Raw genomic sequence first — 139,957 nt, forward strand, 5'->3', positions numbered from 1 at the left:
ATCCACCCAGTAAACCCCCGCGAGGGCATCCCTGTGCGGGTCACCTGGGAGAGTCCCTGGCCATCCCCTGCGTCCCTTGAGCCCCGCCTCCCCGTCTGTTGGTCTTTGCCCGCCCTGAGCCCTGTGCTCAAAAGCTGGGTTTCTCTGCGTCTGAATCCCTGTGGTCCCCGCGTGTCTGGCAAAGACAAGGCATTGAGATGTGTCTGCCAAACGAGGCGACAGAGGCTGTGGCACCTCTTCTCCCGGCTCCCACTGGGCCTCCTGCAGGAGAAGGTTGTCTGGCCCCCTCACAGGGGGCCAGGGAGACTCCAGCGAAGGCCTGGGCCCGCCAAGGTGAGTCTGAGCCGGCTGCTGCCTCAGCTCATCCCCAGCCCATCCTTCCGGGACGCTCGGGGTGGGGGAGACTCAGAGGGAGCCCGGGCCTCCAGGGGCGGCTGCAGGGTGCATGAGGACAAGCCACAGGCCCCGAGGGAGGGGTGCTCCCTGGGGGGCAGGCCTATCCAAGGTGCTTATCTTCCCACTTGCCCATAAACAGATATTATAATAATAAAACCTTGGGCATGCGTGGCCTTGCAGTTTTTTAAGGTATTGCCCCACACCCGGGCCCCACTTGATCTTGGCAACACCACAAGCTTGGCCGGAAGGTATCATTATTCCCATTTTATAGAAGGGGAAACTGAGGCTCTCAAAGGCAGTGTCCTGAGTCACAGGATCGGAGACTGACATTCTGAGCCCAAGCCCCAGCACCCCCTTTCCCCCTGCGTGGGTCTCTTTGCACGTCCGAAGGGCGCTGTGGGCGTCACCCTGCAGTGGGCCGGCCTGGGAGCTTCCTAAATCCTGCCACCATTTCTAGGAACCTGGGCTCCTGGGAGAGGGTGCCCTGTGGCACTCCTTCTGGTTCTCCAGAGGATTCGGAGGTGGAAGTGTGGGGCGGGGGCTGGGCGGGGGTGCGGAGGAGTCGGGGAGGCCCGGCCCCCAGGGCCCTGCGCTGCTGCCCCGGCCCGCGGCCCCCAGCCCTGCGCCTCCGAGCGCACCCTGGAGGCGTCCTGTTTCAGGGAGAGCCAAGCGCCGGCACGTTAGCAGAGGATGTTTTCCTGCCCAGTGGACAAAACAGTTCTGGTGCTTTCAGGAGGGGACTGAACACTGTGTCCACTTGGGCGGCATTCAGAGTTCCTGGACGGGTACAAGTGTGCTTTCACATGCAACAAGGCTAATTACACAGGCGCCCCGCCCGCCCCACCCCGCGTCCCCGCCCCTTTTCCCTGGTCACCCACTCGCTCCAGAGCAAACATCTGAGAAGCCATTCCAAGTGGCCTCAGGAAGTGAACACTTGAGTCATATGGCTCTTGTCACAGGCCTCCTCAGTGGGGGGAGGGGCTGAGACACACCCCCAACCCCAAGTCCTAGGAACCCCAAGAGCCTCACACTGGGGACATCTCTGGCCTGACACGATGGCCTCCATCCAAAGATTAGACCTACTGGTGCCTCCCTGGAAATTCCCTGGTTCACTGGGATTTCCAGAGGTTTGGAAAACTTCCAGAACCCACTGGAAGGACTGGCCTCAGCCCTAGTCCCCCGTGGCCTTCCAGGCTCTGTTTAAAGAGGCTGGCATGAGGGGGCCAAAGCAAAAGAAGTGGGTGGGACCACCTCCCGGCAGACAGCGCTTGCAAGTAGGGCCTGCTCCCACAGGTGCCTCTTTGCAAAGCTGCCCGTGGGTTCTCAGGGGCTGTTTCAGACCCTGCCTATCGCAGAAGGTCCAGCAGTCAGATCATTCCGCGGACTCGGGGTGCCTGGAAGACACCCTGAAGTCAGGGCCAGGCTGCCTCCCCAGGAAGGTGAGAGGCTTTGGCAGCTGGGCTCCCGCCCTTGGCTCTGCTCGGGCAGCGCGGGCTTGGGCAGTGGGGGAGGGAGCCGCAAGGTCACTGCGCGAAGGCCCGTGGGCCAGTGCCAGGGCCCTGAACCCGCTGGGGCCGAACTCCGGCGGGAGGCAGGCTGCTCAGCAGTAAGCAAGTTGTAAAAACCCAACTCAGACACAACATCTGGCAGCTGCTTCAAATACTTCTCTGTCTGAAGTTGGAGTTGCTCGCGGCCCTCCAGTAAATCAAACCGTGTGCAGAGAGGAGCCCTGGGCCGGCCCGAGGCACCCCGCTTGGCCGGGCCCCAGCCGCGCCTCCAGTCTCTCTTGCTCTTTAAATAGCCTGGGGTTCACATTCCATTTCCTTGTACGATCAATTCCGAGTGGGCCGGCTGGGGCGGCTGCCGGGGTGCGGGCTGCCTCCCTCCATCCCAAAGGAAGATGGGGGGAGAGGGGTACTGAGGCTCCGCGGGGAACTGGGCACGCGGGACCTCATGTTTCTGATGACTCCTGAGCAATGCCCACATCTTCTCAGTCACTGTAGCTGGTCAGAGGGACACCCAGAGAGGGAGAGGCCGCGTTCTCTTTCCACTCACAAGTGTTATGTTCGCTCCGCGCCCTCGCCGGACACTGACCTTGTGGATTCCACACACGGCCAGGGTGCCCACCCTGGAGAGGAAGGTCCATCATCGATCTGCTCTCGTGGGCCTGGCCGTCAGAGGCTGGGGCGGGAGGAAGACGGTCACGATGATGGGAAGACTGGCCTTTTCGGCAGCACCCCCGACAGCCTGGCACCGGGCTGTTGCATAAATACTCTCGGTCATCCCATGGTGGGGGCTGTTTGGCTCTTGGTGCTGAAGCCCCGGAACCCGTGAATGTGCCATCATTTGGAAGAGGGTATTAGCCGATGCCACTGAGTTAAGGATCTCGAGACGACTTCATCCTGGATAATCCAGGTGGGCCCTAATCCAGTGACAATGGTCCTTCTAAGACAGACAGGGAGACACAGAGGCGAGAAGGCCATGTGGCAGAGGTCGGAGCAGTGCCACCAGAAGCTGGAAGGGGCAGGAAGGACTCTGCCTCAGGGCCTCCCGAGGGAGCACGGCCCTGTCCACACCTTGCGTTTGCACTTCTGGCCTCCAGAGCTGTGAGAATGTGAATATGCGCCGCGTTAAGCCACCCAGCGCGTGGTGATTGATTGCAGCAGCCACAGGAAACTAACGCAATGTGGAAAGCAGGGGTCGGGGAGACTAGGCAAGGCCACACGGCGCTCCAGTTTCCACGCACAGGGTGGTGGGGCCGTGAGCAGGGCTGGGCACGAAGCCCAGGCCCTTCTCCCCACCACGCAGCCCCCACGCGGGGACCAGCTAGAAGGTGAAGTTCTTTGCTTTTTGGCGGAAGTTCATCCCACCTGTGGTCATCGGCAACCCTGCCGGCAGCTGTGCTTAACAAAGATCACTGGGAAGGGCCTTCACAAACGTGCTTCGGTTGAGAAATCTTTCAAAAGGTGCCGCCCAAGGGTGCAGGTGGAAGGCAGAATGGGACATCTGTGAGGAGACAGGGGAGGCGCGGTCCTGCGTGGGTGCTGAGCAGCTTCTGAGTGGACGGCCCTGCTGGATGGTGCCTGGGCAGTGGCGCTGAGGCCTGCACGGTGTCTCCGAGCTCCTGGGTCTGCTTTGCAGGACTCATTTCCCTAGGGAAACCGAGGGCCACGGGAAGAGCCCAAGGTGGAGGTTTTCCTACTTCCTCTCCAGCATCCCCCCTTAAATTCACTGTATTCGTTCCTCGGACAAGCCCTTGGGTGCCTGGGAAGACGCAGGGGGCGCAGGCCCGGCGCCCGGCTCTCCAGGCTGCGCACGAGCTCTGACACCCGGTGCGGACAGAGCTAATGTCCACACCGGGGGACTCCGAACTTCTCTTGGCCACAGCCCCCTGCAGGCCTCTGAAGGGAATGGGGGCCTGCAGGTGGTCTGTGTGGGTCCAACTCTGCATGTAATTCCGGGGCCCCGGGTCCCCCCGGGGCCAAGTGTCAGAATCAGCTACAGGCATTTCACCATGCCGATTCCCGGGCCCCACCCCCGCGTCCAAGCTCCTGCGATTCGGCCCGCCCCCGCCCCCCACCCCGGGTCTCCTGGTGATCCAGATGCAGCAAGTGCTTGTGAAGTTCAAGTTAAGGTCCCAGCCTAGGTCCTGGTATTCACGTGCTTCTCTAAGACACCTTTGTAGGGGAGGCTGTAAGGTCCCCTCTCAGAAGAGCTAGGGGATGGACAAATGAGGCCTCTGCTTTACCTGCCTATGAAGCAGACCAGGAAGAGGGTACAGCTGGGCCAGGGGGGTGGGGGCGACGACGGCCCCGGGGCAAGGTCAGTGCACCTTCCCTTTAGCCGGCTGCCCTTAGTCTGGGCTTTTCCACCGGGAACACTCCCTCTGCCCAGGAAAGTCGTTATCAGACAGACGGGCAGCGGTAGCCGCTGCTTCTCCAGCCTGGGAAGAAAGGTTCAGAGAAGTGCTCGCTAGCTCTCTTAAAAAACAAAACAAAACAAAACAAGAAAAGGAAAGAAAGAAAGGAAAAATAGAAGAAAAGCAAAAAGCAGAGTGCTGCTGAGGACACAGGGGTCCGAAGCTGGAGCAGGATTTTGCTGAGAACACCGGGAGGACAGGAGGACAGCCACCAGCGCCGCCCGCCAGCAGCTGGGCCCCGAGAAGCCCCGGGAGAGCCGTGAGTGGCTTCCTCTGGGCTCGCTGGGCCAGGACATCATTTGTTGATTCTAGAGCCCAGTCCCTAGCTCATGATTTCCTCCCCGGTTGCCATGGCCCCGTACAGAAAACACAGCAAACGCCTGGCCCCGGGCAGCTCATTTATTTCAAATATTCCTTGCAGCTGGACTCCAACCATGCTTGGGTGTCTGGACTGGAGCATGAACTAATTGCTCTGTCTTCGGCCCTCTCCCCAGCTCCCCCGGCATACTTTATGGTTCAGTAAAGTCCACATTCCTCATCTCACCGAGGAGGAGCGGGAGGAAGGGCGGGAGGGAAGCCGTGTGCAGGAGATGGACGGCGGGGGGAGGAGGGCGGGCTCTTCCCATCTACGGCCAAGCCTGAGAGGCTGCGCTACCTGCTCGAAGGCAGGGCATTAATTGCATCCACATGGGCCAGTCTGCAAGATGGTTTTATGAAGACCGCTCCCTTCAACAAGAAACCCTGCTCCCCCAGAAGTCTCCAGGCTGCACAAAGGCCCTCATTTTCCCTGTGCTTCCTACAGCCTCCCCGCCCCCACTGCCTGACCCCCGCTCCTCCCCCGGCGGCCCCCTTCAAAGCCAGCCGGAGTTCCAACTACAACCCAGACATGAACTCCAGAACTCCAATCTAAAAATAATTTCAGACCACCCTTTTCCTCCGAGCGTGTCTGGGGAAGGCATCTGGGGGTCTCTTTCCCAATACCCACCTTGATCTTTGGAGACGGTACCCAGGAAGAAAGAACATGTATCAGGAAGTTGGTTTAGGACTGTTGGGTCCGTTCTCACAGGCCGATTCCCGCCTAGGAACGGCCATTTTCCAGGACAAAGAGCAAGCAGCGCACGAGGTTTTAAAGCATTTGTTTGCACACTTGCGGGCATGCCCAGCCGGTTCTAAAACCTCACTTTAGCCTTGCTACCCTCCCAGGAGAGGGGCCCACGCTGACAGCCATTCACGGAGGTCCGTCCGAGATCAAACAGCTAGTGAGGGTCAGAGCCAGCACTTGAACCCAGGTCTGACTCAGGAGGCCGTGGGCTTGTCGCCAGGCCAACCCACCAACACACTGAAGGAATTTCCCTTTGCCCAGCAACTTTTCGAGAGAAAGAGCTGATGCAGTCCCAGTGGCCTTCAGGCTGTCTTAGGCAAGGCCACTCGAGGAGCTTGAGAAAACAGCAAATTCCTGGGCCTGGCCCCAGGAACGTTGATTCAGTCTGTCCGACGCGGGGCCTGAACACACGCACTTTCACAGACGCCTCCCGGGTGGTGCAGAGGCAGGTGGCCTGGGGAAAGCTGGCCGGGAGGCCCTCAGAGAAAGGGACACAGGGCTGGGGCCCCAGGGTCTTGGGCACTTGGACCAGGACACTTTCCAGCACCACCAGATCCTGACATGCCTTTAGAATTAAAAATGCCCACAGGGAGCTGGACGTACTCTTGTTAATTCTTTGGAAACTAGTCATGTCATGTGATCATGTCCAGCACATTTCTTGACTATTCTCTTTATCACTTACCAATCCTCTAAATAAGCCAGAATTTCCTGTTTTCTCTGCTGGGGGGTGGGTGTGGGGACCCTGCGCTCATCAGCATCCCTGTGCTTGGCGCTGGGGACAGACACGAAGATGCATGATCAGCTCCTCCCACTGACTGTCCGGAGCCTGGAATCCACCAAGGACCCCCATGCTGGCTCCAACAAGCCCACTCAAGCTTTATAACCCCTAGACCAGCCCGAGGCTCTCGTGGATGCAGGGGATCCTATCAGGTCACAAGTCCCTTGGTCTGGGGTGCCGGCTCACAGACTTCTGGAAAGGGATAGGGACGTCCTAGGACCCCCCCCCCCCCGCCCCGCTCCACCCAGGACCCTCCTGCTCTTCTGGGGCTCTGGCTTGCACCCCGCCCTCTGCCCAGGGGTGGGACAGGGGGCAGGTGATGACCTCGTTGTCTGTTGAAAACCGTGGGCAGCGCAGCTGGCTGGACCCAGAGGGGTCGGCCGCGCCTCTTTCCCTTCCCCCAAAGCACAAAAAGGGACTCAAAAGTGGCTTTGTGTTTTAATAAACTTTCCTTTATTATGTTACTGACTATTATCAACCATCATAAAATAGAATGGGAGTTTCGAAACTGTACAGGCCAGAGGGCGCTGGGCTGAGAGGAGAGAAGGGTGGGCTTGAGCCGGGTGCTGGGGGTGGGGCTGCAGAGAGATGGCCACAAGCCCCGCGAGGCCCACGGCCGCGGGAGGGGCTGGGTCAAGGCGGTAAGGCTGGATCTGTGTAAGGGAAACTCGCTCGTGTGCAACGTTCGTCAGAACAGGACCCGCCCTGAACCAGGAGTGAGGGGAAATCTTGAAAAGTCTTACAGGTAAGGTTCCCATGCCTGGAAAAAACCCCCAAAACCCTCACAATAATAAGGGGGTAATTTACATTCCTCACCCAGTCTTGGCACCAAGTTTGTGCTTTAAAAAATATATTCCACTGGAAGACTTTTTTTTTTTTTTAAAGGTACCCTACAGCAGCTGTTTAAAACATAATTCTTACGGACAAATATATATGCATATATATTAAACATTTTAAACAAATAAAATTATCTATTGTACCTGTACAGAAATGAACCAAAGTCAGGCTCTAAGGGAGGTGACTTCGAGATAAAGAAATGGCAAACGGGGTGGCAGGGGCTGGGGGCTGCTACGTGGGGGGGCCGCGGCAGAGAGGGGCTCCCTCTCCTGCTGAGCGCCGTGCCCCACCCCGCCCCGCCCCTCTAGCCTGCGGTGAACGGTGAACGGGCGCTAAGCCGCGACTTGCGTGGGCTCCCGTGAGGCGCACCCCCGCTCTGGTCTCCCTCATCCCACCCTGCTCTTGGCTGCTCAGGGTGGAGACCCACACCCCCTCCGGTCTCGGTGCGGTGGTCCTGTGGGACGCAAGTGGGGACTCTCAGCCAGGAAGGTGAAAGCAAAACCTAACCCACCCCTAGAAGCCACGGAAGACTACGGAAATAAAACCACGTGCAGAGATGGATGAGCCCGAGTGTAAGGAACTGGGTGGAGATATGGGAGCTGCCACAGCTGTGCAGCTGTGACTCCGAAGGCACCCATCCTGCACTGGAGGCTGACACTCCCCGGGGGACCCGCTCAGGGACTCGGAGCAGAGCCCCCTGGAAACTGTAGGTCAAGCGACCCAAACAAAGATACCTGTGCCGACACGGGGATATGCCACAGACACAGCCCAGCGAGCAGGACAGGTGAGACACACATGCCGGGGAGCGGCAGGTGGAGGAAAAGCAAGAGGACACTCCAGAGGTGACCAAAACAAGGTCCCTTTCTACATGGAATAAATAAATGGCTTTTCTTATTGTTCAGAGAATAAATACAGGGTCTGGGGGTGCCGGCAGCCAGGACTGATGCTGAGTGTTCAGCCCACGGAAGGTCCACTTCTGGTGGCTGCCTGGGTGTTCTGGTGCATTTCCGACGTCCTGAGCTTGGTTGCCGGGACATGACCCCTGGTCTAAGCACCTGTGGGCACCCCTGGGGTCTGCTCTCGGTGCCAGGACCCCTCTCGCCGGCCCCGCCCTGGGACCCGGCAGGTGGAGGCGACCCGTGCGCCCATAAGAGCAGGTGGGCACTCAGGGCCGAGCTTCCTAGGAGCCTGCTGTGTCTTCTTCCAAGGAGGGGTGGTGGTGCAGCGTGCAGGGACCTTCCGCCAAGGCAGGGCAGGGGAACGGAGGAGCCTGTGTCCAGAGCTGTGCACGCCTGTGTCCCGAAGGGCAGCCAGGAGGACGAGGAGGAGGACCAGGGCCTTCCTCCCCCGGCAGCAGACGCCCATCCAAGGTGCAGGTGCGGCGGAGGCTCGGTGAGTTGGCACCAGGTGGCTGTCGTGCTGGGGTCTTGGGTGGAGCGTCACTGGTAGAGGAGGTAGGCCTTGAGGGAGGCGGGCAGCGGCAGCGCGTGGATGTCCCCCAGTCGCTCCTTCCCCAGGGCCAGGCGCACGGCGCGGCGGCAGAGATCCATGAGCGGCACGGGCTCGGCTGGGGAAGCAGAGAGAGAGAGAGCATGTTGGCTTAGCGCAGCTCTGGACGGGTCTACAACAAACATTAACAACAGGGTAGCACCACTAATGTTAGCTTCAAGGCACAGTTGATCACTCCACACTTTTCATTGTAAATGAATTATTAATAGCCAACACAGAATCCATTCTGGGCCAGCACCCTCGTAAGCACTCGGCAAGCACTAACTCATTTAATCCTCACAATGGTTTACGAGCATTTCATAATCACAGGCAGAGGAGGAAACTGAGGGACAGAGGATCCAAATAATGCCCAGGGCGAAGCTAGGAGTCCAACCCAGGCCGTCTCTGCTCTTACATACGGGACAAGCAGCAGCCAGCAGGGCCCCCGCGGGCACCCTGCACCAGACCCCGTGCGGGCTCTCAGAAAGGGACTCCTCTTGTGTTAGCCCAACTGCTCACAGGCACTGTTCTCAGCTTCATTTGACAGTGGAGGACACTAAGGCACAGAGAGGACCTAACAGGCCAGGTCACAGGCTGGGCACCTGGATTTGAAAGCAGCTTCTCATTGCAGCCTGAGTCCCTGCCTCCCTGCCTGCGAGGGTCTGCGCGGCCCATGTCTCGGATTGACCTTCCGCCTCAGAGAGAATCTGCAAGTCGTTCGTCCGACGTCGGGGACCCCACTCGCCCTTCCTCCCGGGGTTTCCTTTCCCTTGACCTCTCCCCTAAAACCTGGGACAGGTGAGCACACCTGCAGCACCTCTGGGCCACACCACAGTGTTCTGGATGTAGGAGCTGACATGAATGACCTGTGTCTTCAACCATGTTCTCTGACTCTGAGTCTCCTTTGTGAGCAAAACAAAGAATAGACCAAAAAACAGAAACCCCCCCCCCCCAAAAAATAACCCGAGAAAAACCCTGGTGTTTCTCTAGAGAGCCCATTCCACCGACAACAAAGTAGATTAAGGTTCTTTAATATCACCAATGTGTCTCAGAATATTAAAAGTAACATTTCAAAAAAAACCACCTCAATCGTTAAAGACCAAACCCTATAGCTGGGGCTGTCGGGGTACAGGGGGAGCGACTGCTATGAGTGAGGGTGTCTTTTGGGGTGATGAACGTGTCCTAAAACGGACTGGACCAACTGCTGCACAGCTGTGACTATACTAGAGGCCGCTGAGTTGTACACTTCAAATGGGTGAATGGATGGCGCCTAAATTACATCTCTACAAACCTATTATTTAAAAAAAAAAAAAACAACAAAACCTAGAATCGATCATGCATTTGCTAAATTCCAGGCTTTAAAAGAAGACAAACAGCTGCTTTTCACCTCTTGGCGGGGCGTGGCAGGGGAAGGAACTGAAGTAGTAAATGTTTTTCGTGGACAGCTCTGATGCAGGGCCTTTGCTGGAGGTAGGAGGATGAATGAAATGACCTTGCATCCTGCAAGGTCGAGGGTTCCACAGACTCCGGTGAGTAGAGCCAGGTTTCTCCCCTGCCCACTCGTGAAGCCTTGGGTCTCCCTTATCATGAAGCATCCTTCCCTGGGCGACCCTAGATCTGGCTCCTTGCGTCCACCCTGCAGAGCAGATGGCTCAGCTCCCTGGGCCTCAGCTTCCCCATCTGCTAAGATGCGTAATTGACCACCAAAGTCCCATCCAGCTGAGATCGTGAAGGCCAGAAAGTGCGGCTCTTGGTCTAGACCTGCTGTTGGGGGGTGGCCCTTCAACCAAACCGTGCAGGGAAACTGGGGGTGCTTCCTCTCCTCCGCTCGGGGGCTCTCTTCTGTCCCGCCCCACCCCGCCTCCCCAAGGACGTGGCTCAGCCCCCACTGGGAGGCAGGGGGACTTCCCCTGGTGGCTGAAGGCACTTGAGAAGCATCAAGAGCCATTGAATGTGCACAAGAGCCCTGCCAGGCTGTGGAGTGAGGGCTGAGAGGTAGTTCCCATCACGCACTCTTGGCTGAATGGGTTTCTGGTCAACCCACGCACAGCTGTATGGAGGAGCACCTCTAACCAGCAGGGGCCTGCCTCAGCCGGAGTCTAGCTCCCTTCCTCAAGGGGTTCACAGCGCAGCACCCGCGGCAGCTGTGGCTTGTGGAGCACCTATCGTGTGCCTGCCGAGGACTGTGGTCCCCAGCCTACAGATGGGGAAACAGGCTCAGGGATGGGAGGGTCGGCATCCAAGGTCTGAGAGCCAAGGGCTAGAAGATGGATAGACACCAGCCCATGAAACTCTCAAGTGCGGCTCTTTCTACGCCAACATGAAGAGAAGCTCCCAGCTGCTCTTTGCAGTTTACCCGAAGGGGCAAGGACCTACAGCCATGCCTCCGACCCCCGTGAAAGTGCTGTGTGGGGGGAGCTTCTTCAGCCTGAACACCTTTTGGGCCACACAGAATAGCCCAGTTAGGGGGGGTTTATGTGATGGGAGGGGACGTGGCAGCTCTTCCAAGAGGGGCTACAGGGGCGGCAACTGACAGCTACACTGAGGCTGGGAGCTGAAAGTATGACCAGTCACCCAAGCATCCCAAGTGTGGGTCTACTCTTGGGGGCCTCAAGGACACAAAGAGGTCACCCCCCCGCCGACCTTGCAGGAGCCAAACGATGACGTGCAGGCCCTGGTCTGATCGCTTTTCAAAGGCCGGGCAAGCCGAGAACGCTCCCGCCACAGAAGCAGATGTGGGCGCCCGGCCATGGAAAGTGTCTGTCCCACGGGTTTTGGTTGGTCACGAACAGGACCGAGGAAGCACCCTCCTCCCCCATCAATACTCTACCTGGGGGCTGTGGACTCTGTATCCTGCCCCATCCACCAAGTTGGGTGCCTACTGAGGTTCCACCCAGCAAGTTTCCCAACAGAGAAGGCAAAGCTGATGGACAATTCCTGGCCACCTGCCAGCCCCTGAAGCCCAGGTGACAGGCTCATTTACACAGTTTATGTGAATGAGAGGGGGCGGCGCCCAGCGTGCAGCGCACAAACCAGGAAGTGAATCAGGGGCTACTTATGGGAGCAGAAGGTTGAGGAACTGGCGCGCCCACGTGCCAACTTCCGCGTGTCTAGGAGAAATGGTTACCTGGTGGCCCCAGTACTGCAGCCTGTGGCTCTCAAAGTCCCCTGAGACCACAACACAACTTGAGCCCCAGAGCCCGACGCCCTGTCTAGTTCTTGGCTAAGTGAGTGAGCTCTGGGTGGGTGGGTGGGTGGGGCCAAAGACCAATGTCTCCCATCAGGAAGTGCCCCGAATTCAGCGATGTCCCCACCCTCACCTCCTCCTGTGACTGGCCTCAGGCTCACTCCTGCAGGCAGTGGCAGTGAAAACGCTCCCTGAGACGGAAAGTCACCGTGGGACAGCCATCCCAGGATACACGTGTGTTTCCCTTTACCTCAAGCAGCTCTCACAAAAAAGCAGTGGCACGAAACCCCTTGCCTTTGCCAACCAGGGAAGAATGCCACCCAGCTGGGTAATGCGGGCACCCTTGGCCCCTGGCCTTCATCTCTGAGAGCCCACTCTCCCTGTAGAACCGGCCTTTTGGGGGGCAGGTGGTCCAGAACAACCCCTTCCCCCTACATGGCCCCTTTCCCCAGAAAGAGGCCCCTGCAGGGTGGGGTGGTCAGTCTCCCAAGGCCCCGCTGGAATGGGAGTGCCGAGAGGGCCAGCACCGAGGGAGGTGCCCCAGGAGGAGGTGACCAAGTCGACAAGCTCCTGAGGAAATGAGCTGAGGCTTGGCTAAGCCCGCAATCATGACAGACCACACCAAGCTTATCTGGGAACCTGAAAGGGGGAACTTGAGACTGTCTAACTCAGCGAAAATGATTCCATTGTGGGGACACCTGCTCCCAGTGGGGGCAGACAGGGGGACCCACGGGTCAGGGACTCTCCCTTGGGGGGCAGTGGTGTGCTGCTTGCAAATCGGCCTTTTCCTTCTGCATCTCCGGGGGTGGGGGGGGTGGCAGGCAGTCCTGGGGCCCCAGCTGGGCTTGGCCTCCTCACCACAGGACCGTCCCCCGCCCTTCTCCCTAGGAAAGAGCAGGATGACAGAGCAGCCTGTCTGGTGGCAGCCTCAGCCCAGAGGTCTCAAGCCCCTAAGGAGGAGTCAGAACAAGTGACCTGCGGCCAGAGCTCCCTGGAGGGTGGGGGAGTGTCCCCGGCATGGGGCAGGGACTCAGGTGGAGAGGGTCCGCCTGGTGTGCAGGGGACAGTGGCTGGGAGACCCAGCGCCCACTGCAGGGCCCAGGGAGGGCACACTCATGGGCGGCTGTAGCTGACCTGACCCACACACAGCGGCTCCCTGCAGAGGTGAGGCCCTGGTGATGGGTGGGGCAGGGTGGGGTGGGGAAGGAGGGTGCCGACAGGGTCCCAGGTGTCCCAGGGCGCGGTAATGGATCAGAACTACCTCCAAGGCTTTGAGGGCAAAGCCCAGTTGAGGCCTGACACCACGAACACCTGGCTGGAGCTCCCACCTGCCACGCCCTCCTCCCTGGGTGGGCCCCAGACCCAGTCCAACTGGGACATCCCTCCCTCCTCACCTGCCTTGGAAGGTAAAGCAAACCCCACTGGACAGAGCTGTTAGGCACCCTGCCACCCCAGTGCTGGGCCGTGGTGGCACAAAGAGAAGCAGGTCTTATGGGAATGGGCTCTGTTTGCTCCATGGCTCTATGGTCCCCACATCTGTAGAGGGGGGGCTAGTGTCCACTCTTCCACCCAAACTTAGGACCACCTGGAACCTCCCAGTGTGACCCCATTAGATCTTTGCAGTTGTGATTAGGTAAGATGAGGTCATGCTGAGTAGGGTAGCCCTGAATCCAATGGCTGGTGTCCTTAGAAGAAGAGGAGAGGCAGAGAGGAAAAGGCCACGTGACTAAGGAGGCAGAGATGAGTGATGTGCCTGCAAGCCAAGGATTGCTGGCAACCAGCAGAGGCCAGGAGGAGGCATGGGCGGGAGCCTCCTGGGAGCCCTCGGAAGGAACTGGCCCTGCCAGCACCCTGACCTCAGACTGCTGGCCTCCAGACCTGTGAGAGAATGCATTTCTGTTGTTTTAAGCCACCCAGCTAGTGGTCATTTGTTCCTGCAGCCCCAGGAAATGAACACACCACCCTCCCTGCTCCTCTCTAAACCAGCCACTCAGTCAGGCGTTTGACCCCACCCCACCCCACCCCACCCCTCCCCACCCACATGACTCTCATCAAGGTCTCCAGCAGCCACCTTGTCACCAGAGTGAATGGACAGTTCTCAGCTGTCAACACACTCCACCTGGCATCACCTTGTCCTTCATGAAGTCCTTTCTTTACTTGGTGTCCAGGACACCAATCTCCCCTCCAGCACCATGGGCACTCTGCCTCCTCTCCTCCTCGTACACCCGACCTCAAGCACTGACAAGCCCCAGGGTGTGGCCTTAGCCCTCCCCCTCCCCCCAGGTGACCCCATGCCAGGGCCATGCCTCGAAACAGCATCCGGCGCAGATGCCTCCCCAACTGACCACTGTCTCAGACCCTGTCTCCAGACTTACAGAGCCACCTAGACATGTCAAGTGAGCACTAGCTCCCGTCACCTCTCCCCTAGACAGCTGTCATAGCTCCTCCCTGGCCTCCCAGTGGCCAGTCTTCCCCTAACGCCCACTTCTACACAGCAGCCCGACCCCTTAGGATCTGAGATGCCCTCTTAATAGAGAGCCGAGGTGCCAGGAAGAGGCCGAGGCTGGCGGTTCTGACACACGGCCCCTCATCCCGCTCCCCACACATGCAGGGGGCCGAGGACGCTGCCACAGCTCACGGATTTCCCCGTCTGGATCCTCCAAAGTTAACGTCATGCAAAATGGGGCCAGGACTGGGCAAGGCGAGAAGCCACGTCTGGCGTTGTGACTCTGGTGCTGGGGAGGGACGTCCTCAGCACTGGACACAAGAGTCAGACATGGGTCCAGGCCACGGGCACTCCCAGCCTCCGCCCGGGGGCCAGGGCACGGAGCAGTTCTCAACGACCCCCTCCCAGCACAGCCCCCGCCCCCCTCAAACCTGAAGGTCTGGAGACTGCAAGACCAGAGTAAGCATCTGTGCTCCTGGCGCCCAGAGGGGCCTCCCACCATCTGGCCTGCGGTGGGGGTTGGGTCTCAGGGTACTGATCAAACCGGCCCCTCCATGACAGTCGGCGCTTGGGTGGGTGAAGCTGTCCAGCCCACCACCTTTGCAAGGGGAGACTGTCAGATGGTAGGAGGGACCCGTGACAGAGGGAGGGTCAAGCATGGGGGTGGACAGTTCCAGAGTTCCAGGATCACCTGCCACCATGGCTCCCAGCCGGGTGGCCACAAAGCCTGTCACCTCCCAAACTAGGACAGTACCATCATGTGAGTTACTTACACACATGGTCTAACAATGGCCACTCCTTTCTCCAAGGGGACAGGTCAAAATTGCTGCTGACTCTGCTGTTTCTAACCCATATGCTCCTCTCTAAAGGCCTCCTGACATCAGGACTGAACGAGCCCCTCTCAGGGGACTGCATCCCAAAGAAGCCTGCGCAGAAGCCTCCAGCCCCAGGGGAGAAAGATCCTAAACCCGTCTAACGAGAGTGCAGGGCCGCTGGCGTACAGTCACATGAGAGGACCGAGAACCACCAAGGCTGCAAAGCCCCGCCCAATGATGCGCTGGCTACTGTGCTAGACTTTGGTCAACTGCAGGTCAGACCTAAAGACAGGTCAACCAGAAACACCTGACCTTAGCCAAAAAGCTGAGAAGCAGTAGGTCAACCAGAAACAAACCACATCTATCAAAGACCATTCATCCATTTATTTATTTATTTACCATCCATTCACCCATCCATCCACCCACCCGTCCATTCATTCACCCATCCATCTATCCACCTGCCCATCCACCCACCGCCCTTCTACCTACCCACTCACCCATCTATTCATTCACCCACTCATTCATTCATCCATCCACCCATCCACCCTCTCATCCATCCATCCATCCATCCATCCATCCATTCATCCATCCATTCATCCACCAAACCTTCCATCCATCTATCTGTCCAACCACCCATGACGTGCTGCCAGGTTATCCGGCAGACTCTGGTTAGAATTTTTCATTTAACTAGAGGCAGGCAAAGGTCACCTCTGAGGATCTGAATATGCTGGGAGATCTACCCAAAGACATCTTAATTCCAATGGACAAATTTCCGGCCAGGCCCACCCAGCACCCCAGGGACATAGGCAGTCCAGGGACAGCAGAGAAGACACTTACGGTCGAGTCCATTCAAGTAGCGCATGCGGATCTCACAGTGGCCCCAGACGGCACTCACAACAGGATACAGTTTTTTGCCCTTGAGTCCCCGAAAAGCCACTCCCATGTACTGTCCATCCACAATGAAGCTCAGGGTCCCATCGTCCATGTCCAGGGCCACCAGGAAAGAGTCGGGGACAATGAACGTCTCATCCGGCTCCAGGAAGGCTGGGTATGTTTTGCTCGGCTGGTTCTTGCCGTCGTGGTAGAGCCGGTTGCGCCCCAAGTCCCAGCCCCAGGACTCGTGGTTGTTCCCCACGAGGGTCGTGTACCCGACAGAGTGCAGGGGGGCATCGGCTGTCGCCACACCCACCACAGCGTGCGTGCCCCGCTGCCTCATGGCCCATGTGATCTGCCACACGTGCAGCCCCCGCGTGTACCCGACTTTGCCCCTGATGGCGTCCGTGCTCTGGGCCACCGGATGCCGGTGAAAGATCAGCTTGTCATCCTCCTTCACGAAGACGTTGAGTGAGCGGTCATTGTTGTTCCATGAGTGGAGCAGCTGGACATCGTAGGACACGGGGGGCATGTCCAGCAGCAGGTCCAGGCGGGTGGGCTTGCAGTAGTCCAGGCCCTGGAGAGCCTGCTTCAAGGGCCGGTACGTGGGGTCCCTCATGTCCACAGTCTTGATCCCTCCAGTGACCTTCTGACCCATGTTGGCCTCCTGTCTCACCTGGTCACCACCTCCCAAAGCAAACTCATCGATCGCGGGGCCTCTTCTCCCGAGGGCTGCTAGGCGGCCTCTGCGAGTTGCGGAGCGTCCAGTACGGCCTAATGGATGGAAAGGAAAACAGGAGGCAGGGTGAGCAGGGGTGCAGGGGACAAGGGGAGGGAGTTAACTAGGAACACAAGGTTCATACAAACAGGCTGACCGCTGACTCGGCCCAGCAGCCTGGTTTCTGGGCTCTCATCACACCCAACATGGGGCGGGCGGAGCCTTGGGGTACAAGGAGACCCTGCTTGTCCCTGCAGCGATGTCATCACAAGGAGGAGAGGCCACCCGCCCGGCAGGCCGCATGGAGAGAGGGAGGCTTGGGGCTGGCGTTGTGCTCCACGGTGCCGGGTGCACCACGTACCTAATCGTGGCTTCCCAGGGCAGAAGGCCAAGTGGGCACCGCTCCCGTAGTCAGCCCATGCAGCGGGCACCTCCCCGCCGTAGCAAGGGGAGCTCACTTGCCGTGCCTGCTGCTATGGGAGGAGGGGACGCTCTGGGAGGCAGCGGGAGCTCCTGGGATGCCACCTCCCCACCCCCCTCTTTTCCAGCACAGCTGCCTTGCACAGGCCTCCTTGGCTCTCACCAGGGAGGGCAGCCCTGGGGTAGGCAGCAAGCTCAACGCAGGGGCGCGAGTGGGCTCGGTCGGAAGGCCCCACGGGCTGCTGGCTCGGCGGCCCTGGGGCTGCAGTGACCTCCCCAGGACGTCCCATGTCCTGCCGCATCGGGCATGGACTGCAGTGCCAGGGACGCTTGTCTCAAGGTCCCTGAGCCAGCCCACAGTCGGGTGGGCCTGGAGAGGCTCACCCCTCACCCCTCACCCCCAGGTAGTTCTGGACCAACCGTCGGATGGCTCCCACTTTCCCTCCTACCAGAAGCCAGTGCTTGGCTCCTCGGGCTCCAGCAGCCCACCTGGGCAGGAAGTCCGCCTCCAGGACACCGCGTTCCTGCTCTGGCGTCCCCGTCTGTTGGCCCCTTTAAGGGGGGGCGGGGCCGTGGGGCCGAAGGAGAGACCTCCCTGCCTCTGTACCATCCCCTCCATCGGGGGGGCGGGGGAGGTTCCACCCAAAGGAGGGGCTGAAATGTGGGGCAGATGGGACCCCGATCACCCCTGCCATTCCTGTCCCCAGTGCCCACCTTGAATAAGGGGAAATAACAGGCCACCTTGGTTTCCCGAGCCTCACTCCTGGGCCCTTGAAGGGACTCCTGGCTGCCGGTGTGGGGGACGGGCTCCTAGGACCGACCAGACAAGGAAGAAGGCAGCTCCTGGCTACACAAATGTAACTAAACAGGTCTGCAGAGGGGCCCGGGCCAGAGGCCAATGGGCTTGGCTGCTGGGAGAGGTGTCACAGGGTCACTTCCTCTAAGCAGCACTGAGGTGCCAGCGATGAAGAGAATCCACAGGGGCTCGGGTGGCAGGCCGCAGGGCTCCCCTCTGCAGCTGGCATATTGCTTTTCCGCCGTGGAAGGAGAGTGCCTGCTGGGACGGGAAGCAGGGACTGGCGCCCAGGGAACCTGGGAGCCTGGGACCACTGTCCTCCTGGTGGTGCGCCCGCGGCAGCAGGGCCAGAAAGACAGGAGGCACGAGCAGAGGGGCTGTGTGGGTGTCCCTCAGGTCTTCCGGCGGGCCCGGAGCTGGCCCTCTCCTGCGAAGAGACCCCGTGAGACGAGTCTCCGGGGCAACCAGGCCTCTTGGGGGCTAGCTCGGGGCAGAAGGAACGTCCCCGTGTGGGACCATTTGGCCCCGGACCCCTGTATCTCAGTGGGCAGGTCATGCTTCTCACCCTCCCCTTCCTGGTGTGAACAGAGGCCTCCCTGACACCGTCATTTCTTCAAAGACAGTCTCGGGGACCCCTTGTATCAAAAGGCGGTACAGAGCTGAGGCGCCCCTCTGCAGCGGGGGGAGCACCCTGATTCCAGAAAGTTCCATGGGTATTGGGACCTCACGTCCTGGATCTCCCAGGACAATCCCGGTTTTAAGCTTCAAGTCCCATCGGCCCCGGAGAGCCACCGACAGCTCCAGGATTCCCCTCCAGCCTGCGGGGGTGGGAGAGCCTGCGGCTGGGTGTGGAAGTGCCGCTCCGGGCTCCCAGCCTCCATCGAGCACCCTTCTGAGCTGGGGGGAGGTGGGCCCCAGGCAGTTCTCAGCATCCTTCCTGCCCCCGCCAGCGGAGGGTGCAGGAGGGACACAGGTCCACTCTCGGGGAGGACGAGGAGAAAATGGACTTCCTATGGCCACCTGTTTCACTGCTCCTGGGAGCAGGGTGGCCGCAGCCTTTCCTGGGCTCTGCCATCCCTGCAGGAAGGACTTCCAAAATCTCACTGCGTGGGAGACCCCCCCGCCCACCCACCCATGGGAGCAGGCGGAAAAGTGCAGAGGAGGCTGGGGTGGGGGCGGAGACACCTGCCGGTGGGACTGGGGGAGAGGAAGGTGGGGAGAGAAGTCCAATCAATGCATGAATTTAAAATACTTTTAGAGAAATGGGTGGGAATGGAGGAGGATGGTAACAGGGAGGAAGGGCGGGGTGGTGACGAGACAATGGGGCGGGTTGAGAAGGGGTGAGAGGGAGGAGCCCCCAGGCCAGTGAGCCTGGGCCTGGTCACATCAGTGACCCCTACCGGAGCTGGAGCGGGGATCCGCTTTTTCGGCAACGTGCTAGAGGGTAAATGTTTTAGGCTTTGTGTACCCGACAGTCTCCATACAACCACTCAGCTCTGCCTTGTAGCATGAAAGCAGCCACAGGCAGTGCGCAAGTGAGTGAGCATGGCTGGGTTCCGATAAAACTTTATTTACGAGAACAGGCGACGCAGAGTTGGCCAAGCGCTGAGCTATACAAAGGGTCCCCCCGCCACAGCGCCAGCACAAGACGTCCACTGAGGTGGCAGCAGGGGGAAAGCATAAGGTGCAAAGGAGGAGGAACCTCCCCACCCTCCTCTCCCCGAGTCCCACCAACCTCAGAACGAGCGACCAGAGAAGACAGCGTCCCCTCACTGGGGCAGGCCGTCTGTCTGCCCAGGTCAGCCCCACAAGCTCTTCCCGGCCCGAGATTCCGCCGCCTTCAAGGCCGGCTGCCAGGCAAGTCCACGTAACTGACCCCTGCGCTTAGCTCCTACCGTCCTGGGCCCCCAGGTTAGGAGCCGTCCAGTAGGGAGGGCCCCGTCCCGCCCCTGGACCACACGACCTTGAGCGGAGGGAGTCTCTGGGAAGAAGAGGCAGGAGGGCAGATACTCGCGGCATCATGGGGTGACTCGGCACAAGGGCACCCAGGGCCTAGCCAGGGGTTGTGGGCCCCCCACTCTGCCGCCTCTGGGCTGTCCTGCCCTCTGAGTCACCTCCTAGGCGGTCAATTGCTGCGGCAACCCCAGGGCCACTCTGACTCACCCGTCACCTTCCAGTCTCCACCCTGTGTCCAAGCCATGGGTAGAGCCAACACTCCCTCCTCCCTGCCTGCCTAGTGGCCACACCTCGCCACATCCCTGCAAGGCACCTGAAGCCACGCGGACGCCCTCCTCCTTTCATCACTTTTTAAATGCTCTCTGTCCTTCTGCGAGTGCCCGGGAGCTCCCCGCGTCCCCACTTGGGGACCGCAGTCTGGTAGGACGCCTCCTTCCCCCCGGCTCCTCCCCTGGGGCCTCCAATCCTGGGGGAACTCGCGCACCGAAACAGAGGCTGGGGCCGCTGCCCAGGGCTCCCCGCGGCTTTTCCAAGCTTCTGTTTGCTCTCCCGCAAGATGGGTGTTCCATGCTTCACCAAGACTCAACGGAGACAGCGGTCCAGAGAGGACCAGGTACGACTGGCAAGGTCACTTTTTTCCCCCTCTCATCTGTGCTCTGTACACTGAATAAAGATCAGTCACCCCTCTTCTTGGTCACAGCACCTGGCTCTACAGATGGACGTTGTCTCAGGGCCAAGACCCAAGTGCTTAGAATGTTGAGCTAGAACAGATCAAGTTTAAGGTCACTTCTAAGCCAGGGGTTGGCAGGGCCCCCAAAACCACCTGTCCTCTCGTTTCTCGGGCTCCTCCAGGGGGGCCCTGCGTGCCCTCAGGTGGAGGGGCAGCCGGGTGGGGAATTAGCGGAGACGCAGGGAAGGAAGCCCGGAGCCGGATGCCGATCCCTGGATGGCGAGGAGTCAAAGGCATCCCTGAGCTCCCTGTGTCGGGGGCTGAGACCCAGGCCAGGCCTTTCAGGACCTGGAGGCGGAGGAAATGGGCACACCCGCCGCCACTAAGGCTCCTGTGTGTGTGGGCGGGGACACCTGTTGGATACGCCCACTGTTTCCACTCCCCAAGTCACAGAGAAAATGGGTGCTGCCAGAGTGCTGTCGGTGAGGGGACAGGGGACGAGCGGCGGGGGGGACACAGGGTTAAAAAGGTCGAGGGAAGCGAGAGGATGAGGGGGTGCCACTCAAATAGGGGTGTGGGTGTGTGTCCGAGACACACAGACATGGGGGACATGCTTCTCGCTTGCAGGTGCCCTCCAGGTACAAAACACCCAGCAATCACCCGCCGCCTGCTCTCCCGAGTCCACGAAACCTTAGAGTCCTGCACAGGGACACGTGGACAAAGACACGCACTGAACCGTGAACGCCAGCAGACTCGGAGAGGGGGAGGCAGCCCTTCAGATGTACTGACTTAACATAAAATGTAATGTGATGCTGTTGCATGTTAAAAAGCAGCTTGGAGAACAATATGCAGAGCGCGATCCCATTTCTGTACGAACGGAATTTACAAAGATGCTCTCTGTGAGCCTTTATCTGTTTGTAGGCACAGGGCAGGGCCTGGAAGAATAAACGCAGAGCTTCTCACAACGGTTAACCCTGCCGGGCGGGGCGGGAGGAAGACAATTCACTTTGAACACTTTTGAAATGACACTTTTAAAAAATGCATATATTACTTGCATTGTAATGATAATGATTTTTAAGCACACAAAAAAGAACAAAAGGCTGAAAAATATCGATTTAACACACACACTACACTCACAAAAACAAGTCGTCCCCAAAGCAATTCCCAAAGGTTTTCCACGTGTGTTCACTTCTTTTAATCAAGCACAGGATACGCGTTTAATTTACCCTCCAAGACACATGTTGAATCCCGAGTTGACCGGGGGCCTTTAGGCGAAAGGTTGGGATTGCCAGCTATGGCTCCAAGGCCATCCGAAAGAGGGACACTGTTTCTACAATGATTTCTCCTAGGATGTCCCATTCTACTGTTTTCTAAATCACAAATTTTAATTTGCCCCATGGATATGGGGAAGCTGTCTGACCCCGCCCATCCCACACCAAACAAGGGCGAGGCGGGAATCCAAAACCCAGCCGCGCTGGCTGGACAGGGTCTGCGCGCCCCTCTGCAAGGCCAGGGGAGGGCGGGGAGCGGGGCTGGGGGCCGTGACTGGAGAGGTACAAGAATGTCAGTCCCCGGCTCAGACAGAGCGGCAGGCTCAGCACCTGCCTGAAACTCCATGCTGCGCCTTTTACTAAAGCCACAACATTGCAGTTCGCCTTCCAAAAAAAACCTCTTCCAATCAATTCACCCGGGGGCCCCACCCATCCTAAAAATGACCCTTTAGTTCTGTTTTTTAAGAGCAAGTTCATTGAAGGAGCAAGTGCTCTGTGTGGGTATTGGCGACGCATCCAAAGTGACGGGTGACAAACGGATGGAGTAGGGGTGGGGGAAAGGGACACACAGAGGAGGCAGACACACAATCACCTCCTTTCGGGCTCGGTTCCCCCTCAGGGCGACTGACCCCAGAACAGTAAAACCATTGTTTTGACTCAAGATGGGGAAAGAATGAAATTCAGGATGTGGAACAAGGTGACCTATTTATAAAGCCGCCTTTCACCTGAAGATCAAACACGCTCCCTCCCTCCGTCGCCCCGCCTCACGCCTCACTTACGGGTGGTTGCAGCCCAGGATTTTGCAAGAGAAGCTGCCCCGAGTGATCTGCGATTACAGCAGAGCCAACCTCCGCCGCCCGGTGCCCTGGCTCTGCCTGCTGGTTAGGGTTCCGGCCTCCTGGGAGCCACGGCTCGCCAACACGCTCCGTCGTGGGGGCGCTCCGGGTGTGCTCCGTGCCAGCCGTGGCGCCCGGCGAAGGTGCCGCCCACAGCGGGGGTGCCCTGTGCTCGCAATCCCCTGCCCCATCCCGCCTGTCCCCTGAGCTGTGTTCTCAAGCAGAGTTGGGCTCAAGCAGAGATACAAAAGTGCCTGCCCCCAGAATCAACAAAGAGTATGGGACCCTTCTGGAAAGTTCTGACAAGTGATTTTGGAGAGAAAAATCCCACACGGCCGGTCCAGAGCTCTAGCCTCTGACCTCAAAAGACCAAAAGTGCACCTGCCGTAAACACCTACGAAAGGACCCAGATTACTCATACGGCACTTTCAGAAAGGGCTCGAATCGGCCGAGCCGCGCCCCTGGGAAAGCAGCCTGACATTCATACAGAGACTGAAAATTAAAACAAAGAGTCATGGCTGCGGCCCGGCCCAGCCTGTGATGGCCACGGCCTGTGCTTCCTTCAGACAAGCAGCCCTGTTCCTGGAGGATGTTCGGTGACCCACAGTGACCCTCCAGAGTGCTTACCAAGGCAGTGGCAGACACGCCTGTGAGTGGCAGTGGGAAGAAAGTCTAGATTGCGGTCCCCTGATATCGCCCAGCCTGGGGCTGGGCATCCACCTCATTGGGCCTGCATGGTCCACCCCACAGAAATGGGGCAGGAAGGCGGGGGGCGGGGAGTGCCACAGCCACCTCCACGGGGAGAGGCCACGGGAGCCCAAGGGGAAAGGCTCGGGGACGATGGTCTCTCCTCGCCCCTACTTGGCTGGGGGCAGATGCCTGCAGTCCGTCAGGTGGCCTCGGCAGCCTCGGCAAGCTCGCTGCAGGTGCTTGACATGGGACGCTCCTGCCCCCTCCTGCCTCCCTCTAATGCACGAGGACACCTAAAAAGATGCCACCTTGAATACCAAGTGCAGGGGAGAGCTCAGCCAAGGACTGCCCTGGCAGGCACAGGCGAAGGCCTCGAAGGGCGGCCCCGGGAGCCCGGCCCCATCTGGGAGGGGCGTCCTGGGAGGGGAGAGACCTGCAGGGGTCCTCGCACCTGGTGGGGAAGAGGGTGGGCAGGCAGGAAGTCCCCTGTGAGGCTGCAGCTCCAGCAAAGCTGCCTGTGGACGCACAGCTTCAGAACCCCCAAATGAGATCACCACCCTCACGGGTCCACAGCAGGGGCCGAAGTCCCATAAACAGAATTTCTACAGGGGGAAGAGGCTGTGGGATGTTCTGTAATTAGGTTCGCAGGAGCGGGCCTCAAAGGGAGGTCCCCAGGGCCAGCAGGTCAGCATCACCCGTTCCAGCTGCCAATGCTCTGGCCCCGCCCTGACCTCTTGAATCAGAGACTGTTGGGAGGGGCGCCCAGCAGTCTGCACCCTAACAGCCTCCAGGGGCTGAGGGCGCAGCTGGCTGCAAGGATGAAAAGACTCTAGCTCAACATTTGGAATCTCAAATGCATCTTCAGTGAGAACAGGCTTGGACTGATAACCACAATTTTTAAAACTCCTTGTTCTACCTTGATTTGAAATATTTCAAATGTTATAGATGTGCCTATGAAAGCTCAACCCAGAAATGTACGAAGCATAAACTGAAGTGTCCGCCCTCCCACTGGGGTGCTTGCACATGTGCCGGTACGGACGGTCCACTTACAGCAAAGGACCCGCCACACAGAACACTCCCCAATTGGCTTTTCCCAAGTGGTGATATACTAGTGCCTAGGTCAATTTCATGCACAACATTCCATTATCATAATTTTGTAACTTTCCCTTACAGATGGACACCTAGGTAGTTTGACTGTAACGATGCAGAGTTAAGAATTTCTCCATAACAAGACGGCCCTAGAGCAGTTTCTTTTCATTTAGTTCACGGCCACCTCTCCTCTCACCCCCTCTTAATAACATCTCGGACCTCAGCACTCCCCACCCCTGTGTCCATTTTTAATAGAAGGAAATCGCACATCAAAGCGACCCACCACCAGGCTTCGTGGTCTCCGAATGGACCGTGGCGGGCTGACGGCGCTCAGGAGCTTCTGCACAGCGAGTTGGACGCGAGGTTTGTCCACTGGGCCTGGAATGGACTGCAGCCAATAAACTTGGAAAGGGTTCTAAGAGGAATCGGGCAGTGTGTCTCCTAGTGCAACCTAATCGCCGCTCCCTGCGGGGTTTCTCAGAACTCGACGGACGCCAAGGGCGAGGTAAATCCCGGGCCCCAGAGGCCCTTTGGTGCAAAGAGGACCCAGACTCTGGAACCACATGGCCTGCGGGAGCTCCCTCTCCTGTGCGGCTGCCCTTGCTCCTCCTGTGCAGTCAATCTGGACAGTCCTGCACACCTGGGCCGCCAGCTCGACGAGCGGGCGTCCGCGAGGCCAAAGGTGGCACGTAAATTATCCCGAACTTCTAGGCAAGCAGAAGGGTCCAGGTGCCAGGTTCCCGTGGCGCCAGCTGTTCCCGGGGGGGCAAGGCAAGGGCGCAGGAAGAGGCCTCCTCGCTGGCTCACCTGTGGACTATGACACAGCCCCTGAAGGTGCCGGCCGGAAGGATCGCTGTATCAAGGGCGAAGAAAGAGGTTTGCAACGTCGAGCGAGGTGAACGACAACTGTATCTGCCCTGAGGGTAAAATCTAGAAAAAATTCCTACAGGCACAGGCAGGGAAAGAGCTGAAAAGGAGCCAGAAGAATGAAAATGTATGTGTTTAGAGTGATGAGTTTATGAGTTTCCCCTTCTTTCACATCGCCTTAGCATTGTCTTATTATTACTGCAATAAAACATGAATGGATAAACTTAAATGTCCATCAGTGAATGAATGAACAAATTGTAGGATACATATACAATGGGATATGACTCAGCCATAAAAGGAATGAGACACTGAGACACATTACAATGTAGGTGAATCTCAAAAACTTCATGCTGAATGAAAAAGGCCAGATAGAAAAGGTCACATATTGCATCATTTACATGCAATAACCAGAAAAGGTAAATCCATAGAGGTAGGAACAGGTGACTGGTTGCCAGCAATCAGGGTCAGGGGCCGGGGGTGCGAAAGGGTGAGTGAGTGCTGCTGGGGCCAAGGCTGCTTTAGGGGCGGAATGAAAATGTTCTGGAGCTCGACAGAGGCGTGGTCGTGCGACATGTCACTGAATTGTACTCTTTAAAAAGGTTAGTGCTGCCTTGTGGGAATTTCACCCCCCACAATTAAAAGTATCATAAACTAGTGAAAAATGTCCACCTCTTCAAAACCCACCTGGCAGGAGGTGGGTGGAAGGGGCCACAGCGCAGAGAGAAGAGCTAAGTTGCCAGGGCCTGGCAGGCGGTGGCGGGCCTGTCGGCCAGGGTCGCGCACAGGGACAGGCTAACGATATTCATATGCGAGGAGTACGCCTTCCAGAGCTGAGTCGCTGCCGCGCGGCTCTTGGCGCCCCGCCCCCTTTCCCTTCCTCCAGAAGGAACGGCGGGCGGCGGGGAGCTGTGGTTTGGCAGCCCCGCGGCCTCCAGACGGCACCTGTAGATCGCGTTTCTCTGGAGGAATCCGGAATGCGTGCCTGCATCTCCGCGCCTGCACCCAAAATGCGGTCTAGGAGGGGGTGGCCAACACGCACAAGGGCTGCTGGCTTGAGAGTGAGGACGTGGAAGAACTGCTGTCGGCGCATCAGGCGCGCAAACCCGCTCCACTCTGGGAACGAGCCTGGATGAGAACGGAGACGTGCTAGGATTCCCAGGCCCTGCTCATCCACAGAGCAGGCCAACACCCCGAGGCCGCTGCACAGTGGCAAAGGCCCTACTCGGTGCTATCGGGAAGCCATCACAGCCCTCAGATCCCACCGGCTCCCCGACCCGTGGCACCGGGCCTGCCTGTCCCCGGTGATGCCACTGCACGGGGCTTTGGCTAGGCTAATGATCACTTTCGCTGGACCTGCTGCTGCATGGAAACCTATCTAATGGGTTGAGTTTCTTAGCTCTCCCCAAGATTGTCACCCACGGACCTGGAGTGACCCCACCTGGCTTCTCATGCCAGGTGCCACCAAATCCCACAGGCCCTTTCTGGCAGACTCACTCATGTAAAACACAAAAAGTTGGCCAAAAACGACCATGCCCAAGGCCTATGTGTCTGTAGTAGGCACCAGCTAAATCTCAGTTGCTTGCTCACCCATCCCACAAGCAGCTGCTAAGCCCTGGTGGGCTAGCATGGGCTTCCCATGACCCCTTCTTTGCTCCTTAGTCCCCGACTATCTCAACAAAGTGATGATTCCAAACCGTGGGCTCCTTACGTCCCGCCAGCACTACCAGACAGCATCCTCTCTGGCGGAAGCTGGTAGGAACTGGCAAAATCGACAAGAGAGTCACCTGCAGAAGTGATCCAACCTGAGCGGTGATCTGATAAGCACTTAAAAAACACCCAGGTCCAAATGAGGTGACGTAGGGATGGAATCGTTCCACAAATACTTGCTGGGAACCTATTACATACACCCAGCTAGAACTGGCTGCCCCCCCCACCACCCAGGGCTTGCAGTCTAGTGGGACAGGCAGATAACAATCATGAACAATTAACACCAGCTTCTAGGGCAGACATTTTTTTTCTGTTGTATTCACTGTGGTAGGTCCAGTGCCTAGAACAGTACCTGGAACATAGGAGGTGCTCAATAAACAAGCACTGAATGAATGAGTTGCTAATATAGGGTCAGGTAGTGTCAAAGAAAAATGAAGCCAAGTAGTGAAGACAAAGCAAGCGTTGGGGGTTGGGGGGGGGCAAGGGAAGGCTTCTCTGATTCTGTGATATGTGAACAGAGAGCTGGATGAAGGGAAGGAGAAAAGCATGGGACTGTCCAAGGGTCCTGGGCAGAGGGAAGAGGACGTGCAAGTGCCCTGAGGCGAAAGCACACCTGGCAGGCTGGGAGCACGGAGGCCAAATGGCTGCAGCGGAGGACGGAGAGGCTGCGAGGGGACAGGATGAGGGAGGCAGAGGCAGCACACCAGGCCCTGTGGGCCAGGAAGGGCTGGGTTTTGTCTTCAGTGTGACGAGGAGCCAGCAGGCGCTTTGAGCCGGCGGAGGACGCAGCCCGACTTCTGTTCCTACGGGATCCCTTGGGCCGCCGTGTGGAGAAGAGGCGTGACCAGCTAGGGAGTCCGTGCGGGGATGCGCCCTGGACGGGCGGTGGCGGGAAAGCCAGGGTGCAGAGTGTCACCAAAACTAGCTATAACCCAGTCTGTGACGTCACACCTGTCTAAGGAAAGGGATGCTTACGAAAGGTGAGAGTGAGTGAGACGGAGACAGAGAGCCCAGAAAGGTGGCAGCCCAATCCATGGGCCCGAGGACCCCGGCTCTCGTTAGGTCTACTCCTGTGGTGACAACAGAGATATGGGGCTACAAAGCTAGAGGCACAAGTCATGAGGGCCGCTCGCCGGTCCCCCGACTCTGGATCGGCATCTCCCCTTTGCCACTTTCAGAGGCGGAGACAGATCTTCAGCACACCTGACCGTCCCACCCCTTCCTGAGCGTGAACCAAGTCCCTTGGGTTTGTACATCAGTCTCCTGTGAGTTTGGTAGATCTCTCCCAACTGTATCAATACTGGGGACCCTGGGAGAGAAATCCAGGTCCTGAACCGGCAATATGCAGGTAAGCTGTAATGACCCCCAGGGCCCAGCCCACCCCTGGGATCCCCATCTGAACAGCCCCGCTGCCTCCATCCAAGGCTTCCCGGGACTGGAACAGGGTTGACCAAGGGCCACTTGTGTCCTGAGTGCCTATCAAGGTGGAGAAGTCACGCGCAGTCTGGGGTTGGCCTCCACTAGCTGGGCGCCCTCGGGCCAGCTCTCCAGCTTCTCTGAGCCTCAGGTTCCGCGTCCACTGGCGTGGGGGCCATGACTGACTGACCTTGCTGGTCGGCTTTAAGTGTTAAATGGGAAGCCCGCAGAAAGCCACACACCGAACAGAGAGCCCGCGCCGGCGATGTATTGTCATTCGGTGGCCTGAGGAGAAGTGCGGGGTGGGGGGAGGGGGTTGGTTCCTCAAGAGGGGGGCCCTGTCTCCTCCGTGGTGGACCGCAGTCACGCAAACCCTGAAACCCATCCCCCAGCCCACACTCCACAGTCTCCACAAAGAACAGGCATATCCTTGATGCTCCTCGTCTCAGTGGTGACAGAGACACCGCCACAGGAGCTGTCCACAGCAGTTTTGCTCCCCACAGGCCCTCACCCTTGTGCCTGCTCCAGGAAGGGGTGGTAGTGGTGGCGGTGGGTCCGTGGGGTCCGAGGTGGCGGGGGGGGTGCTGCCATGGCTTTGTGCTCTCTGAGGTGAGATACTGGGACATATATACATCCAGGGGAGCTTCTCAGGAAAGCAACTTTGATCCAGGGTGAGTCTGTCCTACTTGTCTCATCGAAAAACACAAAAGGAAGAAAGGGTACATGGGAAAAAGGGAAACTGGACCTGTATCCAGTGAATGGGCTAGTGCAGGATGGCGACCAGGGCCGAGGGGAGAAGCAGCAGGCGCGCAGGCACTTGCGTGTCCAGGACTGGCCATGCGAGCCAGCCCAGGTCCCCCCGGTCCCAGGTACGCATGGGGGTTACAAAAGCACATTTCACGCACCCGCCCCAGCAGGGCTGCGCCACGACACCAGACAGGCCGTGTTGCAAAGGTACTTCCTCTGCAAGCTGGACCTTCCCATCAAATAAAGCCATGCTACCTTCACAGGCGAAACGGGGAGCAGAGGCTGTGACCCACACTCCTGAGCATCAAGGAAGGCCTGCCCCATCGTGGCCAAGGGCGGCTAAGACCACCGGCCCAGGTGTGGGGACCCCTCCCGCCCACCGTGCTGCAGCCAGCACCAGGCAGCGGGTTTCCATAGCTGGAGGAAGACCACAGGCCCTCTCGCCGAGCACTCTGAGTATTTCTAACACTGTCCCAAGTTTCCGTTCCCATATCAAAAGCGCCTCTTTTCTGCTGAGGCAGCAGGACCTGCCAACAAAACAAGCCGCTGGGACCCACGTTTTCGTAACACAACGCCTTCCCTTGAAACGCGCTACAATGAATCACTGAGGTTTAATAGTTTCGGCAGCTGGGCCGATGGAAGGAATCCGTGTGAAAGTCGGACAGCGGAGCTCGGGCCGTCCCCACGCGCCACGTCCCAGCCCCTACCCAGACAGCCCACCTCTCTTGATGGACAGCACCCCCTCTCCTGGCCCCCAAGCAGAAAAGCAGACCGGACTGGGATCCTGCGTGCGGAGCAGCTCCCCTGAGGAGCAGTCACTTTGGGGGCGAGCCAGCCAGTCACCCTGCATGCCCCGCATCTGGTTCCGCCCAGGGTGGCCCCCGGACCCAGCTCAGGCTTCGGGAATGCAGAGTCCCGGCTGCTCCCCCGCTGGCTGCCTCAGAATGGCACTGCAGCCAGCTGTCCAGGTGGCCAGGCGGGGGCTGTGGTCACTGAGAGTCCTCCCCAACGTGGAGGCCTGGAGGACACACAGCAGAAGGAAAGGAACGGAGCTGTGACCATCCCTCTCCAGGAAGCCAGTCCTGAAACATAACCGACTCATAACAAACCGACCCTGGAGGCCGACAAGTTTAACACAAGCACTAGGCAGAGCCGGTCGGGTCCCTGTCCTGCTGCCAGACCCACGGGAGTGAGGGGACGCCATGGGTTCCTGGCCTTTCTTGAAGGTGTCGGGTGCTCGGGGTCGGGAGGATCAAGGTTACGGCCAACAGCACGTCCAGGCCCGTCCTCTGCTCACTGCTCGGTAGGGGCTCCCTCTGCCCCCCGCCCTCCCTTCCCCACTCCTCCAATATCCCTGACTGGCCACCCAGCCAAGGCAGCCTTGCCATTGCCAGAGGACACATGCTTTCTTGTGGCCCCACCTGTCATTGCACTCCACCGACCCCACCCGACCAGCCCCGCGTCCGCCCGGGGCCTGTCCTGGTCCTGTCCTGGTCCTGTCCTGGTCCTCTCGGCCACGGCGCCTGCCGTGGGCCACAGCAGAGGCTCTTTCCCAGCTCAGCCCCTCCCCCCGCCCACAAGCCTCCCCTAGCTGCTTCAGGATTCCGGGCCTCGCCAGACTCCAGAACGAAGGTCGCTCCTGGCCGCAGGTCGCCTCCTGGCTGAGGTCCACAGCCCTGCCTGAAACCCACCCGACACGGCCCCCCGGCGAGGGGCCTCACGTCTCCCAGACACCTACCGGGGATCTGGAGTTCTGGAATGTTTAGGGCCAGTGCCCGGGGAAAGTGCCAGGAGAGAAGCCCTTGGTCCTCAGATGAGGGGGACTGAGAGGAGGGAGGCGGCACCTGGCGCCCCCTCTGCCAGCGGCCAGGCCCAGCCGGGTCCCCCGACCTCCCTCGCTGGGGCTGGATCAGCCCGGCCGGCCAGAGCTCCTCCGTCACCAAGGGGAAGCGGCCCTTGGTTACCACTGGCCCGGAGAACACAGAAGGCAAAACAAACCCTGGAGCCGCTCCTGCTCCTCGGGACTGGCCCCTCGCTGCTGGGAACAATGACAAGGTAGTTGGCCGGTTCTTAAAAGCCTCCAGAAGGGAGGCTGCGGCCGATGGGAGGCCTTTTGCAGCCGTCCCTTCCTCCTGCTGCTGCTTGTCCCCGAGACCCAGGGACCCTCCCCCCACCCCACTCGGGGACGCCTAGAGGAGCACAGCTGGAAGTCACGGAGGAGTCCAGGCCCACGCAGACGCAAGGCAGAACGCTGCCCCCCTCTGAGCAGCCACTGAGTCAAGTTCACAGGAGGACAGGCGGGCGCCCTGGCAGGTGGATGGGCGCCGTCCCCGCAGGGCCCAGCCCCGTCTTCAGGGCAGGCTCAGGAGTGCGCTGTCCCCCTGGCCTCCCTCCTTCCAGCCCCCGCCCCGGCGCTGGCCAGCTCTCTCGCCCCCAAGCAACTTGTCATGGAACGAAGAGAAACGCGCCAGCAAATGATAAGATGCCCTGTTCCCCAGGTTCCAGCTGGCACTGGCGGGTCACTGCCAGGATGGCCCCCAGCCATGGCCGCCCCCCAGGGCACAGCCTGGCCACTGACCCCCACTGCCTCCTGGCAGAGCACCCCTGGAACTCCCACGCGGTCACACACCTCCTGGGGAACGGGGCCCTCCCAATGCAGGGGAAGCCTACGGCCCGGGCCTTGGCCGGGTCCCAGGTCTCCACGAGCAGAAAACAGAGGGAGGCCTGAGTGGAATGGGGCAGGGGAAGAGCCGAGGGACACCACCCCGGGCTCCCCCAGGTGGCAGTGGGGCGCACGCCCCTCCCCCACTGTGGGTCTGCACCTGAGCCCTTCACAGATTCAGCCATGCTCTCTTCCCTGCCCCCTCACTGGGGACAAACTGCTGACCTTGTCTGGGAAATGTGGCGTCAGGTGCAAACCCCCAACAAACAGGGGGAGCCACCAGAACACCTGTCTCACCCTCTTGAGTTACGCACCCCCCGCCCCCCCGCAAGGCACACAGGTGGGTTCTCCCCAGTCATGAAAAAGCCACGCTGGTCTCGGGCTGGAAGTGCCCACCCTGGTTTCGAGGGCTTCCCAGGGGACAGACAGAGAGATAGACAGACAAATACAGAGAGAGAGAGACAGAGACAGAGAGAGAGACAGAGAGAACAAAACCCCACAGGGATGACAGAGACAGAGAGACAGAGATGGAGAAAGACAGACAGAGAGAAACAGTATGAAGCTGGCAAGGAAGCAGAAGGAATAGGAGGTGGAGGCTCCACAGCCTCAGAAAGTGTCAGCTGGGGCCCCAGGTGGCCGGAGCGTCCCCCTCAGGGCGCGAGGCTGAAGAGCAAGGCGGGAGGGCCCGTGCTCACAGCTGGAGCTGGGAGCTCACAGGGCAGGAGATTGGGGCGCACCTCTGCCTCACCCTCCAAAGAGGATTCCCGTCCCCAAACCGGGGAGGATGTGAAGCTATAACAAGTCATCAGCCTCGCTGGGCAGGCTGGCCGTCGACTCCCGGGGTGGAGAGCGGCTGCCTGGTGGGTGTGAGATATCCGCCCTGGGGCGAGGGGTCCGGTGGCAGCCCCAGCAGCCACGGCAGCTCCATTGGATGGGGCGGGCACCGGAAGGGGTCTCCTTTTGTAAAAAACAAATCAGGTCCTTTTTTTGGCACAGGTCTGGCTCACCTGAGAATCAGGGGCCAACCTCCCAGCTCCCCTGAGTCCGGGTCTCAGAGGGACGAGGGGGCCAGTCCTGCCCCCACCCTGCCCGTATCAGAGACCTGATCCTGTGGGGGTGGGGGGAGCTGAGCTGCAGGAGTCATAACCAGGGCCAGTCTCAGACCCCAAATCGGACATGCAGGGGATTGAAATGGAGTATTTGTAGGACCACGAGACAGAAACTACCAGAAAGCTCCCCTCGCCCCTCAAATTTGACTCGATGGAGATGTTTCTTCCAGACTTTCAGGTGTGGACCTTGATCTTGGAGAGGAATGGAAGGGCCAAGAACCATGAGACTATGGCGACGACCCTCCTTGGAGCCCCCTTTCCCTCCCTCCCTTTGGGGATCCCCCATGGGCAAGGCAACCCTTGCAGCTTACAACCTGCAGGAACCCAACTGGGGAAGAAGTCGCTCAGGTGTTTTCTGTTAAAAAAACCCAAAACCCACAGGCTGGCTTTCTCCTTGGGGTCCTCCTCCTCACACCGTAAAGGAAAACGTTTCAACCATCAGGAAAAAGGAAAAAGCCTGCTGACACAGCCTTGCGCTTTTTTAACCACGCGTGGTCTGCTCAGCAAAGGTGGAGGCCTGCCTCCAGCATGGCAGAGCCTGGGTGGGTGGGGGACAGGCGAGGGGTGCGGTGGAAGGCGTGCCCCTCAGATCCTCACCAGGGGCTGAGGTTTCAGGAACAGAAATAGGCGGGAGGAGGCAGGTGGGAGAGACGCTCTGCCATCGGCACTGGAGAGGGGTATTTGGGAAGCGGAGGGCGATCAGGAGCATTTAGGGCAATAATTAGGGGGAGAGAGAGGGGGCGGGGAACTTCGGAACCTGGAGCAGGATGGCGAGGCCCTTCAATGCCATGACAGGGAGGTGGGGCTCAGACACGGGAGCCAGCCTGGGGTGGGGGCATGGGGGTCACAGCTCAGAAAGCCTCCTCCCCGAGTTTACCCAGCCCCGCCGGGTTTCTCTGCAGAGCCAGGAAGCGCTCTCAATGGGGAGCTAACGCCCCCTCTTTCCACAGAGCAGCTATACTTGCATTGCTTAATGGCAAGTGCCAGAGGGGCCGGGACAATGGCTCCTCGAGCACAGGACAGATGCCTTTTTATCGTCCCAAGGGCATCGTGGCAGAGGGCGTGGCCGCCTATCACCGAGGGTGTGGCCTCTAGTGACCATGCCCCAAACAAATCGCTCCCTTGGGTGCTTCCTCCCTCCCTCCCTCTGTTCCTTCATTTTGGGGAGGTAGGTTAAGAACCAGGAGGAAGAATTAGAAAAGCTCTTTTAGATAAAGAGGAAACGTGGAGTGTGTTAATGCAAGAAACACTGCTTGGCACTAACAGCCCAAGAATGCAGTTAATTTTTCCTGCAAAAGCCAAGTCCCAACTCTTCAGGCGGGCTAAGAGAATCCCAGGCAACAATGAATATACATGAAGAGGCGAACGGGTCCCGGAACATAGTAGGTCCTCAGACAATAATACCAATGCTTACAAGGCCTTCACTATGCTGGCGCTCTTCAGACTCCCGGCCCTCGACACGTTGATGTGTCAGGAGCCGACTGTCATTATCACCGTAACACAGGCTCTGGTGGCCAAGTCTTAACTCCAAAGGTCACCTTTCAGCCACCTGAGAACCACCGCTTTCTTCTGCAGCACGGAGATACCTTAAAGACCGCTAATAAAAGTGCTTTGTTTGTAATATGTACAGCTGCCATGGTGGACAGTATGGCGAACCCTCAAAAAATTAGAGAATTCCCATATGTTCCCACAAGTCCACCTCTGGGTTTATACCCAAAGAACGGGAAGCAGGGTCTTGAAGAGGTACGTGTCCACAGCGGCATCATCCGTAATCGCCGGAAGGCAGAAGGGACCCAAGGCTCCACTGACAGGTGAGTGGGCAGGCCCTAGGCCGTCGCTCCATACAGTGGAATGACTCAGTCTTAAAAAGGAAGAGCGGTCTGGCACGTGCGGCAACACGGATGATCCTCGAGGACATGTGCCGTCACGAGAGGACCAACTCTGCAGGGGTCCGCTCCTTTGAGGCCACCACGGGCGTCACAGTCATAGAGACAGAAAGCGGAATGAGGGGGGGCCCGGCGCTGGGATGGCGCGTTACTGCTCCATGGGGACTGTCAGTCTGAGAAGACAGACACGTTCTGGAGGCGCATGTGCGCATGGTGTACGACCACGGGAGTGCTTAGGCCGATGAAGTGCATACTTAAAAATGGTGAATTTTATGTTACGTATATTTTACCGCAATTAAAAGAGGCTTCATTTCATATGAAAAGAAGAGAGAGAAATCTGAGGCGTAGAAATTACGTGATGAGAGGGGGTCTCTCTCTCCTGAGCCACTGGAATGACGCTCAGACACCTGGCCAGACGTCCCTGGACATGATCCGCCTGCCCCTTTAAGCCCACCGGCGGCCAAGGCTGCCCACACACGGAGCGGCTCTCCCAGGAGCCGTGCCGAGCGGCAAGTCAGCCTTTGCTTGGCTAATGGGCTCTGTAGACCTCTTGGCCAACCTCCCTCCCTTACACTGGAAGTAAGAAAGGGAAGACGAGGGTTCGCAGGCCGCTTCCCAGTCCAGTCTATGGGGCTTCTCGCCTGCTATTTCCCACGGCAGGTGCTTCGCAGACCTGACAAGGAGACTGGCCAGAAATAGAAGCGGACTTGAAAAAGAAGATACGGTTATGAAAGGCCAAGCCCAAAATGGCTAAGAAGCTGGGACAGGTCGCTGTCCAGGAAATGACTCATGTCTCCATGGGTCCCTCGGGGCTGCGCTGGGAACACACTGAACAGGGGAGACTGAGGTTCTCAAGAGGAAGGCAGCTTCTGGCGGACTCCCCCATTGGCCCTGAACATGACGGGCCTGTTAGGGACCCCTGGGGTGGCCGGTGCCTAGCACAGCCCAGAGGGCAGCTCAGTCCACACCGCCTGGTGAAGAGCAGAGAAGCCAGGGCAGAGTGCCACAGAGCCCCGGTGCCAAGACCGCACCGCGCACCCAACACCCTCTCCTGCAGCCGCCCACACTTCCTGGGGCCTCCGCCACCCCGCATGCACCCAGGCTGCAGAGCCTGGCAAGCAGGCTTCACATCCCAACGACTGTGGGGAAAGCACTCTCCCGCGGTGCCAGCCTCCTAGTCGATCAATTGAACGGCCGAGAAAAGCATCTTCTTGACCTCCCGAACGTGTTTGCAACTCCTGGCCACGTCTTTGACCTTGAAACTCCGTCTCTGTGATGATATGCTCCCTGCTCTGCAAGGCCCCCTCCCCAGCTCCTCTGCCAGTTCTTCCTCCAGCCCCTTAAACACAGATGTTCTTGAGGCGCCCTCCCTCCGTGGGTGCCTCTGCCCTCACGGCTCTGGGGAGCATTTCCTTTTGAACTTGACACATCCACTCCTCAGAATATTTTTTTCAATTATAGCTTATATTCAATATTATTCTGCATTAGTCTCAGATGTACAGCATAGGGGTTAGATAATCATGTACTTTACAGAGTGGTCCAACAGCATCACTCTTTCTCTCTCTCTCTCTTTTTTAAGATTTTACTTATTTATTTTTAGAGAGGGGGAAAGGAGGGAGGCAGAGAGGGAGAGGAACAATGCGCCTCTCGTGCGCCCCCAACCGGGGACCTGGCCCACGACCCAGGCATGTGCCCTGACTGGGAATCAAACCAGCAACCTTTCGGTTCACAGGCTGGTGCTCAATCCACTGAGCCACCCCAGCCAGGGCCACCCTCCCCCACAGACTCACACACGGCCCCCTCCCAGCCTCTGCATCTTTGCAATGTCTGTTGTCATCCTCCCGGTTGGTCACCCAAATTCAAACACCTCATCTCCCTGGGCTCCTCCCCTTCCTGGCTTCCCACATTACCAGCTAACGGTATAAATTCCCGCAGAGCTGCCCAAATCTGTCCTCATTCTCACTTTTAAGTCATTATCACCTGCGAGGCTAGTGCTGCACGTCTCCAAATCGGTCTCCCTGCCCACAGCGTCTCTCTGACCTCGACTAATCTTCCTAAAACGCACTCATTTAGACACAGTTTTTCATTTTGAAAATCCGTAATTCAAAAAGGCACAAAAGAGGCTCATATTTTCAACACCTACAATGAACAGCTGTCAACAGTTTGTCACATTTGCTTCTGGTTCTTTTATTGCCCAATCGTCAAATGGCCAGAGGACTCCAACGGGCAACTTAGAAGAAAAGTCAACAAATGAAAGGATGCCCGGCCTCCCCAGTAAACTCACCCAAAATTCAGTCATAATAAGCTGCCGCTTGCATCCCCGGATTCCTACGTAGTTAAGACCGAGGTAGCACCTGCTGCTGGCAGGGAGGGGAGGCAGCATGTGCCCACATGGCGCCGAGTTTTGGGGAATCAAACGGGCCATCAGCCCAGCAATTCTGCTCCTGGGGTTTGGGCCCACAGGACTGAAAGCGCCCATGACAAGGAAACCTGGGCAGGGTGTTTATTACAGTCGCTGCCATTCCCTGCCCCTCCAAGTGCCATCGGCGGAGCTCATCAGGTGGGCCACTCTGATATGCCTGTCTGCACCATGAACTGTTACACCGCAGGCAAAAACACAAGGCCGAACCACACAGGAGCCTGGGGCATTTCCCCGTGCACTCACTGAGAAGAGCAGGCACAAGTACGAAAGGTGAGCCCGTTTTAATAAAATAACAGCGTCTCCCAAGATGCATAAATCTATATGCCTGGGCAGGCAGGGGGGTACGGAACTCGTGGGATGAGGTGCCCTTCAATAAAAGATTGATGTTCCAAAAAACCCTAGACAATAACAGATGTTGGCAAGGATGCAGGGAAACTGAACCCTTGGGTACTACTGGGGGGAATGTAAAATGGGGCAGTCACTGTGGGCCCCCCAAAAATAGAAACAGAACCATCCTAGGGCCTAGCAATTCCCCTTCTGGGTATATATCCAAAAGGATTGAAAGCAGGGTCTCAAAGAGATATTTGCTCCCAACAGCCAAAAGGCAGCAGCAACCCGTGTTCACTGATGGGCGAATGGATAAACAAAATGCGGTCTGTCCACACCACAGAATATTATTCAGCTTCACAAGGAAGGACATCCTGACACATGCCACAACGTGGAAGAACCTTGAGGACATTGTGCTCAGTGAAATAAGCCAGTCACCAGAAGACACATCCTGCATGATCCCACTTACATGAGGTACCAAGAGTAGTCAAACTTACGGAGACAGAACGTAGAGAGGTGGTTGCCAAGGGCTGAGTAGGAGACAGGGATGAAGAGTTGCCGTTCAATGGGGACAGAGTTTCAGTTTTACGAGACGGAGAGTTAGGGGGACAGAGGGCGGTGAGGGTTGCGCCACACCGTGACTGTACGCCACCCCACGGAATGGGACCCTCAGAAACGGTCAAGACGGCGTTAGGGACTGAATGTTTGTGTCCCCGCCAAAAGCCATCCATTGAAACGCTAACCCCCAACGTGACGGTGTCAGGGGGTTGGGGCCTTTGGGAGGTTAGAGGCTGGAGCCCTCATGAGCGGGGTTACGAGAGAGAACACCAGGGAGACCACGGCTCCCCCCCGCACGGGACAGACATTGAGACGGCTGTGTGCAAACCCGAGAGCGCTCTCGCCAGACAGCAGGTCAGCCGGCACCTTGACCTTGGATTCTCCAGCCTCCAGAGCTGTGAGAAATAAATGTCTGTTGCTGAAGCCACCTTGTCCACGGTATTCTGTTACAGCAGTTTAAGGAGACTAAGCCAAATGGTAAATTTTGTTATGTGTATTACCACAATTTTTTTAAAAAAAGAACAGGAAGACATACTCCTGGTTAACAAGAGTTTGGGACGGGAGGGAGAGAGGCAGAAGGGGCAGACGGCAGGAGGGGTGGCTGGCAACCACGAAGCGGTCCCCCAAACGCGCACACGTGAAGCCACCATTGTGTGCGGACCATCAGCACTGCAAGGTCAGCGTCAGGATATTAACGTGGGCGCCTGAGGATTTCAGGTGATCTATCCTTACTGATACTCGTGAACGCGCCTCATTCCGTTTCTTCACAGTGAGTGCGTAACGGCATCAGGAAGAGTAAAGCTATTTTCATTGTGGAAAAAATTACCTACAGAAAAGCGCAAAGGTTAAAAGCAACAAACCCCAGATTTTTCCCACGCAGAACTGACAACTAACTATTAACATTGCTGATTCAGACCGAGTGTGTCTCCTGGGAGCATCGTGTGAGAAAAAAAAAAAAAAAAGCCACATAACGTGCACACATTTGTCCTGTCGACCTGAGCGATTTCCATGGGGACGCTCTTGCTCTGACACCATTGGTGGCTTCCTCCCGCCTGTCAGGTGAGCGAAAACTTCTGAGAGGGCACCAAAGGCTGCTCCCGCACCGACATCGGCCTGCCTTGCCACAGGAAGGCTTTCTCGAACCCTCTGCCTGCTCTAACAGCTATTCTTGCTCCCACAGTTACCCACGCTTGTTCGCTGTATCTGCGCACCGAGAAGCCATCACCCCAGAACCACTTAGGCCTCTGGAACCCCCGTGAGAGCCGGGTCGTGTTCAACCACACCTGACTGGCTGACTAAGCAGCCACAGCCTCTGCTTCCCATGACCTCATGCTGGACTGGGACACAAAACCTCAGTATCTTGCCTCTTGCCCGCAGTTCTAACGCCCTTCGGTGAGAACAGACGTCCTGGGTCCCCACAATGGTGGGGGGAGCCCCGTGCAGGCCATCAGCTTCCTCTTTGTCTGCACACACGGTGGCCAGCTGCTCCTGGCCACAGAGCCAGCTGCCTGTCACCCAGGGGCACTTTCCTCCCTCGGCTGGGGACAAACCCCGGGAAAGACTCCAAAAGCTTCCTAGCGTCAATGTCTCGAGGATAAAATGTTTGCAGAGTGACACTGCCCACAGATGGCCCCCACGTCCCTGCCACTGCACACGGCTACACCCAAGCCCTCGGTGCTCCGTGGGCCATCTGTCCCAGACCGAGATTTGGGACGTCTCCTGGACTCCAGCCCTGGCTTCTGTCTGACTGTCAGGCTCAACTCCGGAAACACTCTCCACCCTCATGGCCTTCTGCATCTGTCCCACCTACCGCCTCGCGCTGCCTTTCCAGAACATTCCATCACTCCCCGCTGCAAGGTTCCCTCTTGCCCTGGTGTGAAGTCCTCTGGCTAGGACACATGCACCCACTATCCATTTGGACTCTTGCCTTCGCCTCCCTCTCCACTGTGTCCTCCGCCCTGACCCCCTCGATTGAGAGCACCTGACCTTCGTGCAGGACCGAACCACCGGTGTTCCCTGCACAGTATCATACCTTCCGGCCTCTTCCAGCGACCTGTTTGGGGTGCCTTCCCCACCGCCCCTGCCCCCATCCAGGGGGAACGCCTCTAGCTCCGTCAGAGCTCAGGGAAGCCCTTCTACCGTTCACCAGCGAATTCCAGCACACGCAGGCTCCACACCTGCTCAGGATAGACCACGGTTCTCAACAGGGTGACTGCGCCCCCTGAGAACCTGATTTGGCCAGGTCTGGAGACATTTTGGGTGGAGGGCGGGGGTGCTAGTGGCATCTAGAGGCCCAGGATGCCAATAAATATCCTACAATACAAGGACAAGCCCCACATCAAGAACTTTTCCTGCCACCCCGTCAACTGTGCCACCGTTGGGAAGCCCTGAGGCAGAGCGAGCTTCTGATGAAAGGATGCCGTGCTCCCCCGGGACACCGTCGCCTTAATGTGGCCAGAAGCACAGCCCAGGACACCCATCTCGGTGACTCTGCATCAGGACAGACTGGGCTGGGCCACTGCAACACCACGGGTCTGCCCAGCCCGGCGCGCAGCACTCGGTGACTATCCCAACATTGTCGCCAGCCCTCTGGGCCTCCCTGAGCAGGACGCCCAGCCTCTCTGGGCGTTCAGTTTCCACGTCCAGGAAACGGAGGGCCGAAGGAGATCGGCTCTTCCCCAAGGCGGTCTGGGCAGGTTCTAAAGCACCGGAAAGCGCCTGAGTTTGGTGAAACAGATCCCCTCCAGAGAGCACAAAACCCATCAGTGTCTTAGAGGCCTCGGGGGGGGGGGGTCCTATGGGACAGAGCTTGGCAGGTTTTGTTTTCCCTGGTGGTTCCCACACTGGAAGGGAAGGGGACATCCTTCCCACGGCACAGTTTCCCACACCATCCCAAGGGACACCGGTCTAGAGGGCCCCCGAGCCCTCGCAGCCATGCCCAGCTGGGCCCCTGCCTCTTCCCACAGTCTTGCTCGCCTGATTCTTAAGGACGTAGAGTTGAGTGCGCTACCGTGTGATGTAAGGAGCTATTTACCTGCTCCAGCTGTGCAAACTCTCCGCGAGGTCCACACTGTGTCCCCAAGACCCCCAAGAGTAGCTCTGACTAGTACATTGATTTGTGAGCCTAAGGTCAGGGGCTTGCTTTCTGGTGGGTAATCTTGGCTGGTCCCGAGCCCTGTGGGGCCCCATCCTCTGAATCTAGACCAGGGGTCGGCAATCGATGACCCATGGGCCAATCTGGCCGCCTGCCTGCTTTTGTCAATAAAGTTTTATTGGCACTCAGCCCTGCCCTTTTGTTCACTTACTGTCTCTGGCATTCTTGTTCACTGTCTCTACCAGCAGTCAAGCAGTCGCCACAGAAGTCATAGGGTTCGTGAAGCCTAAACATTTACTCTCCAGCCCTAAGAGTTGGCTGGCCTTTGGTCTTGACCTTAGAAAGTTCTGTTGACCCCTGAAGAAATAGGCCCAAACCTCTCTCCCAAATGCCTCCCAGAACATGTTCCACCAGGCTCAGGCCCCCATGTGCACGGGCACTGGGGGACACATCATGCCCGAAGCGCGGGGCAGTGTCAGGATCCTGCTGTCTATCCACCTACGCCCAGCCCTCCTTCCTCCATGCGTGCACTCCGCGCGCCCTCAGACTCCCCTGGACCCCCGCGACACCCCTTCCCTTCACACACCACAGCCTCGTTCACAGCAGCTACCAGCCTTCTTTGCTTATGTGCCCAGTTAGCAAACTTTCAAACATGTACCCCCCGAAGTCCCATTTGGGCAGCAGACCACCCGCCTTAGAAACACGCACTGGACATGGGCACTGTGCCCGTCTCTTCTCCAGTGCCCAGCAGAGGAGTTACTAAGGGCCAGGAAGCATCCTGATGCCCCGCCCTGAGCAATGCCCCAGAAAACTCTGGGGTCGGGGGAGGCTGGGGGCTCCGGACCCAGAAGCCACCCCCACCTGGTAGCAAGCAGGAAGGGAAGGATTAGGGACCGGCCCCCTCCAGAGAAGGCGCCAGTTGCTCCCCTGATGGCAAACATCAGGGCCACGCAGGGGGATTTCTGTGTCTTGACTCAGAGCAATACGTCTTTCAAATTAAACCAACACAGACTACGGGGCAGTAACGAGGAAAGCCCCTTGGAAGCAGTGGGCGGGGTGACGGCCTCTGCCAGGAGGGGGCAGGGAAGAGAGCCGATGATGGGCAGGCGAGGGGCTGGGGCAGGGCGTGCTGCCCAGTGGGTGCTGTCCCGGGGTTCTCAGACACCCCCCCCAGTCCCTCCCTCCAGTCCCCCCAGGCAGCCCACCTGCCCAGGGGAACACGGGGCCACAGGCCGTCAGGGACCCCCGGGGGATCAAGGTGCCATCTCGCCTCCCCAGCCGTTCCGTGGCCTTCAGCTACCCTGTTCAAGGGGTGGTTTGGAGCAGCCACTCGGGCACCACCCACTGACTTCCTGTGGGCCCTTCAGGAGGCTCTGAGTGCGCCCCAGGTGAGGTCTCGCGGGCCCCATGGCATGGAGTAGAGGGACAGGCTCCAAAAAGTGACGTGAGCACTGCTGGGACTAACCCAGGTCTCCTCTGGCGGTACCACAAGGAGACGCTTCGTTACCCAAGACCCCTCATCCGCACCCGCGGCCCAGCCGACCAAGGCAGGGAGGAGCAAAGTCGGCCCCGCAGAGGGCAGGAGAGCGCTGCACCGGGCCCCTCGGCGCCCGCCCAGCCACACACGTGGGGGAGGATGGGCTCCAGGAGGTCCAGGGGGCTGACTGTGACCTCACGGACCCCAGGCTCCCCGAAGCGTCCTGCCTGCTCCCGGGGGCGAGTCGGGGCAGACGAGAGGACACGGATCCCGCTCCCCTTGAGTGTTTGTGGAGAAAACAAATTCGACCGCGGGGAGCTTTGTGCCAGGCTGGGAAGCAAGGCCACCCAAGTGAAAAGGCAGCCTCCCCGGGAGACGGGCTGCTTTTAGAAACACACCCTGCTCTTCCGCCACAAACCTTAGCCAGTGGCTAAAAGAGGGAAGTGAATGAAACAGCTCTCTGGATAAGACAAGAGAGGATGCCGGGGGCCAAGCTAATGATAGGCTGCAACTCTGCCACCCAAATTTGTCCAGACGGCCCGCGGGAGGGGGCAGTGCAGAGAGCGAGGGGGCCTGCACAGGAGGGGCCGGAGGGAGGGGCCGGGCTCTGAGCCCTGCCGTCCTGGGGTCCTGACTGGCCCTGCCCTCCCCGCCGGCCTCCACGCAGAGCCCTCTCAAATGGTGGCAGCCTAAAACAGTCTGGTGGCTGTTCATGAAACACACAGGTGACCCTGGCAAGCTTACTGAGTGCCTACTATGTGCCAGTGTCACAGGGCCGCCTCAGGGACAATTGACACAGGAGAGTAAGAAGCTAGGAACATTCTTTGGTGAGTGGAGTAGGGAAACTGAGACAGACAGCGGAACACAAGGGCAGAGCAACTGACAGCCAGGTGCCAACGGTCACCAGGGTGGAACGGTCACCAGGCCAGAGGGCAACACTGGGAAGACAAGGGCCTCGCCCCAGGGTAGCCTTTCCTCCCTGCGGAGAACATTGCGGTCTCAGCTGTGTTTCAGCTCCAGGCCCAGAAGAGCAGCAAAACCCGATGGGTGATGCAGCCAGAACCAACTGCAATGACTAAGGACCCCCCGCCCTGTCACTGGCCCATCCGTGGAGGCCACGACTTGAAAGGGCGCACCTGGGGAATTGTGAGACCCTCCCCGAGGATTCTGCCTCCGGGAGAGAGAGAGAGAGAAGCCTCAGGACAATTCCCTTTCTCCTCTTGTCCCCCCCATTTCTTTCCCTCAGATGCGTCCCCCAAACTCTAACGCAATGGGCAGCTGGCAGCTGGTCCCAGGCCGACCCCCTGAACCTGTCCCCGAGGCCCCCAGTTCTCCGACTTCCCAGGGGGCCCGGGCAGCCCAGCCTCGGCTCTCCTGTTGTTGCCTCTGTGCTGAGCCCTCCCTGTTGCACTGTCCCCAGCTTTCAGAGACGCATCCCCACAGTCATCTGGACTCACGTTGTGAAATCTCGCCTACGCGAAGTCAAGAGCCCACACGCTACGGCGGGCCCTAGGCAGACCACAAGGATCGCATCTTGCACATAAAAACGTTTTACGACCTGGGTCTGACTACTTTTCTGGCCTCATCCCCCACCACCCTCCCCGGCACACCACGCAAAACCAGGGCAGGACGGCACCACAGCGTCCCCAGCAAGCTGGGCCGGCCGCCCGCCGCGCCGCCCGCACCTGGCTCCTCTTGCCCCGGTGATGCACCTCGACTCTGCCGGGCAGGTCTGCCTCTTCCCGCTCCTGGCCCTGGGCTCTGCTCCTACTCTGCCTGGCTCCGGGGGCGGCGGGTACACGCCTCAGCCCCCTGCCCCGGGCCATCGCCCACCCGTGACAGCGAACATGCAGGCCCGTCAGGGCCCGTCCTGGGAGGTCTGCCTCAGTAGCCTTCTGAGAAGGAGGCCAAATCAAGGAGGGTGAGGTTGAGATAGAGGGAGAGGCCCTGCCAACGCCAGAGCGGGAGCCTCTGGACCCAGCTGTGCCTGCAGCCCCTGGACTTAGCCGCGTACAGCTCAGCACACCCGCCGCTTGCTAATGCCGTGTGGATGGGGCTTTCTGTCCCTGAGAACTGGAAAAGTCCTACCTGACTCGGAGCCAAGCTTTTAAAGCCTTCACTCTTTTGCCCCTGCTGTTCCTCCCACGTGGAACCGCTGGCGCCCTTCTCAGGCGCCTTCCCAGGGGGACTCAGACCCTGGGTGCGGGTTCCCTCTGGGAAGCCACCCCGACCTCTCTGCACTGCCGCTTAGATGCGTCCACGCTGGGTCCTCTCAACACCTGTGGGTGCTGCCTCAGGTCTGCCCTCCGGGGCCCCTCATTCCCTGAAAACTCAGTCCTCGCCTGTGGCCAGAGCTCATTCCAGTGCACCCCACACTGTCCCTAGTGTGTCGGGCTGGCCGGTGTCCAGAGAGCAGGGGACAGCCCGCCCCCTCCCTCCACCTGCCCTGGCCACTCGTTCCTGGAAAACCCTGAGTGAGCAGTAAGAGCAGCGGTGGGTCCATCAGCGGCTACAGGCTGTGCGCTGGGGTCCCGCTGCCCCCCACTGCCTGCCTGGCACAGACCCGCCCACTTGGCCCCGTCCGTCCGTCCCAGCCCGTCCCTGCCGCCCCGCCCCCTCGGTTTTCCAAGAAACAATGTGTCTGGTCTGGATGAGACAATGTTGGCCCCGAGACACACACAGCAGACTTGTCCCAAACAGGGCCGTCTGGCCGGGTGTCAGCTCTATCTCAGAGGTCAAGGGTCACAGGAGTTATCACCGCCGTGAGCCGTGGCTCTGGGGCAGTCAGGCCCGTTCCCAGGGAGAGTCTGGGTGCCTCCTCCCTCCCGGGAGCCACACAAGGTCCCCTTTATGGGAACAGGCGATGGGGCACAGGCCGTTTCAGCCTCGGGGAAACGCAGGTTTGGGTTTTCTCCGCGACACAACCAGGCCTTTGTCTTGATTCTGCCCCGTCCCCGCTGGCTGCGCTGGCCTCTCTGTCACACACAGAGCATCCAGGGCCCAAGCCCCTCCAGCCAACCCTTCCGAGGCTGGGCACAAAGAGAGACCACGGAGGACAGCAAGGCACACGCACCCCACACTGAACGCAGCCCACATTTCCCACCCAAACCTCACAGAGGACCTACTACAGGCCGAGCAATGGGATCAAAGTGGAACCTGCTGTAAAGGTGGGTGATTGACGCGACGACTGCTAATTAGGGCACAATTCGTTGATGCAGTGAATCACCGTGCGCCCTGCCCCGCACCTGCCTGCAGCGGCGAGAACAGAGCGCGGCCCACCTGCAGCCCGTTCCGGCGGCATCAGACGCGTCAGCGTGCTGAGAAAAGTGTCAACGTGTGGTCACTCATTGGGAATTTGGTCCCTGGGCCCACAAAAAAGGTATGGCCTAAAAAAACTAGGGGGAAAAAATGGAAGAAAACCAAACCAAAACAAAACAAAACAGGAAGTGGGACCAAATGGAGCCACCAGATGCCACAGGAGGGATTGGGAGCTCGATCCCAGGCAGCCAAGGGGAGATAAGGACCAGCCTGCATGTAACCCTCTCTGTGGAGTTTGTGTCCTGGCTCTTCCTCTTGCAGGAAAAGTCACCCTGATTTCCCACTGGCCACCAGGAAGAAGGGTCTGAGAGGGAGGGAGGGAGGGAAGAGGCCCACTGTCCCATGGTGCCACTGCCCCTGGGCGTGGCCCCTGCCATCTGTGGGCATCTCAGCGGAAACCAACTCCTCAGCACCCCGGGAGCCTGGCTGTGGGGTCTCAGTGGTGTGGACGGGGCACTGTCTTGCTGCGACCCAGGAGGCCTTAGGGATCTGCAAGGGCCGCCTCCCAGGTTCTGCCCAGTGTGGGCTCTTGGCGCTGGAGGCCCTGGGGGCAGCCAGAAACCACCTCCTTGGAGGAAGACGGGTCTGGCGTTCTCCATTCTCTGCTTTGTGCACATGTGGGTGTCACGAAGACCAAAGACGAAGCCCAAGTTAAGCTCCCCTTTGCAGGCAGGGCTCCTGGCCCGGGCGAGGGGCAACGTGGCCCAGCACTGAATTCTGGGTGCCAGCGAGGTGGCGGCGTGGACCTTCGGGGCCAGCCCCAGTGCCCGGGCTATACAGCGTCTTCCGAGATCCACTGTGATCTCTGCCAACAGACCCGGAGGGGACAGGTCCCCACACCAGCCAGGGGAGAAACGGAAAACCCCAGCGATTCTGCGGAAAAACTATCTCGGGGGCGGGGGGGTGGCTGCTGGAGAGGGGCCAGGTCCAGCCGCCGGTCCCCCTCGGCTCTGGCCCAGCAGGAATTAGTCTGTCTCATCGAGACAGTCCAAGCCGCCAGCCCAGCCAGGGCCCTCCAGGGAAGGGAAAAGGTCGGGTGCTCAGACGGAGGGTCAGGAGCGTGGACTTCCCCGTTCCAAGATGGCACACGGAAGGAGGGGTGGCTGGCAGGACCAGCTGCTGAGGGCCAGAGCCGGGGAGGGGCAGCCACCCCGCTGCCAGACACCGACTGCCCCTCCACAGTCAGCATCAAAGAGGGACGGCCAGACACTGTCACCGCAGGGAAGGTCACATGCGGGTCAGTGCTGCCGGCACGGGAAGGGAAGGGAGTGACCTCTTTCCAAGGCCCATTCAGGAGCCTCCCGGCAAGCCCAGACGTCTGACACAGCCAGACAACAAAGGGAAGCGGGGCTGGGGGGTGCGGCGGTGTCTGATGGTCCAGCATGGCGCTCCCCTCCATCATGGGGCCCCTCGGTGGCACCTCGGCCCCCTGCGGGCCCTCAGGGGGCCAGGACCAAGCGTACTCCACCACTCGCCGCCTTGCACCGGCTCTCCTGACCCTCCAGAATGTTCTGCCAATTTTCAGCCCGGTGGGCCCAGAGGTGGCCCTGGTCTCCCCAGCGCGGGACCCCAGCAAGCATGGTGTCTCTCGTCGGGTTCTGAGGCACCCTCGCCCCGCCGGGCCTCATTCAGACCCCCTTTGCGGTCAGCCAGCAAGCCAGGACCGTGAGATCCGGCTCCACAACAGGTCAAGTCATGATGGCGGCCGGGAGGACTAGCCGTCCAGACGGCTGCAAACCTGTGAGCCTGAGAGGCGGGCATGGGCTTTAGAGCTGACAACATGGGTTCGAATCCCAGCTCTGACCCTTCCCTGGCTATGGCCTGAGTTTTTTTTTGGGGGGGGGCTCAGTTTCCCCATCTGCAAAACAAGTACAATGACCATTATCTGTCTCACAGTGGTGGTTATAAGGGATCATGGAGCCGGAGCACACGCATCCTGGTGCCTGGTTCATGCTGAGTGAGCGTTAGAAAGAAGCCACAGAGGGTCTGAGACGGAGAAGAGGGAGCTCAGCCCAGGGACTCAGCCCCGGGGCTGTGGGTCCTTAATGAAGGTCTTTAATGAAGATCTTCAGTGACGAGCCTCACAGCGTGGGGGCTTGGGGAGAGCAGGCCTTGTGCCGCGGCCCAGTGCAGCTCCCAGGTGTGAGCGACCTGGGGAGGCCGCTGCCCACCTGCACAACAGTTGCGTCGGGGCTGCTCCCGCCCCCCAGGGTGAGAGGCCCGTAGCGAGTAAATGGACAGCTGGAGCCCAGAAGGGGGCCGCACGTGGCGGGCCCTCGGTCAACGGTGTCCATTGGCACGATCTTGCTGCTGCTGCTGCACACCCCAGCCCCACGCTGCCCCCAAACTGCCCGCCACGTACCCGCGGAAGCCGCACGAACCTCTCCCGTGCACTCGGCGATGCCCAGGCCAGCCCCATGGCCCCATCCCGTTGTTCGATGACTCAGCTCGAGTCACATCTGCACTCCCTGGAGTCAACGGCATGTCACGGCGACAATCAGGACAACTTCCTAAAAGTGGCGACCCTTCCCCTCGACAGGTCTCGGACGCGATGACACGCAGCCTTCACCAGCGGACCAGTTCTCCCTCCCTCCCCGGTCCACCCGCTTCTTGAGTGGCTCTGTCATTTTGGGCTGAACTAAGTGCTCACTAAAGGTCTGCGAAGGTGAACTGTTGAAACACCTCTCTCTGGGTACCAAGGTGATGACAGACAGGTCAGGGCGAGTTTAGATAAGGTGGCACAGGGTCCTTGTCCCATGCACAGGCCCTGGTGCTTGGAGGGCCCGGGGGCCGTGCAGGATACGTGGGATTTCACCCCGCATGTCCCGCACACACGTTCCTTTGTAAGGGGCCCTGGCTTCGCCCTGCAAGCACCACTAGCCCAGAAACGCGACACAAAGAATCGGCTGAGCCCGAGGAATGTAAATGCCTCAGGCCCGCCTGCGATGCTCTGCAGACTAAACTAAGGTTTAAGGTTTTGTCATCTTAGTGGGGGGGGGGGGGGCGTGCAGCAGGAGGGGGCGGTGCGGAGGGAAGCAGGGCCGTTTCCAGCACTGTAACTCCGCGGCCGCCGTTTTCGGCCGTAGTCCCCCGACCTGGGCCTGGCGAGCAGCTCTGCCCCTCAAGGATTCGGAGACAGGATCAGAGCAGCGGAGAAGCAAGATGCCGGTTTTAAAAGGAGGGGGAGGTCTTCCCCTGGAGCCTGGGGGAGACACCTCCTGGTCACACCAACTCTTCTCATAATCCTGTCCCACTGAACCAGCCTCCCAAACACCAGTGATGAGAATGAAAAGTCCCCCACAAGGAAACAGGAGACACAGAGCCCAACCTGCAGGTCACCTTCAAAAGGGAGGGCCTGGTCAGCCTCTGTGGGCGGCAGCTCCCTGCCCGCCCACCCCCCACCCCCGCAAGGAGTGCAGTCAGACCCTAAAGCCGGGATAAAGTGTTGGCCAAAGAACAAGCAGCTGCTCCGGTCCCGCCGTGTGCCAGGCACTGTCCTAGGCTCAGGGGCTGCCAGACAAGAGAGATGGAGCCCGTGCCCTCGTGGAGACAGACAGTCAACGGACAATCACGGGATATGAGCTCAGTGGGTCCAAGAGGCTAACTTTTCCATTGTCATGAAGAGGTTGACCATTCATTCATTCAACAAGGTCCCACTGAGCTGCCCCCGTGCCCCGGCCACTGAGCCAGGCAGGCACCAGGACCCGACGGTGACAGCCAAGGTCTCCGCCCGAGGATGCTTCAGCGACTCCCGGCACATCCCCGGGTCTTCCACAGAACCCGATTCCTTCCAAGCCCCCAGCCAGGCCCTGCGCACGGGGATGGGCCCCAGCTCCACAGCGCCGTCCCCCTCAGCGACGCGGGGTGAATGCGCTTCTCCTGCTCCACGGCCTGAGATACTTGCCAAACAGAACGGGCGGGTACATGCTTCCCGCAAGTACCGAAGGACAATTTAGAAACACTGAGCAAACCCGGTGCATACAGAACACCCCAGCAGTGATGCGCTCCAGAACACCATGGTGAACGGGCTCCCCCCAGTCAAACGGGGGGAGGGCAGGGATACCCCCATCTGCACACAACTGAGGCGGCGCCAGGGGAGGAAAGGCAAGCGGAGTCAGAGCCATCTGGCCGGGGTACGGCGGGAGGGGCACTGCAGGTGCAGGGAAGACAGGGACGCAGCTGCCACACAGGGCGGTTCTGCCCACAGCCAACAACGGTTCATTCTCCCCCCGGCCTGCCTCACGCTTGCTGCGACCCGCCACCCTAGAACAATGCTGGCACATAGTAGGCGCTCAGGAAACATTTGCAGAAGGAAGTTCTGCTGTGAAAACTTAAGAGGGAGGCAAAGAGAAACCTAAGCTGGGGGGTGGGGACCAGAAATGTGAGAAACAGGCACTGGCCTGGAACATCTGGAGCCCCGGGCGGGGGACCCCGGCCCGGCCCTGAGCAGGCACGTCTGGCTGCCACAGCCCAAGTCACTGCATTCAGTGGGCGTGAAAGTATGGATCCCCTTCCTCCCTCCTGAGGAGAGTGTCCTGTCTCTGACCCCTGGGCCAGGAAGGCAGGTGGCCGGCTGGCCCAGGCCCAGCCGGGGTCCTCCCAGGAGGCTCAGGGCTGGCTGCTTGCAGACAGGAAAGGCGGGAAGCGGCTTCCCACCCAAGGGCCGGTGGGTGTGGACTCCGGAGCTCACTCTCAGTGGGCTGTCCTGTCTCCAGCCCCCGGGCTGGACGGCGCTTTGAACCTCTACCCTTCAAGACGTGGCCTTACCAACATCACCGCTCACACACACCACACCGGCCACTCCTGGGCTAAAAGCCATCATCCCCGCCGCCCCAACCCAATTTCCTTCTGCCCTTCTTGGCCCCTGCGGGCCCCTCTCCCCACTCTGGGAGGGCACCTGGGGCTGCTCCGTGGTAAGGCCTCCTCCTCTCTCAACAACAGCCACGCTTCACCGAGCCCCGGACCCGCAGCGTGCCCACTGCCTCCTCGACTGGACTTCAGAGGGGAACAGTAGCGGTCCCGTGTCCCGAGGAGGATGGTCCCCCGCACTATGGCCCCCCCTGTAGTGGGTCTCTCCTCTTGCGCTACCACATGCCCGTCTCATGCCCATTTCTATAGATGTGGAAACTGAGGCTCAAAGAGGCCAAGGAATTGTCCGGGATCCAGGTCAGAAGCCCAAATCAAAACTCATGGTCCTCCCAGGGCACCGGAAGCCTGAGGGTGGAGGTGGGGGTGGCCTTGGGGACAAAGAAGACCCTGACAGGACGGCCTTGTGGGCCACAGGTGAAGGGCGCTGCCTTGCTTCCCCTCCTGTTTATCCCTGCAGCCTGAAGGCGCTGGGCCCCGGGCACGGCCTACACTGCCAGGGAGCAAATGCAAAGGGGCAGAGGCCAGAGGGGACAGATGGCAGGGACAGTGCAGACCCGGGAGGGACCCAGTGGGGGTGGCCGCGGAGGCACGAGGGCGTCCCCGGTCGAGGAGCCAGGGGGGTGCACCCCGGGTCTCTGGGCGCCCAGGTCCACTGTCACCCCCCCACTGTCAGCCCAGGCCCCGCGGCCCCGCCCTCGCCAGGCCACAGGAAATGCCGTCCCTCCCAGACTGGAGCTTCCAGAACCAACACCACGTTTCCCCAACCTGCCCGGAAAGGGAGAGTGAGTGCAGCTGTTTCCTGTGCTCCCCACCTGGCCCGTCAAGGAGCCCAGGCTGTCCAGCCGCGTCCCCGGCCCCAGGGGGCGAGAGTCGGAGCCTCGCAGGGAGCCTGGCCGCTCCAGGGCAGGCCCCGCGCACCGGGGAGCTGGAGGAGAACGCGGCCTCGCCAACCTGCTGAGGCAACGATAGGGCCCGGGCTGCCCGTAGGTCCTCGCCTGTGTCTTTGTTTCCTGTCTGTGTGCCCCCCAAGGCCCCCGGAGCAGGACAGAGGCCGGCACACAGAGGCTCCTGCAAACGCGTGGGACGAATGGACGGCCAAGGAATGAAAAGTGCCGCCCAAGGAGCCCGAGGAGGGGCAGAGCTCAAAAAGAAAAACACAAATCACCTCCCTCGCCTCGGGAAACCCGTTGCACAAAACTTTGGAACTATCTTTTCCCAACTGGTGGCCTGAACATCTATTTCACACACACACTCCTCCCAGATACCTACACAGAAAATCCTGGAGTCATATTGATTTTTAGGATGACCTTTACTAAGTGCTTACTAGACGCCAAGCACCATCTAAGCACCAGGCGGTTTTGCATACGTAGACACTCTTCTACCAGTGACAGACCTCTTCCCTTCCTCCTCCCCTCCCTCCCAGTTCTTATATATCTGAAGGTCCAGCTTCAATGTCATCCCTTCCAGGAAGCCTTCCTGGATTCACCTGCTGAGCATAAACCCTTACCCTCATCAAAATCCTCCAGAACTCCAATCATCTCTCATGACCTCTATTACCCTCTGCCTAAAATGACCTTGTTTGAGATTTTACTGTCTATGTGCCCTCTTCCCTTCCGGAAAGCACAGGAAGCAAGCTCTCCAAGGCCAGGATTAAAGATTATAAATTCCAAGGCATGTTCCCTCCTCAGAGCAAGAAAGAAAACGGAAGGTGTGCCCCACTCTACCTCAGGCCTCAGATCTCTGTTATGGGAGGGATAGCCCTGGACAGCTCACCCACATCAACCCCTTCCACCCACGAGGTGCTCCCACCCACCCCCATGTCACAGATGGGAAACTGAGGCCCGGGCCACAGAGATAGGAAGTACCAGAGCTCCACTCCAGCCATCCCCAGCCAGGCTCGTAGCTGCTCTAGTCACCACACCTGGACTGAACATGGCTTCTGGGGGGGCCTCCTGCGGAGGAGAAACCCACGGCCCAGTGGCTGCACGTGACAGACTGCCTGCTGCACTCTGAAGCGGTGCCTGGGCTCCGAGGTACCCACATGCTCCCAGTGACTGCCCCGAGGCCCTAGGGCCCCCGCCCCCTGATCCAGATGCCCCGCGTGGCAGAGACCCCAGGACCCTGCCTAGTGCCAACACCAGAGCCTGCCCTGCTGGGCCAGTGCCCACCCGAGCCAGCATGCTAGCATCACCTGGCTGAGCCTATGTGGGAAGACACACGTGTGCACACACATACTCAGTGATGCGTGGTCGCCTCCCACCCCCGCCTGGCAGAGTCTAAGGGCCCAGGGCACCACTGTCTCCAGCTCACCTGAAGCAGGCGGCCTCGGCCGGCGGGGAAGTGCCTCCTTCTCAGCTCAGCTCCCTCGGGAGGGGAGCGAGCCCAGGGAAGATGAGGCTGGCTGTCGCACCTGGCACCTTCCTCTTCTCCCAAGCTCTCCCTCCCCTGCCCTGCTAGGCAAGGGTGAGGCGGGAAGGGCGCAAGGCCACGGTTCCCTCCGCAGGACCTGGTGGCTGCTGCACCTCCCTCACCTCCTGCGCCCGGTCCCCACTTGAAATGACTAAGCGATTTCCACCTCGGAGCCTGCCTGCCAAGAGGCCCCGCTGGCTGCAGAACTGCGTACCAGGATGCCCGGAGCCGCATGCACTAAAACCCATAATTGGTGAGTCCTCTTCTTGGGAAAGAAAACCCCCTCCATGTTTTGTTTTGTTTTGCTTTGCTTTCCCCTTAAATGAAACAAATCCGCCCACATAGTTACTGGAAACTCGAGCATGTGAAACTGAACCGTTTGCAAAGAGAATTAGTCAGCAACATTGTGAGCAGAGGAGCGGCCTCTCGGTAGGTGGAGCTGCCCGGGCTCTAGAGGTGCCCGCCCAGGGGGCAGTGGGAGGGCCCTGACCTCCACACCACACTGCAGGGGATGCCCTGGGCACGGGTCGAAAGGAGAGGCACCGCCCGTCCTGCGGGCCAGTCCGCCCACATCAGGCCAAAGGTGAAATGTGCATCTCCCTGAGTGTCCTGGTCACGACTGGCGATGGCGTGAAAGCCCTGGCTCAGGAACCTGACCCTTGTTCAAATAAATCCATGCCATCCACTTAGTCGATCCTCTCCGAGCCTCCGTTTCCTCATCTGGAAGATGGGGACACAAGAACCTGCCGGGCACCTTGTCAGGATCACCAGAGACACCCACATGAAGCACTCGGTGCCCGGCACCCAAGAGGCAGCCGTCAACGCCGGCTTTTGTAGGGAGCTAGGAGGGGCGCATGGGACTGTCAAAGGGCTCTGTGCCACCGCGGACTCTGTCCCCCACGGTGCAGTGGGACCTGCTGAGCTGGTTCCCAACCCTCCCGCTTTCCCCAGGACGCCGCAGGGTCTCGGGGGAAGGAGCTGGGCCAGGCGCCAACAGGTACGGGCCTAGTCCCAGCACCCCGGGCCCCAAGCTCGGGGACCCCGCTGGGCTCCTGGACCTTGTCTTTCTCGTCTGTACATGGAGGGCACAGACATTTCATTCTGTGTTGTTTCTTTTAAAACAAACAAAAAAACCCCACAAAGTTATTCACCAACATTTTTTTTTTAAATCCGGATTCCTGGCTTCTCTTAGAGGGAAAAAGAAATGGACACTTTTAGTGCGCGGGATGCCACTCTTCGGGTAAGAGAGGCCACCCCCTCCCACAGGACACTGGTTCCACTTTGGCACAGCCCTCCCCCCACCCGACAGCCTCCCGCCCGCTGCGCATTTGCACCTTCTTCCCGGCCCCTCGGGCCATGGGAGTCTGTGACCCAGTTTAGAACCCTAATTTTATTTAGGTGCATGACATTAGCCACTTTTCCCTAGAAATAGTCACAGGAAGTGTCCCCGGGGAAGGTAATTAAAGTCTGACACTTAAGGCTGATTTTTCTTGCAGAGAAACAAGATGATGCCCAGGTCTGGCTGAGGGAAACCCCATGATGAAGCAATAACTTCCTAAAGTCTCTATGTGTTTCACTAGATAAAGGGCAGAAGCAGGTGGCAGGGTCCCGCCCCTCATTGCTCCAACTTCCTTCCTTCGCCTTCTCTGGGTCTCCCCCTCTGGACACATAAGAAGGTGGGCAGTGGGGGTCAAGACACCCCTTCAGGAGGGCCCAGGACAGCTGCTCGCTGAACGGGGAGCCCCCACGTCTCGGAGCCTGGCCCTCTGCCTGGTTTACGGCGGGGGACGGGGGAGGCAGGGCCCGGAGGACACAGCCTGATCGGCTCACAGCCCAGCAGACATACTGAAAATGTCAAGTGGACACTTGAGGACATTTCCAAGTTCTCTTGGTCAGTCCTGAAAGGAAAAACACACGATTCAGAACCCCCAGTCCTCTTGCCTCTGCAAGGACACTCGGTTCATTCAGCCTCACTGGGGGCCTGCTGAGGGCTAGCCACTGAGACACCGCGGGGGCACATCCTCCCAGGGCACCCAGGCGCACCTGGATCACAGAACCCACCTGTGCAGTGGCCCAGGGACCAGCGCCTTTGGACCCGGCCCCACCCTCCCCAGACCACAAGCCTCGTCATGCTCAGAGGCCATGCGGAGCCGTGACTCAGGGCACAGGCTGGGTCTGCGTCCGGCTTGGCTTCTTGGCGGGGCCATCCCGGGCCAGCTATCTGACTTTTGCACTTCAATTTTCCCATCTGTAAAATGGGCGCAATGGACCGCACTCCAGAGAACTCTCGGCAATTCAAGCTAATGAACAAGCCGACGTGTGGAAGGAGGGCAGTGCCCGCCGCACAGAAAGGACTCGATGCACCTTAAGCAAACGGGTCTAAATCCAGGAGGAAAAGGTGGCCCACAGGCACAGGTCCTCGGGGACACAAGGGCCTTGCACCCAGCCTGGGGCAGTGGGCACGCACCGTCACTGGTCACCTTAGCTTTTCACCCTCCACCTGAGCTGCCTTCCGTAGGTGCTTTCCCAATGTGTCCTGCCTCAGTGTGAGGACGACAAGGTGCTAGATGGCAACCTCCTCACAAAATGCCGCCTGCGAGCTGCTCCCCCAGAAGCCGTGACCCACGTCTGCCTGCGTGGCTGCCAGCGCTTACGGGACCCAGGGCAGTGGTGCTCCCTGCCCCCGGCCCACCTGCACAGGCAGCGTGCAAAGGGCTGAGGAGAAATTCAGTCTAGGATGGCACTGACGGCTGCCCGGTGGGCACAGTAAATAAACACCATCCACACGGACATTCGCAAGGGGTGGCATGTGCCTTACACCGCTGGAAATAAATCCTACCTTTGCTCCTGCCGCACATACTCTGAAACCTCCAAAAAAGCTTGCCACGGCTACACCATCCAGAAAGGGCGGGCACTACCTGCTTTGTTATAAAAAATTCAGGGGAAACTAACACCAAGACAAACCCTTGGCCTCTGCGAGGCCCCTTGGTCTCAGGGCTTCCTGCCTCTCTAGCCTCAGGAGACTCTGCTTGGTCTAAACACAGCGACTTTATCTGGCAGAGACTGAAGTGTGGTTCAGCTCCAGCAGAGAATTCTCCATGGGTGCTCCAAACCCACCTTCCCAGGAAGAAAACATGGATCACTGCCGTACCCCAAAACCTGTGGATAAAGCCACATGGCGCCCGACACCCAGTGGCTCCGGCAGAACCATCGTGGATGCTGCTGGTTTATCCTGGTTGCAACCTTTATCTATTCCTGCTGGCTACTGAAGGGTTTTGCGGAGAAGGCAGAGGCAGGAGGGGGCAGGAGAAGAGCACCCCCATCTGCCTCTAGGAGAGGGGCCCCCAAAACTTGTTTTCAGCAGTTCAAACAATTCCTCTGCAAATTATGCCTTGTACAGAATTCTACCTCCTGCCCCCTCCAAAAAAGATCAACATTTGACTGCTCTGGTTCAAATGGCCCTGGCAGGGCCAGGGAGGTGGCGTCCACACGCCTGCTCACCCCAGAGCCCGGCCCAGCTTCCGGGTCCCCCGAAGCTTGTGCCCCTTGTCAAAGCTGCCCAGGAAATCAGAACATGGTTTTAAACCCCCAGAGCACAAGAGCCCCAACTGGCCGTCTCGAGGACTCCAATGCCATCCCTAAGCCTGATCTTTCCAGAACGGAGGCCGTGCGTGCGCCCTGACGAGACAGCCGGACAAGGGGACCCGTGGCGCGGGGTGACGAAGAAGCGGGCCTCCCCACACCGGTCTCGGCTCCCGCATGTGCTCAAAATTTTCCATTAAGAAAACACACGTAAACACTACAGCAAAGCAAAACCTCAGCGGTGGTGAGACACCCCCCCGGCGTGGGGGGAGGAACCCCAGCCGCGGCTCGGGCTTCAGCTCAGACATGGTGGCCTCCTGGGTCGCTGCTGTCTGGGTGTCTCAGCGCGGGCACCGCGACGGCCCAGACAGAGCGGGCATTCACGGAATATTGGCTGAATGATGAAGGAATTAAAAAAAAAAAAAAAAGCCTCTCCCCCGAGCTGTCTAGACACCCCTGAGTGTGACTAGCAGTGAGGGCGAGGACCCTGGAGGGCAGGCGGGGAAAGGGGCCCTTCTTACGAAAGGGCTCAACGCTGGCCCAATAGGCAGGATACGGCTGGAAGGAGGGGAAAACCCTGCCTTTTCAATATCGCATCTCCAAAGACAGGAAGTTTTGAGAAAGGGACTCTGACATTTACATGTAATTGAATATAAGTAGAAGACATTTCACACTTGTGTTGCCTGTTCCGGTGATTTTCCAAGCTTCACAAACGCCAGGCCACCCTTCTCATTATCGCTTCTTAAAATCCCCAACCTGAGAAGACCCTGGGAGAAGCAGAAACCCCCGCGAGTCCCCGCCCCCATCTTCAGAGTAATTAAGCAGCAAGTGTCCGATGCCCAGGTCTTCCCAGGTCTTCCCGATCTATGGAGGGGCCGGGTGCCAGAGATCCCCGGCGGAGCCCTCAAGGACTCGCCTTGCACCCAGCCACCGTGCTCTGGATCCTGTTGCGCCTTGGGGTCACTTGAGGCTTCCCGGGATCCACCTAAGAGGCAGACCCACCAGCGTGGCCCATTTCCTGCGAGGCCTTCCTGAGGTGGGTGCAGGGCCGTCAGGGAAAGTCCCCAGCTCCCCCTGCCCCTGGAACGGTTCAGAGCCACAGTGCGGCAGCACCCCAGCCAGAAACCCCAGCCTCGGTCAGACCCGCAGCCAAATCGCCAAGCAGACGCTTACCGCTCTGCTGGGAAAGCCCCCAGAGCGTCCACGCAAGAGGGCCGGGAGGCTGAACTGGGGCTGCTAAGGGAGACAGCCAGAGTGCTTACCCAAAGGGCACAGGCAGATGGAGACTAAGATTTCTAGTTTATCCCCGCCTCTTAGGAGCAACTTTTGGGGTGAAAGGGGTGGAGAGGGGTGCAAGGGCACCCTGCACCCACTGACAACCCTCGGGCCTGGCATTCCAGGCCCCCCTGCCATACAGCAGCTTTCCTGTGACCCTTCGCACCAGGGCCAGTCCCTCCTCCCTGGGGTCGCTCCCACTGTGAAGACCCCCAACCTAGAATAAACCCCCTGGAAGAACTGCATGAGCCCTGCACCCCGGGGCCCACCCAGCCCACCTGGCAGTGAGCTCGCGAGTCCTGCACACACACCGGTCGCCTCCACCTGCTCTGTCACTGACTCTCAGGGCCTCGGCTGCTTTGCACGCTCCCAGAGTCACGCCTGGCAAACAGTGCGCCCCATAAACGATGCCACTGGGTTCGGTATTCGCAGCAGGAAGAACACGGGACTCCGGCGAGCGATACATCACCCACGAAGCCGTGCCATCTCCGGCGACTTAGAAAACGCCTCTGAAGCGCACTTTTCTCATCCATGAACGGTGAGGTCAGGCCTGACTCGCGCGGCTGTCGGAAGGAGGGGAAACCATCGACAGCGGTGAGCGCCGGACCTGGCACGCGGTGGGCATGCGGTACAGGGTAGGGCTCTTTCTGGCGGAATCATACTCAGAGCAGCTGGGAGTCGAGACACCCTGAACTCAACGTTAGCCCGAGAGTGGGAGGGGAAAGACAGGCAAAGGAAGTCAAGGGGCTCCAATGAGCAAAGGGCCAGTGTTCCTCAGGTGGCGACAGCTCGGTCTTCTCCCGCGCCTGGGACGACCCACCAGTCTCCTGTATGCAAACTGCACCCCGGCCCACAGTCGGGGCACCAGGACCCTGGGGGCACCCGGGCCGGGACCCACTCCCTGCTAGAGAGCTGGTGAGGTCAGGGCGGGCAGAGAGCAAATGGCACCACTGCTGGTTGACGCTGCTTAGGGTGTCACTGCCTTGGAGAGGCAGGAAGCTCTGGGTCACACCTCAAATGACACAGAGACGGTCCACACCCTTCGGGGCCTGACCAGTCTCAAAACACTGGGAGAAAAGGAGAAGAGAATGTGACCAGCTAACGCTGAAGCTGCGGTCCCAGACAGGCCAACAGGACTTGAAAGCGGCACCAAAGTACCACACAGTCACAGCAAACTCGGAAACGGCCCCGCCTCTAGGTAGTTTGGGGGAGGCGCTCCACAAGTTACAGACCCCAGGCTCAGGGCTGGTCTGTTCGGGGACACATGGCACCCCTGCTAGGGGATGCTGTGCCAAGTGAGCTTGGGACGAGGTCATGCCCAGAAGGTCACGTCACAGGTTGGGGAATTCACTCGAAGAGCAACGGCTGCTACTGATGAGCTTTAAGAAGGAGCATTGACATCACCACATGTTCATTTTTAAAAGGTCGCTGGAAAAAAATTATAAACAATGAGAAGGATCACGAACTGCAAGACGACAAGGGCTGAGTCTTCGGCGGCGGTGACGAGGAGAGCAAGGCAGGCGTCTGCCGTTCAAGGTGAGCGGTCTGGACCGGTGGTCTAAACCGAGCTGTTCCCGCCGCCCAGTGGCCCCCCATGAGCTGGGAAGGGAATCCAGCTTCCCTGCAGGAAGAGCTGGAACCTGAAGCCAGGCACCGAGGGTCACAGAGTAGGTGGCTCCATTCACAGGACATGTCCAGAGCAGGCAAACCAGCGACTGAAAGCAGATCGTGGTATAGGGGCTGGGGCGGGGGCAGGCAGTGGGGAGACTGCTGAGTGGGTACAGGGTTTCCTTTTGGGGTGATGCAAATATTTTGGAACTAGATAAAAGTGGTTACAGGGCACCGTGAATGTCCAGTCGTCCCTCCGTATCTGCAGAGGACTGGCTCCCTTTCCCCTGTGGATTCCCAAGTCCTCGGGGGCTCAAGTCCCTTACATAAAATGACGTAGTATTTGCATGTAACCTGTGCACATTCTCCCGTCTACTTTAAGTCACCTGTAAATTACTCACAATACCTAACACGATGAAAGTGCTACGTAAATAGTCGTTACACTGTATTGTTTAGGGAATAATGACAAGAAAGAAAAAGTCTGTATGCGTTCAGCACAGAGGCTACCACTGTAGGCCTGACTACATAGTGCACGTCAGCAACCACAAGATTTTCCCCCAAACCTCTTCACTCCGCGGTTGGTTGAATCCACAGATGCAGAACCTGGGGATACAGAGGGCCGACTATACCAGATGCCACTGAACTGTTCACTTTAAAACAGTTAATCTTATGTTCTAGGGCATTCACCTCAATTAAAAAATGAATCGCCACCACCATCAGCCAATGTCACAGAGCACATGAGCGTATTAAAAAGACTAACAGACGTCTTGGACTTAAGAGTCTCTGTTGAGCCACTGATCCCATTTCTGCTGGGGCGCCACCATGTCCTCACAAGCCTAGGGCCACTTCTGACTGTCCCCGGCCCCATGGGTCCCATTAATCCCGCAGGAGGACGGGTTCTCCCCGCACCCCCCGCCCCACCCTGCTCTGCCCAGAATGCTCACACAGGTCAAAACCTGGTTATTCAGAGCGAACACGTGCTAAGCAAACACTGCAGGGAGCAGCATCCACCACAAGGGAGGCCTGGGCACCCAAGGTTGAGGAGGCGGGGACCGTCCACGGGAAAGAGGAGTCACCTAGGGGCCCTCAGCCGGAGCCCGAGGAGTCCGGGTCAGAGGCCCCCCCGGGAGCATCCCCTGGGTCCCGGGCCCTCTCCGCGCTTCTCCCCGCTGCCATCCTCCTGCCCCTCGGCCCCCACTCAGCCCCACACTAGCCCCTGCTCCCTTTCCACGCTGCCACCCTCCCCCAGGAACACCCCCTTGCCCCTGTCCCTCACCTTCTGCCTGTCACCATCACCATAATGCCCCGAGTACTGCCATCCGAGGGCCTGTGTCCTCCAACTACACAGAGATGGAGGCGGACCCCCCATCCTTTGTACCCACAGCCGCCCTTGTATTGGCTACACACAGTAGGTGCTCAATACATGTTTGAGTGAAAGAATAAATGACAAGCAGCCCAATAACAGCGCACGAGAGGAGCCTTGTCTTGGAGGTCCTGACCTCACGCGGGGCCACGGGGACTCTGGTCTGGGCAATAAAACCCGGCAGTCAGGTTCTGTGAGGCAGGGGCCAGTCCCACCCCACCCCGCCCCAGCATGCAGTGGGCCAGGCACGTGGCCGGTGCTGATGCCCATCACCTCCCTGTGACCTCACCGCCACCCCGTGAAGTGGCAGCTGCACCACACAGTCGAGCAGGTCGAGGCTATGAAGGGAAGCTTGTGACTGGGCCACCCAGCCAGAAAGCGCTGGAGCGTCCTCTGAGCCCAGGTCCAGGCCTCTCCAAGCCCTGGGCAGAGCCACCACGTGACAGGCCCTGGCTGCACTCGTCCGTCCAGTGAGTAGCCAGCAGGAGCCCACTGTGTGCGCCGAGCACTAGGGACGCAGGGATGAACAAGATCCACGTGTCCTGGTCCTGCTCTCCTGGAGCCTGCGTTCCAGTGGGACAACAGCCAGCTGCCCATGGGGCCCCTGAGCGGGTGAGTGTGTCTGGCTTGGGTGACTGTCTACCCGCCACAGGAGCACAGGGGCAGGCGGGTCTGGGAAGAGGGGCACATGAGGGGCTTGGTTTCTGAAAGTCAAGTGAGAAAGGCTTGCAGGCATCCAGGTGGGCGTGGCTGGTCCGCTCGGCAGGAACAGTGGCGGAGCGGGGAGTTGGTGCAGGAGGCGGAGCTGGGGGGTCACAGGGTATAGATTATGGGGAATGCAGCTGGGGGCGGCGAGGGGCGGCGGGGGGCGATGGGCCCAGAGAGCAGTAAGGAGCGGGGTGGGAGACTCCGCAGGGGCAGGAGGATGTGGGGGCGGGGAGGGGGAGCGCTCTCTAAGCAGAAAGCGGGGGGGGGGGGGGGCGCGGGGGGGGATGGGGGGTAAAGGCACCAAGACAGCGGGGCTGGTGAGTACATGCGAGCTAAAAAGCACTGTGAATGCTGGAGGTTAGGATGGTGCCCTCCAGGAGCTGCTGGAAAGGTCCAGAAGCGCCAGGAGGTAAAGGAGCAGATGCCAGGGGTCCTGCCCTGGGAATGAGACCGGCCTTCAGCTCCAGGGGCCGCTCCTCCCACCCTGGCACAGCTCCGGGGGCTCCGTGGCCCCTTGAAGCCAGAGCCCTGAGTCTCCTCGCCCGAGCCCTGGCTCCCAGCCCCTCCGTCCAGCAGCCTGGGCTCTTCCCCTAGCAGCTGGGGAGCAGTGGCCCGTGAGGCGGGGCTGGCCCAGCCACCTCGGGGCAGGGCGGGGGCCCAGAGTCCGCCACCAGAGCCCCTCCAGCCCCACAAGCACCCTGAGGTGCACGCCGAGGCCCCTGCCTGGGGCCCGTAACTCAGGGAGCGCGATAAGAAACCGAGGCCAAGTGTCCATGGGAAGAGGACAGAGGACCTCAATGCGGGCCTCCCGTCCCGTGGAACATTACCCAGGCTTCACAACGGAAGGACATTCCGACGCAGGGTGAACCCAGAGGACACCGCGCTAAGTGCAATAAGCCAGTCACAGAAGGCCAAGCCTGTGTGATTCCGCTTCTCCCAGGGACCCTGCGTGGTCACAGCCACGGAGACAGAAAGTAGACGGAAGGTGGGTGCTGGCGGCTGGGGAGGAGGGTACGAGGTGGGAGTTAGAGATTCAGCCTCACAAGATGAAAAGTCCTGGAGGTGGGCGGCGGCAAAGCACAACCGGGTGAATGTACTTAACGTCCCTGAACCGCACACTTAAAAATGGCTAAAATGCTACACTTGATGTTACACGTGTGTTCCCGTGACTTTTAAAAGAGAAATAGAAAAATCATAAACCGGCGAGCCTTCCCTGGTGGCTCTTGGGCACCCTGGTGCCCCCCGCGGAGACCCCGGCACACACCCCTCTCGTCAGAGGCGTGCCGTCCCCAAACAGGTGGGCCCAGACGCAGCACCAGGCCTGAGGACACTGGTGCAGAGGTCTCCAGGTGACAATGCCGGGAACGAGGGGTCCCTCCGCTGGGCACACCCCACATCGCGTCAAAGGCTCTGCTGCTGATGGCGATGGCCCCCTTTGAAAGAAGAAGGTTCCTGTCCCCAGCCCAGGCCTCCCTTCCTGAGCCCCAGGCCTAGCTGAGGTCTGGACACATCACATAAACCATTTCCCCCGGGGCAGGTTCAAGGCACCACCATGCCCCTTGACCCACCCCCCTCTCCAGGGGATCATCATCTGCGATGACCCCCATGCTAGTGGGGAACCTCAAGGACATCTGCCTTCGTCACCCTTCTTCACTCCCACATCCACCTAATCACTGCGCCCGTTGAATCCACCTTGAAAACGCTGCCGGCCTCAGCCCCAGCTGGCAGGAAACATGCTACGTAACACAAGGAAACGTTCTTAATAGCCAGAGGCCCAAAAGCAGAGCCAGCAGCTGCCGGTGGCCACCTGCGGCCTGTCTGTGCAGCTGGCCAGACCCCGCCACCAGGTAGATCCTAGATTCCTGTTCAGCGCGGGCATTTCCATCCCACGTGCCTTCAGTCTTGGCCCAGATCACCCACCGCCTCCCGCGTGTTCCCAGAGGTGCCCAAGGCTGTGACATCCCACCTCCTCCACCCGTCTCCCCGACGGTGAATTCAAGCCGGTTAAGGCTGAGTTTAGGTCGGTCGGGTCCAGAGCTTGTGACAAACCATTTCCACAGCCCCTGCCACCCAGCTCTGACTCAAATCCTCATGGCGGGGGCGAAGCCAGGCCTGTGCCTATGGGTGACCCGGTTTGTCTCATGACCAGCAGACTCAGTGATTTGTTGAGCAGTGAACAGAACTTCCAAATACGAAACAAGTAAGAAGCTTTTCAAAGGCTCTCAGGCAAGTAGGGGGGCGGGACAACAAGAGAGATCCCCAACGGGCCACCGCCCTTCCCTCGTCAAAGCCAGGAAGCTCCCTCAACTCCGAGTCAGGAAGCGAGCGCTTCTCCTGACTTGCCACCCCGGGGAGTCACGGGCCCCCTCTTTGGGACTTGGTGCTTCCTTTAAATGCTTCTTAGGAAGCGGTTACAGGTGACCTGACATCAAGCCTGAGACGGGCTTCCTACAGTCACAGCCTGCGCGGGTGCACGCATGTGTGCCTGTGTGCAGGTGTACACAGAGACACTTGAAGCTGGTGAGGGAACCTTACATACTCTTCTCTCAACTTGAAACTTTCCATGATAATAACATTTTTCATTTAAAAATTACATACTTCTTGAAAAAAAAAAAGGCTAAGTCGATGGAAGTGGCATCCTGCGCCAGTGACGGGCTTGGGCGCCGAAATTGGAGTTAGAGCATCGCTCCGCCCCTCAAGCGTGGCGGCTGTGGCCAAGTCCTGTGGCCGTTCCAGCCTCAGGAGCAGGCGGATGGCGGGAGAACCTGCTGGTGTCCAGGGTTCTTAGGAGAAATCAAGGGTGAATGTGTCGAGGACTCACATCAGAGCCTGGTTCTGGTACACACTCTAACTATCTCCTGCAGTTATTATTACCACGACTGCCACCATCATCGTCAAGCAAGGTCACACCTGGCACCTGGCTACAAGCGGGACTTTTACTCTTAGGTGGGAGGGATGCTATCAGGTAACTGGGACTGTTGAAAGTCCAAAAGAGAAGCCCCTTTGCATCTGTATTTTGTCGGTCAGGCTTGTGGGCAAGAACGGATTCGGCGCCCTACACAGGCAGAGGCCCGCCCGTTCCTACCCTGTCTTTCAGTCTGGTAAAGACGCTCATTCTCAGACTTTTCAGGAACAAAAAGATAAATCGATTCACGCATACCACAACCTGTTTCTTGAGAAGAACTAGTGTGAAATTCCCAGACTGAACTTGTGGACACTGTAAGGATCCGAGGTTTGACTCAACGTGAAAACGGATCGGCAGGCAAGTCCCTGCTCAGCCAGGAGGGGCGGTAGGCGCCAGGGACCGGGCCCCGCACGGGGAAGAGCGCGTCCATCCTTCTCAGTGAGCAGGGGCCAGCACTGGCCGCCTCCACCTGGACCCCGACCCTGCGGCTCCTGGTCCACAGGACAGAGTCCGCAACGGCGCCGACTCCCCAGGGGCAGCCCTGGAGAGCCCGCTGAGGGGTGGCTTCAGCCTTGCTGCAGTAGCCCAAGGAACGGGCCTCACCCAGCCCCAAAGTGACATCACCAGGGGCCCCTGGCGGGACTTCTCCTTCCTAAGAGCCCTGGAACCTCCAGACGCCACTGTTTCTTCCCGGATCCCCAACCTCCCTGACGCCACGTGTGTCCCCTGCTCGTGGCTCTCAGCGCCACTGCCATCCATGTGCCACGGTCTTTTGTCTCTGTGCTTCCCTGGGAAAGAAAAGGGAAGCCACTGTCAAGCGACTGCCTCGGGCCAGTCCACGCCCCCCATCTGTGCACACGCGTGTTCGCTCTCTCCCTCTCCCTCCATCTCCTGGGTAAAGCACTCCTTGCAGAAGCAAAAGCAGTGAGGGAACCAGAGACGTGCTTAAAACGATCTAATCCAGCCCATCACTCTACAGCTGGGGCGGCATGAGCGCCTGTCCCGTGACCTCAGCTCTGGGGACAGTGACCAACGACAACAGCTAGGATCCTGGAGACTTGGTCCGTGGCCCTGGCTGTGCACTTTGGGTCGTCGGCCACCCTCTCTGAGCCTCTGCTGGGAAGACACCCTGGAAGTAAGATCGGGCTTCCCCAGCCCCTCGATTTTCCCAGGGGAGAAGCCGGCCTCTGCCCCTAAAGCTTAATCCCGCCACCCAGACTGAGAGCACCGGGAAGACACTGGCGGAGAAAGACACTGCCCTTTCCTCGCTTGCTGTTCCCCTCTCCCCTCTCCTACCCCAGGAGAGACTTCCTCCAAAGACACCACACCCCAGTCACTGGGATGGCCGCTGTACCACCAACACCTGCTAACACTCACTCATGACCAGTGTCTCAGGCTACCGGCTGGAGCGTTTAATTAAACATTACTCACTCGGGAAGCAGCCCCTGCCAACTCACCCCCAAACCGTCCAGTTCATTTTCGGAGAAAGAGAGGGAGGGAGGGAGGGAGGGAGGGAGAGCTGCCTGCACCCTCCTTAGCAGGCACCCATGGGGCCCCCTGAGTCCAGAGCGGGGGTCGGGCAAAGCCCACAGTCAGGAACCAGAGGCGCCACTGCCAGGTGACTATGGATGGCACACAGTCACCCCACCCGGACGCACTCAGAGACACACACTCAGACATGCTCACGTGAAGGAACTCAGAGTTCACACACACACTCAGATGCACTCAGAGACACATGCAGGTACATGCACACAGAGACACTCAGACACACTCACACACACACTCACTGATGCCCTCAGAAACACACACTCACACAGAGACACGGATGCACTCAGAGACACACAGGTACCCAGGCACACTCATACCTCAGGCACACACATGCACTCTGATACCCGTTTACACACCTGCTCACACACACCCACAGAGACGAGTGCACAGGACACGCTCACACAGACGTCACGGGCTCAGGCACACAGCACCTCACTCACACTCGCCACTTGCAGTCTGACCGCAGGCCAAGCGGGGCGTTCACACTCCGAGGAGACTTTGCCGAGAACTTGAACAGCACAGCTACCGAGTCCCCGCACACGCTCGGGGCAGAGAGATCCCACGGTTCCACCGACGGACCCAGGCTGCTCTGGTTTTTCCGTTTTGATTGATTTCCTGACAGAACACTCGGCTCTCCCTTGGTTGCCGGGAGAAGCCGCGGTGGCTCCGGGGAGGCGGGAAGGGTGGCGCCGCCGGGGTGTCGCCCGGCGGGCTCCCCGGGGGAGGCGCTGCCGCCCGGGCGGGGCAACACCGAGGGGGCCAGTCGGGTCGTGCCGCAAATGCGGGCCCTGACTGGCGGGAAAAGCGAAACTAACTTTGTGGAGCGGGAGGGGCAGGTCGGTGCTCCCGCTTCTGCCGCGGGGACTGTCGCGGGAACGGGGGGGCCCTGGGGTGCCCCGGCACCTAGAGGTCGGCGGGGGCCGCCACGCGCCCCAGGCGCCTTCGCCTGGTCTGCAGCCGCCGAGGCTCAACCCCGGGCGCACGGCCGTCACGGCGCTGGGACCCCTGCCCCGTCTCGCCCCTGCAGGTGGGACCCGTGGCCGCCGCGACCAGCCCGTGCATGCAACGGCCCCAACGGCAGCGGCGCTGGGCGGCGCCCGACCCCATTTCCCGGGACCCGCGGCGAGAGAAGACTCCTCGCGCCCCCTAGGTCCCAGGTCGGGACCCCACCGGTCCCCAGTGCGCAGCCCCGCGCCCACCGACTCGGTCCCCAAGTGCCGTGATCCCCGCGCCCACCCCGCCGGGCCCCGCAGCCACCCGGTCCCCGCACCCGGCCCTGCCTACCGCGCCGGGGAGGCCGCTGCCGCCGCCCGTTCTCCGGGACCGAGAGGCTCGGGGCGCCCGCCGCAGGGAGCGAAGTCGCCTCCTCCCCGCGGCCCCGGCGCCAGCGCCTGGAGCCTGGTTCCTGCTGCAAGCGCGCGGGCTGCCCGAGCGCGACTTCTGTGCAAAGAAGAAAAAGCGACCTAAGCCTTTAAAGTGAAAAACGAGAAAAGCGCCAGGGGCGGGGCCGGCCCGATGAGATCCCGCCCTCGCCCCGCCCCGCCCCGCCCCGGGGCTCAGGCGCGCGAGTCGCTGCGCACCGCCGGGGTGCCCGAGGGTCCTGGAGAGGGGAGACGGGGATTCTGGCTCGGACCCCGCAGGGCTCCACGTGCCCCGCGCCCGTTCGGCCTCCCCTCGCCGGCGTCCCCACCTCGCCCCACCCGGAGGCCTCCAGGGCGCTCGGGGCCGTGGCTGAGCGGGTGCGGGGGGCGGCGCCGAAGCGTCGGTCCCTCCGGAGGCGTCTTTGGGAAACGCCGGGCGGCCTCCGCTGGGCCAGAGGCCGGGGTTGCAACACCCGCAGGGCCGCCGCGGCAGTGCCAGGCCCCGGGAGAAGGGGGTGGGGGGCTTACTGATAATAATTTTTTAAATCTCTTGGGAGAGTGAGGGTTGTTTTCAGTAACCTCGGAGCAAGGCCTTGCTTGCCTCATCTGAAATTCCCAGCAGTTTAAAGTTCCGTAATTCTAGGGCACAGGAGAGGAGTTTGTGGGCCGGCAGATAAGCCAAGGACTCCCCCGCTCTGCTTTGGCACCCCCACCCCCACTTCCCCGACACATTTCCGTTTCGTTACCCACAAGGGACAAGGGTCTCCGGACTCAGACGCAGGGCCTGGCTACCTGGCCATCCCAGCGCCTCATTGCTCCAGGCGTACAACAGGCTGTGAATGAATGCATGAGCTAATGTCCCCATCCCGGAGGACTTCATACAGCGTGCTGTGGCCCTAGCTCATCGAAGGAATTTTCCTCCCCATGCCCACTGCATAGTAGCCACTTGCACCCTAGAACTGGGAAGCTTTTGAAGAAACGACTGTTTTAAGAATAAAATCTTACATTTCTCCACTCCTCGCTGTGTGTAGAGTCCATTGAAGGGAATGGGGAATTAGCATTATTGGAGAAGTGGTTATAAACAATAGTTTCTAGTTATTTCACCCTTACCAGAACCTGTAAGGGTGGGACTGTTTTACTCATTGTACAGATGAGGAAGCAGTAAGCGGCCAGAGGCCCTGCCCTAGCAGAGCTTGGAGCCCAGCTGGACTCTGTTAGTTTCCCAAGTTCAATGTCTTCTCACCTCACTGTGCTGTAAATCAGTTTTGAATTAAAAATAAAAAAATAATAAAAAATATATATATGGTAGCTCAACTGGCTGCCATGGGCAGGGGGCCCTGAGCGGGCATTCGGGCCGCTCAGCTGACACTCCTGGTTCAAATTCTCTAGGGACGTGGAACCAGGCTAGTCCGGTGGGCAGCCGCTGTCGGCAAGCCAGAGGTGCTTGGAATTTAAAAAGGCATGTGACTCCTTTCAGTCACTCTGCAACCTGAGAAGGGTGCCTCGTCGCAGGATGTCACGGCATGTGGGAGAGCTGTGAAAACACAGGATGGGGGGGGCGGTATTTCCAGCTTATTGGTGTGTACACCCCAGAGTCTCGTCTTGAAAAAGCACGGCCCGCTCTGTAAGAGAAGCTTCCCTTCTCTTCGCTGAAGGAGTAACCATGATCAATGTGTTGTGCACGGAGTGTGTCCCCCTACCAGGTGCTGTCCTCTCGCGGGGCGGCTTCTCTCCCTATCCTGAGGACACGTTGCGGAACGGACTGGAGCAGACTGAATCAGAATGGACGTGATTCAAGTGGCAGGGTCTGGTTGTCTGGGGCCAGAGAACCCGCCTTTGATGGATGGGAACCTTGACAGACAGTTCCCATCCTTGAGGTCCCTGGTGCCCCCCCCCCCCCCCGCTCCCCTGCAGCATTAATCTTGAAATCCCAGCTCTGATCCACTCGGGTAATTAGGTCCTGCTGACCTAAATTTCCCAAAGGAGTCCCTGGGGAGCGAGCCTTCCTCCCCTCCAGGACATGAGGCAGGTGGGCCCATGAAGCCAGGAGGCTGGGCATCCAGCAGGGACCCCAGCAGCCTGGAGCAGCAGGGGGTGACGGTGAAGACCAGATTGTGCCCCTGTGTGTGCATCATATCATTGCTGATACTATTGTTGGTTAAAAGATACATAATCTTGCAATATGGCGACATCAGCTGATAAAACCCCATCCAGGAATTTGCAGGCTGACTCAAGTCTTCAACGAAGTACAATGTCTCTGTTCCACAGGGGTGAGGAGGAAGCAGGGTGACTCTGGCTCCTGGTGGTGCAACCCCCCCCCACCCCCACACACATTTCATCACTTGCATCAGTACAATTTGTTCACATCTCTAATCTCTCTTAGGAAAATGATGGGGGAGAAATTAGGAGATAGATAGCACATGACCACCAGCTGCTTTTTCCGATGATGAAAAGTCTGTCCAGAGATGTCTTGGGAACCCTTTGGGCCCAGAGAGCAGAATCCTGCTGCCTTCATTAAGCATTAGGGACCCCTTTTCTCCAAGTCTCTTTGTTTATTGGAGCAAATGGGCAAAGAATTTGGAACTAGACAAACCTAACCAAACCCCAGCTCTGCCATTCACCAGCTGTGTGACCTTGAGCAAGTTACTTAACCTCTCTGAGACTCAGCGTCCTCATCTGTAGAATAGCTCTACATATTTCCCAGAATTTGAGGGAGGGGGGAGGGTGCAATCGGTCAACAAATATTGAGTACAACATGCAGGAGATTGTGTTAAAATGAAATCAGAGGGTTTTGAGGGATTTCAAGATAATAGGCACATTTTACCTATTATTATTGACAGTAATAAAAAGAGGTTTCCTGAAAAAGCATGGGACCCATTAACACAGAAGTGTGGCAAGATCCACCAGAACAGAAAGAACACTGAAGAGCATTAATAAAATTCAGGCCTATTCTGTATCCCTAACATAAGATTTTTTTTATCTCATGGAGTGAAACTGAATAGAGTGGCCCTTATCTTACAGAAATGAATTAGTGCATGGATTCATTTCATAGGCTCTTTGTCCTTAAGCTGGGGGTTTCATGCAAGATCACATATTAGATGGTGACACCTGCTGGCGAAGTGTGATATTGCAGTGTAGCTCTATCAGACATTGTCACCCAACAGAATGAAGGGATGATGCAGTTTCTGAGGCCTCTAAATGAGACACTGGGTGATAAAGAGGCTTGAGGAAAACACCTATAACTTTGAAAAGAAATTAATAAATAAGTGGCTTTGGACTTGTGACAATAATTATTGCAAACTTCTTCGAAAACACTTCCAGTGAAATAAAAAGAAGCAGGCTGTGACTTTGATGCGACTTAACTTGTCACCTTTCAACTTTCTTTCAGTGTATTCGCCCACCCGGGGCCGTCTGCAACGTTATAGTAAAACTCCATTAAAACAATATAATAAAGCACCCCTCCAAGTATTCAGTCACTTGGTCCTCCAGTATTTATTTATCTTTACTAAATATTGAGAGAATAAATATGGAACAGCACTATTCTGCCTGCTGGAGAGCGAGTAGTAAATGAAATGCTCTGAGCTCCTGGCCTTAAAGACTTTCCTTTTAAGTCGGAGAGACAGACGATACACAGGAACTGGACCGTTTCAGACAGTAACAAGTGATGATAAAGAGTCATTTTATATACATTTGCTCTGCGGCCTATTTTTTCTTTAGACAGAGAGAGGCCTGCATGTATATGCTACTATACAGGAAGCTCACTATACACTCTGCATTCTACCCGCATCATCTCATACACCCCTCCTATGAGGTAGGTATTAGGACTATTTATATTTTATGACGGAGAGATCTTCCAAATTTGCTAGCATTTGTGCCTTGGTGCCAGGAAAGACTTTTCCTGGGTGTTGTGTCCCCCATCAGAGGGGAGGTGCCCAGACCAGAAAATCGCTTGAGGCCACCTTTGACAAAAACAGGAACAAAGCTTAACAAGAAGTACACTGAGCCAAGTGAAAAACAACAAACTTAGTCTGTGTGACGCTCTAAACCAGGAGCCTAGACCTGAAGGCACCAGCTAATGTTCTTGTTCCCTAATTTTCTGTGACTGAGTTTCTACTTCTCTGGGGGCATTTATCCATGTGCAATGAGAGACGTTTGCTACCGCACAGACAGACGCCTCCTTACTCAAGGGCGACACAATTATCCAATACTGTTGTTGCCAATGAGTCAAGTCATCTTGCCGAGCTGAAATTGCTTGGCTGTGGAAGCGGCCAGCTCTCCTAATGTTAGGGAGAAATTTCTGATTGTTTGTTCACTGGCACTTGCTCCAGTCCATGGAACGAAAGCTCTCCCTGCGGAGGCAAACCCAGAATCACACAGCCTCCTGGGAGTCCTCAGTTAAGGCAGGGTTAGAGGTCTCATGGGATGAGCCAATGGGAGGCTGTTGTTTTGTTAAAAAAAAGAGGAATAGGCCCTGGCTGGTGTGGCTCAATGGATTGAGTGCTGGCCTGAGAACCGAAAGGTCTCTGGTTCAATTCCCAGTCAGGGTACATGCCTGGGTTGCAGGCCAGGTCCCCAGTTGGGAGCGTGTGAGAGGCAACCAGTTGATGTATCTCTCACACATTGATGTTTCTCTCTCTCTCTCTTCCTCCCTCCCTTCCCCTCTCTTTAAAAGTAAATAAATTTTTCTAAAAAAATAAAAAAAAGAAGAGGGAATAGGATAGTGAGTATAGCAAGGGCATGTTGTCCTCTGATTCTCTGGCTCTCAAAGCAGTGACTCAGCCAAGCATTAAGGCTGTCACCAAAACCTACGGGAATAAAGGTGTAGCCAGGAGGCATGCAGAGGGCTTCAGCATAAGGGGCAGTGTCCGCGGGCCTGTTCTTTGGTATACTGGCTTCACATCGCTCAGCCAAAGCTCAGATACTGCACTTTACATAGTGAAGGGCTGCTTAAATATATGGCCATGTCAGCAAGCTTACAAATGGCCTGATTCCTGTTGGTTGCCCCGGAGTCTAGATTTTTGAGAGACCATATTTTCCTATGCCAGGGGTGTGCCGGGGCGGACTAGATTGACTCAAGTCACGAGGATAGGTCGGCTCAGTAACCTAACTTTACAAGACGGGCACAAGTAACTTGTTCAGGTTGCACTGCTATTGAGTGATAGAGCCTGGATGCGAACTCAGGGTTTCCGGTTCAAAAGTCAGCAGCTTAACTATTATTCTATGTCACTTCTTAGATTTTAGATGTTAGGTAATGTCAAAAATGAAAAAAAAATTATGAAACAGTAGTACAAGCAGGCCACTGAGGAATATGGCAGCGAACACCAGGAGAAACGACTGTAAAGAATTGAAAGTAGTCACCTCATGGGACGCAGCCCCCGGGTGCAGGGAGGGCTGGGGAAGGAAATCACTGGGTTTTCGTTTTACTCTATTTTTAAAATTATTTGCATGCATTATTTTTATTAAAATACAAATCAGGTCAAGAAAAGGAATGTGCCTCAGTTGGTTGAAGCATCATACCTGTAGACCAACAGGCTGCGGGTTCAGTTCCCAGTCAGGGCACACGCCTGGGTTGTGGGTTTGATCCCATCAGGTTGTGTGCGGGAGGCAGCTGATCGATGTCTCTCTCTCACATTGATGTTTTTCCGTCCCTCACACTCCCTCCCATCCCCTCTTTCTAAAATCAGTAAGTATGTCCTCAGGTGAGGATAAAAAGAAAAGAAAGAAAAGAACTTCAGAAGGGATCCCGACTCTGGAGGCAAGCCACTGGCCAGCGGACGGTGCGTGGCCCAGCCCGTGCGTCCTCGCTAACATGGGGCTGCGCACCCCACGCCGTCTCCCTCTGCTTCTCGCCGCTTACCAGTCTGTCCCGGAGACGGCTCCCATTGGGGCACAAGGGTGTTTCACGCATGGTTGTGGCTCAGATCAAGTCAGGTCTCCCGGCTGCAGGGGCTCTAGGTGAGCTCTTCCCCCTGCATCTGAGGACCCCTGTGAAGCCGGCCACCTGAGGGCCCCCGTGGAGCCAGCCACCAAGGTGTGGGAGCAGGGCTGTCAGGGGCCTCTCGTCCCAGGCAGAGCTCGGAGCTCTGGCACCTGACTCAGAGGGACAGGTCCTGCCTTGGCCACCGCCCACTGTTGGCACAGGCCCATGGAGGGTCTGGGGGAAGGCTAGGTCATAAGCCAGGTGACTCTGGGTAGCAGAGCCTCCCTGCCCCCTTCTCAGATTATGGGTCATCGGGTCGCCCTTTTTCTCTGATTTCCATGTCCCCAGAGTTGCCCAGTGCCACTCTGGGCGAATGGTGCTCTGGGATATTGGGTCAGCCAAGTGCCAGTCTGCCCCTCCCAGCCTCCCCCAGGAAAGCCCCTCAGGGGCGGCCTGGCCCTTCCCTCCTTGTCCTCCACGCTGCCCTTGCTCCAAGCACCCCGGAGCCTCAGCTGCTCCGTGTCAGGGAAGCTGAGTCTGGGTGAGGTCCCCACCATATGCACTGTGAACCCTGAAGGAGGAGGTCCGGGGTGGGGTGAGTTGAATTTCCTTGCTATTTAAAGAAAAAAAACAAGTCAATATTTTTAGGTGCCAGCTAAGAAGTTGCTTCCTCTACACAGGGTCTTCTTTGTCTGCTGTGTGGTGGGTGCTGGCTGTCTCCGTGCTGGTTCAGGACAGATGCTGACATCTGGTTTTAAGTGAGGGGCCTGTTTTTCTTTCCCCATTCGACCAGTGGGTTCGCCTGGAGCTCCAGAAGGAGCTTGCAGGAAATTGGTGGCAATTTGAACCCGGGCTCCTTCTGGCCCCTGATTTCATTCCGATGCCAGACCACCCAGGCGGCTGGCTCTTAGCAAGAGCAGGCTGAGCTCTATCTGGAAGCCGCATCTGGGAGACACGGTAGCAGATGCCTAAAGCCAGTGCCATCTGTCAACCTGTGTCGCTCCGTGCCCAGCAGGGCCCCTGGCAAGGAGGTGCTCCAGGCCGTCCTGCCGCTCTCCTGCGTGGGGGTCACCTTGTCTCCCAGAGCAGCTGGGAAGGACACAGGGACGACAGGAAAGGCCCAGGAAGAGGCTCTGCTTCCCCTAGGGGCTTGGGGCTCTGGGCGCAGCTGGTGGAGGTGGAGCGTGCACATGCGCCGAGACCTAGGCACGTGGACAAAGCCGGCGCAGAGCAAAGGGGCTCCCACCCGCTGGGCTGGCAGATGGACAGCCTCGCCGCGAATCTGCCTGCGCAGCCGCGATCCTGGCAGCTCAGGGGGCACTCGGAGAAGACCTGGGCCTTCAAAGGGCTTCCAGGTCACTAAGTAGGAGCAGGTCCTCCTGGGCCCGAGGCGCCTTGGGGGTGGCTCCCACACAGCTCCCAGAATCTGCGAGTCGCAGCTCCAGCTCCTGGGTGGGGGCGCTGAGGGCCCAGAGATGGGATGGGACTGGCCCATGTCCCACCCCAGCGCTTCCCTCTCAGTGGCTCCTAGCCGGAGCACCCCTCATCGCAAAGCCTCTGCGATGCCCCCCGGGGTGGCCAGGCGCCCCTACAGCTCCTAGGCAGCCTGCGGCCGCCTTGGGTCCCTATCTCTTTCCCCCCAAGACTGGCAGCCCTGGGCAGGGTCCCCCTCTGTCCTGAGCCCCTTTTATCCCAAAACCAAGCACAGTGCCTTGCACACAGTAGCTGCTCAATAAGTAGCGTGGGGTGATGTGAAATCAGTTGGCAGGAGTTACTGAACACATATAATCTGCAGCCCCCAGACAACTTTCTCCAGAGCCTGGCTGCCCCCACCAGAGCTCTCTCAGGACCCCAGCGGAACTGGGGAGCTGCCATGTCAGGTGCTCAGCTCTCTCTCTCTAGACTATCATTTCCTGGGGGCAGGGCCTGGCGTCTGTCACCCTTGTATAAGACAGAGCTCCTGGGACGTCAGAGACCTTCAACTGTCAGGTGAACAGACTTGGTGAGGGTACACATGTCCCTGCTTTTGCAGTGGCCCATGTCTCCTGCCACCAAGGGTGCCCTGCGAGGGTGCTGCAGAGAGGGCCACACCACGTTCCTTCCCAGGGAGCAGGGTTCATGATCCGGTTAACAGAGTAGGAAACAGAGCTCAGTGGTAAAATCAGGCCTGTTGCTCCACAGCCGACCAGCATGACCGGGATTCGAATCCAAGACCCCGCTGTTACCCTCACAGCACGCTGTCCAGCCAAGGCTGCGGACATCAGGGACCCTGAGTCCTTGCTCCTTCCGACATCCTACTGAGGGGGCAGAAGATGTGCCCAGGCTTAGTGGAGCATCGCTGGCTGTTTGGACAGGCCTCGGGTCTGAAAGGAAATCGCTCTTGGCAGGAGCCCCTCTGTGAGTTCGGGAGGAGCGGGTAGTGTGTGCAGAGCTGGAGCCAGGGCCTCGCAGAGCCCGGGGGAAGGGCCAGCAGGAGGGAACAGAACTGGACCCCCAGGGGACAAAGACACACAGGGAGGCCAGGCTGCACAAACACCGGGCCCTTCCTTCGGGGATGAGGCCAGTCCAGGCGACCCTTCCCAGCCGTGGGGATAAATTACCCGCCTTGCTCCAGTCCCACTGATGGATTCGACGGGAGACAGGGGCCAAGGGAGTGGGAGATGCAGCCCAGATTCAGGGGGCAGGACAGAGAGGGGAGCAAAGAGATGGAGGATGGGCAAACAGAAGATGCCCTGCTGCGTCACCCTCTCTCCCTGGACCTCTCGTGGCCAGGGAGGGGGACCTGATGGCATCTGCGCTCCTTCTGGAGAGAGGCAGGAACAGCAACCCAAGAGGGAGGACTAGGGTGCAGGGAGGGTCCATGCCTCAGTCCCCACGCCCACCGGGCACACGCCAGGCCCCGGGAGTCAGAGCCGGGGACGGCCTTCTGCGGCCTCGGACGCAGATACATCGGCGTGGAGATAGATGGACAGATGAGGTGTTGCCGAGCCTGGCGCGCAGGGCCACCTGGGCACAGGTGTGTTCAGTTGCCTCCTGGGCAGTGAGCAGGGTTCAGCCACCCCAGACGCGGGGGACAGCTGGGGGACACACTCCAGGCTCCGTCCATGGTGTGCAGCGCTGAACCCCCTCGCGCTCCCCCAAACGCTGCTCTCCAGGGCCTGGCGCTGGAGAGATCTGGCCCCAGGAAGAGGCCCACAAAGCCAGCGTGCTTACCTGGGGACATGCCTGGAGGGGGCTGCTGAGAGTGTGCTGGGGTGTGCAGCCGGGAGGAAGGGGAGGCCTGGGGGCTGCTGAGGGAACAGCAACCAAGGAGTCCCTTTTTAGGAAAAACGGAGCCTGTGAGTCACTGGAGCATCCTTTCTCAGGCAACTCTCCACGGAGGGCTGTCCCAGGGTCATGGGCAGAGGACAACGGTGCAACGGGGGCAGCTGCAGCCTCGGAGAGCAGGCTGCTGCCAGACCCCAGCCCACTGCTGCCTCCTGTCACCCGAGGCCCAGCCCAGGGGCTTCCCGCCTCGGGCGGCCGCTGCACATGCCTGCACTGCTCTCCGCTGGCCTGTGGGTGGTCGAGCCAGCTTGGGACGTCGCTCAATACGAGACGCGGGCGACTGCCACCTCATAGGTAAGGACAATCGTCCCTGGTCCTTACACTGCATTTCAGGATCCTGTGGAAACCCTTCCGGGCAGCACGTGAAGTCGTAATATTTGCAAGGAATCAAACCAAGGCTACGACTGCAGAAGCTGTGGTGGCCGGGAACGTGGGAGGCACTGGGAATAATTGTAGCGCTTGGTGGCACGGGAGCCAAGGAAAGCACCGTGATCCGTGGTTATTTTTGAGCGCGCGACCACACTGTGCGGGCACCTCCCCTCCCGTCTCTTTCTAGCTTTGCTCTCAAGGCCGGTGGGTGTTGGAATAGGCTGCCTGCAAAACTTGGGCTGTAAACACTTCTGGTTTGGGTTTCCTGGGGGGTGACTTAACCTGATGATTAGAAAAACTTTTGGGTGGATGTTCCCTTCTCCGGAACATGAAATAACAACTGCTAAAATGCTTATTTCTATTAACGGGACCGCCCCGGCTTCTCAGGGCTGGTGGGCACGGAGCGAGCCGTGGGAAGCTCTGACGTGCGTCAGCTTGCAAGGTGGCGCCCTGTGGGCCTGGGGCAGTATCTCCTCCTTTCGGGAGGGACCCACTGAGTTGGCGCAACACCCAGGGATGGACAACCACACCCCATCCCCATTCAGCGACCCATTTGGGGGAGGGCCCTCCCTTTGTTCCCGTGAGGGAGGCCTTTGGGGGCAGGAATCTGATTGGAAAAGGGAGCTGGGTGCTCGCCTTGAAGCTGCTCTTGGCAGAGACTGAGAAAACCTCAACGGTTCACAGCCCAGGATTGGGGGGGGGCGGGGAGGGCTCCCCAGGCTCCCCAGGCGCCCCCGGCGCCGCTCTGGCGCTTGCACTGAGTGGCTCTGTAGTTTCATTCGATGGCCCCGCAACCCTCACACCCCCGAGAACGAGGGTGGCACAGGTCGGAGGGGAGAGTAGGGCAGCGGAGGTGAGGACAGAGGCGGTGGCACCTAGTCCTGCTGCTTCAAGATGCTCCCTCCCGTCATCTCCCGCTCCGATGCCCCAGTACACGCCCTCAGGTGCTGTCCTTCCCCGTCCCAGGGGCTGCCAGGAAGACGGGGAGCATCTGTGAGGTGGGGTTACCCTGGCGGCCGCTGCCTCCCAGAGGCCCGGGCCCTGGGGCAGCGGAGTGCGGCTGCCTGGCTCTGCCGTGCCCGGATGTGCACTGAGTCCAGGAGAGGCCTTGGCTGCAGGCCCCACTCGCGCCCCCTCCGCCGCCCCCCCTCCTCCGCCCCAGCACAGAGCGCAACGCCAAGGCCCGCCGCCCACCGCCCTCCGCCTCCCAGAGGAAGAAGGAACATGTGAATCTTGGCAAAACAAGTTTATTGTTTAAAAAATAAATGTTACATTGGACATAGAAAAAGTCATTTTAAAAACTCTGAATGTGTCTCATTGTGTGAGGCATCTTAAGTGTTTCCAGTACTTCCATAAAAACCAGGGGCAGTTTCTCTCTGCAAAAAGGCACAGCACGGTGCTGCTGCTCGGCAGAGGCGGCTTTCATGCCCACCTCTCCCCGCCGCTTGGGGAGTTCCCCTGGCTCTCCTCTCCTGGCCTGACCGAAGCCCAGTGCCGAGTTTCCCAGCAAGGGATGGGGATGCAGGGACGTGATCTGGACCCGAGACCTCCTGCCTTCAGGGCCCACCCCCCCACCCAGGTGTCGCTGGCGACTGCTCCTAAGCACTGCACCAACTTGGCCTTCCCGGCGGTAAGCAAGGCGCAGGTCAGGGGAAGGCCCTGCTGGTATCTGCTCTCACCCTGTTCTTCCACATGCAGAACCGGGAAGTTGGAGGAAGTGCCCTTTCTCACAGAAATGTCACCTGAGAAGAGCCAATAGCACCTCAAGACAGCTGCGGCGGGCAGGTGGTGCCCGGCAGAGTGGTTGTGGGGAAGGTATGTGGGGGGGGGGGCGGGTACCCGGCAGCACACATCCTTCACTCCCGCAAGGGGCCGGCCAGGGGACCCCTGTCTCCAGGCCCTTGCCCCCTCTGGAGCCTGTCCTTTGTGGGGTGGGCAGTTGCAGATCATGTGGGCTGGTCACCATGGCCACCTCGCCAGGTCACCAATGGCCCTTCCTGTGACATGTTTGCTCTCTGGCATGTTGCCAGGCAGCTCCTCTACTCGTGGACCAAGGTCTGCACGGTGCTGTCTGCTTAAGATAAAAATGTAGCTGCAAAAGGACGAAGCAGACACTGCTTGTGTGAGGCTGCATGCACTTCTGTGGGGGGAGGGGGGGCTTGTTTCTGAAAACTAAATAGTAAGAAAGGTTTGAGGGAAGCTTCTCCCTTCCTTTCCGTCACACTGTCCCCAGCTCTCGGCCTGGGCTCACTGTACAATGGGGAGAGGCAAAGCTCCCCGACCGAGGAGGCCAGCCTGTGCATCTGGAATGACAGTCCCCGAGGGAGTCTTCTGGAATATTAGTCCACAGGCAGAAAGCTCCGGCCATGCTACTAAACCAAGGGTGGGAATAAAGCACGCTCCGCGGAGCAAAGGGGAGCAGGGAAGATCAACAGGACGAGACTATTTTAACTTGCGGTTAGCAGAAAACTCTGTTCCCAGATCAAAATCAGATTCTAGCTTACAGCAGTCTGGAAAGTCCCTCGCTTCTTTCCCGACAACTCGTGGTAACAATGCTTGCTCTAGAGATGCCAACTTGACAAGGCCTCCCGAAGGGGGGGCCCTTCTGCCTTCACAGGACTCTGGGTAATTGTCATTGCAACATGCACCCCAGGGCTCCCTGAGAAAGAGGTGGCACTGCAGGGGGGCCGGGGGGCACATCTAGAATCCTCAAGACCTGGCTTAGAGCAACTGGCCTATTGTCTTCAGAGTTTGGTTTCAGTTTCAGAATCATCGGTAAATGAGGATCGTTCTGCCTACCTCACAGGATTGTTGAAAGGATCACACCAGACCACGCTGGCCACATGTTTCGTATCCAGCCTGATACTTAACCCCTATGTCACGATGGCTCCCAGGCTTCTGATTAGAGCTTCTGCGTCACCCTCCCTTGTCACAGGGCCTGAGCGTCCCATCCCCAGGGCTAAAGCAGCATCAGCTGGGGGCCTGGGCGGCCTCGCTGCGCTGGGTGAGTCCGAGGCATGAAGCTGCGGACTGCAAAGCCTGGGGCCCAGTTCCAGCGTGGTCAGCAAGTCCCCGTGGGAGCCAAGCAGGTCTCCCTCCAAGCCTGGGTCCTCGGCATGTGGATCAGGGTAGAGCTAGATTACAGCAGCATTTTTTCAAACTGTGTAACAACTCAAGCCAGCGGATCGCAAGCAGCATTTTTTTTTAACGAAAAATAGAACATGAAGGGTACCCCCATGTTACATTTGTGTGTGAGACAGATTGCTGCAGGACTCGTGATGTAAAGGGTTTCTGGATGCGGTTTATGGTCCAGGAAGTTCAGAAGCCAGCAGTGCAGCTGGCCCGGTTCTGAGACTCCCTCCTTCCCGGCGCAGGGCAGGCAGGGAGCAGGCGGGGAGCAGGTGGGGAGCAGTTGGGAGCAAAGACTGACAATGTCTCCCAGGGGTCTTTTCGGATGTGACTCAAAGACAGCAGTTGATTCTGGGAAGGAACGCTTTGGCCCTTCTGCCCCATCCCTACCCCCGGGTGCACACCCTCCACAGATAAGGGTGCATTCTGAGGCCTAGCAACACTCAGAACAGGACGTGCCAGGCTCAGGCCGGCAGTGACTCATTATTATTCAGAAACGGTGGCACAGCTCACCGTTTGTCCTGGGCTGAGGCTTGGGCCTGGGGAGGTCGCTTTCTCTCTGGTGTTGCAACCGCAGAGGAAGAAATTCCCTGAGAACAGCTGGGGGAGTGTTCAGGGCCAAGGGCTCAGGGAGGCAGATTATGAAAATGCAAGTACAACGCGGGAAGGCGGGGAAGTCCGACCGCCAACCGGCAGGGATGGTGCACGAGCGCCCCCACCTGGCCACAGGTGGCACCCGAACTACAACCGCCTCGGTCCGCCAAAAAGCTAAGATGCCGACCTCCAGCAACGGAGGAGACTTCCCGACCCGGTACTGTGATTCCGTTCTGCCAAGGTGAGCTCTGTGAGTGTACGGAGAGATGCCCCACCTGGACCTGGCCGCTGGAGGCCAAGGGAAGTGGAATTTTAACAAGACTGCCCGGCTCAGGCATCCATTTCATAGGCTCACATCTCAAAACAAGAGCAGTAATTCCTGCACACCCACAGCCTTGAGGGAAGTCTGAACAGACAAAAGTAAAGACATGGGTTTTGTGATGCTCTGCCTCACCAAGGAAAGCCCTCAGTCTGACGCGGGCACTGCTCAATTGATACACAGTGTGGGTATGAGTCAGAGGCACACAGAAAAATCTCTCCTTCATTGATCGTCACAGCTCGGGGGCATGACCATGTGGGACATAGAAATAAAAATTAAATGTATCCTGAAAATTTTGATTCTTTTAAAAGCATTTCAAAGATACCCCCTGGGGGTTCTGGGAAAACAAGTAGCGTTGCCCCATGCTGAAGAGCAGAGCACCCAACCTATTCTTAAGGAGAAGCACCCAGTTTGTTCCCCAAGTCTTCCGGCAGTGTGTTAGCGGTGAAGTGTGAGGCGGCAGACAGGGAGGCGGCAGGCTGGATGCCCCCAAGAGGTAGTGTGAGAAAGGCGGGCGGCAGCCACTGCTACTGTGCACTGTGGCTGCCCCGCCAAAGGGCCTGGGTCCTGTCTGGTCAGGGAAGAGTGTCTGGATGGTCTGTCATTCGATGGCACATCTCTCCCCTGAAGAAATATTTGACTGGGTCTTTCCTGGTAAAACAAGAGAGGAAACACCTGCTGGGAAGTCCCCTGAGATGTAAAGGACCCTCTTACAGAAGGGCTCCTTGGAATGGCCTGAGCCTTTCTGCCCAGCATGTTTGACATCAGGGACGGGCCGCCATGCCCCCCGGCCGAGGAGCTGGGGCGCCGGCACCTCCCCCATGCGCAGAAGTTCACCTGCTGAGAAAGGGCTCCAAGCAGCAGTCGCAAGATTTTTGGCACCATTGTGACATCCTAGTATTTGTGGCTGTGTTACTGTCATCATCTTCCATCTGTCTATGAATGGGGCGTCTGGGGGACAGCCAAGGCACAGAGCCGGGACAGAAAGAGCACCCACAGTCGGGACCCAGGAGGAGGGACCCAGCACACTGAGCAGGCAGACGGGAAGGCAGGCCGAATGGCGGAGGCCCGGGGAGAAGGGGGCCTGGGAAGCACGGGCTGCGGCAGCCAGAGCGTGCCAGACGGCTCCAGCGCCCGCTCGCCGCGGCGCTGCCGCCTGTCTCCCATCCACACCCTTCTCCACGGGAACCAGTTCGAGGGCCCCCACTCCGGACTCTTCCTCTCAGCCGACTGCACACCTCCTTCTGAGGCTGGGAGCTTTCACACCGTCCTGTTTTGTGCTGCGTGATGTTCATGGGTCACTGCCGCAGGTCTTTCCTTCGGGTGGATGTTTTTCTCCTACCTTGGATGCGAGGTGGCTCTTGAGCCTCCACTTCTTCCTTGTTTCTGTGTCTGCCCACAACTCGATGGGGACTCTCAAAGGGATTGACTGGGATAGGGCCTCTCCCAGGGCCTGTCCCTGAGGCATCAGATTCCAGAGCTGGGGCACGCGGGCAGGTGGCAGGACTCACAGGGGAGGGGACAGGACAGGTGAAAGACAGCATGGGAGCGAGCGGAGGGCGAAGGCACCGTCATCCCAGAAACGCCTCGTAGTCCATGTACCAAACCAGCTGGCCAGAGTCAGGCAGGACGCCCGAGATGGGCCACTTCTTGGGCTCGTGGCCCACGCGGCTCACCAGCAGGGTGATCTCGCGCTTCAACCTGCCCATGACCAGGACCACCACCTTCCTGGCGCGGTTGATGAGGGGCAGGCTGAGGCTCATGCGGTGGTGCGGCTTGAAGGGGCTCTCGGTCAGCACAACCAGCCGCTCGCCGTCCAGGCCGGCGGGCGACTGCGGGAAGAGGGAGGCCGTGTGCCCGTCGGTGCCCATGCCCAGCAGCACCAGGTCGAAGCTGCCATTGGTGACCAAGGCAGAGATCTCCTCGGCGTAGGCCTGGGCGCCCCGGTCCTCCTCGGCGCAGAGCCGCTGGTGCCGCTGCACGGGCATGGGGTGCACGTTGTAGTAGGGGATCCTGATGTGCTGCAGCAGGTGAGTCTGCAGGCCCTGGAAGTTGGACTCGGGGTCCCAGAGCGGGACGCAGCGCTCGTCCACCAGCCACACGTGCGTGTGCGCCCAGGGAAAGCCGTAGTGCCCCGTGGCCAGCTGCTGGAACAGGGCGATGGGGCTGGAGCCGCCCGAGAGCGCCAGGTGGAACCGGCCAAAGCGCTGCACCGCCCTCGTGGCCGCCGCCTCGATGTCGTCGGCCAGCTTCGCGATCAGCTCCTCCGGCCAGGCTGTGACCAGGGGGCTGTCTCGGTACTTGGCCCTGAGAACCTGGAAGTCACTGGGCGCCGGGGCGGAAGCTGTTCCCGGCACCAGCAGCTCCGGCTGCTGCACGGAGAAGGCTACCTGGCTGCCGCTGAACTCAAAGTCCAACAGGTGCCCGTTCTCAGCTCCCCCCGGGTAGAGGCGCGGGGCCTCGCGGGCCAGGCTCTCCAGCAGGGGCGTCCAGAAGAGCCAGGAGGCCAGCAAGTTCTCCGTGGTGATGAAGGAGTCCTTGCGGCCGTGGAAGATGTGCGATATGAGGATGGAGTAGGCGTCCTGCTCCCGCACGGGGCTGTAGGCGTAGTAATCGGACAGAGGGCTGCCAAAAAGGCGGAGCCCAGGCCGGCCCTGCACCTCCTTCCAGCTGCTGGAGGGCAGGGTGGGCCTGAAAAGAGTCCGGCTGACCAGCACGGCGGGGCTGCCCAGCTCGCCGTGGCCGATATAGAAGACGATCTGCCGCGGCAGGCACCGGCTCTGGTCCCCGGACCAGTGCTTCTCGCTCTGGGCACAGCACGCCTGGTTCTTGAACAAGACCCGAACATAGCCCACTCTCTCGTCCAGTGCTTTGCCCGACATCAGGACGAAGGGGACGCCCTCCCAGCGCAGGTTGTCCACGTGAACGAGGATGCCTGCAGTGACGGGGGGACAGCGCGGTGACACTCAGCGCAGGGAAGCGGGGACTTCCCAGACCACTCGACTTCCCCTTCCGACTTCCTGCCAGCCAGCCCTCCTCCTCCCCGAACCCCACCTCTGGGCGCCCACTGGGCCAGCACACCCCTGGCCTCGCTAGACTCGCCCCCACCTTGCGCCCCTCCCATCACCCTCTCCCCAGCAGAGCCGGACAAGCGCTGGGACCATCAGGGACGCGCCCCTCTCCCGGACCCACAGGCCCCGGAGGAAGGAGGGGTGGCTGAATCCCTGACCTGGAGCCTCTGAGAAAAGTCTCTGGGCAGGGGATCCTGACGCCCGGGGTGGGCGGGGGGGGGGGGGGGGGGGGCGGTGCTCTGGACAGAGGGCTCTGGACCGGAAGCAAGGTCAGCACCGGAGAAGGGCAGGGATGGCGCATAGGTAGGGACGCCTGCAGAGGGTGCTAAGGGCCAGACCCGGAGTGGACTCCGGCTCGAGGTCCAAGCCTGTTTCCCCACATACTATCTCGGCTGGACCCCAGGCAGGTTTTTCACTGTCACCAAGTCTCGAATCTCCTTCCCTTTAACTGGGGGTGATGAGCATGCCTGCCTCGGGGGTGTAAGTGTGTGAGGACTAAACGAGATGATGTATGTAAAGCGCCGGGCTCGGGTCAGCGCCTGGTCACCGGCTGCTGCTCTTGCTGTGGGGTTAGTATCTGCAGCCTGAGGGAGCTCCGCTCTCCCAGAAAGCTCCGCGGCGGCGGCGGGGACGGCCCAAGGGGCACAGCCTGCCCTGGAGCCCACCTGCGAAGGTCGGCGTCAGGCTCTGGAAGCTGGCTGGCTTGTGCAGCTCCCTGCGCACCTGCTCGCTGTACGCCTGGTACTGGCCCACGACGGCGTTGCCCCTCCGGAGGCCCCGCAGCGCCCGGAAGGCCTGCAGCTTGTGCTGCAGCACGGCCACCGAGCTGCTGACGTTGTGGGGCAGCTCCATGGCCACCAGCGTCAGGATCTCCGTCAGGTGGTTCTGCAGGACGTCGCGGATGACGCCGTACTCCTCGTAGAAGCTGGTGCGACCTGAGCAGGAGGCGGAGGGGAAGGAGGAGGCCATGAAGCGCAGGCAGCACACCCAACTTTCCGAGGGGCACTGGGACCTCACCCGGCACGCCCTGTCCCGCACCCTCATTCCAGCCCAGGGAGCCTACAAAAACGGTTTAGGCAGAAAACCGCACCAAGAGGAGGACAGCGGTGTCTCTGGGCCACCTCCCCTCAGTGACAGCCATTTAAACAAGATGTCAAACTCTCTGGGCTTCTCCAGGAACAGCGTGGGGAAGGCTCTGATCCCAGCAAGGGCCAGGCTGCATTCACAGGCATGGAGCCGGCCTCTGGCCCTGCCCCCGCACCTTCCCCCCATCCCTACCCCCACCCCCGGGCATCGGCCTGGGCTCTCGGGTCTGACAGCTGCTTACTGGTGTGTGCCTTCTGAGTCTCTGTTTGTGCCTCCTGCTGACAAGCGTCACCCATTACCAAGTGCACAAATGTGCCAGGCAACCTGCAGGCACCAAGGACACAGACAGGTCCTTTTCCTCGGCTTGCAGGGAGGGAAGGGGGGAGGGAGAAGACCATAAGTCTGTAGAGAAACTGAGATGTCGCCAGAGGGTAATAAGAAGGCCCCTCGGAGACCCAAAGAGCCAGCCCTGCAAAGAACCACGGGGAGAGCACGTGGGAAGCCAGGGCCCGGAGGCAGGACGGAGCCTGCCTGGCGAGGGGTCTGGAGGGCGAGCCAGAGGGAGGGGACAGGAGCACAGGGGCCTGGAGCCCCAGGCACAGAGGCCACACTGGCCTCTGAGTTGAGGGGAAGCCACTGGGAGGTTTCAAGCGGGAAAGGACAAGTTCTGACGTGTACGCGGGGTGGACCCCCGGCCTGCTGTGGGGAGAGCGGCTGTAGAAGCGAGGAGACCGAGGAGGCGGCTTTAGAGGCAGAACAGGAGCCGGAGGGGGTGGGCGATTCGTTCTGGAGTCGGGCTGACCGGACTTGCTGAGGAAAAAGGGGGAACCAAAGGTAACTCCCAGAATTGGGGCCTAAACAAAGGACAGGCGCTGGTGGCATCTGCAAAACAGTTTGACGGAGGGGAAGCCATGACTTCCATTTCAGGTGTGTCTCAGCTTAGGACATCCAGGTGTGGACGTCAGGGTGGCAGGTGGGCAGGGTCACTGTGATGGCAAAAGGGAGTAACACGGAACACTGAGCACGCGGTCCGGCTATGACATCTCGATGCCTCCCGCGGCCTGGCGCGGGGCCAGGACGTTCCACGTGCCCCTCGCGTTCACAGGGATCCTGCGTGGAAGCCGCCACCGCTGCCCCTGCTCTGCCCAAGAGGGAGGCGTCGGAAGCTCAGGGCCGGCACCGGCAGGGTCAGGAGCTGGTTAGACCCACTACGCTCCACTCCCGCCTCCAGAGCGTAGTGTGAGCTCTGCCGACAGCCTCACACCCAGCACCTCCACTCGCCCTGCAGGTCCTGCTTCCAGGAGATGCCACGGACCTCGGGCCCACCCTCCCGGGGGCCCCGCCTCCTGCCCATCCCCCGCACCCTGCCCACTGACTCAGTGTCCGTCTGTCTCTTCCCTGCCACCCCTAAAGCTCCGCCAGAGCAGGGGCTGCGTCTCTGCTCGCTGCTGCGTCCCTGGCACCTGACGGAGTGCCGCCGTCCACCATGCGACACGGAGCCGCAGAGAAAACGAACGTGCAGGCGTCGCCACGGCCCAGTCGCAAAACCCGGCCGACAGGCACAGGGAGGCTTCCATCACATTAACTCTGGAACTAGGATGGGAAGTGACCGGAAAAAACAGAACTTCAACAAAGGGGAAAATATCACTGGAAATTAGAAATGCAATGGATGGGTTTTATGTGTTAGAAAGAGTTGAAAAGAGTCAGTTACTAGAAGTCAGGTCCGAAGAGATTACCCTGAATGCAGGATAATGGGGTGAAAACAGCCCCCTCAGGCGCACAGTCTGACTCCCCTTCAGGATTCCACAGTGTGTTGTCACTGAGTCAGAGGTACAGGGAAAGAACAGAGAGACGCAAGAGAATAACCTACACAAAATTTGGGAGAGCGAATGAGAGGATACGGGATAGAACTTGGGGAGGGAGGCGGGAGACAATAAAGTTCTTTTTTAAAGATTTTTATGCATTTATTTATTTTTAGAGAGGAAGGGAGGGAGAAAGAGAGGGAGAGAAACATTGATGTGTGAGACATAGATCGACTGGTTGCCTGTCACACACCAGCCAGGGCTAAAGCTCTTTTTTAAAGGTGGGTTTGATCCTGGTTGGTGTGGCTCAGTGGACTGAGTGCCGGTCTGTGAACCAAGGGGTCGCTGGTTTGACTCTCAGTCAGGGCACATGCCTGGGTTGCAGGCCAGGTCCCCAGCAGGGGGCGCACAAGAGGCAACCACGCATTGATGTTTCTCTCCCTCCCTTCCCATCTCTAAAAATAAAGAAATAAAATCTTAAAAAAAAAACATAAACATGGGTTCAGTACAGGGTATTTGTTATACCATAGTTCTGTAGAGCTTACGCATGTTTTGTAGCATTGTTTTTTTAATCTAATCCCTATCTAAATCAAACAGAGAAGTGGCTCCTTGGTCAGCCCAGCCTGGCCGAGCACACTGCTTCACAGCAGCCACCCTGGGTTCTGGGCGCCGGTCCCCCACCGTCTGTCCCGACCAGGCTCCCGTGCAGCCCAGGCCAGCCGGGTGGCGAGCAGGGCCGGGCCACGACCCACGGACAACCTGCCCTGAAGTCAGCCCAATGTGCCACGCCTGATGGCGATGCCAGTGTGCGGGGCGAGAAGGGAAGCCAGGAGCCCTCTTGCAGGAAGGCACCCTTGCCCCCAGGGTAGAATTCTGACTGTTGTCTCCAATGGGAGTCCAGCCTCCCGGGCCAGAGTGCACATCTGAGGGTGCCGGGCGGCGCAGCCCCACCGTCCGGCCCCAATGCTCCAGGAGTCCGCCGCCGGGAGGACAGGGCCGAGCTCCCCAGCCGCACGGGCTCTGATCTGCAACCCTCTTACAGGATTGTTGAGAAGACATCAGGGAAAAGATCATGACAATAGCAACGTGTGTGTATCAGTTCCCACACTCCTCACAACAGCGAAACATTACGCAGTCCGGCTGTAACCCCTCGTTTAAAATATAAGGAAACTGGGGTTCCGAGAAGTTAGGTAACCTGCCCAAGGTCACAGAGCTGGATAAGGTTCGAACCCCGGCAGTCGGCCCAGCGCCCGCAGTGCTGGCCACCAACATAGCTCCCTTTGGACTTCCCACCCCACCACTCCCACTGAAACCACCACACAGCAGAGGTTACACGCGGTGCCACCTGAGTGGCAGGAACGCCAGGGAGCACGAAGGTCAAAGACACAGGCTGAGCTGGGCTCTCGGAGGACGGGACTAGGTCAAAGGTCAGGACCCCCATGCCGAGAGGGGCCAGCAAAAGTGTGAGGTGGAGTGGGCAGGGCTTATGCCCCCAGGACAGTTAACTGCCTCAGCTCCCATCAGGTGGTACCTCCCAGGGGTTGAAGAATATAATATGAACATTTGGATCACTGGGTATAATCGCATGGGTTATTTTTAATATATATACATTTTTCCTCACTGAAGACATTTTTTTTCATTGCTTTGTAGAGAGAGAAAAAGGGAGCAGAAGGGAGAGAAACATGCATCGATGCCAGAAAAAAGCATTGGTCAGCTGCCTCCTGCATGTGCCCAGACTGGGAGCCACAGCCGCACAACCAGGGTTTGTATATACCAGGACCGGGGATTGAACCTGCCACCCAGGCATGTGCCCTGACCGGGAATTGAACCCACAACCTTTTGGTTACAGACGACGCTCCAACCCACTGAGCCACACTGGCCAGCGCCAATCTCATGATTTTTAAATGTGCACAAACAATTCAGATTTTTTAAAAGACTGTGTGTCCCAAAGACACATATGTGTGGGCTGACTCTGCCCCAGGCCACATCCTACTTGGGTGAACAGAATGAGCCAGAGGGCGGCCCCCGGCATGAGGTTCAGATGACAAGCCGGGCTTGGCAGAAGCAGCCTGTTTGAGGTTCCGAATGGCAGACACCGAGGGCGGATGGAAAGGGCCTTGGAAACGGGACCCAGGAGTCTGAGGAGCCAAAGTTCTTGGCCTCGGCCAGTTGAGGAGTTACCACGTGACCCAGCAATCCCACGGCCCTGTGTACCCAAGGGAAATGAAAGCAACGTGTCCACACAAAAACTTGTACATGAATGTGCACAGCCACGTTATCCACAGCAGCCAAGACACAGCAGCGCCCTAAACGTCCAGCCACGGACGAATGCATCGCTAAAACGCGGTCTGTCCAAGGACGGAACACTAGGCAGCCACAAAAAGCAATGACGTTCGGACACAGGCTACAGCATGCATGAACCTTGAAAACATCACGCCAGGTAAAATAAGCCAAACAGAAAAGGCCACACATCGTGCGATTCCATTTATACGAAATGTCCAGTATGGACAAATCCACAGAGACAGACTAGCGGTGGCGCGGGGCTGGAGAGAACAGGGAGGTTCGCGGACGGCCGCGAAGGGGCCCAGGGTTCCTCGGGGGTGACAAGAAGGTTCTAAAACGGGTGTTGGCGGTGGCTGCACAACCCTGGGCGCATCTAAAACCCCCCAAATGGCATCCTCTGAATGGGTGAATAATGTGATAGACAAATTAGGTCTCAATAAAACTGTTTGTTTTTTTTAAAGTATTACAGCAGACAAGTGGAGACATGAAGGCAAGTGCTGGGGACAGCCAGGCTGTCTGGGATGTGCCGGGCGAGCTGCAGCAAGGGGCCGGCAAGAAGGACTTCCAGCAGGGCCTGACCACACGGAGCAACAAGGAACACAGACGGCAGTCCACAGGAGAGGAGAAACTGCGTGGAGCCGGCTGGCTCAGTGAACGGCCGTTCAGAGCCGTGACCCAGAGTGGAGGGCTCCAGCCAGGCTGCCTGCTCTGCCGCGCCTTAGCCCTGTGACCCCGGGCGAGGGGCTCTGTCCCTCACATAAGAGAGGAACTGTCACAGTACCTCCCAGTAGGGCGGCTGTGGGGTTAACGAGTTAGCACGTATGTATACCTGGAACCACGCCTGGTACACTGGAAGCCCTGACAAACGCTGACTGGTGTTTTTATTGTCACAGCAGGGAAAGAGGGGGGCGAGCAGCCAGGCGGCTCAGAGAGCCGCCACCCTTTGGGAGTAAGCAGTCAGAAAAAGCAGGTGGTAGGTAGTTCATGAGAAAAATGCAGTAATGGTTTTAGATCTAAATGTGCTGAGTCTGAAGGGGCGCTGTGAAAATACCTAAAAGGCGGCTGGAGGCATCAGACGGGACCGGCAAACGCCACGGAGGCTGCAAGGGATACTGGGTTCCATCAGATCAAAAATGCCATCGCCGGCGAAAGAATCATTGTTTTATAACCAAGGTGGAAGAAATGGGCTGCTAATTCCACTCTGCTCCCCCATCAACAGGAAGCCCAACTTCAGAGACATCTGAATATGGAAAAAATAAATGGGTCTTGGAATCAATGAATCACAGCAGATTTAAGACTATAGAGAATAAAGCTTTGGGAACAGATGAATTCTTGATGGAGAGAACACAGCAGAGTCCTTAAAAGCCCTGTTATCTGCTTACTATTCATTAGTTGGCAAATCCCTAAGTGGCCCTTTTCCTATTTTTATCCTCTTTCAATCCATGGGGAGGGAGCGTTTCATAGGTTTACCACCCGCTGCGTAAAAGAGAGCTTCCCTTATCCCTAATTTCAAGCTTCAGGGGGTGCACCGTGTTGAGCGCAGCCCACAGGCTTTGTGGATTTTGACCCTTTCCTGGCTGGCTCTGTCTATTCAGAGTTCAAGTGCAGTGACCAGAACCACAGGCCTGTGTTTCTCAGGGCGAGGCCATGCAGCTAAGCACAGGGTGTGGGGGTGAGGGGGGGCAGCTAGGCCTCTTAAAGACGCCCAACAAGCTGGTTTTCTCTTATCTACCACCAGTTCCTGGGGACTGACTTTTTTTTTTCTTCTGAAAATGATCTCTATTGACTCCTAGCATCCTTTTCCTGGTTGAAAGGTAAGCGTTAAAATCCATGCATGTTTGAACAACGATGGAACACAGCCAGGATGGACGCCGGGAAGAAAGGCCCCCGAACACTCGGCTTCCACCCGCCTAAGTCCAGAGCTCATCCAAGACACAAGCAGGGGAGACGCACGGCATTGGCCCTCGGCGGCGCTGCCCCCGACCCCTCACAGGGTAGCGTCCTGCGGAAGGCGAGAGGTCTGATGAGACGCAGTAACAGCTAGAGAGTAGACCTTACCTGGTAGCCTATTAATTCCACTTCAGAAGTATACTTACAGGGGAAAAACATCTCTTATAAATGTTTTAGAATGAGACCGTGGTTGCACAAGTTTGTGAATATATTTAAAACTACTGAATTGTATATTTTAAAAGGGTACACTTTACGGCATGAGAATTATATCTTAATTTTTTTTGAAAGCACACAAAGTACTGTTCAAAAATAGCAAAGACCAGAAACAACCAAAATGACTATCAGCAGAACAATTCCTACTCTGCAGTATGAGCAGAACTGAACAAAAATATGGAGCTACTAAAAGGTATAGATTATGCAGATTGTCAATATATGAAAATGTAAATATATATTTAAATGGGAAAGAGAGAGAGAGAATGTTCAGTGAAGAATGGTCATAAAGCTGTAACAGACCAAGTACAGGTCTTTATATAGCCCAGCACAAGTCACACATAAGTCACGTGGAGTCCAGAGGCCGAGACTGCAGCTACTTCCTGCCCTTAGCAACGTGAAGGCAGAACAGCATTTCCATTTGTAAAGTGTTCCTAAGTACATCATCTGATTTAACCCGCAAGACAAGCCAAGAGAGCGGCAATGGGTCATCATCACTATACAAGGTCTGTCTGGAAAAAGCCAAGCCATTGTAATATAACAAGAATGGTTTGTAAGGCATCGAAGTAACCTGGCAGCCAAGGAGAGTGGACTGGAAGGCGCATGCATGAACAATGGTAACTTCACCATACCCGTCAGAGGGGACGTGGTAGATGACGTTGAGTGAGCATGTACGCTGTGTGGCCCTCACATTCAAAATGACTGAGCGAATAGAGTAATGAATCTCCATCAAATTTTGTGCTAGGCTTGAACATTCCTCTGCGGAAACTATTCGGATGATTCGGAGGCCGCAGCTGTGGGCAGCTGGTGATGGGCAGCTTCATCACAGCAACGCACCCGCTCAGGTATCACGTCTCGTGCAGAGCTTTTTGGTAAAACATCAAATCACCCAGAAGATTCAGCCCCCCTACAGCCCCTGCAACTTCTGGCTTTTCCCAAAACTAAAGTCACCTTTGAAGGGGAGGAGATTTCAGACCATCAGTGAGATTCAGGAAAACACCACAAGGCAGCTGATAGTGATTGGGAGAACGGTGTGAGGTCCCAAGGTGCCACTTTGGAGGGGACTGGGACGTCATTGTCCTAGGTACAATGTTTCCTGTAACTTATATCTTCCTCAATAAATGTCTCCATTTTTCACATTAGATGGCTGGATACCTTCTGGACAGTTCTCATGTAATAGAGGATGTACTGAGGACCACACAGCCTTTGGACCTGGGACCAGCAGCCCCATCCCCATTGCCTCCACATTCTGAGAGACCCAAAATTTCCCAGTAAAAACAGGAATATACGTGCACAAAAAAAAACAAAAGCCAGTTGCAATCCCCACCAATACCTTCCAGGATCACTAAAAATAAAAAGGGCGCCGGGCCAAGGAGAGAGCTGCCGGCTGGTCAGGAAGCCTGGCGGCCGCGCTGAACCCACCCCCCACCCCAGCACCCGCCCTGCAGCCGGGCCGGGGAGCTGCCCTGCCGAGCGAGCGGCCTGCCCTTCTGGAACACCGGCTGGAAGGCAGGACAGCTGGGGTGCACCTGGGAGGGTCCTGGCGGCCTCGTCCCCCGTTGAGAGGCACCGAGCAGTCACTCCAAGCCTCAGAAGGGAACATGCCTCACAGTCCCTCCCCAGCATCAGAGCAGGGACCCTCCCAGGCCGAACCTCAGTCCATTAGAGACCCAGCCCTCCTTTCGGCAGAGCCTTTCCCAGAGGCCATGACGGGGGCCAGCAGGCGTCATCCGCACACAGAAGGTGGCCTGGCCAAGGTCACCCTCGCATGGCCCATGGGGCTGCTTCAGGAGACCCGGGGGCCCGGGGTTTCTGTGACTCTCAGGGGATTGCTGGGTGGGGACTCCTCGGGAGGACGCCCCACATGAGACAGAGGGAGCCGGGTACTGCGGGGCTGGCGGGACGATGGCTCTTTCCTTTCCTCCTCCCTGTGTCTATCTGTCTGTCTCTCTCCCTGCTCTGCATGCAGCAGCCTCGATGCTGCAGCAAACCCCCCTGGGCCAGAGGCTGTGGCGGAAAGGAGGAAAAAACCACTCACCCGGCCCTGCCGGAGGGAGGCCGGGAAGCCGCCTCTGCCCCGTGGATGCGAGTGCATGGGGGTGGGGACATCGAGGTGACCTTGCAGCTCACAGGTCCCTCTCCCAGGGCCTGCAGCAGCTCTGAGCAGAAAAGCTCCTTTTCCAGGCCTGGCTCGCAGCCCCTCCCCTGCCAGCGCCCGTGTGGCAGTCCAGGCTGCCAGCGGGGACCAGGTCAGTGCCTCCCTGCACAGGACCCAGCAGGGGCTGCACGGCTACCACCAGGAAGGCGGGGAAAGCCGGGGCTGGCTGCCGGGGCGGCGGGGGTGGGGGGTGGCTGCGGAGAGAAGACCAGCCACACTTTGCGCTTTGGCTGGTCGGTCAGAATGCGGGCTCAGAACCTGCCTGCTCACCACACCCAGTCCCCTTGCGGCAGGCACCGTGGCCTCCAGTGTGAGGACAGTCCTTCCTCCCACCTGCTTCCTGCCCCTGGCCCTGGGAGAAGGCGAGCCGAGGCCCTGATGTGCTGGACACAGAGCTCAGTGGTCACGATGCAATGGCTGCAGGGTCCAAAGCAGGACCCAGAGGGGACAGCAAGCATCAGTGCTTGGGGCACCAGAGCTGCACCAGGCCACCCCCTGGGGACGTGAAGAATGCTGGTCCTTCGGGGTCTAAGGGGGGAGTCGGGGTGGAGGAAGAGAGGGAGAGGGAGACAGAAAGAGATAGAGACAGAGAACACACTCTGTTGCTAAAGGACTGGTGTCCCAGGCGCCACTGCGCACTGCAGCAGGAAGTCATCCCTGCTGCACACGGTCTTGGGCCTGAATATGCAGCTGGCAAATAAGCAGGCCATCAGGGAGACCCACCCCCGGCACAGCTGCAGTCCTCCTGGCCACCTCTGACAAGGACCGTGGGCTGAGCAAGCCCCTCGACAGCACCCACACTGGCTGCATGTCCCCGGGGGCAGGTGGGCTCTCACCCCCACGCCTGTGCTGGCCCTGCTCTAGGTCTCTTTGCTACAGGGTGAAGGCACGGCGCCCCGGAGCGCAGCAGCCGTGTGTGCTCTGGGACTGGGCAGCTCTGAGGCCCTCCTCTCAGAGCGCGTCCCCTGCAGGCAGCTGGACCGGGCCTCCGCAGCGCCCTCCCCGGCCACCGCCGTGCAGGCCGAGACTCGTCCTGCCACAGGCTGGCCTTCACAACCAGACGCGCCTGGGCCCCTGCCTGTCTTCCTGCTTTGCCTTCTGTTTTCCTTTCTCCAAAACCCGAAAGTACTTCTGCTGCACATTCCCTAGCCCCTGGCTCCACAAAGGGATCCCGCAAAGAAACCCACAAACGGCATCGGATCCAAGATGAAATAAGAGGCATGGTGCCCGCTGCTATCTACGGATACCACGGATCTTCCCCAACCCAGGGTGGGCACAGGAAGGAGCTGCCAGAAACAGGTGGGGCGGGGGAGAGTCCTGGCGGCCTAGCCCTGCCAATAACCAGGCCAAGGTCACGTCCAGGCAGAGCCAGGTGCTGGCTCCCACGGCAGGTATGGCAGGGGCCCCTCCCATTGCACCGACCGCTCTCAGCGCTGCGGCTGCAGCTCACCTCTCTGCAGAGGTGGCGAAGCCAAGGCCCGGCACTCACTCCTGCCTGGACACCAGATGTACACAGGCACAAGAAGGGACCCATGGCCTGGGCCCTTGCTGAGGACAGCAGGGGGTATCTGGCAGGGCTGGGGGGATCCTGGGACCCCCAAAGGCTCACTGCAGGGAGGACCTCTTTTCCAATTTGGGCTCTGGACGGGAGGAACCCAGCTCCGCTCACAGACGGCAGCGCCCTGTGGGCCTGGCTCTCCCAGTCCGGCCTGACTGCCCCCGCCCACCCGGCCTACATCCCCAGCCCCAAGGAGTTGGTCCCCAGATAGTCTCCCCACAATGAGGCATCAGGGCACAGAGGCTCGCTCTGTCTCACTGGAGAGTTTCTAGCTCTACACATACATCCAAAGAGAAAGGGCGGGAAAGCTAGAGAGAGTGACCAAGAGATTAAAAAAAAAAAAAAGAGGAAAGGGCACAGAGAAAGGGCAGACCTCCTCCAACCCCACCCAGGCCTGAGGGGTCGGGGGCCCCACACCGCCCGGGCACAAAGTGCGGGGTGGGCACAGGCCCCGACCCTCCTTCCCAGGCTGCAGGAGTGGTCTCGAGTGAGCCGGACGTCGGGGAGAGCCTAGGGCTGGAGCCAGACTGCCGGCCCCGGCCCCGGCCCCACCACTTCCTGCCAGGTGACCTTGGGCACATCACCAAACCTCATCTGTCAGTGGAGGCTAATAATAGCACCCACCTCACTTGGCTCCGGGGGGGATGAGGACACCATAAAAATTAGCTTTTATTATTGCTTGGAACACAGTCCACGCTCAACAAATTTGATACCATCTCAGAATGTCAGGGCTCACGGGCCCCAGCGGCTGACACCCACACAACTGCACTGGCTCGCCTCTCGGACGAGGGCAGTGACGTGCTCAGGCCACCCTGGCAAAGGCGGGGCCGGGCCTGACACTCGGGCCTTCTGACACCCAGGCCACCACTTGGTACGCGCACTCCCAGGTGCATGCCAGGTGCCTGAGCGGGCGTGGCCTGGGCTCTGCGGTCTGCAGGGACAGACACCTGAACGGGGGTATCAAGAAGACTGGGAGGGGCAGTGAAGAGAGGCCTGTGGCACTCCGAGTCTCACGGGATGCGCAGCAGAGGCTCCCCAAGACAGTGACAGCTAAGCTGAGGGTTAAGAACGGGAGGGACAAGAGGTGCAGGGATGTACCTGCCACCTGGACAGGTACAAAAGCTGCAAGAGGCCTCTTGTCACCTGAGGGCCTCCACCGCCCTCGCAGGAAACTCAGGTGAGCTTCCAGCCTTGACTGTGGGCCAGCTGTTGCGGCGGAGGAGCCAAGTGTGCTTGGCTAGACCTCCCGCTCCCAGAGGGCGGCAACGGCTGCTCAGGTTTGCCCGCAGCGTGGTCCGCACGCCAGCCAGCAGCGGCCGAGGCCCGGCCCCCACGCACCTTCGGCGTCCACCGTCTCTTTCATGATGACCTCCACCCGCTCCACGTGGTGCCGGTTCCAGAGGCCGTCCAGGGCCTTGCGGTTCTGGTCTCGGAAAGGCAGGATCTGAGCCACGGCCTGGCGGGGAAGGAGACTGGTTGTGCCGCACGTTCCTCCCGGGGCGAAGCAGAGTCCTGACTCCCAGGAGGGGCCCCAGCCCTCTCAGTCCCCGCTCCAAGGAGACGCCTGGAGCCATAGTCCCTGGCCTTTGGGGCTGCCCAGCCCAGCAAGGGCTCAAACACTGTTAAGGGACCTCCGCGGGGTGACCAGATTTCTATTTGGCCAAGAAAGAAAATATTTAAGATTACCTATCATCTATTACCATCAACTTTTAATCACAGATATTGTAACACCAAAAACGGAGTAAGAAAAGCTTCACATTGAAAACATTTAGTACATAATTTTTTTTTTTCATTTTCCCACAAACAAGTGAAAATCTCACCAGGACGGGCACCACCCTATGGACCACCCCAGGAATCTCGCAGCTTCCGAGAGGGCCGCAGCCAGGGCCGCCCCGGGGCCCGCCCGATCAGCACAGCTGCACGCTCTCTGCTGGCGTTGCTGGGGACAGACGTCCTAAAGGTGCTTCAAGGGCACATTCAGCGTGACCAGACCATGTTCTGCCACCGGGGCCTGCCCGAGAGGCACGGACCTTGGGTCCCTATTCAGTTTTAAGATCTTGTTGCCAGCCTTCTGGTTCAAAACAGACTCAGGAGGAAACAGATACCGAACAGGCAGATAGATATGGAATAAGGTGGTTCATCCTAATCCCCACAGAAGCCCCAGCTGGAAGCCAGGCCTGGCTCCCAGGGGCTTGGAGCCGCCTCCAGAGGGGATAACGGGCACCGGGGAGAGAGCAGGGACCGGCCCCGCTGCGAAGCCGTGGACGGGACACAGGTACAAGGGCCACACAGACCTGCTCACCGCTTGTCCTCAGTCCCTTGTCCTCCTGCCCGCCTTCAAAACGACCACAGAGCTCAGATCTCACATGCCTTTGGGTCTAATTCTACAATGAGCAGTGCGGCCCTGCCCACGGGCCGACCTGTGCCCAGCTCGCTCCCACCCAGGCAGGCTCCGAGCTGAAGCTCACCTGCTTGCCCAGGTAATGGTCCACACGGTACATCTCCTCCTCTTGGAAAAAGCTCCCGAGTTCTGTGGCCAGCTGCTGGGCCGAAAGGTAGTCATGGCCGAAGGGCTTCTCGAGGACGACCCGCAGCCAGGCGCCAGGGCCCGGCCGGCAGCTGCTGTTGATGCTGCGGGCGATGTCCGCGTAGGCGAAGGCGGGCACCGAGAAGTAGAAAATCCGGCCGGCCTCCCGGAGGCCCTCGCGCCGGACCAGCGCCTCGATGTCCTGGCTCAGGGCCAGGTAGTCCTCGGTCGTCTTCAGCTGGCGGTACTGGCTCAGCCGCTGGAACTGGTCCTTGAGTTCGGCGCAGCGATCGGGTGCCACATCCTTGGGGCAGGAGAGGGACTCCAGGACCTTGGCCAGGACCTCCTGGCCCTGCTCGGGGGTCGTCAGAGCAGCCCCATGGAAGCTGAAATGGTGGCCCTTCCCCGCCTCATCCAGGTACAGCTGGAACAGCCCCTGCCACAAGTACTTTTTGGCCAGGTCCCCAGTTGCGCCCAGCAGGATTATGGAGACATGTCCCTGGAACTCCTGGGCCTGCAGGCAGCACAGCAGGGCCACCCACACTGCCACTGGGAGCATCTTCTGAAAGCCTGGGTGCCCGGGGTGCCTGGGAAAGACACACAGGAACAGGGAAGGATCAGACACATCCCAGGTGGCTGCCATGCGGGGGCAAACACATTTCTAGGCTATCGAGCATTTCCTGCCTGGCAAGAAACAGCCACGGGTTTCTCAGGAAAACGGGAAGAGTCTCACAGCTTCCCCCTCCCTCCACAGAAGCTTGTTTCTGTGCCAGGAAGCCAGTGGGGAGGGAGCCTGCTCTGTAAACATGGACTGTGCCCGGGAAGGTGGCACAGGCATGAGGGAGGCCCACGCGGCTGCCATGGGGTCGGAGCTATCCACCTCATGACCAGGGCAGCCTCTCCCTGGGCACAGGATGCCCGACCGACCACCAGGGCAGCTCAGCAACGTGGCAGGCCCGTAGTGACACCGGTCCCCTCCTCTCATGCCCCTGTTTGCTCCTCCCCTGTCCACGGAGCTCTAAGCACAAAATGACTGCTGGTCGTTGCTACAGTGCAGTACTGACAAACATCGACCCTGGAGCCAAGTGACCGAGTCCAAACCCCCGCTCCAACCCTTCCCTTGGAGAGTCAGTTATACAACCTCTCCGTACCTCTGTTTCCTCGCTTGAAATGAGAGTAACAGAGGTCTCTACCCCATAGGGTTGTTACAAGGTTACAAGCAGTTAATGTTTATAATATGCTTAGGACAGTGCCTACCACCTATTAAGTCCTATGTAAGTGGTAGCTATTATTATGGGAAAGCAACAAGAGCAGCAAACGCTGTATTGAGCGCACATACACATCAGATCTCACTGAACGCCGGCCAGGACTCTGAGAAGACCCAGTGGAGTGGCTACCATTCTAGCTACCCTTTTGCAGGGAGGACAGCTGAGGCTCAGGCAGGTGACGGTCCCCTGGTGAGAAGGTGGGGGGTGGCGGACAGGCACTAGCCTCCCTGGCTCCTGAGCCGCCGCACAGCAAGTGCATGCTGCGGCCTCCCCAAGGTGGGGCCTAACCCCTTGGCTGGTTTCAGACTAATTTGAAGCAGCTGATGTGGATGAAAGGCGAGAGGCCTTGGACCTGCCACAGAGGCACCAGAGGGTTCGCTTTCTCCGGCCTTCTGGTTGACCGAGGTTGCAAGTCTTAATGTGCTCGGTTTTACTCCGTGGCTCCCCTTTCTCCAACTTCCCACCAAGGCTGGGGCTTCGAGGGAAAGGGAAGTACGGACGGAATTAACCATGGTTAGTGACTGGGTCTTGGAAAGAGATGAGGGAATGGGGCCCAGCCTGAGGTGCGCGGATGAGGAAGGACCAAGATGACTGATGAGCACCTATTTATTACGCCTGCCGGGTAATGGATGAACAATACCCTCAATGATGGGGCCATCATCTGGTTCCACAGAGAGTAAAGGCGAGGTTGGAAGAAATCACAGGAGCCGCGGAAGGGCCCTGCAGGCCCACACCACCCCCACAGCAAGGCTCCAGGTCTGCCTCCTGCCTCTGACCCCTCCCCCACTTTCCCTTGAGACCCATCCCCGAGAAAGCACCAGTGAGTAGCCAAACCAAGAAGAGGACCCAACAATAGCGTCTGCGCCAGGATCTACAGGGCACCGGACGTACCCCTTAGGGAGCTTTTAATGGGAGGACCAAGGGACCCCTTGCCCCTCCTCCACTCTCCCTCATCTGTGCCCACCCCCATAGCCAGAGTGACCACAGGACCCTTCCACTTTCTTCTCCTGCTCTCCAAGCCCTGTCCCTGGCCCTTCAAGCATTTCTTTCCTAACTGGCAACTGCCCCAGCCTGGAGGGAAGGAAAAGCTGCAAGGTCAGTGCGGGGCCCAGGGGCGAGCCTGGGGAGGGAGCAGCCGCCAGCTGGCAGCCTGCGTCTCCGGCTCCTGGCTGGAGTGTGGCAGGCGGGTCGGTTCATTCCGGAGGAGCCTGGTACAAGCAGCGGAAGGAGCTCAAGAACCTCAGGGCACATGGGTGGGCAGGTGAGGGGCCCCCAAGGGCCGGGACCTCCAGCCCACTCCACCCCAGACGACGATGGCAAAAAGCCCTCTGCTTAATCGTGTCCTGGCTGGGAGGTCTTGCTTCCGCCTCCCCTGACCAGGCCTGTTCCCGCTCCCAGTCCCGGGTTAGACCCCCTTATCTCCTGCGTATGTCCCCAGAACACCTTTACACAAGTGCACATCGGAGCTGCCAGCTATTGCAACAAGGCTGCTCACCCTGGGGTTGCTCAACTCCAGGGAGCAGCTCCCTCCTGAACCCCTGAGGGCAGTGTGCCTGTGTCTGGTTTATTACCATTTTTTCTTAATCTTAACGGTGTTTCTCAAGCTTTAATGTGCATCTGAATCGCTTGAGGATCTCTTTGAAATGCAGACTCTGACACAGAGCGTCCAGGGAGGGGCCGACAGCTGGTCAGAAGAGCACACTTTGAAGGGCGAGACTCAGGAATACAGAGCGAAGAGTCTACAGCAATGGCTGTCATGGGACTCAAACGGCACCTGCCTCTCACTCCCTTCACCAAGGCAAAGGGCTTCCGATGAGCGGAGACCTCTCCAACGGCCTCCATTGGTTTCGATGGGCCCCTCCCCCCTGCAAACTGGTTGCTAACCACCTTGAGCCCAATAGTAATTCCTAATGTTTAGGAATTACTAATTCTCTGCACATGCAGGCGCTGTGCGCAGAGGATTTAAATGCACTGCCTCACTCTTTCTCCGAACCCATCTTGGGAAAGAATTGTTCTGCAATGATGCTCATTCTACAAATAAGAAAACTGTAGGTGAAGTCAACTGTTGAGTCACAAAGCCTGCGTCCCCATGTACACAGAACACGGCATTTGGGTCACGGGACCCGGGCTCCACACCACCTCCCCGCTACATGACCTCATTCAGTCACCTAGTCAGTTTGGGTCCACATTTCCTCTACAAACAGGGACACCAGGTGGCTCCAGCACGTCCCCTGCGAGGCTCTACCTTGGGAGGTTTTTCCGAAACTCTCCCCCCTCCTCCTGGCCCGCCCTGCAGGGAACGGGCTGGGAGAGGGATCTTCCAAAATTGCGTGCTTGCAGTTATCCAAACACACGGACAGAACGTTCTAACTGTTGAACCTGCTACCAATCTCTTCTCTTTTTAATAAACAAACAGGAAACCCTTTGTGGAAAGGTGGAGAAGCTCGGGACAGGACGGGCAGAGTGTCACACTGTGAGTTGGAATATGTGGTGGCTCTCACCAGGTGCTGCAGCTGAACCGCGTCACCTTGAACGAGGAGGCTTTTACCTCGGCTGCACCGCCCTTGCTCAGCCGCCCACGGGAGAGACTGAGCTGAAGGACCACTGCCAACCTTTCCTGCCCTTAGGTCCTATGTTCCCAAGGAAAGGAGATAACTACCTACTATCTGAGAGACACCCACCACCTTTCCAGAAGGACGGTTAAGTGCTTAGAGCCGCAGGCCAATGTGGGGAGGGGAGAGAGATGTAGGACTGAAATGTGAAGCAATGTGCTGGTAACAGTTATTCAGGAGTTAAGACAAAGCTCTTTGAAACTACAGCTTCAGTGGCAGAAGATGCCATTTCATTCACAACAGTGATCATCTGAAACACGTGCTGGAAACACACGGCACTGCACTGCACAGCACGGAGCCACGGGGACACCCTCGGGGTGCAGCGGCTGTCCTCCTGACGGGGCACATGTCCACAGCCAGGCACCCTCCACGCCCCGCCCCACCCCCCAGACTCAGGGCTTCCTACCCAGCATCCTGGGACTCACCTTTGGAGCATGGCTCTACTAACATCCGCAAAGCTGCGGACACTGGCCAGCCAGAGGATCTGGGTCAGAATCGGGTTCCAGTCTTTGTTTCTCCCCAAGTGACAGGCAGCTAAGGGGGCACCCACAGAGCCGTGCCTGCCCAGGCCCAGCACGGACCAGCTTGTGCCAGCGCGCCAGCAGCTTCTGGCACACCCGAGGCGGAAGCAGCTCCGGTCCTCTGTTCCCAGCAGCCAAGGGGCGGAGAGGAGCGGGAGGTAAAGGTCAGCGGCCGCGGCCACCCTGCTCCCTGACTCCTGCTTTCTGTTTGCCAGGCAGGAAGGAGGGAGGCTTTCTTCAAATCACAGCCCAGGAGTTTGGAATTTTTAAAAGAATGTGTAGGAGTAAAACGAGAAACTAAAGATCCCTTTCAACTGAAGTCCAAGGGGCTGTGCCACGCCTCCTCTCCAATCGCCAGCTCAGGTGTTTCTGCTGCTCTCTCTCCCGTGTGCTGGGATCCACCTGTGGCCCCCCCACCCCCGCCCCGCTGCCTCTGCACATGCAAGTCAGTCCCTCACCAACGACCCACCCGGGGCCAGGCCGGGGACGGCGCGGTGCAACTGGCTCCAGGGCCCTTTCCCCTAATATGAGAGAGTCCTCGTTCCCATCCCCTCCTCAGGTTCCCCAACTTGGGTCCCAAAGACTCAGGTGGTGCACTGGAGCCACCCTGTCCCTGCACATAAGATTCAGTCACTGCATTTTCAGGAACTTTTTCAGCCACTTGTTAAGCATAGCCATTATCAACAACCAAACATTACAAACTTAGAGCTAAACTGATATTAAAACACACAGGTAATACATACTCAAAACTCATGACTTCCTAATTATTTTGCTACATTTTACTATGAGCCATGCTCAACATGAAGATATTCTGTAACATGTGCTCGGACTTGGCCCACGAGTAGCGTTTACACAGCAGTTATTGGCAAGTGCTGCCATCCAGGCCCCGCTCCCGCACCACCCGCTCCTGCAGGGTTGGTTGTTCCGCATTCACCAGCACGCCTGGCCTCCCTGCCAAGTCGGTCTTCCCATCTGGACTTTCTCCCCCTAAGCTCCACACTCAGACCACTGGCTGCTACTCTGACACCATGAGTTGCATGTCTACAACTTTCCCCATTTAAAATCAAGCTGACTTATCTCCCAACCTGCTCCAGCCGCAGATTTCCCCATTCTCAGCAAAAGGCAGCTCTCTCCTTCCCGGCACTCGGGCCAAAAACCTTGGGGTCACCAATCTGTCACAAACCCTACAGTTTCTATCTTTGACAGTAATGTAGAAAACACCCAGTTCCCCCGCCTTCGCCACTCCACTCTGTCCAGGCCACCTCCGCCTCCGCCCGATTGCTGTAGAAACCGCCCCGCTGGCCTCCCGTTTCTCTCCTTCCCTGCACCAAGCAGTCCGTTGGAGCGACCTTTCCGTGGGGGCGGGGGGGGGGGTCAGATCATGTGACTCCTCTGTTCCATGGCCTGCAGGGTCTACACAGGCTGGCCTCCACCCAGCGCCGCTCTCCTCTCTTCCCCAGCTTCTCTGCCGCCCTCTCGGCTCCGGCCGCCCGTCCTCCTGCCGCCGGGCCTTGGTGCTGGCTCTTCTCTCCGCCTGACCTACTTCTCCCCGCACGTGTCCACACAGGCTGCCCCTCACTGGCTTCAAGGCCTTGCTGGAATGTCACCTTCTCAGGGAGGCTTTCTTGGCAGACTACGTAAGATTGTAAACTTGTCACCCCCTGCTTTCTCTCTCTCCATAGTATCTATCGCTTTCTAATATACTGGGTGTGACACGGACGTTTATGGTGTTTGTTGTCTGCGACCCCTCCCCTCAGGAATGTACTTGCCAATGAAGACAGAAGTTTCTGGGTTTTGTTCACTGCGTATCTCCCGTATCCAATACAAGGCCTGGCGCACAGAGGGTGCACTGTAAGTCTCTGCTGAAGGAACAAATAAACCCCATTTGCACAAGACCACTGTCACCTGTGTCTGAGCTCTCAAAGGAAGAAACCTCCCACGGTGCCTTTAAGCATGGTGACATGGTACACATTAGCAGCAGCTGGCTACCTGTAACAATACTATTAATAATAAAAGATATTTATAGAGTATTAAATTATACATGAAATGCTGGGCTAAGAGCTCGACATGCATCATGTGACAACCTGTGAGGTAGGTATTATTACTATCCCTATTTTTAGAATGCACCGAGGGGAAACTAAGGCACAGAGAGGTAAAATAACCTACTGAAGTTGGAGAGGTGACAGGTCACGAATACAGGCAGACCTGTTCCAGCGCTTGCCTCCCCGCCCCTCCGGAAGGCCAGACCACAATCCCCAATGGCAGCATGTATAACATTGTATCAGGGTGGCACCCCTTCTGTTCCTCTAAGGAAGGCAACGTCAGGGGTTTAAACAGATAGGCAACCTCTCTTGCCTAAGCTACCCTAGTCGGGAGGCAGCTCTGCACTCTGAGGTCAGGGTGCCCTGAACACTAACTGCTGTGAATGGCCTAACAGTGATTCACTCTCCTGCTCCCTTTTGACATCATGAAAACATTGTGCTCAAGCCTGAGTTGTTTTGTTAAAACCTGGAAGGTCCATCCAGTTTCTAGAGAACCGGTGAAGTAGGAGAACTTCAGGTTCACATCCTTGCTCGGCCACACGGTAGCCGTGTGACCTTACACCAGTTATTTAACCTCTCCGTGCCTCGGCCACAGAGTGGGAAAACAAATCGATAAGAACAAAATGAGGCACTCCATATAAAGCACTTGGCACGGTGCTTGGCATAAGAGCACCCAAGAAATGTTAGCTCCAATTATTATGAAACCAACAGCATCATGAGCAAAGGGACGTTTCTTGCTCACTTTTTGGAACAGCCGCAAGAACAATTAACCACCTCACAACAGAAGAAGTGCCAAGAACAGCCAGCTCCCGGACAGCTTCCTGACCTTCCCACCACAGCACGGGCTGCTGAGCATACGATGCTGAGATGGTCAAAAAGCGCCCACCCAGCCTTTGAGGGGTTGATCCTCTGGCTCAAAGGGCACAGCAGGAAGGTGAGCCACTCACTCTGCAGCCCTGGGGTTCGCCGCGGACAGCCTTTTCTCCAGCTGCAAATGGGGATCATGGCTTCATTTTTACCCTTGGCTGAAAAAGCAACCCAGGTCGTGGCTATGATCGTACTCGGGGAGGCGACCATGGTAAGAACCCTCCCAGACAGCCACCTGGCTCCCGCTGCTGGACAGCCAAAAAGCAAAACCAGGCTCCCTGCTCTGCCCCTGGGGCGAGAGCCTGCCGGTCTCCAGGTGAGGTCTGCCGACCTGAGATGGCTCTCGACCTGAGATGGCACTCATTCAGATGCCACCAATAAAGTGAGAAGTGGCCAGGCCACAGATGACCAAAGTGCCTCTTGGTTTCCATTTCCTTGCCCACAGATTGAACAGTTTCCCTTTAAACTGGCCCAAAGCCATCTATGAGAGTAACTTAGTAAACTCTAGGCTTTGGATACAACTGAGGAATGTTTGCCTAGAGTGGTTATCTGTTGAGCAGTCATGTACCTCAAAGAAACAGGTGCACCAAAAGCTCTCTGAAAAATGAGCTCTGTTCAGGCCAAACACTGCACATTTTTCTCTCAGGTGTTCCCAAAACATACCAAAAGATTAGCCTTGTAAGCTCAGAGATTCTATCAGCCACCCACTGCTGCAGAGAATGCAGAGAACAACTTAAAATGTGCCCACTCTCCCCGTTTTCCCTCATCTGCTACGTTTCATGAGCCACTGGCCTAGGGACGGGGGCGCGAGGTAGGGGAGCGGGGTGCAAAGAATTCAGGCTTATGATTTTTTCCAGTTCTCATTTCTGGCAAAACACTCAAATCTGAGTGAGCTGATTTTCAGAGCCCCGGACAGGTTTACTTCTGGAAAACCATTCGTTGGATGGGTGTATTGGAAACGCTGATTGAAACCTGAAGGTTAATGCCAAAGATTAAGCAGATCCCTTGACAAGAGCACTGATTTCCTACTCCCATTGGACTGAATTCCAGAAAGCCTAGGAAGGGACCCCACTGGTCCCTCTGGACTAGCCTCACAGTATTACGGGCATGGCTGCCTGCTGCCGAACCACCACCAAACAGAACCTGTGCCCAGAGATCTGGGCGAGGTGGACATGAACAATTTATTTTGCGGAAAGAGGGTGGGAGGAGATTTCGGGAAGGCTCTGGCCCAGCCTGGTTCCCAGCGGCTGCAGGCTGGCGGGTAGTAGCGAAGGTGACTCTCCCCAACTACAAAATGCCCACGGGTTTAACAGCCGCGTGGCCGGCCTCCCGGGCCGGCGGCCCGACCCACCGACCTCTGGTTCGGCCCCGCGCGCGCGCAGCCGCCATCCGGCCAGAGCGAATGCCCGTGGCCAAAGGGGCCGGAGAAAAAGCGGGACAGGCAGCTTAGCTTACTTCGTCATAGCCATCAGAGCCGACTGCTGCTCCGGGAAACGTCGGGGCGGCGCGATGAGCGGGGCGCTGCGGCCCGGGCTCAGGCCGGGGCCCCGCGCATCCTCTTCCGCGGGCCTGGCCTGACCCGACAGGTGCGCGTCACGCGGCCCCGCGCCTGATGCGCGCTCGGGTTTCACCAGCGGAACCGGGGACAGCGAGCGGGGTGGGGGCGGGGGGCGTGAGGCCAAGTTCAGCCGGGCTGCCCTTTCCCTGCCCGGAAGCGCGGCGCCCCGGGGCCTCAGACACAGGCGGCTTCCGCGCGCGCAGGCAGGGGATGTCCCCGGGTCCCGGGCGCGCGCGCGCGGTGAGGCCCCAGGCGAAGCGCGCGCGCGCGCGCCGCGGAACCAGCCCGGAGCGCCAGGCGGGGGCGGAGGCGGAGGCGGCGGCGGAGGCGGCGGCGGGGACCGAGGCGGCGGCGGAGACCGAGGCTAGACCACGCCCCCTGGCTCGGGGCTGTCCGGGGAGAAGGCGGGGCCTCCGGAAAGATTTCCTGGTTCCCTTAGATCCGCTGGGCTCCGGGGCAAAATGGGCGAGCGAGTTGTCGGTCCTCCCTCCCAACCGCACGGGGCTTTGCAGTGCCTCGTAGCGGCTGCCTTCTGAGACGCGCAAGTGGCCAAGGGAAGTGGCTGTGCCGAGGAGGCGGGCAGGGGCCCTGGTTGGTGGCTCCTCCCCAGAATCTGGCACAAGCTGTGGGAACAGGTTCCCTGCCCTCCCCAGACTTTGCCTTGCTTTTCTCCCCCTGGGTCAATGGTCTGGTTGAGTGGCTTAGCTCATCCCGTTTTCCGTACCCGGAAGTATTGACTGAGGGGTCAGAGAGCGCGCTATCGCCATGCCTTCACCAGACAGCTTTACATCTCTAATACCCAGTCTCTGCACCTGTACCAGAGGGCAGTGAGAGGGTACCTGCCCCCGGGATTACCAGGCCTTCGGAAAGTGCTCGGTAAACGGTAGCCTGCACTTGTGTGGCTTTATTAGCAAGGCAGCAAAGGGGAAGAAGGCCCTCTCTGTGGGCTGACACCGAGGTGTGAAAGCGCACTCGGCGGATGGCGTGGGCGGTGCGCTGGTCCTGCACCACCCCCCTCGCCCTTCTCAGGCAGTACCTGACCCGCCCCCGCAGCAGCCCCGTGCCCGCCTTTCTCCCAGCCCTGCTGCGCTGTGGGAGCGCCCAACGGGGCCCAGGCCGTTAGAGAGAGCTAGTCCTTCCTGTCTCTCAGCAGACCCGCAGTGACCTTGGGTTAACTAAGGCAGGGGTACCCCACACTGGCCAGCCAGACCACCCGGGACCACCTCTTGGACATAGATCCCCCGTTCCCACTCTGTCTCCTCTCCTGCTCCCCCCCCCCCCCCCCCAGACACAGGAGAATGCACGCCCATCCCTGCTGAAGAACACCAGGCACCCAAGGGAGGGAGGGATTCTGACCCGAACCTGGAAACTTGTGGCAGCTCTTTATTTCATGGAGCTTCCAGCAGAGGTGGAGAGAGGGGGCCAACAGAAAGAACTTGGCAGTGGCCAGCAGAGCTAAGTAGGGGCAAGAGGCTAGATTACCACACAGGATGTTGGGCAAGAGGGTTCCAGGAAGGCTGAGGAGCCACCGGGGGGCTGGGCCCCCCATCGCCAAGGCCAGGGCCGCCTGGGGGCCTTCAGTGGCCTGAGGGACTCAGGAAGGAGCTCAGCCCTCCTGGGTGGGACCCGTGCAGAGGCTGGGGAGCCACGGGCTGACTCCACACCCGGAAGTGAGCAGGGGTGTCCGGGCAGGGGCAGCCAAGCTGGCCTGGGTGAGGCCAGGACTCTCAGTCCAGAGTCCTTCCCTTCCCACGCCCCGTAGCCCTGGGTGCACCACGCACCCACACAGCTATGTGACCCCAGGCCAAGGGAGGCACGGGTGGGAGAAGGCAGGCGCCCAGGACGGAGATCAGCAAACTTTTCAGATCCCTGCGCACTCATCACAAGGGTGGTGGTGTTCAGGCACCTTTAAAAATATCCCCAAGCCCGTCTGTTGTAACCAGCTCGTTCAGAAAACGTGTGTTCACGTGTGTGTTGGCGGGCTGGGGTCCGAGGAGGGATGGAAAGGAGCCTGCGGCGTCACACCCGTTTCCCCCACGCCGCTCCCACTCCCCCACGTCACCGAGGCGTCTCTATTTCCCCGGCCTCCCCCCCACCTTTACTGCGCAATCTCAGCCTCCTCCCCTTCTCCGATCTGCACCTTTGCTTTGCTTTCTCTCCATCATGCAGACAATCGGGTCCCCTTCCAGTGTGAGGGCATTGACCCCAAAATCAACAAAAATCTTGAAGCCTCATCCATTTGGGCCCGGTCATTGGCTTCAGCCCCGTAGCCGACCTAAAGCTTTTCTCATTTCTATACCAACAGCAGTCACTCCAGGCCACACGGCCAGGGACAGGTGTGCCCCAAACGCTCTGAAGGAAGCCAGAGGAAGGAGTGAGGTCCCGCAGGGTCTGTGGCCTGAGCTGGGCCTGCCCAGGAGCTCCCTGGAGGCTCCTGGGAGCAGATCTGGCGTGTCTTCCTAACTCGCAGGGTGGGCAGAAGTCCGGGTAAGCGCCTGCTTCACAGACATGGAGAGCGAGCCCCAGAGTGATGAATGACTCACAAGAGATGTCTGTGGAGCTTCTATTTTCAGGCAGCTTTCACTAAGTCAGCTCTGAGTGGGGAGGGGGAGAGCAGGTGTCGTGGGTTTTCAGCCACAAGTAGATCTTTCCCTCCCCAGACATGAGAAAGCTCAGCACTCTTTTTTTTTTTTTTTAAAGCTTGGCTTTATATAGTCTACATGAAGTAGCTATATATTGGCTTTCGATTGCTGCCATAACAACTTGCCACCATTCAGTGGCTTAGACAACACAAATATATTATCTTAGAGCCCGGTAGATTAGAAATCCCACATGGGTCTCAATGCGCTGAAACCAAGAGCTCCCAAGCCACGTTCCTTCCTAGGCGAGCCCTTCTCTTGCTCAGTTGGGTATTGGCAGAATCCAGTTCTTGTGGTTTGGGACTAACGTGCCTGTTTCCCTTGCTGGCCGTCAGCAGAGGGCTGTTCCCAGCTTCCGGAAGTTGCCACATTCCCTGGCTCATGGCCCGCCAGCTTCCATCTCCAAGGTCAGCCCTGGAAGGTCAAGTGCTTCGAATCTCCTTCTTTTTCAGGTTCACCTCTCAGACCCCGCTGGGAAAGGGCCTCCGCCTTCTAAAGACTCTTGTGATTAGATGGGCACCTCTTACCATCCCAGATAATCTCCCCAGGTCGGAGTTTCCCCCTTTAGTCACATCGGCAAAGTCCCATTTGCCATGTGGTGACAGGCAGGTTCCAGACATTAAAGACTAGACAGCCTTATAGAGCCATTATCCTGCTGACCACAGATCATAAGTTTTCAGATTCTCAAATCCTCTGGATTGCCCAGGGTCTTTATCACATAATTTTTTAGTAACAGCTTTACGGAGCTGTAATCTGCGGACTATACCGTCCACCCAGGCAAAGTGCACACGTCTTTGGTCCCTGGGACAGTCACAGAGTTGCGCGGCCATCGGCGCCCCAAGTTTGGTCCGTCTCTCTCACCCAGCAGTGAACCCGCCGACACCGCAGTCACCACACCTTCCCCTCGGCCACTGGTCCGCTCTCTGTGGCTCTGCCTGTTCTGGGGTTTTCGTATAAATGGAATCATACACTATGTGGCCTCTTATCTGCCCATATGTTATATAGACACATAGATACATGTATCTACATAATGTCTTCAAGGGTCATCCGTGTTGTAGCATGGACCAGTGCGTCATTCCTTTGTGTTGCTAAATACTTTTCGGTTATGTGGGTGTACCGCATTTTATTTATCTCTTCATTAGTTCGTGGACATTACCACTTCTTAGCTGTCTTGAATAATGCTGCTATGAACATGTGTGGGCATGTTTTTGTGTGGACGTTTGTTTCCCTTCCTAGGAGTGGAATGACTGGGACCTATGAGTACTCTACGTTTCATTTTTTGAGAAATTGCCAGGCTGATTCTCCCAGCGGCTGTACCATCCTGCATCCCCACCGACAGCCTAGGGGGGCTCTGCTTCTGCACGCCCTCGCCAGCACCTGCTCTGACCCGACTTTTTCGTTCTAGCCACTTTCATGGGTGCGAAGTGGGGTCTCGCGGTGGTTTTGCTTTGCATCTTCCTGATGCCTTGTCATGTTGAGCATCTTTTCCTGTACTCACTGGCCATTTTTATATATTCTTTGCAGAGTCAGATTCTTTGTCTGTTTTTCAGTTGGATTGTCTTTTTATTACTGAGTTGTTAGAATTCCTTATGTATTCTACATGCAAGTCCCTTCCCGGGTATGTGATTCACAAAGATTTTCTCCCACTCTGTGGGCTGTCTTTTTTATTGTCCTGATGGTGTCCTTTGAGGCATAAAATTTTTAATTCTGTTGATGTGCAATTCATCTGTTTTTTCTTTTGTTGCTTGTGCTTTTGGTGTCATATCTAAGAAGGCTTTGCCAAAGGAATGTCATGAAAATTTATGGCTGCACTTTCTTCTGAGAGTTTGATAGTTTTAGCTCTTATATGTAGACTTAATTTTTAAATATATATTTATTTATTTTTTAGAGAGAGGGGAAGAGAGGGAGAAAGAGAGGAAGAGGAACATCGATGTGAGAGAGAAATATCAGTCGGTTGCCTCTTGTATGTATGCGTTTTGACCAGGGATCGAACCCACAACCTGGCCATGTGCCCTGACTAGGGGTCGAACCAGCGACCTTCCACTTTGCAGGATGATGCCCAGACAACTGAGCCCCACCGGTCAGGGCTATAGTCTTACTTTATTTTTCGTTAACTTTTGTATATGGAGTGAGCGGTAGTGGGTTCAACCTCATTCTCTTGTATGTGGGTATTTTATTTCGGGGTATTTGGTCGCCCCAGGATGCTTCGTTGACTTCTCACATACTGAGCCCCCAAGGCATCTGCCTGGTGAGCTGTGCAACATGGCCGTGACCGCGGTCCCTGCCTGGGGCAGTGGGACAGACCCTGGCTGACCGATGTCTGGCAAATTATAGACCCTTCAAAAGTGTTTGTCAAATGAATGGGACACAAGGTGGGGAGCCAGAGCCACCAAGTTCAGGTGCCCGAGTCCCCTTTGCTCTGCACGTGGCTGGGACCCTGGGAATGTTTTCTCCTGGCGGCCACATGACCACAGCCTGAGAAGGTGCCTCGTGCCCTTGGGGAACAGGGGAAAGCTCGCAATGCACCTACTGCCTGAGGCAGATCTCAGGAGGAAAGTCCCAAATATTGTTTCAAGGCAGCCGGGGGTTGGGGGAGGGTGTAGGATAAGAGGGTCAAAGGGGAATAAAGAGAAGACTGGGGAGCAGCTGGCCTGGATGTGAACCAGGAAAGGGGACCCTGAGTAACAGAGCAAGAGGCACCTGGACTCAAGGTCAACCTTTCTTGCTTTAAGCTTTAAGAGGCAAAAGCAGGGAAAAGCTCTTGGCTGGCAGATGAAATGTGAAGATAAAAGTGCTGGCAGGCTCCCCAGACATCTCTGCACCAGCAGAAGCCGCATCGTATCCTTCGGGCCAAGTGGAGGTGCAGCCTGGGGACAGCCCAGCTTGTGGAGCAGGCGACGGAGGAGCCTGGGGTCTGGGGAAGGACAGGGCACCCTTGCAGCGGAAATGTGACGGTCAGCAGGACCTCACGAGACCGAAGCGGCTTCCCGTTGGCTCGTCCAGGAAGCAGGCACTGTCCGCCGTTCCCAGCCCTGGCGCTGCCGCAGCCTGGTCAGGGGCCAGGAGTTTGGGAGCCTCTGGTGAGCCGGCCACTCCTGAGTGGCTGAGGGGCCACAGCAGGGGACAGCTCTGCCCTCATCACCCCGCCACCCCTCCCCTCTCCAGTCCTGGAAAGACAGGTAAGGCACCCCTCATTCACTCACTCAGCACTACCCGCCAGGCTGTGTAGTCTTGGGGGACACCGCTGTGAACAAGGCCCCTGTCCCCAAGGAGCTTATGTTCGACTCCAGGTGGGGGAGTGGGTGGGGAGACAGACAAACGGGTAAAAAATATGACAGAGATATAAGTGTGATAAAGAACATAAAACGGGAAAATGGAATGGGATATCTGACTGTGTAGTTAAGGAAACCCTTTGCAAGCGGTGACATTTGACCAAGAGAGAGGGAGGCCAGTCCTGCAGAGCTGGGGGAAGAGTGCTCTGGGTGGAAAGAACACATGCAAAGGCCCTGAGGCAGGAAAGAGCTTGGTGCTCCTGAAGAACTGAAAGGAAGCCGCGTGGCTGGGACACTGAGCAAGAGGTAGGAGCTGGACACACAGGCCTCGGAGGCCCCGCGAGGAATGCAGGTTTTACTCCACCCGTAGTGGAAGGCTCCGGGGGATGGTGGCCGATCCGTTTTCACTCTGGAAAAGCCCCTGGGCTCCTGGGCCAAAGGCCTCGAGGTCAGGCGCACGGAGTGGGCGGGGGGTTATCGGAGGGTCCCGGCCAGCAAGAGGCGCAACTCCAGGGTGTTTGAAAATGTGTCATTATCAGGTGTGGCAAGGCCAACAGATCAGAGGATGGCTGCCATTGGAAAGATAGTTCATTACAGTCCCCAAGAGGGAGGGGCAGGCCACGCCAGCCGCACGGCCACGTGGGGCAGCGCCAGCGTTGGTCGGGAGGCAGAGGGAGCTGGGGCGCGTGGGCAAGACCCCTGATTGTGGTTTCCAGGGGTAGGAGAGGGGCGGCAGGGTGAGCAGGCTCGGGACCGGCCAGGCTGAATAGTTCCAGCGGTTCTAGGCGTAGGGGCTGCCCTTGGCTTGTCTGGTACCTGTGCTGGGCGATCGGGGCTTGTGGTCCTGAGTGTGAGGTCCCCCGAGGAGGAGGGTGGCGGGGTGAGCCCTGGATGGGGGGGTCTGAGTGGGAAATGCGCACCCCAGGGCGAATCATTCGCCATCTCTAGGAATTGGCCGCCCCTGGGAGGGGCGCTCCCTCTACCGTCAGCGGGCTCTGGGTGTCAAAGCCTCAAAAACACACGGTTAATCCACGGGGCACATGCATGCCGTGCAGAGAGGCTCAGGAAGGAAACCGACAGGGCTTGCTGACGGGCGGGCCGGCTGACGAGGGAGGAGGAGGGATCGGGGGTGCTGCCTGGGCTTTGGGCATCGGCAAGTGAGTCCCCTCGCTCTCGAAGCAAGTCTTCGGGGGCCAGGAAACAGCTTCCCACAGGAAGCTTGGACTCTCGTGGCAGAGCCCAGCTTCAGGTGGGGAAAGCTGGCGAAGCTGGGCAGGGAAGCTCCCAGAGGTATGAGTGCATCTTGCTTTAAACAACAGAAATGTTGCTAAAAAGCAATAGATAGTGTACAAATTCATAGTAGCCATTTAGAAGTCCTATGTCTCCCTGGCCAGGTGGCTCAGTTGGTTGGAGCGTTCTCCTGTGCACCAAAAGTTTGCAGGTTCAGTTCTGAGTCAGGGCACATACCTAGGTTGTGGGTTCAATCCCCATGTGGGAGGAAACCGATCGACATTTCTCTTACATCAATGTTTCTCTCTCTCTTTCCCTTCCTCTCTCTCTCTCAAATTAATAAATACATCCTTGGGCGAGGATTAAAAAAGAAACCCCATGTCCCCCATGTACTCACATTCGTTTCAGCAACAGTGACTTCTGATTCACTTGCACCGGTCGGGGACTCAGGACCCTTGTGTGCTGAGGGTCTTTGCCGCTCTGGTCCAGGACTTTAATGCTTCAGTCAACCTGTCTCATCTGTGTTCGGAAATTTCTTCATTGGCATTTATGACAAAGCCTTTCAAAAATACTCTTTCGCTCATGTTAATAGTTGTCTTTTAATGCTTTTGTTGTATAAGATCTAATTCCGTTCAATTCAATTATATATAACAGTAAATAACTTTTTATTATTATTTTAAAATCGTGATTAAGAAAACAGGACACCTATGACATAAAATAGGTGCTCAATAAAGAAGAAATTTTTCTGTGACTTGATTGGATGGTGTAGCCTCCACGTAAGGTGGACTATCACCTGTCCCATCTGTCACAAACCTACAAAGAGGCCATCTCCTTGGAGCACAGCCGTGACTGAGCTGCGGGCGCTGTAACACCCGGGGTTCACGTTCTCCAGCTCTTGCCGATGTAGGTGCCGCACAGCACGTGCCGTGAGGATGGAAGCAGTGCCCGCCGGTGAGGGCTCTGGTTGTGCTGTGTCCGGCAGGTGACAAGGGGTTGTCGGCTTTCCCTGACCCACTTCCCTTGACAATGGGTCTCTCTGGTCACATCGACTGGAGTTCACATGCTTGACATGATCATACGGCACCTGCACACATTCATTGTCATTGTTTTTCAGCGTCTCTGATTTATGTGTCTTGTCAAGTAGACTGTAGACACTTTGAGGGCGAGCAGTCTGGTGGCTCCTGTAGCTTCGGAACATGGGCCCCTCCCTCCCCACACACAGCACGAGGCTCCCCGTGGTCCATGCTCATTGGACATGAGCACGTTAGTTAATAGGGCGCAGCTGACAGATCTTTGCCAGGTCAGCTTTTTTTTTTTTTTTTTTTTACATATGCAAACTGTCACATTTGGTTGTGCATCAAAGGACACTATCAAGAGAGTGAAAAGGCAGCCAACAGAACAGGAGGAAATATTTAAAAATCACATCTGATAAGGGATTACTATCTAAAATACCCGAGGACTAAAATCTAATATCCTCTAACGCAACAGCAAGAAAACCAACTTAAAAATGGGCAAGGACTTAAATAGACGCTTTTTCCAAAGAAGATACACAATGGCCAATAAGCCCATCAAATGAAGCTCAACATCATTAGTCATTAGGGAAAAGCAAATCAAAACCAAAATGAAACCCACTTCACAACCACTAGGGTGGCAGGAATCAAACAAAAGAAAAGGGAAAGTTAAGTGTTTGTGAGGATGCGGAGAAATTGGATCCCCCAGGCCGTGCTGGTGGGAATGGGGACTTTCAGCAGCAGCTGCTGTGAAAACACTTTAGAGGTGCCTCGGAAACTTGACCAGAGAATTCCCGTAGGATCCCGCGCTCCACTTCCAGGTTTCTGCACAAAGATGGGAAGCTGGACTTGGATGCGTGCACGCCAGCGTCCGTAACAGCGCTGTTCCCAGTCATCGAAAGGTGGAAACAACCCACATGTCAGTCAACAGATAAATGGATAAACAACAAGAGGGATGTCCACACAATGAAATATTATTCTGCCGCCAACAGGAAGGAAGTTCGAATCCATGCTTCAACATGGATAGACCTTGAAAACGTCACACTAAGGGAAGGAGGCCAGACACAAAGGGACAGATGTCGTATGATGCCATTGACATGAGCCAGCTAACAGGCAACCTCAGAGAGACTGAAAGTAGACTGGTGGATGCCAGGGCGGGGGCAGCGGAAGAGGAAACGGGGAGTTGGGGTTTACAGGGGACAGAGTTTCTGTTTGCAGAGATGGACAAGGTTCCGGAGGCGGATGGTGACGATGGTTACTCAGCATCATGACTACTCATAGCCATTGGGTTGAACACGCGCATAATTACAGTGGTACATTTTCTGCTGTGTGTTCTTCATCACAGTTTAAAAAATCACTAAAGAGGAAAACGACGTCACATGGGGGCAGCTCTCGTGGGTGAGGAGCTAAGAGACATCGGGCTTGTGCAGTGTCATTGAACCCAGGGTGCCCCTGTGTCCCCTGTGCCCTAGGGTTAGGACAAGCCAGCCATCCTCTTCCGTTTGTACGGAGAGGGTGAGACACCGGAGTTTTATCCCCAACACTCGCCCTTGTCGGAGCTGGGACAGCAGCCAATGTCCACGCAGCAAACACCTCCTCAGGGACCAGATCTCGTCCCCCTTCCCCTGTGTCCCCTCAAAGCCACACCTGTCCAGCCACAATTTTATCATGAAGGACAATTCTGTGTTAGCTCAAACCAGACACTGCCTTGAGCACTGCTCTGGTGTGGGAGGTCGTTGAGCCCCTGTGAGTCCCAATTCCAACAGGGAGGACGCATGGAACGCAAGTGCACCCCGGGTCCCCGCCCCCTTTCCTTCCCAGAACCCAGCAGTCAGGTAAGGCAACAGCGGCGCTTCCCCGGCTCTTGTAGAATTAAGCACCACATGGACGAGGCCCTGAAAGAGTCTGTCTGTATCACGTTCCAGGATGTTGGGTAACGTTAGAGCAAGGCTCCCGCGTCCTAGAAGAAATACGAATTACAGAGAGCACACTAATGAGCGCAGCTCGAGCTGCACGGAAACGGGTATTTAGAGGTGAGGCCGGGAGTGCACATGGAGCCCTAATTAACGCATGTGCCAACTGCGCTTCCCAGCAACTGGGAGATTAAGCCTGATATATTTTTAAAGCTTCTGAGTGTGGCTGGTGGGACTCATCTGGCGCGAACAAGAACTTCACCTTCCCTCCGCTGCGGGTTGCAAACCTGCTGGAACGCGCTGCCTCCACCCTTTCAGAAGTCGAAGGATGAAATCTGACCTCCCTGGCCTCCCCCTCCAGCTAGGAATGTAAAAGTCAAGTCCCTCATAATAGTCAAAACCCAGGTTACAACTTCTCCCCGCCCCCAGCTTCTGGTGAGGGGAGGGGCTGGGATCCTGTTTTTCTGACGTTGAGTTTCTCCCCTGTTTGCTGTGTCCTGCTGGACTGCAGCGAGGCCAGGGAGGAGGCAAAGAAAGGGGACAGGGGAGGTCTACCTGGACTGGGAGGTGATGCCCTGGCCGCGCTGCTCCCTGGGTTCCGCAGGTATTTAATGGTTGTCACCGAAGAGCCGCTTGCAAGGGTCTTTGGGGACTCCTTCAGTCGGGGAGAGCTCACCCCCGCGGTTCTCTTGATTCCCGGGGAAACACTTGTTCTGGCTGGTCTTTTGTTATTTTCAATTCCACCCTCAGCCCCCGGAGATCAGCCTCTTCCTTCAGGTCGCGTTTCCCCTCCAGACCCAGCCCTGGTCCCCAGAAGCGCCGCCTCGGCTGTCCGGGAGCGCATGGCACTGCCAGGGGCTGCCCTGGCCAGGCGCCCCTCTCCATCTGCAGATTTCTCAGGGGGCGGTTGCACCCCAGGCGGCCCTGTCCCCGGCCCGGGGCTCGCGCGCCTGACCTCGGAATCCTTTCGGTGAAGATCCTTTCGGGCCGCGGGAGCAATAGGGACGCAAGCCCCGGCTCCTCCACGCGGGGGCGATATTGCAAGGCACTGACCCCTGGAAATTCCTGAATCGCAAACCTGCTGCCTCCTTTTTCTTCCTCCAAATAGGAATTGAGCTAATGATGCAAAAACAGCCACTGGACCCTTCCTTCGCATGTTTGTGCAGCCTCCCACACCTTGCTCCGGAACCGGGACTGGTGGCCTCTGACGCCTGGGCCTGTGGCCGACCTGGGCCCGTTTTAACGTCCCATTTAATGACGACACGATGGAGCACCAAGCAAGGATTGCTGCCTTTCGCCGTGGAAGACTTTTGCTTACTGCTACATCTAAAAGGTGAAGCGTTCCCAGCAGAACTCAAGGGACCCACGTGAATCATTGAGTGACTTCAGGAGAAAATCGCCCCGCAACGCGAGTCGCTGGTGAGCGCTCTAACGTTATTGGAGGTCTTTACGCCCGCAGGAGAGAGCGCCGCGAACCGGGACTGTGCTGCGTCGCTCGCCACGGGCTTCGTCGGGAGCAGGGAAGCTTCCTCTGGCGCCCTCTTTCCTGGGGGCCACCCTCCGCTCCCGCACCTCACCTCGTTAGGGAGGAGCCCAGGCGCCTTCTCAGGCCATTTACGCACGTTTGTCACCTCCCCGAGCAAGTACCCCCTGGGGCCTCTCACCCATCACTTTATCCCCCGGCTTTAGGGCACCTGGTTCACAGCGGGATGTGGACGAAGCCGGAACTGAATGACGATCTCGAATTACAATCTCTGCGGAGACCCGCAGAGACCAGGGATTTGTCTTTCAAGGAGTTTACTCTTCTCCTTAAAAACAGTCTTTTTAATTAGATCTTAGGTATTTTTAAAAAATCAGTCTGCTGCTTTATTTTATTACTCTTTTATTATATTAAAGTGTGTCCTTGGTGGCTTAGAGCTGGAACAAGTGAAGGCTACAAAACAAAATAGCAGGCACATTGAAATTGCCTGTATTTTTAAAAAGTGGGCTCTTCACACCATCCTGTGGGAAGGCCAGGTGTTCTCATATACAAGGAAGGAAGAAGAGCGTTCTATTGCATCTATTTGCTTACACGATATCTATTCTCTTCTGGTAACAGATCCTTGATGCGATTTAATGTGGCAATGCGCTCTTGTTATAACACTACACTTCTGAGCTTCTCTTGCAGCTAAACATCATCACATGACAGTCCTGGCCAATGAGATGAAAGGAAAAAGCCATCAGATAAAATTTATGAAAAGGGGGCTAGAAAGAGGGCATGTCATATTTTTCCTCTGTCTGCTCCTTGCTTCTTGCCTGGAATGCTGATGTGATGGTGGGGCTCCAGCGGCTCAGTTGGCTCATGAGGCTACACTGAGACTAGAAATGATACACTCAGAATGACAGAAGAGAAAGGCAGCAGGAACCCAGGTCCCTGGTGATACTGTGGCCACCACCATGACATCCCAGAACCTTTAACCTCTGGGATTTTCTTTTTATGTGAAAGAGAAATAAACTTCTACTTTGTAAGTCTTTTTATGTATAGCTTATGTCACTTACCCAGTTCTTACCTGTTACATCTGTTATGAAGGATCACTTAAGCACTGACATTTTCATGTAACCCATTTTGGAAGGAAATCTCTCTGGAATGCATTGCATACTCTCTTGCCTTTTTAAACCAAGCATGAAATGAACATAGGGTGGCTAGATCAAATATGACGCTCAGTAAATCTGAATTTCAGGTAAGCAACAAATACATTTTTAGTAAAGGCTTGTACCAAATATTGCATGGGACATACTGATATTAGAAAATAATTTGTTGTTTATCTGAAATTCCCATTTAACGGGGAGTCTTGCATTTTTATTTGCTAGCTCCGCCAGCCCTAACCAAACGCTGTGTTCCTGCTGCTAACTATAATGAGGTGTACAGGGACGGCAGGCGGGGCTCAGCCCATCTGTGAACTGGGTCGTATGGCCATGCTTTTCATTCTTATCCTGCAGTGAAGGAGGTTTCTGTCTCTCCCTTGGTTGTCAGTCTAACAAGCACCCTGTCTGTTGCTCTCTAAGCATCCCTGTCTGTCTGTCTGTCTGTCTGTCTGTCTGTCCCAGCCCCTGCCCCCGCCCTGCTGGGGCCCTGATGTGCCCTTAGCATCTGTGGGCAAACACAGTGTTTGGAGCACATGCTCTGGAGCTGGAAGTCTGGATTCCACCCCAGGTCCCCCCACTATCAGCTCTATGACCTTGGACATGCCCTTTGGCCTGTCAGGGCCTGGATCCCCACCCCCCATGAAGACATGGGGGCAGTAGGAGCCGCCCACAGCTTGCGTGAGCTGGAGTGTGGAAAAGGCTCAGGCAGTTCCTGGCTGGGACTAAGTGTTTAGCCATCGGGGCAGGTTTGGTGCAGGGCTTCACAATCCGATAGCCAGGCCAGAGAAACAAGGGTCTAAGGAGAAAGCTTCCATGAGTACAATGCAAGCAACGGGGGTGCTGAGGGCCCTGGGAGCAGGCGCTGAGGCCGGGGAGACTGGGAGAGCTCGCGCCGCCGGCTGGTGATGTGGGGGGAGGTTTGGTGGCCAGCATCGGTGTGGTTAGGGGTCCCCCAAATTCATACGCTGAAACCCTAACCCCCAGCCCCTCAGAATGAGGCCATTTTTGGAGACAGGGCCTTTGAAAGTGTGATCAAGGTAGAAAGAGGTCATTAGGGTGGGCCCTGCTCCGTTACGACTGTCGTCCTTGTAAGAAGAGGAGATAGGATACACAGAGGACACAGCAAAAAGACAAGGCGGGGTAGAGGCCTCAGGGGAAACCAACCCACCGGCCGGGCCCCAGGCTCCCAGGCAGCAGCACTGGGAGAAAACCAACGTCTGCTGTTCGTGCCCCCCACCCCCCCGTGGTGCTTCATCACGCGGCCCGAGCGGGTTCACGCAGGTGTCGGGACAGAAGACAGGTGTGGGAAGGCAGTCTGGAAGCCGTCATTCATCCCCTTGTCCGGCAGACGTCATCGTCATTGCTGCTGTTGTCGTTATTGATGCGCGGTGCTCTCCCGGGCACAGGGAGTTCGGTGATAAATGCCATCATCCTGAGAAGAGACAGAAACGTACGTGAAAAGGATGGATGAACCAGGGAATGGAAGGAGGTGCACAGGCGGGGCTTGGGGACTGTCTGGGAACGGGGGCGGGGCAAGGAGACAGGGAGCTGTCAAAAGAGGCTGTCAGCCCTGGCTGGTGTGGCTCAGTGGCCTGAACGCCGACCTGTGAACTGAAAGGTCACCAGTTCGATTCCCAGTTGGGACACATGCCTGGCTTGCAGATCAGGTGTCTCTCTCTCTTTCTCTCTCCCTTTTCCTCTTCTTAAAAATAAATAAATAAAATATATTGTTTTTAAGAGCTGTCAAAGGAGGCACCAGGCTGACACCTGCAGGAGAGCAGGCCAGCTGGTGGAACTTCCGCAGGGAGGGGACTGAAAGTGGCATTTCAGAGACCCCCAAGGAGGCCAGAGCTGCTGGGGCTGAGTAGGGAGAGGACAGGGTGGCCGAGGGGCAGCTGCGGGGAAGGGCAAGGGAGGCGCGACCCCACGGCCTTCGGGGCCTGGGCATTTGCATTTTATTCCGAGCTGAGAGCCAGCTCTGAAGGGTGCCTGGTTGCAGAAGGACAATCGGCTGCGCCAGCCCCTCGTGCCGGCCTGTGTGCCCAGGCCTGGCAGGCATGACTCCCAAGACCATGATCTGCAGGCCTGCACCATGGGCTTGTGGGAAGCCAGCTGTCCTTACGGGGGAAATGAGAAGTCCCTAAGAATGGAGGTCATAGGTTTGCCCAGAACTGAGAAAGAATCCCAATGGACACAGGTAGAAAAGGAGGGCAATGTGTTCGCTCATTCATTCACACATATTTCTGGAGCCCTACTGTGTGCTGAGCACTGCTCTAGTGCTGGGGACACAGCAGCGAATGAAACAGCCCACTTCTCTGCTTTGAGGAGGTTGCACTTCCCTGCAGGGAGCCAAATAATGACAAATCATCCATGCGGTGCAGTGTCAGGTGCTGCCATGCCACACGGAAGAGAAGCAAGGCGGGGTGAGCAGCGGAGGAGGTGGGGCCGGCGCGCTGAAGGGAAGGGCTCTGATCAGGGGACATCTGGGCGCAGACCAAGAGATGTGGGTTCCACAGCCACCGTGGTCATTTCAAGGACCGGGAACCCAGGCAGGAGGCTGCTTTGCACTGAAAATATTTTTCGTTCTGCAGCCAGGGGAAGACGCCTCCATCAACCCTTTGTGTTAGTGTCTTCATCTGTGAACACGGGCGCCCTTGGGAAGGATCTCAGCTTAAGCCAGTGAACCTCCGGCATCTGACAGAGATACAGTAACAGTCCACGGAGGGAGGCTCACCTTTAGTCTGGTGTGGGCAGAATTTGTGTCTGTCCCCTGTTCTGCATGTAGCAGGTGCTCAATACACACTTTTTTAGAAAAAGATTTTATTTATTTATTTTCAGAGAGAGGAGAAGGGAGGGAGAAAGAGAGGGAGAGAAACATCCATCGGTTGCCTCTTGCACACTGCCCACGGGAGACGTGGCCCACAAGCCAGGCATATGCCCTGGCAGGGACTTGAACCAGAGACCTTTTGGCTCACAGGACGGTGCTCAATCCACTGAGCCACACCAGCCAGGGCTTGATACACACTCTTTAAGTACACCAGGGAGAAAACCTACAGAGCACACGCTGAAGCTGACAGTCCCGGCACTGTGTCAATACACTGAGAGGCAGATTGGGAGGGCAGGAGATTGCTATCCCGTAGCCGATGATGAAGGCGCCTTGCGACTGTCTTGGGTGGAAGGGTTCCCACTGATTATAAAGGCACTTGGCTTTGTCATCCCTGTGCCCTCACGCGGCCGGCCTCGCTCAGAGCAGGAGGACTGAGCACGGCCCAGTGATCAACGCAAACTACGTCGGGGCCTCGAACCAATGAAAGCCTTTCTCTTCTGTTGAAGACAAAAGCCGCCCTCTCGGACGCATCCCCAGCGATGGCGGCTCTGCGTTGGTCAAGAAGAGGCCAGCCGACCACATGACAGTCGTCCCAGGAGGTTTTCCTCTCCCGGAAGGAGAGCCCCTGGGTTGCCGTCGATGTTCTCTGGTCCCAACCAGAGGTCATGCTACCGCAAGGTCAGGGACTTGCGTGATTTCAGAGGCAGGCGCGTCCCGAGTCAGACGGCCATCCGCTCCTTGTCTCCAGGCGGTGCAGCCCCGACCCTCCCTCCTGGCCCCCTGACTCATCCTAGAAGGGGAAAGCCCTGAAATCCACTCTAGAGTCATATTGTAGAACAACTTCCAGGTAGAACACTTTCCCGAGGCCTAACCTAGTTTTCTACTGCTGTTGCTGAACATGAACAAGACATGGCGATTATTGCCTGTGAGCCCCACCCAAGGTCACCCATGAAGAAAAATAGAATGTGCCTGCCCCCCATCCTGCGTGTGCAAACCGCTCGCTGCCTGCGGAGGAGACTCAAGGCGGAACTAGAGTGCACGTGCTATTCATCACGGTCTAAGTCAACAGGGTCGTTTACATGCCAGAGATACGAGGATTCAGGGCTAAAAGGAGACCTCACAGGTTTCAGAGCTTGTTCTCAAGGAAGAAAAAGAGTGACCAGATTTGCTGAAACAGCACAGGCTTAGGAGGTAAAACTCAAGTCCCTATGGGCAATTCCAGAAGACCATCACTGCTCCTAAGCTGTTTCTTCTTCTTCTTCCTCCTCCTCTTCTTCTTTAAAAAAAAATTTTTTTATTGATTTTTTAGAGAGAAGGGAAGGGAGTAGAAAGAGGGGTAGAGAAATATTGATGTGTTTGAGTTGCCTTTCACACGCCCCCAACTGGGGACCTGGCCCGCAACCCAGGCATGTACCCTGGCTGGGAATCGAACCGGCAACTTCTACAGTTCACAGGCTGGTGCTCAATCCACTGAGCCACACCGGCCAGGGCAGTTTCTTCTTTTTTATTGATTTAAAAATGAATGCATGTTGCATTGTCATGACTGGCCTGGCAGGTGTTTTGTTAATCGCTGGTGACAAAGTGCCATCTCCCCTCCATCCTTAGGGTGACCTTCTATGCTGATCTGCACAATTAACTCTACTGAGTCCCTCCCATGTGTGTAAAGGACAACACTTGAAGTTAGATCAACACAAGGCACACATCAAAAGTGCCCAATGAATACCTGTAAAAGAAACAGATCAGAGGTGTGGGTTGGATAGAAAGTCAATGACATCAAGCGGAGAGAGGGAAGAGCGCCTGCCCCAGCACGAGGAGGCAGAGGTATGGCCGGGAGCAGCCGTTCCGGAGCCGGAGGCCTACATCCGGCCCCTTGGTAGCGGGGTGACTTGACCCTCTGTGTTTCTTCGTTTCCTTGACTGTAAAAAGGGGGCGATAATGCGGTACCTGCCTCCGAGGGTTGTTGGAAGGATCAAATAAGCCAACGCACTTAGAAAGAGGCCATATGATCTGGAGATGTAGCCATTAACTTCTACCCAAAACGCCCATGGGACAGCATCTCTGCAGATTCGGATGGGGCAGCCATGCCATTTCATTGCTGTTGGTTCTCATAGGAAAACTTTCACTGGACAATGTGGGGGGTTGAATCATATCCTTCCCAAAAAGGGTGTGTCCAGCTGAAACCCGTGAAGTAGATCTTATTTGCCGGGGGGGGGGGGGGGAGCGGCGGGGGGGGTCTTTGTGGATGTAATTAAGGACCTTGAGAAGAGATCATGCTAGACTTGGGCGGGCCCTAAATCCAATGACAGGCACCCTTATAAAAGAAGATGAAAAGGGAAGAGAACACACTGAGGACAATGCCCTGTGAAGACACAGACAAAGATGAATATGTTTACAAACCAAAAAGACGCCAAGAATGCCGGCAGCCCCCCGAAGCCAGGAAGAGACATGGGACAAGCCTCCCTCAGAGTGTCCCGAAGGGGCCACCCTGCCGACGCTTGGCTCTCAGGCTCCTGGCCTCCAGAATTGTGAGACAATCAGTGTCTGTTGTTTTTAGCCACCAAGTCTGTGGCAGTTTTTTTCCAGCAGCCCTAGGAGACTAATGCAGATGACAATCTGAATCTGATTCCCAAATTGGAGGGGACCGAAGAGCTGGCTTTGGTTCCCAAGCCTGTGCGTGCTCTTGCCTTTGCTGACAAGAAAACTACTTGGAAACTGAGTTGCAGAGCAGAGAGGTCATCCTCAAGGTCACGTGAGGAAGTGGCAGAGGCAGACTGCTCATCTAACGGGGCGATGACAGGTACAGAGACGTCACAGGACGAAGGCTGAAGACCTAAATTCCAATCTCCGTGGTGCCTCTTCCTGGCCAGGTGACCTTGGGGGAGGCTCTGCCGTTTCTTGGGCCTCAGTTTCTCTGTCTGTGAAATGGAGGGTTTGAGCTGCGTGCAGTCTGAGATCCCCTCCACCGTGACACTGCCTGGGCCGTGGCCACGTCCTCGGCTCCCTGCCTCAGCGTGGGGTGCAGCGTGGAGGAGGACAGCGCCCGCAGGCTGGCTTTGCCCGGGCCATGGGCCCGCCCGCCGGCCCGCCCGAGCTGCACAGCCTCACCCGGCTGCCAGAGCCCCGGAGGGAGGCAGGGCCGAGGCAGCGGGCGCCACGCGGCGGCCACGCTGGCCTGGCCGTGGTGCACTGCAGCAGCGCAGCGGTGCGTCCCCGGCAGGTCGAGAGCCTTCCCTCCCAGTCTGTTTAGAAACAAGTCACACACCAGGTCTGACTTCAGTAATGAAATGTGCATGCAATTGATGCGATTGGTCCTTGTGAACAATTTCTTTAGGGGTCTCCGTCGCCTCCCCCTACCCACCTCCCCCCCCCCCGCCCCTTGCTCCTTTATTGTCCTTTCTCAGGCATTGACTTGGCATTAAATGCAAAAAATCTGGGAATTCCTTCTTTTGCCCTTACCCTCTTCTGCTCCTCGGTTGATCTATTCTGCATTACCTCTTGTGAGTTATTTTAGAATGCACTATTTTTAACCACATGTGCCTTTATTTTTATTTATTTATTTTATATTAAATCTACTGGGGCGGCATTGGTTAATAAGATCACGTAGGTTTCCAGCGTACATCTCCATGGCACATCACCCATACGTTGCATCGCGTGCCCGCCACCCCACATGAAATCATTCTGCGTCGCCATGTATCTGGCCCCCTTTACCCTTTGCCCCCCCCCCGACCCCTTCCCTCTGGTCACCACCACACTGCCGTCTGCGTCTGTGAGTTTCAGTTTTCTAGCCCACTCCAAATGAGTAGGAGTGAACTCATTTGGCTCTTAGCTTTATCTGACTGACTGACTTCGCTTTCATGTCTGCATTTGAAGTGCTTCTCTCCCCTGGAGTTTTGCCGATCACAACCCTGCCTCCACCTAAGGCGACATTACCTGGCACGGAGGCAGGAGCAAAAACTTTAAGAATCACAGACACATCGGGGACAAAAATCTACAGTTTGTGGCCATCTTGTATGCTTCACACGCATACACTTTTTTTTTTTTTTTTACATGGGGTTTTCTTGAAGGAAAGCCAAAAGACAGATTTCCCAAACTGTCGAAAATTTGCCAGCGGACAGAGAGGAATTTTCCTATTCTCTTTACCCTGGGTGTACCTCTGTCCTTGTTTTAGTGAAGGGATGGTGTGGATCTGTCTGAAGCACATCAGTCATTGCCCCCTGTTCCTTCCATGGAACAGGCTGCAATTCTCAAACTTCTGAACAAGTCGCGCCTTCTCTAAAATGTGGTCTCGGGAAGGAAGGAATTAAGAATTCTGCAGTCCCCGTGCCTTCTCTCTCTCTCTCTCCCTCTCTCTCTCTCTCTCTCTCTCTCTCTGTCAGGAAAGCATCTTAGGTGAACCAGTGTGGGAGGTGGAGCAAAGCTTTGGACCTGGTTGTAAGGAAGTGTGGGGAGGGAGGAGGTCCTTTGGAGATGTGTCTCGGTAGGAGCAGGCATCTTGCAGTGTCAGGGGTTTAAATTAAACAGGGGGAGGGGGAGAGACCATCCCGCCGCCTGGCCTGCCGCGTCGGCTCCGGCAGCCTTTCGGTGCAGGGACCCAGCTGACACTTCGGATTCCGGGGGCTGCCTCCCCAGCAGCATTCTGCAACTTGCCGGCGTCGGGGCCGGGCGGCCGCGGCAGAGCAGAGGAGAGAGGTAACTTTCGGGGAGGGGCGTGCGGGTTTCCTGAGGCCGCATCTGCTCGTTTTCCACGCTCCGTAGGTAGGCAGAGGGATGCGTTTTCCTCGGGGGTTTAAACCGCTCTCTCCACCGAGAGGCTGTGGCCCTCCCCCTGCACTTTGCAGAAACTCTGGGCCCCGTGAACTTCCTCGGGGCCTCCCCTGCCGGGCTTTCCAGCCGGCGCCGCGCGGGGAGCTGAGTCAGTTCAGAGGGGCCAATGTCTCAAAATAATTTTAAAAAGCTGCTCAAATTCTTATTTTCAAATGGGCTTCTTTGTCGTGTTGGTTCACACTTTGCATTTGAATTAAGCTACAGGGAATCTAAGTTTGTGGCGGAAATTTGAGGTGGGGGTTGGTTAGGATTTTTATTTTTTTTAAATGATTCTCCATTGCAGCCCCGCTGCGGTCCGGCAACCCGGCAACCCGGTTAGCTGCAGAGCCTGCCACGGTGCAGGCGCCTGTCCTCCTCACCCTTGCCGGAGTCGGAGCCTCGGATTCCTGGCCGGCAGGCTCCTCCGAGACCCCGTCCTCCATCTCCTTGCCCACCGACCTTCTGCAGAGGACCCTGGTAAGTGAGCGGGTGTCCGTGACCCTCGGGGTTTGAAGGAGAATTTGGACACTGCAGCTTTAAGAATGCCGTACTGCGAAATCTTTCTCCTTCAAGTGACTGCAGAACCGCAGCAGCAGCAGCAGCAGCAGCAGCAGAAGCAGGGGGAGGGGGAGGAGGAGGAGGAGGAGGGATACCCACTCGCCGTCAGCCTGTTGGGTACCTGGGACTGGGGAGCGCTCAGCCCTACCCCGCAAAATCCAAAGCGCAATCAGGACCTTGCTCTGTGTCGATTTCCCTCCCACCGGCGTGGGGTGGGGGACCCCGCAGACTTACCGATGAGTTTCAGCTGAGTCCTTGCCTGGGCATGTGCGTTCCTGGCTGGTTGACGGCTCCCTAAGCCGTGTGGAACCCAGCTGTAGAACTTGGTCCGATCTCTACCGTGATCTTTCCAGCCTGGCTAGCACCCTGGGGACACAGCCGCAGGCTTCGCTGCCTCATTAAGTGGGGTGGAGCTTTTACTCTTTCGGGTTTACTGAGAGGAGCTTTGGAGGGAAACTCGAAGCGATGATTTGCGACTGCAGGGGCTGAGGCTGCAGCATTTAAGAGGGGATGAACTCCCTTCGGGGCTAGTGGGAGGTGTTGCCTGATGCTGCCTGGTGTGCCAGGCAGTTGTGGGGGCTCCAGGAGGGGCTCGTGGAAGCCAGGATCGCGCGCGGAAGCAGCAGGAAGCCCCCTGGGGCAGGCGCTCTTTCTGGGCTAAAGCGCAGACAGCGCCAGGTGCCTAAGCCCTGGTCTTTCAGGTGTCCGGGGCCAGGCTTCCCCCTCACCCCCACCCCCCGCAGCCGAAGGAGAGCCGGCCGGCCAGTTGCTGCCTCGGTAGGTGCCGGCTGGAGGAGCCCCCGGGCTGGCACCGCTAGCGTGGCATTCCCCGACACGCGGGGCGTTGGATCAGGGTCTGCCTTGGAGGCGATGCCATGCAGGGCCAGTGGTGTCATCTGCCCAGGCCCGGGATGGGCTGAGCTCCTCAAAATTCCTCCTAAGGCACAAAGGTGCCTTCAGAAAAAATATTGAGGTCTCACCATAAATCAGTTCTTCCTCTCGGGTGCAGCAAACCTCTTGGATGTAAATACATAAATTCACATCCCCTGGAACAGCAACTGGACTGAGGCTGGCGATGTGCCGCGACCTCCCGGGGTCCCGCCGCGTGCCCTGGCTCTTGCTGTAGCCAGGAGCCAGGCTCGAAGGCGCATCTTTCAAAAGGGCTTCTGGGGTTGAAGCTCTTTGAGGCATGAAAGGTGCTCCCATCAAGCCTTGGGTAGGCGGGTGGGGAAACGCAGGCTGGTAGACAAGCGTGTTAGAGGGCCTTAGACAGCACTGTTGTGGAGACTAGAAAGTGCTCTGTGGATGACAGCCACGCTCCTCCCCCAGGTTCGGTGTCTTTCAACTTCTCTACTTTCAAAACCTCCACTCCGTCCCTCATTGCCCTTCGACTGGCTCCATCCATTTTATACGTCCCCCATAGATTTAAGGCCATCTCGGCTAACCATCTGCGGCGCGTGTTTGCAGGACCCTTTAAATGACATGCAGCAACTTTATATTTCTGGACTAACATCCTTACATGTGAAGGATTTCTAGCTCGGTGAGTCATTGGGGTCCCACGTGCCAGGGTCTTTTGAGGTCAGCATCGTGTGAGGCTGGATATGGGGCCTCCTTTGTGCATCAGGCAGAACTTGCCCACAATCTCCCCCCCTCCCCACCTCCACGCCCACCCCCAGGAAGGTTCTGGGAGCTGCCGACTGGACAAATGATGAGTTTCCCCTCATCAATGCGATGGCGGTGTGGGTGGCTCCGCCACCCTGGGGAGCCAGGGAAGGGAGCTGGCATGGCCAGGCAGAGTCCTCTGCCACTCGGGGCGTGCCTGCCCAGCCTGGATGACCCAGGAGCATGTTTTCTACCTGGAATTAATTCCTTTATTTCTGGAATCAGCGGAGAGACAGGCCTTGCCAATGGCTGCAAAGCAAGTGGTGCTGTTGGCCCCCAGCATCGCCACCCATCTGGTCCCCCGTGGGAGTTCAGGGGAGACAGAAACTTCACAAAGTGCTCGGAGGCAGAGCAGGTGACCCCCGAGCCCAGTGCTCTGGCCTCCCTGGGCTTGTGACAGGAGCCACACATGCTGCCAGTCGGAGTTGAAAGAGGGGCATCTCCAAGTGGCCTTTTCGCTGTAAGTGGCCTCAGGCAGAACTGTCCGGCCAAAGTGACCACATCAGGGCAGTGGGCATGAAGCAGCCCAGGCGACAGCAGCTGCACAGGGATGGCCAGGCAGAGGAGGGCCCTGGACGCCCTCCTCTCTGGGGCAGAGCCGGGGAGCCAGCTGCCGGCAGCGGCAAGGCCAGAGCTGGCCCGGTTTTGTCAGGCGAAAAACCCAGAGCACCTGGTGACCAGCACCACCTGCCCCCAGTGTCCCCAGTAGCCAGGGGGCTGCGGGAGGATGGGAGCGAGGGACCTCCCCCGCCTGGCCCACGGGTAAGGTCCCCACGGCCTGTGCCTGCCCCCCAGTGACATCCAGAGGGTGACAGGGGTCTGGGCCGGTCTTTAAAAAGAACTCGCTGTCCTTCCATCCCCCAGAGCACTCAGGGCAGCGTGAGTGATCACCTGGGAGTGGTTGCGGCGGGGTGGGAGGGTGCACGGAATGAGGCTGAGCTAGTCCCTGAGTTGGGGGGAGGGGGTGCCTGGAGGGGCGCGCTGGATGGGGGTGAGGGGGGTTGTATGTCTTGGTCCAAGACGCGGGGCGCCTCGCAGTGCACCAGTGCTGACTCAGGGCTTCTCCAGCCCTCGCCTCTCCCACCCCGTCAACTGCCCCAGCCCGGGCCAGCCCAGAGCTGCTTGCCGCCGGGTCCCCAGTCGCCTTGCGCAGAGGCAGTGGGAGCCCAAGCTGCTGCAGGCCCTCCCCCGCCCGCCGGCCGCCCGGGGCCAAGTCAGCAGGGCTGGCTGCGCTGCAGCAGCGGGTGCAGAGGCCCTGCACCACTGCTCCGGGCTGGCGCCTCTGCCGCTCGTCCCCGCGGTCACCTCCCAGCGGCTGCGCACAGCCAGCCTGAGACGGGACCCAGTCCCTGATTGGTGCAGTGAGTGAGCCTCTGGTTTTATTGACACAACCTTTCTTCACGACCCGACTCCGTCGGAGTTGAGGACTGGGACCGGAGGCAGCCTTCCCGTGGGAAGGACGGTGAACGGAGCCCTTGCAGCAGCCAGCTTCACGCACCCTTTTCCGCAGGCGCTTCGGTGCTGAGCGCCTACCAGGTGTGGGGCGTGATGTCCGGAAACCTCCGTGGAGGTGAAGGCGTTGTGATGAGCCGAGGGGAGCTGTGTCCGGGGCCTGGCTTCGGCTCTCCTTGGCACCGTGGACGTCAGTTCGGAAAGTGAAGCTGCCTTTCCCGTTGGCGGGTAAGGAAGAGACTCCCAGCTCAGGCATCCTCTTGGCTGAGGGCAAAGGCACCTTCTCAGATCACATCCTTGGATGCCCCCCCTAGATTTTTGGGGCGGCCTGGAGATGGACTAGGCACAAAGGCAGGAGGAGGAAGGCTGCGCCCCTCACCCCCCACCCTCCGTCCCAGAGTTGGGGGCAGAAGGTTAAAGTTGGACGTGGAGGCAGTCCAGCCTCCGCGGCAGAGGCAAGCTGAGCCAGCAAGTGTGGGTGGGGTCCTGTAGCCACGGACCCTCCGGGTGGTGGTGTGAGGGCCTTGGGTAGCAGGAGCAGGGGCCTGGGGACAGAGCGGGCAGTCCCAGGACATCCGGACAGCACCGTCTGCCCAGAATAGCAGCCTTCGGTGCAGGTCCTCATTTATGCCGGTGTCATGAAAATGCTGCCCGACTTGTCCCCAGGGGCCTGTTCCTGGCAAAAACCCTGTCTCCTGGCAAGGTGGGAAGTGATGTCACGCTGTGCACAGGAGCCGCCTGCTCCTCTGGGGCTGTTCGAGGTTGTAAGGCAGCTCAGGGACCGAAGCCTCTCCCTGTCCTGGACCCTGGACGCGGGGGGAGGAGCCTCGGCACAGGGGGCTGCTCCTTCCCATCGCTCGCTTGCTCGCTGGGGTGTCTCCCGCCTGGAGGCTGCCTGTCCTTGGAGCCTGCATTGCACCCGGAGGGAGAAGGGAGATGGAGCAGAGACCGGCAAGGATCGCGGGGACTGCGGACCCTGCTCTGAGCTGATGTCATCAGCTTTTAGGGCCTGCCCAGGCCTGTGGCTGCCTCAGGACTGACACCAGGAGCCCTCTTGCTCAGCCTGGGACAGTCACAGCACTGCAGTCGCCAGACTTCCTGCCAAGGACACGGGGACAGGCAGCTCTCCAGGGGACTGGCTGCACCCTCCAGGCAGAGCCAACTGGCCAGCCCTGGAGTCCCTGCGGCTCCTCCAGGGACAAAGGCACAAGGGAAAGGGGAGGCCCAGGAGAGCGAACGGTGGGCCTGGTTTTCAGCAGGAGACGGGACGCTGATGGTGCTCAGCGGAGAAGGCAGTGGCGCCCAGAATCCCGCAGACGGGGACCACCAGGGATGCAGGTGGGGCGGGGGGCAGCGGGGAAAGGCTCCCAGGTGCCGCCAGGATCCCAGGGCCCCAGGGTCAGATCCTGACCCACGGCCCTGCCCTGCTGGCTGTTCTTGCTTTTCACACAATGCAGAGTCGGCAGTCTCTTAGCTGCTCTCATTCTCTGCCCATCTGATTAAGGAGCAGAACCTCTCTTTCCTCCTAGACATGTGAACTTCAGCTTCTCGAATGAGGGATACTTAGGAATCATCTGTTCCAGGCGCCACACTCTGAGGATGAGGACGGTGAGGTCCAGAGATGAACCGATTTGCCCAAGGACATGGGGAAGCTCCAGGCAGACCTGGGAGTCCCTGGGCCATGTTCCCATGTGGGACAAGGATGAAGGCACCAGCTCTGGACCCATTGGGCTCCTTGCCTCAGGCGAAGTAGAACAAGGTAAGGAAATTGGGGACCAGGAGGTGAACCATGGGCAAAACTTACCGATGTCTCTGGGGGCTGAATGCTGCACTGCCTCTGAGTGGGTCTGCAGCACCCCTGGTTTCCAATTCCCACTGGGCAAAGTGCCAGGGGGAGAAAACATGGCGCTTTTATAGTTTCTCCCCTTTTCCCTTCTGGGAAATTGGAGCCACTTGAGTCTGGTGGCTGTCAGGTTACTAGTCTTGTAATTCAGGCTTCCTCCAGCAGAGGGCTCCTGAGGACAGGGGAAGGAAATCCAGCCGCTCCGTGCGCGGTGGTTTTTGGGATGGGGTGTTGAGTTTTACAGGATCCCGTGCATCCAGGCAGAAGACTTTTTCAAGATTCTGTTTTGACTAGTAACAACAGAAAGTTTACTTAGAAATTTCCCTGCCACGCAGGATCCGTGTCATCTCCCAGGCCTCCCCACGTTTCACTTGGGCTTCTTCCCAAGCTCTTACTGAACACAGAAGGGAAGAATTTAACCCAGAAACTTGACTAGGGCTGTCTCAGAGAGGACCAATAGGCGACATGTAGTTTTTTGCCTCTGGTGCTGTAAAATTGTTATATCTTTCCCCAAAAATTCTTTTTTAAAAGATTTATTTATTTGTACAGAGAGGGGAAGGGAGGGAGAATGAGGGGGAGAGAATCATCAATAGGTTGCCTCGCCTCTCGAACTCCCGCAACTGGGGACCCATCTGGCAACCCAGGCTTGTGTTCTAACTGGGAATTGACCTGGCGACCTTTCGGTTTGCGGGACGATGCCCAATCCACGGAGCCACACCAGTCAGGGCTCCCCCAACATTCTTGATCGTTCCACTCAACCCAACGAGGACTTAGGGAGCACCCACCAACGTGAGCATCGGGTGGTCCCGCCCTTCACATCTCAGCAGCATTTCACTGCTATCACAACACAGTGGCACAGCACCCAGGGAAGGACAGGGGCCGCGTCTTGGTGGCAGTGCTGACAGCTCCGGCTCTGCCTTTTCTCCTCTTTCCTCCTTGAATGTGGTCAAGCCCTGGGCACGTGGACGTTTGCTGGGCCCATGGGTTGAGAGGCGTGGCGGTTGGCCTGTCCAGCCCGGCCTCCGGCCCCGCCTCGATGCCTGTCACTTGCTTTCTTGGGGAATCTGCTTCAGCGCCGATCTGCCGGGGGCAGGCCGTTTGGCTCACACTTCGCCTTCCAAAAGGGCCTTCCGATTTTTCTTTTACTTGTTTAATTGAATTTGTATTGTGTTTGTCCCGTTGCCGTTTATCTCCCCCACCCCACACTCTCTCCCTCCTCCACCTGCCCGAGGGCTTCAGCTTTTTTATATCTTTTACTGGCAACAGTCCAATGCTTTTGTATTGGCGATGCATGTGTTCTGTCGGGGTTTTTTTTTTTAATTTAAATGTTTAAAAAGCATTTTTCTCACCCCGTTTTAACGTCTCTCCATTTTAGAGACTCCCAGGGCCCCTCAGATGCGGCCACGGCCCCTGTGTCCCTGTCCTCCGGAGGGCCCCTCGCCCGACAGCCCAAGTGTTGTCAGTAGTCTGTTCAAGGCCTCAGAGGTGCCGGGCTCCTTCTGTGTCATAAATGTGTGTATTTCACAACTGTGGACCAGGCATAGGTGGTTTCATTGGAAAAGTACACATTTGTTTTCTTTTCTTCAAAACAGGAGGGACTCGATAAAATTGACAAAAATGTAAAATGGGCCAAGCTTGTCTTTGACACTTCCCCGCTGTGTTCCCCTCCCTGACCCCCCAGGCTACCCTGGGTTCCAGGGGACTCCAGGGCACCTCCTCTGCTCAGCTCGGCGACCTGAACGCCATGTTTGTGGTGTGTCTGGCCTCCCCCTCCTGCCTTGGAAGTTTACAAATTCTGTTGGAGGTACCCATGCCCCTGGGGCCCTGGAAGGCGCAGGCTCCCTCAGGCATTTCCTGGGGACCACGGGCCTTAGCTCTGCAGAATCAGCCTTGGGAGAGAGGCCTTGGCGAGGAACACCTGGGCCGACCTGCCAGGCACCCGCAGGTCACCTCCCTGCACACCTGGCCCTAGAGTTGGTCCGGTTTCCATAACTGCTTTGCTTCTCTGCTCCTCTAGGTCTCCACAAGCCAACAGCGACTGGTCCCCCAAGACGTCCCTTCCACGCACGTGGGAGACACGGCTCCAGCCAAGAAGTCCTGTGAGTGCCCTTATCTCCCGGCCAGGAAGCCGGTGTGGGTAGCACAGCCTCTGAGGGCTGTGCTAAGCATCCAGGTCTCTTTGGAAGGGACAGTGGGGACGGGAACCAGGACTGGGACCTTGGCTTGAGCTGCTGCCCCCCGGGGGTCTTTGAAGGGTGGGATCCTTGTCCTTCCCGCAATCCTTAGGCTGAGAGCACGGGACCATTGTCAGTTTGGCCCATTTTTCCCTTTGAGCTGGAGAAATGGGAGGCAGCGGTTGCGTGTATTTACAGAAGCTGCCGGCAGCAAACAGATGTGGGTGCGTCTCACCTCCCTGTAGGCAGGTTGGGGAGCTTTTACTCATTCCGGTAAAAACAGAGGGGTTTCCCCCGGGCCAGCACCTTGGTTAAACAGCGGCTGCCTGCCCTTGGGACGCAGCATGGGCCCAAATCCCAGGCCTGTCCCTTATGAGCTGCATGACCTTAGACAAGGGCATGGGACGGAAGCCTCCCTGAGACTCAGTGTATCACCTGCTAAATGGGCACAACACTGAGGATTTCATAGAGCTGCTGAGGGAGCGAATGAGGTGAAGTCTGCAAAACAAGTAACAGTGTGCAACATGTATAACAAGTGCTGGATAAATGGTAGCTAAATAGTGTATGTATGTATATGTATTAAATATCTGTCAACCAATCAGTCGGTCCATAGGTAGACATCCTAGGAATAAGTTGACCTCTCTCTGTCCTCAGTTAGGAAAAAGGTTGATTTGATGCATAAGCCAAAGAGTGACTTTAGGGACATAAACAGAACCATAAAGCTGTGTTTTGCTAACATGCCCCCTCAGAGATGATGACCAGACACTTCAAAGGAGTTCTCCCCTTTGTACAGCATTTGGACTTCTTACAATTATTTGTTACTTTTAATCTGGGGGTTGTTTCTTTCCCAACCCGCAAGTCAAGTTGGGCCTTCCTATTCAGAGACAAGGCCTTAAAAATTGCACTTGCTCACGCGAGGGTTTTGTCATTACTGGGTGGGCTCCCTGGAGTATCCTCGCAGGCTACACACACACACACACACACACACACACACACACACGCCCATCCACTGTCACCCCACCCCGCTGCCAAGCAATTCTCTGATGTCAAGGCTACGATGAGAAAGCCCTTTCCCAAAAGACCCCTCTTTTCTGCACACGCCAGTCCAGGGCCCTGTGTCCCTGCAGTTCTGTCTCCAGGTGTGTAAGAGACAGGCCGCCCTGGCTTCTTCTTGGTGGCAGAGCCGGGCCCTACAGGGAAAGGCTGCAGCCATTGGAGGCCTGATCGTCCTGTGTTTCCTACAATCTGGTCACATCTTCCGAGTCAGGGGAGTTAGCGTGAGTCAAGTGCGCCTGGGCTTTCGGGTGACCGGTGGGGGTCGTGCCATGCACTTCTGGCCAGTAAGGAAGGACGGTGGCTGCTTTGGTTTCCTGCTGAGCTACAGCCTCCACACCGTGGATTGCACTGTGTACAATTCAGTGGGGTTTAGTATCTTTGCCAAACTGTGCGACCATCACTGTGTTCAAATTCTAGGACCTTGCTATCCTTCTTTCCCTTTTTTTTTCTTTTAAGATTTTTATTTATTTTGAGAGAGGGGGAAGGAAGAGAGAAAGGGAGGGAGAGAGAGAGATACATGGATGTGTGAGAGAAACATTAATCATCTGTCTCTCGTATGCCCCCAGTGGGAGACCTGGCCCACCATCCGGGCATGTGCCCTGACTGGGAATTGAACCAGCGACCTTTTGGTTTGCAGGCCAGGCTTCAGTCCACTGAGCCACACCAGCCAGGGCTCCTTCTTTCTTTAATTCACATTCCTGGACAAGATGGACGCACAGGCTGGCGGGGCAGCAGGACTCTGTGGAGCCCTGAGGTTAGACGGACGGCCTAGAGGCCTCTGGGACTGCAGAGTTTCGCAGCTGTGCCTGCGGCTGTGGCCAGGGCACACCCGGGGGCCTAAGTCAGTTGTCAGTGCCACCTCTGCCGCTCCCTTTCTCCAAGCCCCCCTTTGCTTGAAAGTTAGGGGTGCGTGTGTGTCCGGGTGCTGGATGGATCTAGAGGAAATGCGGATGGGCTTGGGGCCCTCGTGCCTGACGGGGCAGGAGAGGTGAGACAGGCTTCCGTATACAGAGAGCCCTAAAACCGCCCTCACTTACCCAAAAATGCTTAAAGAAAAAGAGATGAGGCCTGGGTAGGTTTTGGCCTCTCTGGTTAGAAAAACAGATAAGAATCTGGCCACTTCAGTTCTCTTCCTGCCAGAACTGGTGCCTCCAGAGCACCTTCACTCGTCACTGGCTCAGGTCACGGCATTTCGGTGGCTCTGAAAGGAAAGGAAGAATGGGCAGGGGCCCTCGGACAGGGCGGTCCCGGGGCCTGCCGGCCTGCCCGCGCTTCCCCGGCCGGGCGCTGCAGAGGTCCCTTAGGTGCCCGGCCGAGTGCCTGACGGCCGGCCCTGCATCGAGGGCAGTGCTCACCACCCCCCTGAGGGCGGGGTTGCATTCATGTGTCCACTCATTCATTCCACGCTGTTTATTACATCCAAACCATGAGCTGGAGGCTGTGTGTACTCATGCGGGCACCGAGGCTTGGAGAGGCTAAGCCGTTTGCTAAGTGGAGGCAGGATGGCAGGTACTTGAGGAGTGAGGCTTGGGGTCTGAGAGGCGCGGATTTGGGTCCTGGTTCCACCCCACTCTCCGCCTGTGGGTGGCGGCCAAGTTTTCCCTTTCTGGTCCTCGATCGCCTCGCCTGTACACGGGGTGGTGCTGGTACCTGTCTCTCAGAACTGCTTTGAGGGCTGGATGAGATTCCCGGGGGGACTAAGGATGGTGGGGGGAGCGCGCAGCACTTCACGCGAGCTGCTGTTATCAGCGCTGCGGAGGGTCACACGGAGAGTCAGAACCCCCTTCCCTTCTGTCGCTACTGCGATACCTCCTGAGCCATCGCCCGCAGAGACCTTCTTCTTCCCGCCCACCCCAGGGGGTCGTCCCTGTCCCTGCCCGCTGTGTGGGGGAAGGAAGGCCAGCCTGCAGCCGCCCACCTGCCCCCGGGTCTTTTCACCCGCTGATGGGCTCTCTCCTTCTCTGTTCTAGAGACTGTTGTCGACTCCCTGGAGGAGAGTGGAAAACGTGGGCTCCACGCGGACTCATCCCTGGGAGCCCCCAGGCCCCGCATCCCTCCAACAGGGCAGCTCACACTGGCCTCCACTTAACTCCCTCCCAGGCGCCCAAGTGCGATCACACACGGAGCCAGAGCCACTTTCCTGTTGTCCCCCCCCCCCCCCGCCAAGGACCATTGTCTCCCCATGCAAGAGGGATGAGTCTCCCACTCTCACCTCAGGGAGCTGTAGCCTCAAGAGGCCAAGACCTTGGCCTTCAGTTCTGTCCTGTGGAGGAGACAGTGCCTACCAGGTCCTGGGTGGTGGGGGACATCTGCCGGGTCCCGCAGTTGCACCGCAGTGTGACTGTGAGAGGAGTGTTTGCTTCCGATGAAGCGATTTCTGTCGCGCAACAATCCCCAGCACAAAGGGAGGCCCAGAGGACTCCCTGTCCCTTCAACCTGGGCGCCGTGGGGCCGGTAGCGTGTCCCCCAAGGGCCCCAGCGTGCGTCCGCCTGGTGGACTAGGTGGGACCCACGATGGCTGGGGGCAGCAGGGCGGCTGGAGAGCATCAGGGCCGCCCCTGCACTCACTTGTGTCCCCCCCACCAACTCAGGGCGCCCTGCCGTCTCTCAGGGCCCAGCAACGGGAGGGGCGCCCGGAGGGCTGCCCTGGTGCCTTCCCAGGCTCGGTGCTCAGAACTCGCCATTGTCAGTGGTTGTGTCTCCGGGAAGCTTTATGCCGGATGTTGGGGGGGGAGGGGGCAGCACCCGACCTCCAGTTGAGCTGACCCCCACCCCCAGCCCTAGCACTTTGGTTCCCAAGCGCTGCGCCTTGTCAGTGCCGCCTGCCTGCCTCCTGTTGCCCCAGTGACAGGCGGCCCGGAAACTTGGGGGCTCGGTGGGTGAGGGCTGGGTGTGGGCCGGCGGGCGGTGGTCGATGCTGGGTGCCTGTTCATGGCACCGGTAGTCCTTTCCGGGCTCCTGGCGCCTGGGGCTGCGTGGGACCTTCGAGCTCTCCCGGCCGGCAATGCCTTGGAGACTACAGGTCCGGACCGGGACGCCTCTCCCATCCGAGCCCGGGTCACGGGTTTCTTTTTCCCTCTTCCGGGGGAGAGGCCCGCGGGAGCGCCCCCATGGGTTCTCGGTGCTTTCTTACATGCCCCTCTCGGCTAGCCCGGGCTTCCGTCCCGCCTCAGAGGGCGAGGAGCCCCCAGAAGGGCTGCGATGGCGGTGGGGTCTGGGACATCGGCTCTAGGAGGCGCGCCCCGGGACTCCAGGGCAGGCAGAGGCGAGGGGCGTTGGGCAAAGTCCGCTCCCTCGCCAGGGAAGCGCAGCCCAGGCCCAGGCGGTTGCAACGGTGCGGGGGCCAGGGGCCCAGACTTTGGTCTGGGGCCCCGCCCCATAGCCGAGCTCGAGCTCGCGCAGTTCCCCCTGCAGCGCGCCCTGGGCAGCGCGCACAGCCCATCCCCCGACGTGACCCGGGCAGCCCGCAGCGCCCCCTGCCCTAATCCAGTTTGTCCTGGCGCCACCCTTACCCGCCCCTTTTTTCCCCACCTGGGTTCTTTTCCTTTTCAGGTGGAGGCAATGCCCACGCCCCGTGCGTCTGGGGTGCGCCAACTGCCCGGATCTTGGGCGGTAGAGATGAGTCTCCCGCCCCGGGTGGCGCGCGCAGGAGGGAGGACCCAGAAGCGGGCTCCGCCTGGGCTTGCCTGGGCTTGTTCAGCGCCCGGCTTCTTCCCTTCGTGACCTGCAGAGCCGGGGGATTTCGAGATTTTGCAGGAGCCTTGCCTCCAAGCTCGAGGAAGAGGGGGCCGGAGTCCCCGCGACCTGCTCGCCGCTTCCAGGAGGGAGCGCAGGTAACCGCTTCTGTTCTCAGTCTGCGTGAAAGTTCGTAAAGCAGGAGGCAGGAGGAACTAGACCAAGCGCTTGAATTATGATAATGTTGGAAATCCTGTTGAATTGTGTGGTCTCCGAGTCATAAAGAGAAGAATTTCCAAGAAGTAACAAAATGCGCTTTGATTTCATAATCCCTGGAGAGAAGGGATTCCTTTTCTGGTTTTTGCGCGGCTCGTTGGTTCTTTCTTCCTCGTGCCCCATCCATCGTGGGTGCAGGCGGCCGGCTGGTCTAGGAGGGGAGGTGGGGGCTCCGGTTTTACTGCCTCTGCTCACCCAGGTGAGACTCAGCAAATACCTCGACTCCAGGGCCTCGTGGAGGTGGGGGGTCCGTTGAGACTGGCTCC

The 139,957-nt window shown here is 57.9% G+C and overlaps 2 protein-coding genes across 5 annotated transcripts; both read right to left on the reverse strand.

The window, feature by feature from the left end:
* Positions 1-6,649: 6,649 nt before the first annotated feature.
* Positions 6,650-67,591, reverse strand: SPSB1 (splA/ryanodine receptor domain and SOCS box containing 1). Of its 2 annotated transcripts, none has more exons than XM_054579803.1 (3): positions 67,429-67,591; positions 15,806-16,615; positions 6,650-8,599 (listed from the first exon to the last, which is right to left on the reverse strand). In XM_054579803.1, the coding sequence occupies exons 2-3, from the start codon at positions 16,497-16,499 to the stop codon at positions 8,472-8,474; spliced, it is 822 nt and encodes a 273-aa protein (XP_054435778.1). In that variant the 5' UTR covers positions 16,500-16,615; positions 67,429-67,591; the 3' UTR covers positions 6,650-8,471. The 2 variants fall into 2 exon arrangements, with proteins under 2 accessions (XP_054435778.1, XP_054435777.1); XM_054579802.1 differs by lacking the exon at positions 67,429-67,591 and adding an exon at positions 53,057-53,160.
* A 12,763-nt stretch (positions 67,592-80,354) lies between these two features.
* Positions 80,355-108,094, reverse strand: H6PD (hexose-6-phosphate dehydrogenase/glucose 1-dehydrogenase). Of its 3 annotated transcripts, none has more exons than XM_054579807.1 (5): positions 108,039-108,094; positions 97,750-98,395; positions 96,620-96,737; positions 84,900-85,169; positions 80,355-84,098 (listed from the first exon to the last, which is right to left on the reverse strand). In XM_054579807.1, the coding sequence occupies exons 2-5, from the start codon at positions 98,365-98,367 to the stop codon at positions 82,735-82,737; spliced, it is 2,370 nt and encodes a 789-aa protein (XP_054435782.1). In that variant the 5' UTR covers positions 98,368-98,395; positions 108,039-108,094; the 3' UTR covers positions 80,355-82,734. The 3 variants fall into 3 exon arrangements, with proteins under 3 accessions (XP_054435782.1, XP_054435780.1, XP_054435781.1); XM_054579805.1 differs by lacking the exon at positions 108,039-108,094 and adding an exon at positions 106,574-106,878; XM_054579806.1 differs by lacking the exon at positions 108,039-108,094 and adding an exon at positions 102,114-102,285.
* Between the last annotated feature and the right edge of the window lie 31,863 nt (positions 108,095-139,957).

Source organism: Pteronotus mesoamericanus, unplaced genomic scaffold (assembly GCF_021234165.1).
Source record: "Pteronotus mesoamericanus isolate MK-2021 breed Mesoamerican mustached bat unplaced genomic scaffold, CSHL_Meso_final contig_557, whole genome shotgun sequence".
In the NCBI taxonomy this organism is placed as follows: Eukaryota; Metazoa; Chordata; class Mammalia; order Chiroptera; family Mormoopidae; genus Pteronotus; species Pteronotus mesoamericanus.

Bases quoted from the DNA above. Each gene is read 5' to 3' on its own strand.
- H6PD (XM_054579805.1), bottom strand. The intron at 85,170-96,619 runs GTGCGTGGGGGC...CCTCCTGCTCAG, and splicing joins AGAGACGGTGGACGCCGAAG to GTCGCACCAGCTTCTACGAG. The intron at 84,099-84,899 runs GTGGGCTCCAGG...CCGTCACTGCAG, and splicing joins CCTGACGCCGACCTTCGCAG to GCATCCTCGTTCACGTGGAC.
- SPSB1 (XM_054579803.1), bottom strand. From the start codon at position 16,499: ATGGGTCAGAAGGTCACTGGAGGGATCAAGACTGTGGACATGAGGGAC. The intron at 8,600-15,805 runs GTAAGTGTCTTC...CTGCTTCCCCAG, and splicing joins CTACTTGAATGGACTCGACC to CCGAGCCCGTGCCGCTCATG.